Source organism: Amblyomma americanum, chromosome 9, assembly GCF_052857255.1.
Source record: "Amblyomma americanum isolate KBUSLIRL-KWMA chromosome 9, ASM5285725v1, whole genome shotgun sequence".
In the NCBI taxonomy this organism is placed as follows: domain Eukaryota; kingdom Metazoa; phylum Arthropoda; class Arachnida; order Ixodida; family Ixodidae; genus Amblyomma; species Amblyomma americanum.
In genome coordinates this window covers 117401029-117519556 of record NC_135505.1, presented here as the reverse complement: position 1 = coordinate 117519556, position 118528 = coordinate 117401029, and the positions used below count along the sequence as shown (strand labels likewise).

Genomic DNA, 118528 nt, shown 5'->3' with positions numbered 1-118528 from the left:
AGATGTTGAAAAAAATTTATCGACCGTACAACCTTTTACATTTCCTAAGGAAGCTATACACTCTAAATGATGCACTTCAATGAGGAACACGGCTCTGCAATTGTCGGTTACATTTTGGGTACCATTGAAAACGAGCATACTGAATGAATCGATAACTTTGAGACTGTGGATGATGAAATCAATGCTGTAAAAGTCTGCTTTATGTCACAATTCGCATACTTCACATTTTAATGCACTCTAAATCACGTTGCAAGCGTGCTAGTACAAATCAGTAAAGATAGTCCTTATATGTTAAAGCATATAAGGTCCACATGCGTTGCAAGCTCATACATTTCCTGTCTTGGTTGTAATCAAGACTGTCAATCTAAACGCACTCTTTCGTGCGTGTATTCCTACCTGAAAAACAAGCAATAATTATCACCGCAGCCATGGCTGCCGCAGTACTACTAATCATAGTGAAAAAAAAAATATTACATCTTACAGACTGCGATGTTGCAAATATTACCTCATGGCGTCATACTTTGGGAATACTTTGGTCTACATTGCAGTTTTTCTCTTGTTCATCCAGATCTTAAGTAGCAGCAAGCAAACGTCCCAATTTTTGCTCAACAGAACGCAGTATCACGATTAGAAACACGAAAGTGACAGCGTTTTATGAGTCAAGAACGACGGAACAAAGCAGGGTTCTCGAGAGCGAATTGATTTATTGCATTCTGGAGGTGAGAAATAAATATCTTATGGCTTGGGGCTGGATGGCTGAAAGGCGATGACACTGTCCAATTGTCCCCTTCGTCACTTCGCTGCCTCTCTTCTCTCTATTTCTTCTTCTCTCCTGGTCCACCTGGAAGATGAGAAAAACTGGAGTCAACAATGACATTCGGGCATGTGCGTGCCAAAGCATACTAATACCTTAGGCGTGTTTACATCTTCACTTCTATATTGATCATACAACGTTCACATTTCGGGTACTGTTGGGCTTCCGAGAGGCTGTCAATAACTTAAATTGTATGTGGTATGCTGACGCCACATGTATATTTATGTAGAGTCCTACGGACGTTTGCGCATACGCTTGCACTATGTACACTCGGCGTAAAATACTGATCACTTGACACCGTTGAGAGATATTGAACGATATTGGTAAGCGGTATATCAAGATACGCGTATGCTGATGTCGGTATATCGGACACTTGTCCCTCATTTACACTAATTTGTATGCATTTGCACTTAAGCCCACCCCCTGTTCGGAAAAGAAAACATGTTGTCTAAAAAGATTATGCTCCATAATATGGAATTCCTTCTGTAAGCTGAGAGCATCACAAATACGCTCGTATTAAATTCATAATACGTGATTAATCAGTCGGTAGTTAATGGTCCATCGAAAGCACACGTAACGAATATCAACTCATGACCAATGAACATGTTTAGAAACTAGTCACGGTGATTGGTGCTCGAAAAGACTACGAGAATGCAAGTCACGAATATCACACGTCCAAGGTACAAGCGCGCCAGGTTTTTGAACATTCTCAGTTGTTGAGATATTTCACCTTTCTTTCCTTGAAAATAAAAGGTAGTCAAAGATGAGGCATGAACACGAAAGCTAGGCAAGGGATCGCATGACGCACAGCGTGCTATTTGAAGTGTTCAAAAATACATCTAAATATACTCACTATGGGGACTTTGTGGACCAGGGATCTCCATGTCAATCGACGCAGGGCAGCTGGGTGTAGCGGAGAGAAAACCCGTGCTGATTCTCCTGAGAGTTGGCAACGGCGTCCATGTTTGACTTGACCCTGAGCATAAATGGTTTGCTGTGTGCTGCAAATGAAAGATGCGGATGCTGTTACATTTAGACCATGCAAGCATCTTCGCTCGCTTCTAAAGTGTCTAACTTGTACACCAAACGATTAAAAAAAACATTGACGTGGGCGCTTGTATGAAAGCAGACGATCTGCATAATTACACATGAAAATTAAGATACAACAGTACATGCAAAGACGTCTTTTGTATACGGTAATGAGAGTTTTATACATCAAGGGACCTTCAGAGACGCTAGCCAATGAAATGGCTCTTTCTAGGAAGTGACTGGAGTTTGATTTTAATCTCTGCTGGCAGTACGCCATTTCACCTTTTTCGTTAATGATGTTCTGCTGATAAACTCAACTGAAAGACTATTGATACGCCAGTTAAAAAAGTTAATACAGCCAAAAACTTGCGTGGCGATCAGGAGCTCACGCACATTATCACTACCGGCTGATACCGGTTGAAAGTAGTCATGACGTACAGCAGCTCATTAGGGAACTACAGACTTGAGATCCATGTGCTGAAAAATGGCTTGTAATAGCCACTAACAACAACAAAAACATCTCTCAACACTGGATAAAGAGGAAGAAAGCAAGGCTTTACCACTGAATACAGTAGAGAATAGGCACTAATCTTGTGTCTACTTTATTTCGGACGCACTTTTAGAACATACTCTTTGGTTAACAAAAATTTTATTCCTTATTGAAGCTGTTTGTAAAAAAAAAAACTGGGATGTTCTTTTATAGCATACTGAAAAGGCACTCAATACTGCACTGATATATTATTATGTTTGCTGTTTATTCCATCATCGCCGTAAGTGCAAGGCATTATCATTTTCAGCTTGTGTTCACAAGGCCCGTTACCTAGAGAGGTCGCGAATGATCCCGCCGATGTACGTCTATTTCTACAAATAGCAATGAGATTATCGACGATGCAAGCTTCTTACTTATAAATATAGCAGAGTCGTGAGCTGCAGTCTTTCTTATCGAACGAGTGTCAAAAGTTCATGGTGTTATTGGCGGCGCCTAGTTGGGCTGTATTTAGATAGTGTTGTTATTGTTGACCCAATTTTGTCCGAGAAAACAGTTTACTTTGGAACCTTTCGTACACCTGTTGTTATGCCTGCCACTGAAAGGAATCAACAGTCTTTTATTAAAAACCAACAAAACGTAGGTGCTGGCTTTTTCCCAATACTCTTTAGAAAAGGAAGTTAATGGATAAATTTAAAAAAAAAGAGAGACTGCATGCTATCGGCGAGAGCCACGCCAACAATATCCGCATTCCATCAGACCCATTTGCGTGTTATCAAACAGATAACTTGGGAGGAAATGCCACTTACATATGAGCACGTTTTTCTCGTGAAGTCTGGTGCCGCAGAACCTGTCTTCTCCCGGTCCCATGCCGTACGTCGATCCCTGGTCGACGGTGATGAAGTCGTCTCGGCACGCCACCACGTTGTCTTCGTACGTGGGCTGTCCCCACGAGAAGGACGAGTTCGTCTCCGTCTCCCACTTTATGGAGCAGAAGTTCTCTTCAACGCGCAGGCAGATGGAGTAGCGAAGTCCGCTCAGGTAGCGGACCTTGCTGTCCACCGGTGGACCGTAGTTGAAGCTCCTGACAATGGCACTCGGACTGCGGAAGTACTGAAGACATCCTGGGGGCACTGTAACAAGCAAAGATAGCTAATATAGGTCTGTGCTTGGCCAAAGGTGTTGTCTGGTCATAGGTCTTTCAGAGGTCTAGGTATAAGCACCAGGACCAAGTGACTACAGATGGCAGACGCGTCCCTTACTGTTCAGCGTTCTTCTTGGACAGCTGGCGGATGCTAGAGTTTTCGGACACGAGCTACTGTGTTCATGGCGACGACGATGTAGTTCGCCTCTAAGGATCCAGTACAGAACTATGACTGCAAGTTTTGTACGCCTCCCAGTTACCAGTGTCTGGTGTTCTTTCTTCTGTCAATTTTATCGTATGAACACCGAAATCTATTTTTCATACTTTGAAACATTATCTGGTGTGATTTAGTCTTTCATTAATAAGCATGCACAATTACTCTACGAGGATACTCTTAGGAAATCCACATAACACATTTCGCCAAAATACAGGGTTCAAGTGGTGACTAACAATAACGGTGATGCAGTTGTGGAGATTGCGAGTCCCTGCATGAGCACGTCCTTTAAAAAGACGAGAAAGGCCTTTCATTCTTGTCAGACCTTTGAACTTACGCATTATCGCCTTGTTACAATATGTAACTCAGATCTCTTAATAAACACGCGAAGAACCATTCGTCCTTGTTTTGTCTTAGGCAACGAATTGTGCCATTCTTTTCGTCAGTTCAAGCTTGTGAAGTAATCGTTATAGTTGACGATGTGCTTCCGCTTCGATCAAGGTCCTGTCGTCGAAAAGTCGAGATGGTGGTCTGGAGCCCAAGGCTTGTGACTTACCGATGTCTAGACTTCCGCACTGTATCATGCTGATCTTGATCCTCCATCGTCTCGGGCGCTTGCCTCCTCTGCTGATCACACTAAGCACGACGGGGTTGCCTGACTGCCGGCCCATGTCGACGTACACTGCATGACATATCGAGTTATTATTGTCATTAAATGGCAGTTATTGAAAACTGTATCTTAGTCTTTAACAGTGTTTGTCACATATCGAGCAGTGTGTTAACACATCATTCTTATTGCCAAGAGAAATAACTGGGACAAATTATGTGCAGTTTGAAAACAGCTGCATTAAAATATCTTATAGTTCTTTCTCATGACTCCTTTTTGGAAATAGTACCGTAATTCTTGCAACAAAGAGAAAGTGTTCATTACCGCAGCTGCGGTATCTGATTTTGTGCAACATTATTTATCTAATCAACATTGTCATCCTCTTAGCTGGTGCCAGCTACTGCTGGATGATGTCAAGCCAAGCTAAAAAAGCGGAGGTGGAATATCCCAAACATTGATTTAAATATATTAAACTATCAGGTACCGGTACAATGTATACCGTGGCGTGACAAATGTATGAGACTGTCATACTGAATTCTAAACACAACACATCGAGGTTTGCCTGTCAGGCCTTTCCCGCTGAACCTTCTGACAGCAACTTGCAGGTGGTCGTCACAAAAAAAAGAAACATATAAACCTGCAATACGGCAAATGAGGGAACACATTCATCCTCTGCTGCGTTTATATGTTCTTTATCGCAGTATAGTTAGAGTACGTCTAGCAGCTGTAGGATTCCACTAGACTAAACTTTAGCTACCGAGCTGCTTTTATGCGTGACCTCTCAGTGTAGCCCGACTGCCAAGTCTCAGCAACCTGTTAAAACGTCGTTTAGTTAACGAATTATGCGTGAAAGCTCTCCGGGCAAACAAACTGGCAAAGACTGCCTCCAATTCTCGCGTCTGGAACACGGTAGCTTCCTGTTCAATGAGAATTTGCTCGCAACCACCAGATGGTTCGTGGCTCTAAACTTGCATAAGTATACTGCGCGCAGCATTTTTTTCACTATATGCATGTACCTACTTGTACACTGTGCATTTCACGCTGCACATATCCCAAAATGTGTACACTTCTAATGTACATTCTAAATAGATTCAAAAGGATGGGAACTCACAGTGCTGCCCGTTATTCTCTCCGCACAACTGAGGCAGGTTTTCGCCCACTGTGCTGCGAACCATGAAGGAATCGACGTTGCAGAGTCCCTGCTCGTCGGGCGGCGCCAGGCTGAACTCGAGAAAGTCGAGCCGCAGCTGGCAGATGTCGGGCGTCTTGGTGATGGTCACCTCGCAGGTGCCAGTGCCCACCTCGCCACTCGGGTAGCTTGGGTTCACGAACTCCGTCTCGTTCACGCTGCTTACCATGTTGCATGTGAAGCTCACTGTTGATGGATTTATGGGGAGGTGAAAGAACGAGACAAACAGTAGTCAGGCATTACTTTAGGCAACTCTATTGCGGGCACTGACGACCTTACATATATTCGTAAAACAGACCAAATACCTTGACAGAACACGAGAGTCATGATAAGAAGGCTTTGTCTAGCAGTGATCAAATCACGAATGATGTACTACTCTCAGCTATGCCATGAAACTCTACTTTGCCCCAGACACACGAACAAACAGCGTTTTTCAATTATCGGTTGCATATTTAGCCTGGAAAGAGTGTTTTTTTTTCGATGCTGTGTCTTTAAAAGCCACTCTGCCCGGTAAGGTATTCAGGATAATCAGTGCTTTTGATTAGTGCTTTTCGAGGACGTGCGAGTGCTTTGCTTGGCGCACCAAGCCAGGGAAGAACAACAGCTAGAGTCAGGTCTAGGCTGCAATAATAATAATAATAATTGGTTTTTTTGGGGAAAGGAAGTGGCGCAGTATCTGTCTCATATATCTTTGGACACCTGAACCACGCCGTAAGGGAAGGGATAAAGGAGGGAGTGAAAGAAGAAAGGAAGAATAGGTGCCGTAGTGGAGGGCTCCGGAATAATTTCGACCACCTGGGGACCTTTAACGTGCACTGACAGCGCACAGCACACGGGCGCCTTAGCGTTTTTCCTCCATAAAAAACGCAGCCGCCGCGGTCGGGTTCGAACCCGGGAACTCCGGATCAGTACTCGAGCGCCCTAACTACTGAGCCACCGCGACGGGCTAGGCTGCAGCGAGTAATTTACGTTTTCCGCATTGGCAGAAACAGTAAATGTGCCAACTTTTTCTTCCATATGTGTCCCATTCAAGAATATTACCAATGCATGGCTTGGCATTGTTTTCCTCTTTGTAGTGCTGGTTTGCCGGCCGGACTTTCGAAAAAAGGGGTATAGCTGCCAGCCAGCAGTTCATTTCGTTGAACTTAATTATAGGGTTTGGAAACGTTTGCTAGTAATACCGGTTTCTAACAATATTTCATTTCAGAAGTACAAGACATTGTGCTGGATACCAAAGGTAGAATTAAACGTTAAAATATGTATAGGTTAAGGTGGTGACCCGGAAAGCTAAGCACATTGAAACTGTGCGATATTATATGAGCTTTTAATATATGAACTAATATGTGGTTCTTAGTCAGCATGGAGGCAAAAGACTAGGAGAGCATTTTCGCTCCAAGGTTCTCGGAGAAACCATACCGAGAAAGGACAACTATTGTACACGGTTTATGATTTCCTATTATATTTCACGCGAGAAAGATCAGAGCAGCGAATATTTAGTACCCTGATGCGAGGATATTGCCAGCATATGCATGCAGAAAGGGCATTAGGGGATTGGAAATGAACTATTGCGTTAATTGTGACCGTTCAAGCACCGCACGCCAGTCCAGCTCTCACCTCGACAGCAGACTCCGTAGCCTTCAGCGCAGCGTCCAATGTCTGTTCCCTGCTTGGCACCGCACTCTTGTTCCGTGACGCAGGTCCCATTCTGGCCGTACTTGCCTTCACAGGCCTGGTTTCGGTATCGCAGAAATGTGAAGTATCCGCCTGCGAAAGTAGGAATGGTTACCCATGCAGTAAAGCCTCTTCTCCAGAGGCATCAAATGACGTAGTGCCGATGTCAGTGATGTCAGTTTAACGTCTCCTTTAGTTCACCGATTTTTTCTAGAGCATGTCCAGCATTGTTCGAAAAAAAATTTGAATATTGATAAGTTGTAAAGTACCGATATCGAGATATTAAACATAATGTTCCATTCTTCCGATATGTAGCAAAATATTTCTGGCGTTACCATCGCTCGCACCGAACAATTAAGACTGTCATAGAAAACTAATGGGGAATGCTTTTGATGATAGCAAACACGTTAATATAAAAAATACAAGCCTGCCGACGGGAGATCTGCGGTTATATTGATTGCTATAGTGAAATTTTACAATATATAAAAAATTGCGTTCATAAACTCTTCCCCGTTCAAAAATGCTTTTGTCCAAAAATGTTGGGCGTGTAACGCTGACAAGTACATTGCACAGTTAAGTTGTTTTCATGCTCCAAAAAGTTTTTTTTTCTTGCCCAAGATGTTTACGAGTAAGCAACGCGCCCATATTCTTAGGGTATTGTGTGAAGCATTCAGTACTGATTTAAAAAATAATGTTGCCTGTAGCGAGCTGAGAGCATATTTACTTCACACATTCATCTCGCAACCTTTTGAGGAATGAGTCTCGATTCTCGAATCAACTTTTACTCACTCAGCTGTGGTCTTGATGTCTGTGCTTCGGCGAGGCCCAGGAGTGCAATGCCCACGAGAAGCGCCCACAGGATTCTCGGCATCTGGAAGCAATATGTCTCTGATGCAACGAACCAAGTGACCCGACCAATAAAAGAACGCTGCCCCGATACCAATTTAAAATCAGCATCGAGATTCTAATACAGAAACATCGGCTTTGGTGGACTCAGGAAAGTAACGACTGTTCGAATATGGTTCCTTCAATAAGTATGAAACATTTCTGGAAAGAATTCGGCCTATGTTTGTAACGATTATTGATACATTTACGGCAGTGAAAAACATTCATCGCATGACCAATTTGGTGGGCATACCTTGGGAAGTCGATAAAGAAGAACGTATCTCGAAGGTAATAAAAAAATGTAGGGCATTTTATCACGTCATTCCACACACTTTCCTCACATAATGATTCACAAGAGCTTCCGGCCCGGTTATTACTAGAAGCCTAATAGACCCACTATGACCCACGATACAGCGGCTGTTAATCTCTTGAAAGATTTATGCCTTCCATCTTTTCGCAGGAGATCAGGCCGCGTAATTCCTCACATCACCACCGTCAGCGGGCGGGACAAAAATAAAGCGAAGTCGGCGCGAATCCGCTTCTCACCTCGAGTGTCGGCGCTGAATCCAGTCTGGGTGCTGCAGACCAGACTGAGGAGCTGGGCGAGCCAAGGTGGTCGTTTTAAGGCCGCAGCTCGTCACCGGCGCTGCCTTCTCCCGGAAGCCAACCGCAGAGGAGCAGGTCAAACAGCCGAAACGTCGCTTTTGCATCTTGTGTTTTCTTTCGCGCGTCCGGCGCCGAGGCCGAGGGCGAGAAGGTTTCACGGTCAACGATCTTGCACGTCCCCTTCGCCGCTGCTTCCTTCCTTCCTTCTTCCTCGCCTACTCCGGGTCTGTTGCTGTTCGTTCCGTTTCGTGTTTCCGTTTTGCGTTTTTTTCGTCGCTCTGTTTACATTTAGAATCGCCCTGTTTTTCCGTGGGCGAATTTCGTTCTTCGGTAATTCAGACTGATCGTTTTGCTGGTTAAGAAGACACGCAAAGAATGCGTACCCTAGCAGTTCTGGAAAATCGTATTTTTTTCAACGCGAAGTTTTTTTTCATGAAATAAGGGTTCTGAAATATCGTGGGATTGCACCAAAGCAACAAAAATATACCGGCTGCTTTCTCCTTAGGGCGCTTGTAGTTATCTGCTATTTATTGTCGAAAACTCACCCCGTTGGTTTTCTATGGAAGTCTTATCTACTCGGTACGAGGGCAGGAAAAAAAATTTTAAAAATGGCAAGGTTTTAACGTAGTTAAACCGGGTAGTCATGTGAAAGATAACTTCATGAGTTATCTAATCTCACCAGGAACACACATTCTTACATCACAAGGTGTACGGAACAGTGGAAGGTAGTCACTCCGCGTGCCAATTATTCCACACAAAAGATGTCATACACACTACCCACACTTTTAAATTTGTTTCTGAAATCAAGTCTTGATATTTATATAACTGATGTACGAGCTTTACGTCAACACTTTGTCACTCAATCTTTCTTAAATAACTGAAGAGCGTTTTTCAGGTAATTTGTGTTTTTGAGTTTATTTTTTGTGCAAATTTCACATGTGGTCAATTGCTATGTATATCTCCTGCTCAATCGCTGTTTGCCTTGTAAAGGAGGCTGCGGGCTCTAGTCAAGTCGCTTGCCTCTAAAGCGACTTTTACTCGCAGTCTCCTCCATCACTGATGGAAATAAAGAAGTTATTATTATTATTATTAAAGCATGTGCTCAGTCTTATTGGCTCATGGTTTTGCGTTGCCGGGTCGTCGGCACGTCTGGCGACGATATTAGACTCAGGTTAAGCTCTGATCTAGGTTAAGGTGATTTGATCGTTCGCAAGCGTACAAGGCAAGTGTAGCAAGTGGCGGCAGACAGTTATATGGAGCGAATGAGATTAAGAAGTCGGCGGGGATTGGTGGCCGCAGTTGGCAAAGGACAGGGTTAATTGGAGAGACATGGGAGAGGCTTTTGTCCTGCAGTGGGCGTAGCCAGGCTGATGATGATGATGATGATCTGTCCGCGCGGCAGATGGAAGCGGATGAGGACGATGTGCAATGCACAGCGCGAGAGTGTGTACCAGTTTAACACAGGCATGACCGGCTACTATTGTGTTGTGCTCTCGTGCGGTGGCCAGCGAAGCTGATCTGTTCGCACAGGCGCGGGTTCGAATCCCAGTCGCGGCAATATTTTAATTTGTAATAAGCACTGCGTTTTGCAAAGCACTGCGTCGCGAACAACCAGCGGTACAGTCCAGTTAAAGACCAGAGGCAGCGGTCAGTCCAGAGCACGCACGCACGCACGCACGCACGAAGGAAGGAAGGAAGGAAGGAAGGAAGGAAGGAAGGAAGGAAGGAAGGAAGGAAGGAAGGAAGGAAGGAAGGAAGGAAGGAAGGAAGGAAGGAAGGAAGGAAGGAAGGAAGGAAGGAAGGAAGGAAGGAAGGAAGGAAGGAAGGAAGGAAGGAAGGAAGGAAGGAAGGAAGGAAGGAAGGAAGGAAGGAAGGAAGGAAGGAAGGAAGGAAGGAAGGAAGGAAGGAAGGAAGGAAGGAAGGAAGGAAGGAAGGAAGGAAGGCCTCAGACGTTGCTGGCACGTACCCACTACGGGGGAGTGGCCAGGACACAGGCGGTTAATTGCTGGATACAGGAAAGTTTCGACACGAAAAGGAGTGGTGACAGGATGTAGCCTGATAGATTGGAAGACGGAAGGACAGGGGTCGGGACCAAGCGTTCGGCGCTTCTCGTCGTCTTCTTCGTTAAGCGCCAGCCTCTGAAGATTCCAAAGCCGAAGGCCAGTCATACAATTTATTCAAGTTCAAGGCTTCAGCGATGAATCGGCGTTTGTAGCTTTGGTCGTGAAGTAGAGCTGTCGCTCGAAAACAAGATTTTGCTACGCATCAGAATATTAGATCATTCTCATCAATATGTCCATAACAGTACCTTACAGTATTCCACAGCTGCCTCACAATTATTGTCCAAAACGCACCTCATTAATTTTCTACGGCAGTTTTAACTACTCGATGCCAGCGTAGGAAAAACCTTAAAATGTAGATTTCACAGTGCGTCCAAGGATAGGTCACACCTGTCAATATAACAGTACATTACAAAATTCCTCATTTTCCTCACAGTTAACAGAGGCATCCAAGAAAGCTGGACTTTACTGTTCTTCCGGTCGCAGTGAAACACGAGAAGTGCTGAAATTTCTGGCACAGTAAAAATAAAATAAAAAAGCACTGAAATTCAAGGGAGGATTTATAGTTCACCCTTGGAGGGGCGTTTTGGGGTGGGGGGTCCCAAACAGCGAGGTTCATCTCGGTTTTCCTGCATGAAATTACTCGCTTTGGATAGTGGGGGGAGGGGGTGCGCACAAAAACGTAGAACTTAAACATATAGAAATGCAAGCAGCACCGGACACGACAAGGCGTGGGCACAATCAGACCAACGTCATTGTTTCACGCATAACGGTTAACGACTCTCGGCATAACTTGAAATTCACACGCGCCAAGTTTTGAATCAAACTCAGTTCCTCCACTCAGGTAAAACAACTCAGTTTGTTCGTTCTACACATAACGCAGTCATTTCATAGCATGAGATGGTTGCAAAGTGCTTCAATGCGATCAGGTTAAAAGACGCAACAGTGAAGGATTTAATAATCAATAATCTCCCAAGGTGTTTTGTTTTATTTTGAATAATAAACTGCGAGTTCATAACTTGCATTCTTGCTGTAATATAGACATTTCCTTTTTGGAACAATACTGCTATACTGCTTTTGCAGTGGTCAATCTGTGTGTTCTTCCTCACTTGCAACAGGTTCGTAGTAGCGTCTAACTGGATGCAGACGCGCCGCGGTGGCTCAGTAGCGCTCGGCTACTGATCCGGAGTTCCCGGGTTCGAACCCGACCGCGGCGGCTGCGTTTTTATGGAGGCAAAACGCTAAGGCGCCCGTGTGCTGTGCGATGTCAGTGCACGCTAAAGATCCCCACGTGGTCGAAATTATTCCGGAGCCCTCCACTACGGCACCTCCTTCTTCCTTTCTTCTTTTACTCACTCCTTTATCCCTTCCCTTACGGCGCGGTTCAGGTTTCCAACGATATATGAGACAGATACTGCGCGATTTCGTTTCCCCAAAAACCAATTATTAACTGAATACAGAAGAAGAAGGGATCTATTCTTAATCCGCAGGCTGTTTAATGGTCAATCGTGATTCGGGTATATAACGTTTCGTTAGCAGTGAACTTCTTTACATTTCCGGCGCGGATAATCCGACTCCATCACATGGCCTGACGGTGGTGAGGAAAACCAAATGTGTGCAGTTCCCAAGCGATAGTAACTGAAATCTGCCTGTAATTCAATGTGGTTACAATGTTCATGCGAGTGCCTTCTTTAAAGCATATCCCCCTTCGGTCTGGTAAAAGCACATTCGCCAAAGCACGAGCACTGTTACCACCATGACACCGCACAAAACATCGCCGTATGAGCCAAACTGGCATCCCCGTTATCATGTGTGGTCGCTGTCTTGGCAGAATACACACGTACTGGGCTTGTTCTCAAGTCCAAAAGCCCACCCGCTTTAACATGCGGCCTTTTCTCTATGCCCGTGTTTTTCCCCCGACAGATCAGAGCAGCTCCAACATTGAACCTTGTCCTCATCTCCTCCTTCCTGCCACTCATGTTGGAGACCAGGTTCGACAACACGAGTCTTCCCCACACTTCTTTGTATGTACTCTTCGAAGCCAGTACCTAGAGGATGCAAAAAAATAGTTACTGTCTCCCAGAGGATGTTCCTCGATCTAGGACCGGAGACTGTACGCACTGGTGTTGCAACTACCTACACTAAAAAGGGCACCAAGAAAACTAAGGACAGAACAACAAATTACAGAGCTATATTTTTCGTGCAGCGTGCAGCAACTTCCTGTACCCATTTTGTCTTCGTTCCGTCCGCGCAGGTCTGGCACGCCAGGCCAACCTTGCCCTTCTTAGCGTGCTGTCATTGTGACGTCGGTGGCCAGGCGTGAACCGGGTCCGCACGAAAACATTCGTTTTGCTTATCGCACCGGTGCCCGCGAAGTCTTCTCACGCCTGCCAACAGTGACGCGTTGCCGGTTCTTGAAATCTTTTTTGCATGCATGCCCGTTCCGCCGCGAATCCGGCGGACGTCTTCAGTCTTGAATCTGGTATCCCGCTAGGCCCAACGCCACCTAGGGGCTATGATGATCCAAACAACTTGCGACTCTGATGTCTTGTCAGTTTCGTGATTGAGTTGTCGAACAGGTTGTGAGGTTTGCCATGAGGTCTCGATGCCGAGAACCTCCGTTCGCGGTGAACTTTGTGCTGTGGATTATATTGGAAGCCTTTATAGTGGCTGCCTTTGATGCTGGCCTTGGAGAACATCGTGACCAATATCAACCGAGGACGGCATCCCCAACTTGGACCAAGAACAGTCGCTGTAAGTCTGGGTTACGCTGTCTGAACTGTTTGAAACCTTGTCGGAAGTGAGATGCATGAGTCGCGATGCTTCATTGCATAGGGTACGATGAATGTGTGCTTGCTACGAGAAACAGCCGGTTCTCTGCCACTGCTTACAAGCAGGCTGGGAGAGAAAGGTAGAATTTTTAGTTGATCCGGAAGTTTGGATGCCCTATTCGTTTTGAAGATACGTCAAGACTCTGAACTAATCTGTAGAGGACTACAGTTTCGTGAGAAATGGAGGAAAAGCCAGTCATAAACAGAGGTGGGCAACCTCATGAGGTTTCGACCTCATGAGGTCGACCTCAACCTCAAAATGACCTCAACCTCACGTCATGAGGTGAGGTTGAGGTGAGGTCGGCGCCGGCTCGAAATTTTCTGAGGTCAGCAAATCAGACCTCAACCTTACACGTGAGTTTGAGATTGAGTGAGGTCGTCATTCAGTGAGGTCGAAATTTTGAGGTCGAGACTTTTTGCAGTTGCCACGTCTTACTCCGACGAATGCCGCTTCCGAAGCAGAGTTGCAGCCCATCGCCGCAGTGTTCGTGCAATGACGCTTGGTGTTCGGTTTCGCCTGTTTGGACAACCGGATGCCACAGTTCCCTCTTAGCTTCCGGTGCTGCGCCGTAATATCCGTTCAGTCCGAGCCTACAGGAAGACGCACCCCTCTGGTCGTCCCGGAAGGAGTGTTGCTGTCACAGCACGCCACTCTCCCTCCCGCTTGCACCGCTGGTGTAGCACCCGGTCGGCTCAAACTCCTGGGAGCGCGCAAAGCACCTAACACACGTTGACCCGCGGTAGCTTTGTTTGATGCCGCAAACAAAGAAATTCAGTCCAGCAAGCACGCAATAAATTCGTCGCAGTGCTGATGGCCCCTAGCAAGACTGCTTCGTGTTCATGCTCGTTGTCGGCGCTGACGTCATGGCTCTTGCCTTACAGTCGAGTAAAGTGATCCTGCTCTACATTACAAACTGACCTAACAGAAACTGGAGTAGTCGGCACAGGAAAGAGTGTAATTCAGGTGGTTCCTAACAATGACACCTCCTGATTTGATCTGAAAAGCACGAAGTCAGAAAAACCTGCAACACCGTCAACTTTTGATCGGTGACTTCCCCTTTCGAATCTCACACTATTCTGTGTATTCTCGCTCCGTAATGCAAGAAGATGGAAATATAATTTCGCTTTTTTATCCTTCCGAATAACCTCTCTTTGGTCTCCTGTTGTTTGCTCCTTCTCGGAAATTCGCTTATTATGACGAAACACCACAACACGAGGCGAACGCACCAGCATAGCGGTGTTGCAGCGGCGAAAAAATGCAAAACTATAATGAATGTATGATGATGTGGTAGCTGATTCCTTTTCCTTCTTTTAATGAACATGTGTGAATGGAAGCGATTACATGCTCGCGCTGTGCTGCTGAGTAGCTGTTTCAAACCTTCTAATATGACGTTTAATGGGGCACACTGTTGTTCGCTTCTTTTTTTAGTGTGCGATTTTTCTTTGTATGTTTCTACGCATTCTCTTTTTTTTTCTTTTCTCGTATGCGATCTGTTAGGTTGGCGGCCTGCCTTGCAGACGACGAGGCACTACACGTTATCTTTCCTTTAACTGTTTTGCCGAGACCCATCGGTCACCTTAAACGGTTTCGCAGAATGCTCGCGGGGTGCTCGTCGAGGATGCTGGCGCACCATTGATTAGTTCAGTTGTGAAGGCAAACAAGTGACTGAATTCAAGCAGCTTGTCTCAGGCTGATTGACGAAATGGTGCCCAGAATTCTGTTGAGGCGTATGAGTACTTAGGCGGTTCCCCCCCCCCCCCCCCTGTGTGGGGGCTCGGAAAAATATTTCGCTGCGGGTAAATTTGAGCGGAGAGCCGTGGTGCTCTTGATAGAGAGAGCGGTTCCCGCTGCCCACTCTAGGCCAGTTGATTTGACTCGTGTGATATTAATAGTTGGCACAGTGATCGAAGACGTAATCTAGCCCTTTCTTTCAAAATGCCGCGGGTTCACTAAGTCGTCGGAGAATTCCCAGGATTTCAGAACCATTATCATCGCTCCTAGAGGGAAGTGGCGGAAACGGGGGAGAGTCCTGACATCCCAGGAACATCAACATCACCATGCTTAATTATCAGCTGCACGTATTCCTATTTTCCCGCAAAATAATTGTCTTCGGTTGATGGGTAATGTACAATATTTTATCAATATTCTGGCAACTTTTAATTTAGTAGCGGCATATCAGACTTCCCCGGGCTCATAAGGATACACTGTTAGCATCCTCATCATTGCCATCATCTCGAGAGTAAAGGCATGTGTCGTTGCATCACCTTTTCAGTATGTCCTACATGAGAACTGGCGCGTTTACGTGCTGGGCAATCCGAATGTCATTAATGTGGACCGGGTTGTGGGCACTCTTTGTAATGCGTCATGCTCGCATGTGTAGTAATGTGGGATCCAAATGGATCTTGAAATGGGGGTGAATGGGAGCCTGGTACGAGGAGAAATTACATCGTTGTCACGTGAGTAGGTGCGATGTCATATTACAGCGTCATCACGTGACTAGGTTTGATGGCGCATTACATCGCTGTCCCGTGACCTGGTATGACGTCACACTCACATGATGTCATCGCTAATTATACTAATTAGTCTTAGCGTTATCTAATTATATTAGCATGAATTAACTGCGTAACGTCATCATCTTCATCGCATGACTCGTCGGCTCGTGACGTCGCATGGTGCCGTTTCTTGTGGACAGATTTTTGCGGATATGACCTTGAAAGTAAGCCATCTAATGCTTTCGCATTAATAAAAGAAACCGCTCGCTTCTACACAGACATAAATACAACATATCTCTGTTGGTATACTACAGTCGCAGCTTATTAAGTGTTTTCGAAGGCAACATACAGAGGACAGAAAAGAGCATTCTCGCTATGCCTGCTAGAGCTAGGAAATCGAAATATTCTGATGTGCGTCTGCATAACCGTCGCATTGGAAAGTAGATCGACGCCCAGTTTATTTATATTCGGTAACTATTCTTAAGCCTGAAAAGAGTACCGTGAATACCTCCCCCCTCCTCCCAATTTCTGGAAGATGGTGTAGAAGGGCTGTGTTTGTCAATTGCCGGTTCGTGCGTGAATGAGCGAGAGGCTTCTAATACGAACAAGTATACACGAAGCAGGTGGCCAAGTATTGACACATTTAAAGTACTCACCGACGTACTGGTCGTTACCGCGTATGGGACACACCTGCCAGCAGGGCATATACTCTCTGAGGGTTCATCTCAGATTATACGCTTCTCCTATTGCGTGCACATCAAGTGTCTGTACACACCTTATTAAACAACACCATCATCATTTTGGCTTTCCTGTCTCACAGGATTCTCAGAATTGTTTTTAACTGAAAAACTTCTTACTCACTTTTTGTTTTGTTTTTCTTTTGTTTTCTGAGGTCGAGCAGCCGACCTTAACCTCACGATTTGAGGTTGAGGTGAGGTTGAGTGAGGTCAGCAGTGGTCTCAGGAAAAGTGAGGTGAGGGCGTCTAAGGAGACCTCAACCTTAACCTCAACTGATGAGGTTAAGGTTGAGTGAGGTCGGCACATTCTTTTTGAGGTTGAGGTGAGGGCCAGATTTTTGAGGTCAAACGCCCACCTGTGGTCATAAACCACCGATCCCGCGACTACCAGAAGGTAAAAAATTTGAGGCTGGACATGATGATGCTAAAGGCCTGTCTGCGACTAGCCGCATGATCGTGAAAAAAAAATGCTGAAAGGCAATTCATATATGTAAGAATCATATTCTCCTGGTATAAGAACATCTCTTCGTGGAAATGGTCGATATACATATTCTTCTCGCTTCTGACAAACATCAGATAAATAGAAAAAAAGTGGAGTCTTTGTTTTCGTAAGTGGGGTTTAATATCCCGGCGCTACACGTTGACAATGAGAAACGCTGTAGTGGGAGAATCTGGGTGAATTTCGGCCAACTACACTGCTTCAGCACGCACGGACACCGCACTACACACGAGTGTTTTTGCATTTCACCTCCGTAAAATTCGATGCCGCGACTTCGAGCTTGCAGCCGAACTCTATAACCACTGAGTCACCACAGCGATCCAGAAACATGTTAACATGTCGCCAAGGGCATAAACATCTGCTGACAGTTACCAGTTATAGACAGAGGTGCAAAGTAACTCATGAACAGCAATTTCTTTTGCTTGCTGAGGACGCTGATTTGTTGCTGGTTTTTGTGGGAGAGTTTTTACAAGGACAAAACGTCAGTGCAATATCACGAAATGGTGGACTTTAATAATAATAATTGGTTTTGGGGGAAAGGAAATGGCACAGTATCTGTCTCATATATCGTTGGACACCTGAACCGCGCCGTAAGGGAAGGGATAAAGGAGGGAGTGAAAGCAAGGGTGGAATTTCCTGGGTACCTTCTTGTGATACGTCTTCTTCTATATTTTTTGTTGATTTAGGTTCTGTAGTATAGCTATGCTTGCGTAAAGAAATGTCTCAAAATGTTATCAACAATGCATGCTTCATTACAAAGGTAGTAAGGGGAGATCACACTTCATTGCCGTTGCGTTCACTCATATTGTGGAACCTTTTTCTGTATAAAGTCAGACAACAGCCACAAAAATTGTGTCTCTTGTAATAAGTAGTTATCGTTGTGTTGTTAGGCATGATTTGCAGCGTCTCCTCCAAGGCATATTGTATAATATGGGCAAATAAACACTAATAATTATAATAATACATTAGTAATCTGATTGTTATAAGTATCAGCCTGCTCAGTTGGGCAGATAAAAACGACATTTTCTTCATCTTGTTCTGTAAGATTACGTAGTCCCTCTGTTATGCTGAACGATAAGCGTGTAAGAACTAGTAACTGCATTTTTACTCTTAGGCAACGATTTAAAATTAATCTGTAAACATCTCAGTTTTGTACCAAGATCAGAATAGCGTGACCGAAATCAACAAAGAAGAATTTCTTGCAGCAATGGGTAGCCTCTTCCTCTTTTCCCGGCCCTCAAGGTTACAGCATAAAGTTCAAATTACATTTCGTTTTGTTTACGTTAGGGCAAAATTGAGCTGGAACAGCCTCAAAATAATTTCAGCGGTAAAGACACATAGTTGAACTTTATGGCGAGGTCCAACTCACAAAAATATTTCCCAATGTGCCAGCTGAGTCAGTTTAGCAAGCCTGCTTTGCGCTGCTTAATAGCGCATGAGTTGTTCTGGATAATAACAGGCTCTTGCATCAGTGCCTGCACTTCTGTATTACCAAAATAATTGAAGAACTGACTTCTCAATGCACAGAGAAAGGAAACACGGGCAATCCTAATATGAACAATTTCAACTGAGCGGGCTCATGCAGTTCTGTTGCGCAGTACCATAAAGTCGAAAGATAGTCAGGAGGTGCAGGGGGCTGTAATGTTGACGCAAAGCTCTGTAATGGTTGCTTGATCATTCCTCAATGCCACCAGATTGATCCCGAATAACCGCACCAAGGCGGAACCGATCCAACGTTGTTGGGGTCGAGAAGGTTGTGGTCGCTTTGCACGCCAGATCTCGAAAGTTGTTTGTTAGCTATAAATAGAGCACGGCCTAGAGCAGCGGGCATTCTATTAAACGACCGCCGAGCACGCTTGTTGCTATCACCGCCGCCTGGTCATCCAGTTTTTTTTTTTTTTTTGTGGTCACAGGTCAGACCAATAAACATTTTTTGGAAGCCATTTTCTCTGCCTTTCTCACTGCCGGAAAGCCGTCACCACAAGTTGCCAATATGAACGCTTTCTGTGGTTCCGATTGCGCAATATACAGGCCACGTGTTTGGGGCGACGTGTACAGACCTTACGAGTATTTAGAACAAGATATTTGCTCATTACGCGAATGGCATTTCCAAAGCTGGATTATACAATAATTAGAAAGACAGGTAACGCAATGGTGTCATTATTTTAATCTGAACGTTTAGCTATCCTGCACACAAAAGCTTACTGTTTTTTTTCGTGCATACGCTTACGTACTGACATGAAGCAATGCACTGTGCATTGCTCGTACTATTTTTGCAGTGTCCCACAACACGCACTTGGTTCAATATATCGGCAAAGACATGAGCCTCACGCGTACGTACTGACATGAAGCAATGCACTGTGCATTTCTCATGCTATTTTTGTAGTATCCCACAACCCCCACTTGGTTCAATATATCTGCAAAGACATGAGCCTCACGCTTACGTACTGACATGAAGCAATGCACTGTGCATTGCTCGTACTATTTTTGTAGTATCCCACAACCCGCACTTGGTTCAATATATCTGCAAAGACATGAGCCTCACGCTTACGTAGTGACATGATGCAATGCACTGTGCATTGCTAGTACTATTTTTGTAGTATCCCACAACCCTCACTTGGTTCAATATATCTGCAAAGACATGAGCCTCACGCTTACGTACTGACATGAAGCAATGCACTGTGCATTGCTCGTACTATTTTTGCAGTATCCCGCAACACGCACTTGGTTCAATATATCTGCAAAGACATGAGCCTCAGGTTCTCCCTAAATACTTATCACAACCCCTGACGTTGCCTTCAGATTCTTCGTACGCCAATGGGTGAGATGGAAATCAACACAGATCCTGGGTTGAAAAAATAGACTTCCTTTTAAATAAGACCGCAAAGCGTATTTGTGAAAACACGGTACACGCAACTACGAAGCAATTCGATCACAGCTTTTATTTATGTTCTGCGTGTTACGTTACGTGCCTCACCCTCATGGCTACGTCTGTTGGAGCCTCCTTTGTCTAGCAGGTCATCTCAAGCAGATTATAGTCCTGAGAAAGAATCAATGCCGTGGCAAATAATAGGCGGAAGAGGAACACTGCGAGTGATTCAACTCGCTTTGAGTCTTATCGAACACGGAAGCCTTAAAGGAGGCTCTGCCCGTTTTCCACTTGCGACTAGCACGTATCGCCACTGCACTGACCCGCGGGGACATGCAGTCTTTGTGACCCACGGGGTACCTGCAGAAGCATTTTGTTTCAAAACAAGTGATCACAGACAGTTGCAAGCAGGAAGTTTTGCAGTGCGAAGCAGTTTTATTGCTGCGAGATAAACTCCCAGTATGAGGAGTCTCTTTTGGAATAACGTAGACTGCCGGTGTAAAGGACAAAACTGTTGTATATAATGCACAACCAATGCTATATCGAAACTGAGAAACAGATCTAATTGCGTTTAGATCTTGACACATTTCTTTAAGTTTTTAATATTTTTGTGCCCCGTACATTGTGCTGATAACGTTATCGGTGTGCTCCATGTTTTTTCTTGGATTGAATTCAGATAACAAGTGCCTTTACAATCTTTTTTTATCATGCGATAAGTCATGCGTTAATTTGCAAGGTATAATCGCACATTACTTCATATTTCTTGACGTTACCTGCATGGCATTTCATGTTTTGGGCCTTAAACTAGCCGATGGCTATATGTCCAAGCAGCTATTGGAATTCTGTACAAAAATAATAATAAACAAACAAAAATTACTCACACTTTAGCAATGTTCATTAAAGGTGATATGACTTTGTCACAAGGTTAGCATGTACGTTTTAGAGTATAGAGATATGCGGATGTTATCAACATTAAGTTCTGCGCTGAGAAACACACAGAAAATAGCTTCAGAATTTTAGGTTAATGACCAGCTGGCTATATTACCTGCGCAGTTCTGCACCTGCTGCACGTTGTGCGATTTCCCAACCTCCTGTGCATGGGCACCTGGGGACAGGAGGGCACCTGCTACTCTTTCCAGGAGTGCATGGATCGAGGAGGGACAGCCTACGGTCCGTGTGCCTACGGCTTCGGCGTATGCTGCTCATGTAAGGCGCACGTCACGGTACTCTTCGAGTATTTTCACAGGTGCACCAGGACACCACATGAGCTTTCGTGAACTCTGTTGTCATGAGGGACAAGATATAGTACACAGTGAAAGATAAATTAAAAATTCATGCGAAGGTTAACGCTCCAGGCTAATAGTGATAACTGTAAGACAGTGTTCAAACAGCTCTTTAAGTACGTTTAGAAACAGCTCTGTGTTCAAGCTACGCTTGCAAAGCGCTCACCTAAGGCTACGTCATCTAGACATTCGAACCCTACATGGGTAGAGGAAATAAACATAGCTTAATAAAAAAACAAAGGAACTATTTTACTTTAAGGTGCTCGAGCATAAATTGGATGGAATGAGCAGTAAATAAAACAAAAGGCGTCAATCGTAGTTATTCATCAGATTAACTAAACTGCACAACTGACTTCCTCATTGTTTCAGTTACCTTCCTTATACGCCATCCATGGCGAAACAAACACTGCGAGTTTTCTAATATCACTACTTATGGGGAAAACACACGGAGCACTTTTTCTACCCCTGGTATAAACACCACCTACAAATTAAAGCACCGGTTCTTTAATCTATGTATTGCCCCGCATTATCCAAGGCCATTTCTTGTTTACAAGGTAAAACAAAGCTGGGTTTTCTCTCCAATCGATGGTCTTATCTTCCTGTCGGTCAAAGATTGTTCAGATGAATTTTTTTTCCATCGCAGAAAAAATAAAAATGAACAAAATGTACGCTGCCCGAAAAATAAAGCTGTTTTTTTTTTCATGAATATTTAGTATTACGAAGACCTCCGAGTTTATTATCTGCGTTGAACTGCTAGGAGAGATTTGGAAGTAAGCCAGGTAAACAACACTCAAGAATGAAAAACGGATGGGCAAGGAAAATCTCTCAACTTCAGCAGCATTAATGCGACTGAGACATTTACCACAATCCATTTGGCAGAGGTAGTAAGAAATAAGGGCTCGAGAAGTGATAAGCACAATCGCATTGCGAGGCCCTTGGAATGGATTCGATCGCGGCATAAAACGCAAAAACGCATGGGGCACAGCCAAGATTCCACATCACGAGGGAATAAATTGTTTTGATAGCTGGTGCATGTTTATAAAGGAAGTACGATAAAGAAAGACACAACTGGGATGGGGAGCTTCAAGAAGCGTGCCAGTGACGTGGTTTTTTTTAAGCACTTGCCTTGTTGATTACTGTCTTGGTTGTAATTGTCTTTCTTGCGCTGAGACGTCTTTTTGCCGATAAATATGCACTAATTTTTTTTTTCATTTTTCTAATGAGGTACTGTACTGCTGGCATTAGTCTTAGGCTTTGGGCAGGAGTGAGCAGTGCGATAACTACATGAAAAAAATTAGCAGCAAGGAGAATCTTTGAAAGGTATTTATTGATACTTCGCTGTTGTTTCGAAGACCTTACCAGTGTGGGCACAAAATCAAATAAAGACTAAAGGTACAAAATACAGCGGTGCATAACTGAAGACACATGAGGTCACCCGCTACATGCAAAGGAAAGCAATAGCTGAAATGCGGCACAACACACAAAAGGCAAGGATGAAAGCACACAATGAAATCACTTGCTACATAAATACAAATGTGAATCAAATAATGTCAATGAACCTTAGGTTAAAATGTCGTTAGTAAGATTATTTTATTGATTGATACTTGTAGCAAAAAAAGGGCGGTGGTGTAGCGTTGGTTAAACCTGGAGTGACGCGATAGCTACAGCTGGCCGAGTAGAACTTGGTCAAGTGACCAACCACGTGACGAACCACGTGATCAGTGAGGATGCACGATGTGTAAATGTTATAATCACACCTTTATAAGCTTAAATAAAAAAAAATAAGTGGCATGTTCGGTCCCTTTGTGTCACGAATGGCAACCAACTTTGCTTGAGGAGCTCAGTGATCGAATGTTGCATTAAATGCTCAGAATTAAACATCAGCTATAAAATCATTACAAAGAAATAACTTCGCTCAAAAGGGATAGAGAAAAATGTTACCAATGTAGCACGCCATAAAGCATTTCTTGACGCGCAAAATTTATACAGGGAATTTCACCAGTATACGTGTTTAGCCGGGCATGGCTAGGCGAATAGTTTCAGTAGGTTCGTACACGAGAAGCCGATCTTGTGTAAACATTTATTTGGTGCCACACCTTCCCTCTGTCCTCTTCGCTGGATCGCAGTGACTGCTAGCTGCGGCTCTATGATCACGTTGAACAACACGTACTTCAGCAGCCCCGGCTTTCACGCGACTCCTGGTTCGGGTCAGGCTCCCAGCGGCAGTGGCGGCGACGCCGGCAGCATGGGAGGGCAGTCCAGCTGCGCCGTGCAGGTGTTCAAACGAAGCGACCGCATTTGCCAGATTCGCCTCGATTTCGACGAGTTCGACCTGGAGCGGCCCATGGTTGGCAACTGCGAGGGCGAAAAGTTCATCGTGACCGGACACAACGCCAACAGCGTGGTGCCGCCTTTATGCGGCCTCAACACTGGACAACACCGTCAGTGCATCTAATTCTTTCCGAGATTCGAGAATTCCGTGCTGATTTCGATGAGTGCTTTCAGAGTAGCATATAAAGCGACCATTCGAATGCGTGGCAATCGGTACATTCTACGCCAGGATGAAGTGATTTGATTTAGGGTGGTTTAACGTCCCAAAGCGACTCAGGCTATGAGAGACGCCGTAGTACCTGGGGTTCTTTAACGTGCACTGACATCGCACAGCACACGGGCCTCTAGAATTTCGCCTCCATCGAAATTCGACCGCCGCGGCCGGGATCGAACCCGCGTCTTTCGGGCCGGCAGCCGAGCGCCATAACAACTCAGCCACAGCGGCGGCTGTCCAGGATGAAGTGCATCTTTTTTGACAGATGGTCTCGAAATACGACCAAAGACAGATTATCGGGGCTAGTTGTACTTCATGTACAAACTAGACTATTGGGCCAGTCGGGTTATGTGGTATAGGACAAAAGCATCTTTGAACGCGAAAGAGTTTATTAACGCAATTTCTTTTTTGATGTATAGTAATATTTCTGTATACGAATAAATATATACTCAGATCACGCGTCGGTAGGCTTGCATTATTTTGCTATTAATGTGTGTTTTCATCAAAAGCGTTCGCCACTGGCTTTCTATGGCAGTATTAACTGCTCGATGTGAGCCATGGAAACACCCTAAAAGAAAGATATTGCTACACATCGGAATAATGAACTATTGCCTTCAATATCTTCATACCTTACAATCTTCCAAAATTAAAATTTTTTGTCCAAGAATGTTCGACAGTATAACGCTAACTTTAGCAGAGGGGGACGAAGGGTGGTTTCGAGAAAACTTTTTATTCAGGGTGGCGTAAAACTTGAGGGACCTTTTGCTACTGACATTTCACGTTGTATTGGGAAACGTTTATCTTGCTGATTTTCTATGCCTTCGTCCCCCGCTTGTTACAATTACCGTTACCCAATACAACGTGAAATGCGAGTACCAAAATGCCTTTAAAACTGCGCGTTATCCTGAGTGAAAAAGTTTCCCAGCACATCACCCGTTGGCACCAGATGCAGTCGTCGTCACACGCCCGCGCATTTGATTCGCTGTTGATTATGCATAAATATGCGTATGCGGAAGTCTGTCCTTTAATTTCGACCGCCCTTCCGCCCACCACTGCGAATTCGAAGAACCATACCACTTTGAACTCTCTTAGAACTTTTATGCGCCGCTCTTAGAACTTTTATGCAAGTTACACGCAGGCTGTAGAAAGCAGATATAAATGGTTTTGAGACAGACCTAGCTAACACGCATATAGTCATTTGAATTGCAAAATCGAGCTTTCACTGCATGGAAGAAAATATGCTTGAGGCAAGTTTGTGCCTAATGTATTAAAGACTATTCGAGGCGGACACCAGAAAGATGAGGGGCGAGGTGCGAAATATACAAAGCTTTTCAAAGATGCAATAATTAGGGCACTGGTTAGTGATCGTTAAGTCTACCAAACCTCGTAATACAAGAGGAAACAAAAATTCCGCGTGCAAAGCTATACACACAGCACTAAATGCCACATTTAACTTGTGTGCTACTGCACTTCCTTGATGGGCATTCACACTGAAGAAATTATTTTGTTCATTGGCGGAGTAAACCAGGCATCGTGGTTAATATAAGCAGAACGTTTGTTCGTGTTAACTTCTGTCCTGTTTCACGAAGACAGCGCGAATGATCGTTTCCGAACAGACCAAACACTAAGTATTGTAGCAGTGAACAATCATGACTTAATCCTTGCGGACTGCCCTTAGAAAAATGGTCTATAGACAGTCTATAGACTTCTTATAGACCATATTGCCTTCCTATAAATATTTCTTTTTATCTGTTCATAGTCTATAGACTGTCTATAGAGAAAAGTCTACTAAATGTGTACAACCATAAATTTATAGATTGTCTATAGACTGCCTATAGAATTTTTATTCACTATAAACTGTTCTCTAGGGTTTCGCTATGGAGAGCTTATAGACTTTTTAGACATGAGTCAATGGACAGTCGATAGACTATCTAAAGGAAGTTTTGCAAGGGTGCTGAATCGCTTTTGCACGGTTAACGCTTCCACCAAGTGTGGAAATAAAACTTCGCTTATGTGTTTTCTGCGCTGTACCCTACGTGGCAGCACGGAAAGATACGTACAGCCTTGGTAAAAATTCTTCAGTTCACAGATAGTGTTCGCTTCTTTGCCCTGAAATGGAGTATTTAGGGCATCCCTGAGGCCGAAAATCTCTGGGAGTTGGCGAGGAGGTGGCTTCTTTGTTAGCCTAAATGGCCCGTCATACAACCCAAAAGCAGACCCTGTGATTTGATGACTTTTGACCAAGGGCTTACCTGCGCTACAGCCCGAAACAATGCAGAGAGGCGTTGCACTACACAAGCGATTATGAAGTCTCTTTTGACAGAAGAATCGCGCTTCATCCGAGACATTTCTAATCCCATGTAACCATGCCGCAGTGTACATCGACGTGGACATGTCTCCTGGCCCGGTAACGCTGTACGTGGAGAGCAATGGGACAAGAAACAGCCGCTGGAACATCAAGATATCCCAGATCAAATGCGACAGTCCAACAAGAGGTTGAGTGCAGCGACACCTCTTGCGTGAAGCAAACCTAAAGTTTTCAAACCTGCTCCAGCTGCTTACAACAAGAACAAATACGAGAATAAATGAAGCTTCCATACTTAAAATAATTTTCGATGAAAATTGAAACGTAATTGGAAGAGAGGATTATACTTAATTGCTAAAACAAGTGCTACCGCAAAGAGCGTGCCTTAAAACAATTTTAAATCGTTCTGTACAGCGAACTATGCTACAGTGTAGGCCACGTTGTGTGTAAAGTGAAAAAAAAAAAGGTTTTCCTCGTTCATAAAAATAAATAACACTTCCTTCAGGGAAGTATTTTTGTAGTGAGCATTTTTAGCTTCATGTTCCCCGCAAAAGTTATTCAAGGCAGTCGTTCGGTCTCACAGCTATAGCAGATACATTCCTTGTGAACGTCACCTGAGTCTCCCACTGACATAACGCATAGGGTAAGCATAGCCGTTCAATATAGCTGAAGTCCAGCGGAATGACTAAGTCAAAGCCCATAGAAAAGCGTTCTTAAACGAATTGCCAACCTAGAACTCCTAGCATCTGAGAAGTTTAGTTGGCATCGGCCTTTTTCCATGACATTTAGAAGCAAAAGATTACAGTCACTGACCAAGTCAAAGTAATAACAAATTTACGTTTCGGAACCCGTACGGGTTCCTTGTTCCGAAACGTCAATTTGTTATTAATTTGACTTGGTCAGTGACTCTAATCTTTTTCTTCTACTAATGCCTGACCAGACGAGCTTTCGTCGAACCCTTTACTATTTCCATGACATTTACTATCTTGTGCCTCGCACTTGGTATTCTCAGTTATTCATACCGTAAATCTTCGATCTTATCTAACGTCACACAGCACCTTCCAACTGCCTGCAATACTACACGGGAACGAGTGGAAGCTTCAGCAGCTTCGACTACGCCGAGTCACAGGAGATCCCGCCCAGACGCGGCTACCTCAACAACCTGGACTATACGGTGTGCTTCCGCAAGGAGGCCGGCTACTGCTCCATCACCTACTCCGTGCCCGGGCCTGAGGTGCCCTTCTCCATACAGAATGTCGGTCCCGACAGCGCTCCCACCACAAGTAAGCACGCCATTGACTGCGCACCTGAAAACTAGCGCTCAGTGAGTGCCTCCTCTTGAGGAGCATAGAGATGACACACGAGCAGAGCATAATTTGCAGAACTGTACGTTCATAATTATTGTTTTTGCTGCCAATGTAATAAGTTTTGCACAACTGATTCTTTGCACTACTGTGCAATATGAAACATCTGGCGGTCTGGTGATGGTTTACGTAAGAGTTCTTGAGGTCATGCTCGCGAACGTTAAAGTCTTTGCTGTTTTTTTTTAAAGCGAAATTTGTTGCCCCAGGGCATCAATGATGGGTGAAGGTGTGATGAATAATGTAGTAGAGATTAAATGAATGGAAAAAGGTTAGCCGATTTGATGAAGTTCAGCAGAGAACGATGGTACGGTCCCTGCGCCCAAGCAATGTATGAAGCAGGGTTGCTTGGTGAAGGACCTGCTACCATCAGGTGCCGGATCCTTGTAGGCTTGAGAGCTGGGCAGTCCCACAGTAAGTGATGAATGTCGGCCTCAATGTTCTCGTGTTTACATATCGGACACCCTGGCCGAGGAAACAATTCTCGGTACTGAGGCCACTTCCGAGTGATGGCTTTGCTGGTTTGTCATAATGTCGGGCTGCCCCGTCTCGGCAAGACAGCATGACTCGCCTTGACTGTGTCCTCTCTTGTGCTTCTGGTTGCTATTTCGATTGAAAAAATGCAAGCCTTGGAGTTTAGAACCGTGTGTCGAGCGTCCATACGTGCCTTCGTCAAGAAGCCACCAAGCTTCTCATCCTCCTGCTGCTCTCTTGGACACGTGGGCTCACCGAGAACACGTCGAAGCTACTTTTAAAAAATGAAAATCCTTTGCCCCTCATCTGCCAACACTTATCTGAAAAGATATCACTATGGTGCCATATTCCGTTGCAGCATGTGCAACGTGTTGGTTTTATGATAGAGCATAAAAAAACTTAGATAACCGACTTGCTGATTAATAAGAAATAATGTCCGCTCTTGCAGATGAAACCGAAGCTGGTGTGGGCATGGTCGAGTGTCCCATGGACTACCTTCTCCTGGGAGGGGTACGGTACTGCGGCACCAAGCTCAACCCGTCAATGGAGGAGCCTAACCCGGTCATCAACGCGCCTGTCACAGGTTATCTTAATTGCCCTGAAAGCGTTTTGCATTTAAAGCAAGGCAAAGCCTTTTCAGAACGTCTTGTTTTTAGCTTATGCTGCACGGGTTATATGCATTCTGTGCTTCTTCTTACAGAAGGCAAAGAAGCGATAGAAGTTCTTCACCACCTACACCGCATTCACCCAACATTATACGCAGATACATGCCCTTGGTGCGGTGAAATTCCCAAATTTACGCACATTGCATGGACATGCTCAGCTAAACTTATCCACTTGGAGCCACACAACGCGGCGTTGGATCAGCAGGAGGTGACGCTGGCCAGCGGCACCCTGGAATACCAGGAGGCGCTCGTCACCATCGCCAAAGTGTCGGTGGAAGCCACTGGAGTCCTGGACTGAGGACCCCACTCACAATCTGCTCCGGTCTTCTTTTTGCAATTAAATGTTTATTCTCTCTCTCTTACAGCGAGAGCCGTTTCTGACACCCCACCCCAACTGGTCGCGTAACGAAAGCCAGTTGTAGCCGTTGTAGTTGTATACCTCCACAACCCAAGCCAAGCTAAGTACCAAGGCAACAGAAAAAAGAAAAAAGAAAGAAGACCAGGCAAGGCGAGCAAAACGAGAGAAGAATACGAAGATAACGAAGACGACAGTGAGGAAGAACAGAAGGGGGAAGCGAACAAGACAGAAGACAAGCCAAGAAAGGGAAGATAAGGGAGAGAAAAAAGAGAGAAGTCGAAGAGAGCAAAGAAAAAGATAAGATCGAAGAACAAGATACAAATAAGCGAAGGGGTGAATATGGAGGGATGAAGGTGATGATGATACTGTAGTGTGGTAATCTTCATCGATATAACCACTGACATGCGTCGCGTGCTGCCGCTCTCAAGGACGAAGAAGTTGTTCGCTGCCTTGCTCTTTCGCCACGCCTGACGCTTCGCTGCGAGTCTCCCCTGAGCGGCTGGAATCATCTGGGTTCACCGAATAAACACACCCCTACAATTGGTGGAGGTGCTGGGTACGTTCCCGTCCACCCTGGAACTAAGAAGCCGCACGTTACCCTCTGCTTCCAGCATGCCGGATGACACTGCCACGACATCGTCGCCCCTCCCAACCACCGTGCTGTGTTCTGGAGCTCTACGGCAGCGTGATCCGTGCTTCTTCAGTGGCACAGCCGACCAGGACGTCGACGATTGGTTGGCGGCATATGAGCGCGTCAGTAGCTACAACAGATGGGACGACGCTATCAAGCTAAGCAATGTAATCTTTTATCTGACTGACGTGGCGAACCTCTGGTTTCGCAACCATGAGGCAGACCTGCCATCTTGGTCTGCATTTAAAAAGAATTTTGCAGAAGTGTTCGGCCGCCCTGCAGTTCGCAAGCTCCGGGCAGAACAACGCTTGCGTGAGCGCACTCAGCAAGTCGATGAGTCGTTCACTAGTTATATAGAGGACATCGTGGACCTATGCAAGCGTGTCGATCCGCTAATGACTGAAGCGGATAAGATCGAGAACATCATGAAAGGCATCTCTGACGACGCGTGCCAAATGCTCTGGGTAAAAAATCCTGCCACGGTGAGTGACGTGATCAAGCTTTGCCAGAGCTACGACGTGCTTCGTAAGAAGCGCGCTTCTACCCGGCGGTCCGGTGTTAGAGACGACGCCATCTCTACACTTGCGCTGGGCGGTTCTACCCCATCAGAGGACAGCCCTTTACTTCAGCAAATCAAAGCCTTCGTTCGAGAAGAGGTCGCCCGCCAGCTATCGCTGGTCCCTCAGTTACAGGATAGTGGCCGCCTTGTTCCTGACATGGCTCCGTCTTTGGCCCCTACCATACGGCGTGCCGTTCAAGATCACATCGCTGACGTTCTTCCTCCCAGCTCCATGCTCCCGCCCAGCCCTGTGCTGCCGCCCAGCCCCGTGCCAGCGCAAGTAACGGCACCACTGACTTACGCCCAAGTTGCGGCCAGGCCGCTCATGCCATCAGCATCTCTTTCCTACCAGGCCGCTCATTCCAACCTTCCTTCGCCTTTGCCTGGGTCTGCATTCCATGTCCCTATTCCAAGGGTACGCCAACGCTCTACGAACCCTTGGCGTACCGCGGACAACCGACCAATCTGCTACTCTTGCGGGCTGCCGGGCCATGTCGCACGCCTTTGCCGCCAACGCCTTCCACCTTCTCGACCTGAACTATGGAACTACTCCTACAATACAGACCAGCCCTCGCCGAGAAATCCGCCCAGTTCCGAATTTGTATCTCGTGACAATCAAACGTACACAGCTCGCCGCTGTGGATTCTCTCCTTTTTTTCTTCTTTACGGGCGCGAGCCAACCTGCACAATGGACGCGCTTTTTCCCTACCGCCCTGATGTTTCTGAATCGACGCCACTCTCGGACGCCGCCCAGTATGCAGAAGAATGCCGTCAGCTCGCTCGTTCGCTCACAAAGGAAAATCAATGGCAACAAAAACACCATCGTGACACTGGTGAGGCGCCTTCATATGCGCCCAACTCCCTGGTGTGGCTCTGGGTTCCTGCCACAACCGCCGGCCTGTCAAAGAAGCTTCTTGCTCGGTATCACGGTCCATACCGAGTGCTTCAAAAAACATCTCCTGTGAACTACGTAGTTGAGCCCGTTACGCCATCTGCGGACTTGCGTCGCCGTGGACGCGAAATAGTTCATGTGGACCGAATCAAGCCCTACTACGATCCGTCTGTCCTTTCGGCACCATGAGTCGCCAGGATGGCTCCTTCTCTGCCCGGGGGGGAAACTGTAGTGTGGTAATCTTCATCGATATAACCACTGACATGCGTCGCGTGCTGCCGCTCTCAAGGACGAAGAAGTTGTTCGCTGCCTTGCTCTTTCGCCACGCCTGACGCTTCGCTGCGAGTCTCCCCTGAGCGGCTGGAATCATCTGGGTTCACCGAATAAACACACCCCTACAATACAAACATTTTTATTGGAGGTAAAATTGAACGCCGCTCTGGGCGAACGTTTCACCTAGGCCACAGCCTTGTTCAGCCATTTTTTCTACTCTAATCATCATGTAAATCGATTTGAGTGTTTATTTCTGGAAAAGTTTAACTAAGGGAGGCCCCGTCTCAGTTGTTCTGCGCGGTTAGTAAGCAAATGTTCACGTGTCTTCTAATGCGTGGGCATTTGAGGGGACATGTAGTGGAGGAAGTTGCGTGATGAGTAAACTGAGCGAAGCCAAAGGTCAAGCCCTGTCCACCGGATTGTAAGCAAACTGCCCACCGTGGCAGCTTGCATACATCCGCTATGCTCCCTGGTTGCGATGACTTTTGGCTTCCATCATGTATGTCATAACGAGCCCCTCTTTCCCCTTACCGTGGCAGGTGGCCTTTAAATTAATGATTGGTCGCGATAGGTAACTCCGGAAGAGCGACCTAAGTCGCACAAGCCTCACCGATGACAGCACCTGCCATCACAGGGCCGTCGCCCATCGCTTAACCACGGTACCATTGCACCAGGATTAGTATGAGAGGTCTCACGGATCTATGATTGTGAAGGACAGAATGACCGATGTCGCGGCGTTATAAGGGGATGACGAGAATGAAGTCTCGTAGAACGACAAATAAAAGAAAATAAAACAATCGGTGTGTGGTCAATCAGCATAGTTAGTAAGTGCGATCGTTCACGCATTTTCGTCGGGTGGCCCAAGCGAGCGCCATTGAGTTTGTTTGCTTTCTTCCTCTCTTTCTTGCAGACATGACGTCGGGTCCTTTCATGGTGAGGTTCGTGTCGGACGGAGCCTTAAACGCACGTGGTTTCCTGCTCAACTACAAACAGAACCCTTGTTGAAGAGGAAGAAGCGCAACGCTTTTACATCATCGAAATGAGCGCTCAACTCAGCAGGAAGTGCGAAGTTTTATACTATTTATTTATATATATGTAGCAGCTGTCAGTGACATCCCCTGATATTTTAAATAGAGAGAGAGATAGAGAGAGAGGGCATGACCAAAAAAGAAAAGAAAAACTACCGAATAACTATTCGCGCGATGAGCCACCACTATGTACTGAGACAGACATCGACAGTTGAAATCATAGCACCTACCCTTAATGAGTGTACTGAACTATAGCTTCCAACGAGGCCCGCACCTATTCCTTTTTACTGAAAGCGTGATAACGCCCTTCCCGTCCCCATATCTGTGTCAGGTACCGATGTAAGCGAGACATCGGCATCAACTTTCTTACAGACGACACTATACATAATGTTGACCTCGTCAGTGGCACTAAAAAAAATGTACTTGAAGAGGACGTCTCGGGTTTCACAAGCTTTACAAGCTATTACAAACAGAACAAGGCCCCATAACTGCATAGGTTGCAAGTCATTACAAGACCAATTGTCAAGCGAATAAAAACTGTGCTTTTATCACTCGCTGTATTTACTTTGGTTGTTTAAAAAAAATGTACATGAATATCAGCTAGCTTTTCTTCGTCAGCTAGCTTTTGTTTTATGTCAAACTCATTTTCAGACTGAACAACAAGCAGCCTGCTCCTCAACAATCTGTGTAAACAAAGCATGCTATATTGTTTGAGCAATATCCGATATTAGTTCTTCATAATGATTCGCAACGGTTAATGACTTGTGTGATTTCTTTATAAGACAGTCGGAAACGGCAGAGAAGTGCTGAAAGGAAAGACGCTGGAGGAACACTAATGGAACAGTCGCGGTTACAGTAATCGAATACCTCAGCGAAACGGGTCTTCACTCCTATTAACATTCTATCTGCTGCATTCCTTCCCACTTTCTAAACTTATGCCTCAAGGCACACTTCTCGGTTAAAAAAACAACTCCTTATGTTGCCATTAGTATTCGGCGTCCATGGTTCCCTCGACAACGTATCAGCGCCGCATCCATATAACGACCGCAATGCATTAGTTTCCCGCGACATTTACACAGGTAAAGATGGCGCCACCGGTAAGACGATCACTAGGCTTGCGGCGTATTTACCGCTTCTGCGAGGTTCGGCCGCCTGCCGCAATGGCGCCGTGGTTCCCAATCGACCAGGCGCCGCTTGCTGGCGCGCGGCCCGTTTCTGTGGCGGCTATTCTGTCCTCCGAAGCTTCTTCCCCCTCCCGCCTCGTATCGCGCGGGCTGTCTGCACTCTCTCCACCGGCTCTGCCGGCACCCAGCCTCAGGGACGCGATTCACGAAGTGCGCGCGGAGCCCCGCGCGTTTGACAGCGGCGTTGTACGACAGGACTCCCTGCAAGAGAAGACGAGACAGTCGGCGTTTCCGGCCCGGACGCGGCTCAGACTGACGTTCACAGATAAAAGCATCCATGAAAGTTGCTACAGGCGCTGTCTCGCTCCCCTTCTCACCCCCTCTTTTTCTGTCTCGGCGCGGGGAGACAAATCATCGGTCTCTCGTTGCAAGAATAAGTTGCCGCCAAGTCTGGAAGAAGACGACAGCGCCCCGTCACGTCGAGGAACGTCAACGCGTGAACAGCGACTGCAGAGTGTGATCACTAAACCAATTATCATCATCGGCCGAAAAACGCACGTGCTCTTGTTGTGGCGGTGCCCGCGCAGAAGACGACGGCGTTCGGAATTAGAGGAAGGTTCTGCTGGGGTGTCTTGTGGTGCGAACTGTGCTTGAACATTGACGTCGTCGCGTCGTGTCGCCATTAGTGCCGAAACGGCGCTGGTGGAGGGCGGATCGGTTTCGACGCGGCCGGGTTTCCCGGAAATATCGACCAGCGCAGACGCAGCCCGCGCCATCGGGGTAAGTAAGCGTTGGCGCGTGTGCCCGCAGCGACTGCCCGTGTCTGGTACGGAGATTGCGCGCGTTCGAAAGCGTGTTATTTTGATGCAACTCGGACGAGTAGTAATGCGTCACGGTAGTGTGTGTTTCTTTAGCCAGCCTGTAACAGGACGGACATGCAGGATTTTCATGCGAAACTTCAGATCTTAAAGTCGAAATCAAAGCAGACAATCATTCAATGTTTTATTAGAGTGCCGTTGAGCAGCCTGTCGGTCTCGCTGCTAGCGCACTAACAAAGCACTTTATTGAAGCAAAGGCAGAGCTTGTGTGGCGACTATACCTATATGGCATACATGAAAATACTGAGATCAGTATGCGGTAATTTAATATTCAGCAGTAGAAGCGTAGTCACAGTGTAGTTAGCATGCGTAAAACACGAGATTTTCGGGAAGTGGGAACAAATAGGATCATAATTGCAAAGAAACAGTGGCGAGGAGTAGACAAAACAGATTTAAACAGGATTTAATATATGGTAAACGTAAATGGTATAATATAGCACATAAAAAAGGATACAAGAAACCATTAGGATAAGAACTGCAAACAACAATATTAATCTCTACTACTACTTGAGATTGCCTAAGCGGCGGCTTGGTAGACTAGTGAAAATTATTGTCACGTGGCTGAGGTGACAGCATGAAGGAGGAGAAAAATACTTATTTAGAGTCCAGTGAAGGCAGCGCTCGGTCCACCAGGCACGGTTGCTCTTCTTGCCACCACTGAGTGAAGGCAAGCACTCCAGGAAGAAGATTTAAAGTATATTAAGCGAAAGGGGTGTCAATGGCAGATTTAGGTCAGTGCAGAATATGTCTGTATCTGCCCTGATCTCCGGACAGTTGGAACAATGAACCGTATCACTCCAAACGAAGCTTTTGGGCATTATTATGCTGAGGAGAGAGTTAATATGACCTTTGCGGGGGATGTGTGCTTGTTCTGTGTTGTGTGACGGGTGAGGCTGAGGCAAAATTGTACGATTTGTCTGATGTTCTGGTAGTGTTCGGCTATTTGCTGTTACGACGTCTTCCGCCGAACAGTACGAATGTAGATGGCAGACAACTGACAAAAAACTGTTCGGCCGTCTCTGATGTTCATGTAATGTTCGGCTGTTTGCTGTGTTACGACGTCTTCCGCAGAACAGTACGGATGTAGATGTAGTTGGCAGACAACTGCCAAAAGACTGTTTGGCGTTGAGTTCGAAATGCTTGTTGGGCGATGCAACTTGTGCCGACGAAAGCGACTTGGACGCGGCGATAGTAGCAATTTTCCTAAGCTGTCGTCGAAGATCAGAACGGCGGCCGCTCTCCGCTGCGCCCACTTTAAAGCCATGAGCTAGCTTTCTAGACAAGACGCTCGCAACGTCGTAGAAACTGTAGCTCGTTATCGTGGGTCGTCTCGCGTTCTAAAACGCGAAGCGATAAGGCCGCTTTCCGGCGCCGATAAGAAAAATTACGCCGAGAAAAGCAAGCCAAATGTTTCCCACCAACATGCTGTCCATTCGCGAACTGCTGATAGCGACGGCTTATAAAACCAACTTCGCTGGCTCAAGACAATTCGAACTGCTATCTTGCCTTTGCATGATAGCAGTTCTTTAACCGCAGTAAAAAAATTGGCCCAAATATACATTCCAGACCGCCGTCGTTAGTAGTATTTTGTGTTTCAGGAACACAGCGAACAAAGGTTTATATCGGATTCATACTGGCACCTACTCATGCTAATCTTGTTACGAGGTGGTTAAAACAGTTTCCACAAAATGGCCCTACTTTCTTGGTGTTCACGTATCTCAGACTTGCAAACCGTGAGCACCCGGAATCTGCTATAGGCGTAAAGGCCATGGTAGTCGCAAGACAAATGTGACCGAAGCATTGGTTCTAGGCCTGACTTATGGCCTATGAAAGTGTCACTTAAGAAAGTCGCTCACAGTTCATGTTTTGTGGGCGCACTGGCTGGCGTCTGTCGGAAGGGGGCCCACCTAAGGCCAGTCGAAGGTCAAAATTGACAAAAAACCACCTGAACACATTAAAAGAAGTCTGTGTTCTGTTTTAACGATTCACTTTGTTACGGTGTGTTGAACTATCTGCAGGTGAAAGCACATTGTTTTCTCTTAACATGAGGCCAAATCATATAAAGACAAAATTGGTCTGGCGTTCGGTGCGTTTTTGCGATATGAATGAGCCTACCAGCGAGCCAACATGTGAAACTTACATTCTACTGCGCCGCCACTGAATTGATTTCATCGTTTTTATGGGCGGGGCGGTGTGGTAGTCCACGCAGTTATTGTTCTCTAGCTGCTCTCTCTCTCTCTCTCTCTCAACTAATTCACTCGACATTGTGGCTGACTTTGCAAGTGCCGATGAACTGACCCAGAAAAGGTGCTTTGTGTCTGAGCTGCGGACAATAGACTTCCGCTTGCAGGCAGAGACATTTTGAAACGGTAGCTGTTTGTATGTTTCTTGTCGCCGTGAAAGGACAAATGATGTCACGGAATGTCTTTGTGGTGTCGCGATCACTGAACGGTGAACGCAGTTGGTGGCACCACATACAAACTGGGCTGTAGTCGTGTCATCTGGCGCAGGTGCCCGCAAATCTGTCACCCTGGACCGTTCTAATGCATGACGCGACGTAGTATAGGCCCATAAAATGTAAATCGATGTTATGTCTTCTGCGCGCATTGCCCACGACGTGCCGCTTTGCACTTCGCGTGGAATGACAGCTAAGCGCATTCTGCCTCACAATCCTTGCTACAGGTGGCGCCATCTGCGCTTTTAAATAAGGCGGCGACTTTATCTGCTGCACGTGCTCTGTGGATTACAATAAAAACCCCGTTTCAAAGGTCGGGCATTTCCTGCTGCTATCAAATTGCGGGGGCTAGTAAGCATTGCTGCCACCTGTAAACTGTGGCGTAACTGTACCTTGTAACTTCAAAGCATGTCGGCGTGGCTCATTTAAGCACCACATATGTCTAAAGAGTGCTTGGCCTCTTACATTGTCCCCAAGTGTTGGGCCCATAGAGTGTCTTACTGTTAACTAGAGGGAAAGCTGGCGCCTGCCTATGGGAGTTCGCATGGAGCTTCCTCGAGACCACCTGTACCACCATGGGCGCCCTAAGCATCATGGGGCGGAGAGCTACCGACTGCAGGGCCACAACTTTTGGCCAAAAATAATGAAAAAACAAACGTTGTTCGATAATCAAGAATGTCCTATCATTCAATATCCTGTCTATAAATCGCAACAAACGAGCAGAAAAGCAGGTAAATGCAAAGTTTGCCCAAAATAAGCGATGGCTTGCTCTCCTATTGGCCAAGCATTGCAGACCAAAAAAGCCAATATTTTCTGTATGGAAACAGGGCAGCAGACGGGAACAAGAAGGGAAGGCACACACACGGGCGCTGCCAATAGGTGTTATTCTGCCTAGTTTATTGGGCTTTCTTAACTAATTTTCATGTCGCTATGAAAATAGGTGTATGCATCTTCTTTTATCTGCCGATGTTGTGGTGTTGCTTGACCTTGTTTTCCCCTATAGCGGCATGCTTTCCGCTCGTTATAATGCATACTGGTCGGTCGATACTATATCTGGGGGTACGAAGCCGTGCGCGTTTTATTGAGCAGTCTAAAAAGGCTCCTTAATCCGTTCCTGTGGATGTGTACCGCGAAATTCTATACCCCGGATTTAGAGTGTTCAATTGTAAGCACTCTATTAAAGGCACGCTCGGTCCTGGATTTGCAGCAATGGGCGGAAAATCTATGAATATGGCACCAAAATATATCATCCCATTTATTGCGTGTGCTGTGTGATGTCAGTGCACGTTAAAGATCCCCAAGTGGTCGAAATTATTCCGGAGCCCTCCACTACGGCACCTCTTTCTTCCGTTCTTCTTTCACACCCTCCTTTATTCCTTCCCTTACGGCGCGGTTCAGGTGTCCAACGATATATGAGACAGATACTGCGCCATTTCCTTTCCCCCAAAACCAATTATTAATTATTATTATCATTTATTGCGCATTGAATGTCATCGGTGTAGGTCGCAATTTAGTGTTTAGAATCGCGGACCCCGCTGTAAAGGCAGACGGCTTAACTTTTACATTCAAACCGTTTTATTGACTGTGTGTACGCACACGTCTCTGTCACCGTCGAACAAAACTCTCCAACCAAGCATTTTCTTGAGATAATTTTTTTTCATACTTAAGTGTAGGCCGGTAGTTTATCTGGATTCAGTCATTTATGTCGACTCAACTTTCTGTCGCAGCGACCTTTCGACACTGCTGATAGAAGCGCAGGCTTTGTTTGCAAACGCGACGAGGCGCCTTTCAAATTTGCCAAAATGAGTCTATAGCCCCGTACATAAGAAGGATGTGCAGACCCGCATCTGTCCCGTGTGAGTGGAGAGTCACCGAATAAAGAAAAAAAAAGGAAACCAAAGAGAACGCCGATAACGACACAGCTGGTTTGCTTCGAGATCAACTGCTGGCTATAACCCGGCTTGAATATTAAGCAGTCTCTCGTACAGGTTACAAGCTCCCTCGATGATGTCTGAAACCTGGCTGAGCATAAAAATATAAATAAGAAAAGGTGCCTGAAGTGCTCGGCGCTCAGTGATTTTCTTTTTTTCCTCATCGTTTTGATTTTTGCTTACTCTGTGCAGCTACTTTATTTTATATCTTTTCATTGCGGTCGCATTTATAGCAAGTGATTGAGGGCGAGCGTATACCGTTGCACACGCCCACAGCCCTCAGCCATCCCAGGTTCAGGGGAAGCCGAGCGAGCGTTTGTGTGACAGCTCTACCGGTATCTACGTGCTTGGTTGCAAACAAACATACAGAGTTCGACGTACGCTGAGCTGTGTGGGTTGTGGTCCAAAGTGCAAGAGTTCTTCTGAGTTGCATGCAGCGTTGCCGAAGCCGAGGCTGTAGAGAGAGCAGTCGCAAGCTGACACCCACCTTAGCACACCCATGTTGGTGTAAAACGAGAAATTTCGCATATTCATCAGTTCGGCATAACAGAATAAAAATTCAGCAAAGAAAAATTATACGAAACAGGAAAACATTCCAGTTACTTCGTTTTTTGAAATATAGAACAGCCTGGGAGATAATATTAATAATAATAATAATAATAATTGGTTTTAGGGGGAAAGGAAATGGCACAGTATCTGTCTCATATATCTTTGGACACCTGAACCGCGCCGTAAGAGAAGGGATAAAGGAGGGAGTGAAAGAAGAAAGGAATAAAGAGGTGCCGTAGTGGAGGGCTCCGGAATAATTTCGACCACCTGGGGATCTTTAACGTGCACTGACATCGCACAGCACACGGGCGCCTTAGCGTTTTTCCTCCATAAAAACGCAGCCGCCGCGGTCGGGTTCGAACCCGGGAACTCCGGATCAGTAGTCGAGCTCTCTAACCACTGAGCTACCGTGGCGTGTCCCTGGGAGATTCCCCCTAAACACATTGAGCATGGCTGGGACTACATGTGTTTCGCGCTAATCTGGCGTTCGACGGTGTTAAAAAGGACTATGAGGACAGATTGAAGATGACCTGAACATAGCTGGGACATGTTTTTTGCTCTAGCCTGGCGTTCGACGGCGTTAAAAAGGACTATGAGGACAGATTTAAGATGACCTGAACATAGCTGGGACATATTTTTTGCGCTAGCCTGGCGTTCGACGGCGTTAAAAAGGACTATGAGGACAGATTGAAGATGACCTGAACCTAGCTGGGACATATTTTTTGCTCTAGCCTGGCGTTCGACGGCGTTAAAAAGGACTATGAGGACAGATTGAAGATGACCTGAACCTAGCTGGGACATATTTTTTGCGCTAGTCTGGCGTTCGACGGTGTTAAAAGGGACTATGAGGACAGATTGAAGATGGTATGAACATAGCTGGGACATATTTTTCGCGCTAGTCTGGCGTTCGACGGTGTTAAAAAGGACTATGAGGACAGATTGAAGATGACCTGAACCTAGCTGGGACATATTTTTTGCTCTAGCCTGGCGTTCGACGGCGTTAAAAAGGACTATGAGGACAGATTGAAGATGACCTGAACCTAGCTGGGACATATTTTTTGCGCTAGTCTGGCGTTCGACGGTGTTAAAAGGGACTATGAGGACAGATTGAAGATGGTATGAACATAGCTGGGACATATTTTTCGCGCTAGTCTGGCGTTCGACGGTGTTAAAAAGGACTATGAGGTCAGATTGAAGATGACCTGAACATAGCTGGGACATGTTTTTCGCGCTAGTCTGGCGTTCGACGGTGTTCAAAAGGGCTTTGAGGGCAGATTGGAGTTGGCCTGTATCAATAGACTGCAGCATTCTAACGACAAAGAAACCACTCTTACCCTACAGGGCGCTTTTATAGACTAGTAAAAAACAAAAACAAACACGAATGTCGCCATCACCGACCGATTTCACAAGTAAGCTGCTTGTGTCGACACCGAAACATCGCGGATCCCGGAGGCAATGCTACATCGCCATTCAGTACTCAGAAGAGTAATTGGATTGAGTTGTTTTCGTTGTCTCTTTGAAAGGTGTATAGCGTAGCGCCAAAAAAAAATTGTGTTATACGTTGCTTGACACCTTTGCGATGACACGCTGTGCCCACGATAGTTCGATATTCGAAATTCGATATTCGAAATTTTGAGGCTCCGATTTTCGTTTTCAGCTCACGCGAACGTAAAAGCCCGGGCCCAGCGGTTCTCATTCAGAAAACACTGATGCGGTTTATTAAGACAGTGCTCACAGCCTAGTTTCGATTTTCAGTGTTTAAAGTCTTGACGCTTGTGACGTCGTTCATGGAGGTTTGACTCAAATCGAGAGCACAACACGTTTGGAGTCAGCGGTGCGAATGAAATTGCAGGATACCGTCTTCAATTCAACAACAACATACCAAACCAATGACGTTTTGAAGATGTTCCGCATGTTGAGACAGAACGGGTTCGTGGATATCAAGCTGAAATTAAAGCTTTGTGGACCATTTGTTCTCACTGTTGGTCGGGGTTAAAGGTTTTCTTATGAATCGCATGTTTGTCCTATAGAAAGCACGATTCCTCAGAGTTATTGTGTACGAATTTGGTTATTTGGATGGTCATTAGGAGGGGCCCTGTACCCCTATCATACTCACTGATGGTTCAGTGGTCCTGGCGTTCGGCTGTTGATTCCGGGATTTCAGGTTTGATCCCCGCCGCGGTAGCCGTATTTGGATGCAAGCGAAATACAGAAACGCCCGTGTGCGGTGTTTTTTTTTTTAGCGCACGTTATAAAGAACTCGAGGTGGTCTAAATTATACCGGAGACCGCCACTAGGGCACCCCTCATAGCCTACGTGTCGCTTCAGAAGTTAAATCGTAACAATTCACAATTTACAATATCTGGTGATCATTGATATGTTATTCAGGATTAAGCGTGATTGAGCAGTAGCAATTGTCCGCGTATATAGTACCGGAAGAAGCCTTCTCGCGGTCACGTTGGCCACATCCATCAGGTGATTACCCGAGTCACTCTTAACACAGTCCAGTTGGCACCGTTACAACTAGCGTCATTTGCAAATGTACTCCTTAGACGGGTCTTCATGGTCTTCGGTGATCGTGTTCTGTTTGAATGTGCAAAGCAGCGACTTGCGCGTCGACGTGCTCAGAAACAGCGAGGAAAGTTCTCCGTTTTCGGAACTCACGGATGGTTATCCTTTACAAACAGCCAAGTTGTATTTTATATCTTTCCTTGAGGCGTCACCGCACTAGAAACACGAATCGTATTTTGCGTTACCTTGCCGGTGCTGAATCTTGAGCATTTAAACATTGATAAGATTATTCGTGCTTGCACCGAGCGTTTGGTGACTTGCTCTCTGTAATGGTAGAGCCCTGAACAATGTCTCCCATTTATACGCAATTTACTCCAGTATTTGTGTCCCTTTAAGTGAGAGAGCAAAAGCGAGCAAGAGGCGATATAAGTCGCCATTTAACGACGCTTCTGTTACCTTTCCGGAGGTGTATTCGTGCCATTAAATAACCATTCTTGCCCCATCAAGCGATTCCGCTGCCTTACAAGAAGAACTTGACGCGCTGCAGATGGTACCCCTTGTAGGACAAAGAGAACGCATTTAGTTAAACGGCTGAACCGCGGAACGGCTCGACGACAAGTAAGGACTACCCCTGTGATACATAGACACCTCATTCTGTCCAATTACGGCTCACGAATCCCCCCTCCCCCATTGACAGCGCCGTGGACGTTTCTTATTTGTGGGTAGAAGAATAATGTCCTCATTGCTGTCCGCATTGTCCTCTTAGACACCTGACTGTGTCCAATTACGGCTCACGTTCCCTCCCCTCCCCCCCCCCCCCCCCCCCCATCGACAACGCCGTGGATGTTTCTTATTAGAATAATGCTGTCCTCAGCGACGTCAAGCACAATGAACAGCTGCCACATTGTTCTCTATGTGGGACGCAAGCGCCTGTCTATGGAGCAAGACAATCGACAGGTTCTCGTCCAGGTTCTCGTGCGACTGGCGGTATACTATAAACCTACTGCCCGCAATTCCCGGTGCACAGGCAGGAACGTCGATCCCGTGCACCTGGACTCGCTTGCCCTCATCGCAGATGTACACTGACGTGGCACATGCAAACGCACGCACACACGCACGCCCAAAGCTCAAACGTAAGCCGACGATGGCGTAGCAGTTGCCGGCGAGCAGACTTATGAGATCCGTTATTCTTGATACAACCTGTCCCCCCACCTCCCCTTCTGGTTCCTCCTCGCGTGGTCTGTTTCCTCCCCTGATGAGAGGGGGAGCGGGACAGGAGAGAGAGGCCCTATTGTCGGAAGAGGCTGAGTAAAGGCCGCGGCCGTATATCTGTCTCTCGGCCACGGCGATTATAGCGTACCCTCGAGGGCGGGTGGCCTGATCCCTCGCCGTGGGAGAGAAGTGCAGCTGTTTCTCTGCATGCGGGGATGGTACGCGCTCGGTGGAAGTGTCACCGCAGCTTCGGCGGTCGGTGGCCACTCGCGCTGTCTTCCATGGAACTTGTCCCCATCAGAGACGATTGGTGACGCTATCCGGAACGCGATTGTCGAGTACGGGTGGGTGGCCAGGGTGGAGATGGGACAGCAATATGCAGGCCTTTGGTCGCTAAGCTCTTCTGGTTTCTATCTTTTTGTTTTTTTTATGTTCGCAAAGATACCCGTTCCCAACTAGAGTCTCCTTAGTGTTTGTGATGCTCGGCTGCTGAGTGCTCGGTAAAAAAACCCCACGTCTTCGCAATTACCGGAGCCCTCCACTAAGGCGTACCTCATAGCCTGAGTCGCTTGGGGACGTTAAGTACCCATAAAACTAAACCAAATATCACTTAACTAACCACTTGGTTCCTTTTTTCCTGCGCCGTCATATTTACTGAAAAGCGTAAGTGGTCATCACACTAGGGAAAGTATATCGGTGTCATTGTTCAAAAACAACAGGCACAGCCTCCAAATCTCGCTAGCGTGTGCAAAGTTCATCACCCATAGGCATACATGCTCTCGAAGCTGAAGGGCAGTCGATGCGAGTGATAGTGCTTATCTGTGGCAGGCGACTGAAGAGATAACGCTCAAGTCTACTCGATGGGCGTTTTCGTGGGCATTTATCTCTGTAATCCTAGCTTCCAAAGGGCCAGGAAAAACCGGACACTTGAAGCCAACAGCGTGCCACATTGCGCATATGCCTCTAGTTGTGGTTGGACGAGTGCTCCGACATCATCGCGCCCTCCAGGTATCGTGCTTTTGTTGTCTTGTGAAGGTCGTTTCTAGAGCTTATCAGAATCCTGCAGACAGGGCATGGCCCACTCTACCGAGAGATTACCGCTAAGCAAAAAAAAAAAAGGAAAGGCTAAAGCATGTCAGATTCGAAATGTTTGCTTTTATTGTTAGACTATAGCTCTATTCCAAACCAGGCATTTCTAGTGCTGAGAGGACAGTGTAGGCATCAGTGTACGGTGGCGGCCCTTTCGGCTAGAATTAACTAAGTGAACTTTCATTATTTACGCTAAGGCGCCCGTGTGCTGTGCGATGTCAGTGCACGTTAAAGGTCCTCAGGTGGTCGAAATTATTCCGGAGCCCTCCACTACGGCACCTCCTTCTTCCCTTCTTCTTTCACTCCCTCCCTTGTCCCTTCCTTTACGGCGAGGCTTAGGTGTCCAACGATATATGAGACAGATACTGCGCCATTTCCTTTCCCCAAAAACCAATTATTAATTATTATTATTACTTTCATTATTTTGAACTCGCTTAATTCGAGCCTCCGGTTTATTCGAACTCACGCCTTGAACTTTGCAAACTTCAACTGCATTCAAACAAGCCCCGCCGCGGTGGCTCAGTGGATAGGGCGCTCGACTACTGGTCCGGAGTTCCCGGGTTCGAACCCGACCGCGGCGGCTGCGTTTTTTATGCAGGAAAAACGCTAAGGCGCCCGTGTGCTGTGCGATGTCAGTGCACGTTAAAGATCCCCAGGTGGTCGAAATTATGCCGGAGTCCTCCACAACGACACCTCTCTCTTCCTTTCTTCTTTCACTCCCTCCTTTATCCCTTTCCTTACGGCGCGGTTCAGGTGTCCAAAGATATATGAGACAGATACTGCGCCATTTCTTTTCCCCCAAAAACCAATTATTATTATTCAAACAAATTGTCGCTCCTCATCGAATTCCAATAAGTGAAAGTCGATTTATACATATTGATATATATTCACAGAAATCGTCTTTTTCAAGCAGCAGTGTATTAGCCTATAAATTAGATGGCGTTCCTTGAACCGCTAAGCCTTATTGCCCCACATAGTACCTAATACGAACGGATGTTGGGAGGGGGGGCCTAATAAAGAAGGCCGCAAGCGAATGAGCCACGGCCGCCCGCGAGACAGCAGCTGGGGAAGTGCAATTCCACCGGCGACTCGTGCCATCTTTGCGAGCTAACTAGATCACGACGCATGCTGGCGGGACGCATAAAGTCGTCAAGCACGACGACCACTACGACTGTATACGGCGGGACTGTGACCGCAAAGTGCTTTTCTTGTTCCGACCTGCACGAGTTACGGAATGGTGGAAGCGGCTTTCTGCTCGTCTACGGCCCTTTCATGTTGCCTTCGTGCGTAGCGAGCGCAAGAAGGGAGCTTTTCGTGGCGCCGTCGACGGCCGAGTGACAGCGCGCTGAAGGCAAGCGCGATTTGCGACTTACTTTCAAGAGGGTAAGAAGTCCTTCCATTTCACAGTGCCTTCGTTCGTAGACATTTATGCAGTCGCGCTTAGTACGACTTTCAGCACGCGTCGTGATGTCTCAGCTTGCTTCATGAAGCAGAGGAAGTCCAATGCTGAGGAAGAAGCATCCATCTATAATAGCTACCGGTCGAAAGGTTTGGTTTGGTTTATGGGGGTTTAACGTGCCATAGCGACTCAGGCTATGAGGGGCGCCGTAGTGAAGGGATCCGGAAATTTTGACCACCTGGGGTTCTTTAACGTGCACTGACATCGCACAGCACACGGGCCTCTAGAATTTCGCCTCCATCGAAATTCGACCACCGCGGCCGGGATCGAGCCCGCGTCTTTCGGGCCAGCAGCCGAGCGCCATAACCACTCAGCCACCGCGGCGGTCCGGTCGAAAGGGTGTGGCTTTATGCAGTGCGACCTAGTTTCCATCCGGTTAGTCCTTGGGGAGACTAGCCATTGTTAAAGACCTTTTGCAGTTACGGTGTGCTGGTGAAAAGTCATCCATGTGTCTCTCAGTCGAAAGGGTGAGGCTCTGTGCAGTGTGACTTGGTCTTCCCATGGACTAACCATGGGAAGACTAGCCGTTGACCTCCTTTGCAGTTATTCCCTCAGGGAGTAATAGTTCATCTTTAAAGGACTAATAGTTTTGGCAACGCATGCAACTTGGTCTTCACATGGACTAACCATGGACAGACTAGCTGCCGTTGACGTCCTTTGCAGTTATTCCCTCAGGGAGTAATAGTTCATCTTTAAAGGACTAATATTTTTGGCAACGCATGCAACTTGGTCTTCCCATGGAGTAACCATGGACAGACTAGCTGCCGTTAACGCCCTTTGCAGTTATTCCCTCGGGGAGTAATAGTTGATCTTTAAGGGACTAATAGTTTTGGCAACGCACTTAGTCTCGGCTCCGTTGCAGTTGTACTCCTTTGTGCCTTGGGGAATGCGTATCACGGCGTATCGAAGGTTTAGAAAGAGTGAACTGCCGCTCCTGCAGCGTTTCAGGTAACAATGAGCACATCTGTACATCTATGTCCCTTGTACTTGACCCGTAGCGAGGACTAGAAAGACCGGCCCAATTCGCGATTATGAAACTGTGCGACTATTTAGAGCGACAGCATACTAACCTGTCGAGATTAATAAGTTTTACCACTGGAGGTAAGTACTTATCTTCACCGAATCAAGTCCGCCACGGGATCTAGGGCTTTCATCTCTAATTACTTTGGTCTCGCGCCAGTTTTGAGCGGAAGAGTAGCGCTCATCGAAAGAAACTGGACATTCCAAGCATGGTGCTGGATTTCGAGTCCGCGGTAAATTTGGTGACTATTGTTGACAAGGTTTCCTTCACTGGCTGCAACGTTTAATACAAGGTTTTGAGTCAACCATGAAATTAAAAAAAATTACTGTGCGGTTAAGCTTTCTGATTAGTAAATCTGACCAGCTCAGCTGCTTGTGTTTTCGCTATTTATGCTTTTCCTGTTTGCGATGAAATGTAGAGACTCCACCAGCAGCTGCGCGTAGCGCGCTCACTGGCTTCTCGCTGTCGATGACGTCACCGGTCACGTGGCGTTGCGTCACCATGGCAACTACGACGCTGCTTACTCGTCAAGTGAGGCACTAACAGCTTGGCTGTAAAACAGCCTGTGCGACCACATGATACGAGTAGTTTGGTGTCCATACGGGTCTCTGCAATGTCAGTAACGACGAAAAGAAAGAGCAGGTGGTAGTTTGAGGATGGAAATATGAGATTACAGGCACCCAAATTAGTTTGTCATTAAGCATTCTTTCATGTATGTCTATTCTCAAAGCGAAACAGGAACAACTTCGAATGATGGCTAATCAATACAGGTGACAAATCTATGTGATAGGGCAGTAAAAGTTTAAGGTTATCAGTGCAGAGCCCACAAGGTACAGGGTCCAACTTTTAGGAAAAATAAATTTCGGCATTGGAAAACCATAGCTTTTTCTGCATTACGATGAGACGAGAGGGCTGCTTTTTCGAAGCATCCTTCGCTTTCAAGTGTCTGGGCGCGTTTTTTTTAACTGTCGTATATTGAAAAGTGTTGCCAAGAAAAGTGAGAAAGCAAAAAGAAGAGCAAGCAAGAAAACTTATGTTGACAGGTGAAAAACAAACGTTCTTGAAAACCAACCACGTTCAGAACACGTGTTGGACGCGTTTCCCGTTTTGAGTGAGCAACAAGTTGTAAATTTCAGCTGGCTCTTGTGCGTCTCCGATGCTTGTGTTTCATTTTTTTTTCGACATGGCTTTTAAACATGAAGCCTCCTCATTTGGGCCTTTCAAAAGCAGTGATGTTAGTAAACTTTACCTTCAGTTGACACCTTTAGTTGAGGGTGTCCTTTTTGGGGGTTCCGCTGCAGATGGGTCTCTTCCTGCACAATACGCGTAACGTCGCTTTTTCTTTTGTTCGGAAGCTTTCACCGTGCGAAGTTAATGCGTCATTACGAGATGTTCTAACTGTTACGGGAAGCTTTGTCATGTTATTGTAGAATCTCAGTAGAAGGTGCGGGTATTCTGTATATTCTAGGCGCGCTAACAGCGTCTACGTGCGAAAGTCTTTTAGAGCCGCCCCAAAAGCCCAGAGCAAGACAAAAAGAAAAAGTCACCAGCGTATGCTTTAGTATGTTTTCATTATACCAGGGGCTTCAGAGAAGACTAAGTAATTTTCAAAAATAGGCTTTTTGTGGTAATAATAATAATAATAATTGGGTTTGGGGGAAAGGTAATGGAGAAGTATCAGTCTCATATATCGTTGGACACCTGAACCGTGCCGTAAGGGAAGGGGTAAAGGGGGAGTGAAAGAAGAAAGGAAGAAAGAGGTGCCGTAGTGGAGGGCTTCGGAATAATTTCGACCACCTGGGGATATTTAGCGTGCACTGACATCGCACAGCACACGGGCGCCTTAGCGTTTTTCCTCCATAAAAACGCAGCCGCCGCGGTCGGGTTCGAACCCGGGAACTCCGGATCAGTAGTCGAGCTCCGTAACCACTGTGCCACCGCGGCGGTTTTTTTTTTTTGTGTGGTAAAAATTTGGCTTTTGCGCTATGTATTACTGATCCGAATGATCCGGAGTACCCGGGTTCGAAACCGACCGCGGCGGCTGCGTTTTTATGGAGGAAAAACGCTAAGGCGCCCGTGTGCTGTGCGATGTCAGTGCACGTTAAAGATCCCCAGGTGGTCGAAATTATTCCAGAGCCCTCCACTACGGCACCTCTTTCTTCCTTTTTTCTTTCACTGCCTCCTTTATCCCTTCCCTTAAGGCGCGGTTCAGGTGTCCGCCGATATATGAGACAGATACTGCGCCATTTCCTTTCCCAAAACACCGATTATTAGTAGTAGTAGCAGTAGTATTAGTATTACGAGTGTTGACGGGCACCTGAAAGCCAGTGAGTTGTTTTAAGTAGTAAGCTGGTTAACTAATTTTTAATAATTAGCTTTCTAACTAGTAGAGTTAGGCGCCTAGTTGCAATTAGAGATTTGTAGCCGCTCGTTAGTAATAGCTATATCAGTTTTTAGGATTTCGAAGACGCGATTGTCCTCGGCGCTGTGGCTCGACAAAGTCTGGCTATATAGTACCATAATGAATGCGCTTTCAAAAGCATGCTGGCAAAGCAACCTTTCCGGTGCACGTAACTAGTAAAAAAAATACCAATTTTGTCGAGCCACAGCACCAAGCATAATCGTGTTTTCGAAATTCTAATAACTGATACGGCTATTACTAACGATCGGCTACAAATCTGTCATTGCAACTAGGTGTCTAACTGCAATAGTTAGAAAGTTAATTATAAAAAATTAGTCAACCAGCTTACTACCTGAGACGATTCAGCGGTTTTCTGGTGTCCACAAACCCTGGTAGTATTATGATGAAAAACCCATATTTTTGCCCCAAAAAAGCCTATTTTTGAGAATTACTTAATGTCGTCTTTGGTGCACGAAATAAATAAATTTATATGGATTCGTTGTACCAGCAGGAGAAAGAAATATAAGCCGAAAAACTAAGCGATGATGCCATCAACGAAAATTTATAGCGTAAACTTTATTAATCACTACGGGAAGAAAAATGAAACCGTGGATAATAAGAATCACAGGTCCCGTTATCACAACACCGTAGCGATCAGAGCAAATTTAAAATAAAGATGCCTACAGTCAACTGTCACTCTCACAGTCACGAAATGTTATCTACGGGAACAGATCTGGCGTAAAAAAAGTGTTTTTTTTTTTCGAAGCAGAAGTTCCGCTGGCTCTGTGCGGTTAATGCAGTGCACTGGCATTCACGCAATATAAATGTTTTTATAGAAATGCGCAGGCTATCATGCGATGTGATTTGACCTTGCTTAATCTGGAAGGAAAGTTACAGGGTTTCTTTGGATTTTTTTAGCCAGTCGCCGATGCTGTGTCATCAAAGCCAACCGCCGACAAATTTCTTTAACCGTTGCCTGAAATCAATCTCTGCAAACGTTTTCCTTCAGTTTGTCTAAAAATAAACGAAACGCTGCTGTTTTTAAGGCGTTTTACTTGCTTGAATATCTTCAGTAGCTCAGGGATGTTTTATAACGACAAAGCTGCTTTAGACAGACGCACTCTCCTCCAATACTTTTCTCGTGTAGGCCCAGACGAAGGCTATATTTCGAACCAAAACATTGGCCACTGGGGTCTGAGGCTTTCTTCTTTTCTGTCACTTCTTCTTCTGCCTCTTAATACATGACACATTTATGTCACTTAAAATCGTAGTTTCTTCTTTTTTTTAGTCTCGGAGAAACCTCTCCTATAGAATCTGCGAATTGTCACATTGTCACACCTTTGCATTCATTTGTCTGTCTTTTAACGTTCCCGCATGTCCTGCAAATGAGTACACCTACCTCTTCATACTCCCTCGCTTATGCAATGCCCCAAAACCACCAACGTATAAACCAGAAATGAAAGTCAGCGCTCTCCTCATTTTTGTATACTGGCGCTCCTCCCGAAGCCATCATTTGGAAAGCTCCCCGTGTCGTGGCTCCATCCTGCGACAGGCTTATACATTTCGGTTCAAGATGTGGCCAGCCTTATGTGGCCTCCTCGCGAAGCCATCATTTGGAAAGCCCCCCGTGCCGTGGTTCCATCCTGCTACAGACTTATACATTTCGGTTCAAGATGTGGCCAGCCTTGTGTGGCCTCCTCGCGAAGCCATCATTTGGAAAGCCCCCCGTGCCGTGGATCCATCCCGCGACAGCCTTATGCATTTCGGCTCAAGATGTGGCCAGCCTTGTGTGGCCTCCTCGCAAAGCCATCATTTGGAAAGCCCCCGTGCCGTGGTTCCATCCTGCGACAGGCTTATACATTTCGGTTCAAGATGTGGCCAGCCTTGTGTGGCCTTCTCGCGAAGCCATGATTTGGAAAGCCCCCCGTGCCGTGGTTCCATCCCGCGACAGCCTTATGCATTTCGGCTCAAGATGTGGCCAGCCTTGTGTGGCCTCTTCGCAAAGCCATCATTTGGAAAGCCCCCGTGCCGTGGTTCCATCCCGCGACAGGCTTATGCATTTCGGCTCAAGATGTGGCCAGCCTTGTGTGGCCTTCTCGCGAAGCCATGATTTGGAAAGCCCCCCGTGCCGTGGTTCCATCCCGCGACAGCCTTATGCATTTCGGCTCAAGATGTGGCCAGCCTTGTGTGGCCTCTTCGCAAAGCCATCATTTGGAAAGCCCCCGTGCCGTGGTTCCATCCTGCGACAGGCTTATACATTTCGGTTCAAGATGTGGCCAGCCTTGTGTGGCCTTCTCGCGAAGCCATGATTTGGAAAGCCCCCCGTGCCGTGGTTCCATCCCGCGACAGCCTTATGCATTTCGGCTCAAGATGTGGCCAGCCTTGTGTGGCCTCTTCGCAAAGCCATCATTTGGAAAGCCCCCGTGCCGTGGTTCCATCCCGCGACAGGCTTATGCATTTCGGCTCAAGATGTGGCCAGCCTTGTGTGGCCTCTTCGCAAAGCCATCATTTGGAAAGCCCCCGTGCCGTGGTTCCATCCTGCGACAGGCTTATACATTTCGGTTCAAGATGTGGCCAGCCTTGTGTGGCCTTCTCGCGAAGCCATGATTTGGAAAGCCCCCCGTGCCGTGGTTCCATCCCGCGACAGCCTTATGCATTTCGGCTCAAGATGTGGCCAGCCTTGTGTGGCCTCTTCGCAAAGCCATCATTTGGAAAGCCCCCGTGCCGTGGTTCCATCCCGCGACAGGCTTATGCATTTCGGCTCAAGATGTGGCCAGCCTTGTGTGGCCTTCTCGCGAAGCCATGATTTGGAAAGCCCCCCGTGCCGTGGTTCCATCCCGCGACAGCCTTATGCATTTCGGCTCAAGATGGGGCCAGCCTTGTGTGGCCTCTTCGCAAAGCCATCATTTGGAAAGCCCCCGTGCCGTGGTTCCATCCCGCGACAGGCTTATGCATTTCGGTTCAAGATGTGGCCAGCCTTGTGTGGCCTTCTCGCGAAGCCATCATTTGGAAAGCCCCCCGTGCCGTGATTCCATCCTGCGACAGGCTTATACATTTCGGATCAAGATGCGGCCTGGCTTGTCGGACTCTCGCTGGGCAGCCGTTGGGTTTTCCGAGAAAATAATACAAAAGGAAGGAACAAGAGGGAAGCAGACCAGCGGGGTGTACCGTTCCGCTTTTAGCCGTCCCCAGCGGGAGCGCGTTGCCTTTCGGGGAGGGGACCCCCACTGCTGTCCGTACGCTGCCACTATAGCTGCCACTCCGCTTATAGCTCTGGCCATCAGTGCCAGCAGGCGGCGGTTGGGGTCAAGCGCCGTGTCATTAAGCGTGGAGCGGCGGCAGCAGTTGTGGCTGGAAAGGGGACAACAGCGGCCTGAAAGCGGAGGAGCCCGCTTGCTTGCTTCCTTTTTCCGGGTGCCCCCCACCCGCCTCTGTTAGCGTAGCTAGCACCACATGTGCGCCCCGGCCTGCATTGCTGCCTTCAGCTGGATGTGCCGCCGTCGTTCCTCTCAAGAAAAGTGCGGCCCCCTTTTCTGCCATGTCCGCTGCGGCTCCGGAGTATAGGCACCCTGCACCCGCCAGGCACCGCCACCGTCGACGCTGCGTTCAGCGCCCCTCGCGGCCAGTTCCTCGTCCCTGTCAGGAAGGCTCGCCTCGCGACTTCGAAGGGATGGCGTCTGCCAGCGGCGTGCCGCTTATTGTAGAGGCGGGATTTCGCGCTATTCACGATGCGGAAAAATTCTTTAGAGAAGCAAACATCAAGAAAGGCACGAAGCTTTTTGAAGCAGGACACGTACACAACGTGAAAGAGGTGGTGTCGTGCGACGGGAGCGAAGTAGCAGCCCGGTGCATTGCGCAGACGAGCATCACTGCGCCACCGAAAACCATCAAATTAACGGTAAGAAATATTTCTATCTAATGTCTGTTAGCGCTGCGATCTTACTTTATTTTTTTTATGTAGCTATCTTCCAGTAGACAGCTTGTTGCCGCGAGCTGCAGTTGCAAGGCAGGCGTCGCAGGCAAATGCAAACACGCTGCTGCCGTTGCCGTGTATTTGGAGCAGTGTGAAACGCTCTCTAAAACGAGCCAACCGCAAGCCTGGGGTGTTCCTACATTTAAGAAGGTTTACCCTAAACTTTCGAAGACGGCCAAGCGGCATAACATTGAAGGTAACTAGAAAACTCCAGTTTTTGAGCGAACGGCGCAAACCTGACTTGATAACATTCTCGTTTGCAGCACCTTCGGTTTTCGATATGAAATTCCCTGTTGAAACTATCCCTTGAAATGATTTACCCGCTGTGTAATCTGCCGCTCATACTTTTTTTCATTTTTTCAGCAACTGCTAGGTCGTTATCGCTGCAACACGTGCGTCAATATTTTGGGGATATCAAATGTCCAATAAACGAGCTTTTACAAGCAGAAGAGGATGAAAGCTGTGGTGAAGCGCCTGTGCGCACTGAAACTCCTGCCGGCAACGTAAAACTTTTTGACTGGGATTGTTCAGAAAAGGAGTACCCCAGCTACTTCATGCAGGATTCTGGCGGAAAGCTTGTGCTAAAAAAGCGGAATTTCACTGCAAGGTTTGTTTAATTTCTACACAGTTAGGACAAGTGCCCTGATTCTTCGACATTAGGATATGTGATTACTGTACTAAATTATCACCCAGTCTTTCAGATGTGGAGGCAAAGATTTATGAGGAACATGTTGCTGTTGCCCCTGAAAACGTGCTTTCACTGTCCAAAAAGACGCTGGACGACAAGGCGCAGTGGAAGCTAGCTAGGATTCCGCGCATAACTGGAACAAAAGTAAGCGATTCTTTGCTGCGCAAAATTTGGGCTTCCTCAGGTGTGAGCTCGGACGAGTTGCGAAGTCAATGACCGGAAATCGCAGGTGCAAGAAGAGGGAAGGGTTCCCAGAGATCCATTAGCATTCCTCGGCGTCTGTTGAATGTGCCATGAGTTAAAAACCTGTCTAGGAGGTAATGCAAGAGTCAAGCAAACGCCTTCCGCATGGGTTTGACCATTGTTAGACCAGAAACCGCGCGCGCGTGTTGGCCGTCGCGAAGGATGGGCCCCGCAGTGGCACAGTCCTTGGAATGGCAGCTGCGGAGCCGAACGAGCTCCGCCGAGGGCCTTAAATTCCAAGTAAAACCCGCCGGCCACCAATGGTGGAAAAAAAAAACCACCAAAAAAAGGGGGATTCGGAGGACTCACTACGAAATAAAAGAACTTTCGCATACCAGAGTAAAAGGTTGGAAATAGCAGTTCGCTGTGAGCAAACAAAATTGTGATAATGTGAGTAAACTTGCCCTTGGCGCAGAAATATCGTTTTGGCTGCAAAATATTTATTCTAAGCTCTAATTTTCTTTTGCTGTTTCAAGCCAGACAATTGGAACGAATTATTCCTCTTTACCGAGCGTATCATACAACTCCGTTCAGATACGTATTACTGCATCCTACTACACAGCAATGTGTCCTGCTGTTGTTATTAGCCATTTTGTGCTCGGAAAGGAGGCGCACAACTGCTTCGCGACGGCGCGCGCAACACAGCGCGAGCTGTGAGACTGCCCCCGCCTTCCTGACAGGGACGCGCCAGCCGCCGCCAGTGGAGCGCGCGTCGCGCGGGAGTTAGATGCGCAGGGTGCCTATAGCGAACGAGTCCACGTTGCAGGCATGTAAAGGCGCGCTTGGAGAACCCAGGAAAAAGTGTACTGTACGGGCGCTCCGCTTGTCTCGGTCCAGGAGCGGTGCTTAAGAAGACATCGCCGTGTCAGAATAGAGGAAGCGTACTTCACCAAAACAAAGCTATACACAGCGTCAGGAAAGCTAAGAGAACTGGGCCAGCCTGGTATAAGGGTGTTGTAACGGAATGGCAATACAACGCACTCTTTCGGTTCCGCAGAAGAGTTCAGATGGTGGTCGAAGCAGAGCATCCGTAGTGCACATCGAAGCAGGTTGGGAAAGCTGTATTACATCAAAGTACTATAGCGGACAAAGGTGACAGACCCCCCCCCCCTCTCTTTCCCTCCAACTTCCGATCACTGCCACTCTGCGTGGGGGCGCCACCTGACGCAGATCTTGTGGGGTCGAGACCGGTGCAGTGGGCCCTTCTTGAAACCAGCAGTGCTTTGTCAGGTGGTGCCCCCACGTTCAGTGGCAGTGATCGGAAGTCGGAGGGGGGGGGGGGGGGTCTGTTACTTTTGCTAACATAGTACAGGGTTTCGCCGTGATCTTGGTCTCAAAGATGGCGGCCACTATGACGTCTGCGGCTGCCAACCCATTTGTATCAGTTTGCAACATATTTGCATGATCCTTACCACTAGCCACACCGACTGCGCGGTCTCGGTGATGGCAGGGGATTGGTGTTGCTGGTGGGCTCGAAGAATAAAAATAGCTTCAAACTGTAATACAATCGACATGTTATCTCTGCCCCGCTGACCCGGCCGATCGTAGAAAGAATTCGCGAAAACCTGGCATGAAACGGCTGTTGACCGGATAATAACGGATAAGGCGTTAGCCGCCCGCGACCCTTAATCTGAGGATAACCTTGTCAGGTGGATGCCCTGATTGCCTGAAACTTGGTCTATATACGGCAGTCATGCAGCGTTGCGCGGTTATTTATACGAGACGCGGAGCGTGACAGCCGCATGTCAAGCCGGACCGCCTCGCGATTTCAGCTTGCAGCGCCTGTTCGCTCCATCGGCTGGTAGGCACGGCGGTCATGCGCGGTTTGTTCGGAGCGGCTGATGTTGATGGCGTTGGCGATGAGGCGTGGCCGGGCGACCCTTCTGTACGCAAAAGCGGCCGCTGTAGCGGAGTTGCTTGAAAGAATGAGGACGCGCTTGTTCTGACCGCTCCTCGAAGCTGCAGTCCAGGGCGATTGAGGTTGTCCATCGAAGGAGGTGGGGGAAGGTGTCAGCTTTTGACAGGCGTATAGGTGTTTGAAAGGAGATTAGAATCGAGGGCATTTGAACAGGTTGGCGCGCATTCACGTTTATAAACGCTGGGTGCAAAATAAAATATAATAAAAAAGAGGAAGAGTGGCAGGCTGAGACAGGTGCCGTCATTCTGCGCGCAAGACAAATTTCGCGTCTTCGCGTGATCTGTGAGATTTGTTATCGTGAAAAGCGTTCTCCATTTGGTTTTAAAGGCAGTCTTAACTGCCTGCCGGATGCGAGCGATGGAAAAAAAAAACTTTAAAAGGATGATCTTGCTGCACGTCGGAAGAATGGACCATTAATAACCTCAATATTTTCGTAACAGTGCCTCACAATTTTCCAAAATTAAAAAAAAAATGTCCGAGAATGTTGGATATGTGGCTGAAGAAGAAATGCACCTTGCGTTTGCGTGAAATCATGATCAGCCTCAATACGCCCACTGCAGGGCAAAGGCCTGTCCCATACCTCTCCAATTAATCCTCTCCTGTGCCAGCTGCGGTAGCCGTATCCCCGCAAACTCCTGAAACTCGTCTGCCCACCTAACGTTCTGCCGCCCCCTGCTACGCTTGCTTTCTCTTGGAATCCACTCCGTTACCCTTAAGAACCAGCGGTTATGTTGCCTTCGCATTACATGCCCTGCCCAAGCTCATTTCTTCCTCTTGATTTCGATGAAGATGTCATTAACACGCGTTTGTTGCCTCACTCACTCCACCCGCTTCCGGTCTCTTAACGTTACACCTATCTTTTCCTTTCCACAGCTCACCGCGTTGTCCTCAAATTAAGCTGAACCCTTTTTGTTAGTTACCACGTTTCTGCCCCATAGGTGAGTACCGGTAAGATACAGCTGTTGTGTACGTTTCTTTTGAGGGATAATAGTAAACTGCCATTCATTAATATATTGCGTGCAATGTAAGCGGTATAAGGACTGTGCGGGTTGTGAGAGGATACGCGACCTTAGGTCACCTGATTTGAATTGACCTTTTAGTTGAGCCATGAGTCATGTAATCCCAATGGGCGGCCTCCATAGGGGGTGTCACACAGCTATATATCGTCACTTAACCGGCTCTTGCGACTAGGAGAGGTGCGGGTGTTCTTAACGACCGCTCTGTCGTCTGCACGAGGGCGCCGAGCCTCAAAGCGGTCTTGGCAAAAGCTCACGTGATGAAAGAGGTTTTTCGTTCGATTTTTGCAGCTGCAGTGTGCGCCTACCTGTCGTTCCGCCGGCTGCGTCCGGTTCTCCAAGGCCGCCATCGGAGCGTGCGGGGCCATTCACATTAGCGCCCGCTTAACGCGCGCTGTAGCGAGACGGATCGGATTAAAACGGCGCCTTGCGGCGAAGGACGCTTTCTTCACGACTATTTTCGTCGCTGGCTGAGAAGCGGCTTTGAGGGCCGACGCTCTACGGAACTCGCCGTTACAACAGGACAGATTGCTGGTTTTCGATGAAAACCCGTTTGTCGTGTGATTGAATCCCGTTTGCTGCGGCCGCATTTTGATGGAATCGAATTGAAAAGATGTCCGTGTGCATGTTGAAGAAGCCCACCATCTACTACAGCATTCCTCATAGCCCGTGTACTTGGTACAGCTTCGGGACGTTGAATCCTGCGTACCACACCATGCCTTACCATGCCGTACTATACCATACTGTACCCTATTATACCATCATCAGCCTTCATTCACACTTTCCTTTTCCTCCTCTTCCCTTTCCCCTGTGTGGAGTAGCAGGCCAGGGCCCTGTTACCACCGGCCGACCTCTCCGCCTTTCTTTCATTAAAATTCTTTCTCTCTCTCCTATTATACCATACCAAACGATACCAATCTATACCATGCCATACCATACCTGTGTCTATTAGATCCCGTAATAAGGCTGAAGGGTAGCCAAAATCTGAACGATCATGATGACTCCACCCTCCTGCGTATGTATTTGCCGTTGTCGTCTATGGGCGCTGGGATAGTAGTGCTGTGCGCATGTCTTCCAGTAGCGTTGCTATGCGAGCTTTCTTGATACTGGCTTCGGAACTCCTGTTCAAGATCCGGGCCTCTTTCGTGACTGATATTCAAAATATAGCCGACAAAGACGCCACCTCTGAGCTGTGAAATCAACACTACTGATGGCTTCCCAATGCTTCTGGCCACCCTGAAGCTTTTGAGGAGCTCTTAGATAATTCTTTTGATGACTTTCGAGAGCGCAGTGGCTTGTAGATCTTGATGTTTTTATTCATACGTTGTACCCTATTTAGAAACAGAGTACCTGGGAAGTTTTAAAGTGATATTATCAGTGTCCCCTTAATACATAGTGGTGCCTTGGTCTTTTTTTCAATGTAACTTATCTGCAGTTTGTTTTCGTGTTTCCTACTTGTTTCTTTTTTATTGCCTGTTGAGGTTATGAATTAAGGAGTTTTGAAAGTCTTGGCTTATGCAAGTTTTGACAGCCTTGACTTATCCAAGTTTAAATTCTAAGCCATTGTTAAGCAATGTCGGGATCGCCAGCCGCCTTCTTTCGCAAACATGTATCAGAGCCGCAGACATATTTGTGTCTCGGACACAAGTTCTGCAACTGTTTGCGTCTTGGACACATGTTTGGCCACCATGTCTGCGCAAACATGGTGGCGAAACATGTATCCGAGACAGAAACATGGTGGCGGAATACGTATCCGAGACACAAACATGGTGGCGAAAAAGTATCCAAGACGCAAACGTGGTGGCGAAACATGTATCCGAGACAGAAACATGGTGGCGGAATATGTATCCGAGACACAAACGTGGTGGCGAAACATGTATCCAAGATGCAAATATGGTGGTCATGCTTGTATCCAAGACGCGAAAAGTTGCGAAACATGTATCCGAGACACAAACATAGTTGCGAAAAATGCATCCAAAACGCAAACAGGATGGCAAACAATGTATCCAATGCGCAAACATGGTGGCGAAAATGTATCGAAGATGCAAACATGGTAGCTGAAGCGAAAAAATGGCGGCGAAAAAGTATCCAACACGCAAACGTGGTGGCGGAACATGTGTCCAAGACGCAAATATTATAGCCATACATGTATACAAGACGCAAACATAGTTGCGAAACGTCTATCCAATGCGCAAACATGGTGGCGAAACATGCATCCAAGACACAAACATGGTGGCGAAACATGTATTCAAGACCCAAACATGGTGGCCAAACATGTATCCAATGCGCAAGCACGGTGGCCAGACATGTATCCAAGGCGCAAACATGGTGGCCAAACATGTATTCAAGGCGTGAACTTCATGGCGAAAATGCATCCAAGACGCAAATGTGATGGCCATACATGTATCCAAGACGCAAAAATTTAGGAAACATGTATCCGAAACGCAAACATGGTGGCGAAACATATATCCGAGACGCAAACAGAAACATATATCCAATGCGCAAACATGGTGGCCAGACATGTATTCAAGACGCAAACGTAGTTGCGAAACGTGTATCCGAGGCAAGCACGGTGGCGTACGGTTTGCGGCTTTAGTCTGAATGCTGACAACGTTCCCTGACCTCATTGTCAAAAAGAAATGAGAGACTAAACCACACCGGTACGCCATTTCTTTCACACGGGTGGGCGCACATCTTCACGATGGGCCGGTGGACATTGACATCCGGTTTCTTTGAGGACAGCGCGCGTGCCGCACGGTACGTGGCGTGCATACGTACACATAAAAGACACACGGAGGTGGGAACGTGCGCAAAAGCGTCAATGGTCACGGCTAGCGTCAAGGACGCAGGCGTCGTCTTGCGTCGACGTCGTCGTCTCGCAAACTGGTTCCCAGCGCTGGTGCTCACACATAGACACAGACACTAAAGCAATTCGGCACACACTCGCAGCGGTGGGTTTTATTCGCCTCGACTTCGAAAATGCAATGACCCAATGGCAGATAGAGGCTAATGAAAGGCGCTGCTCAAGGTTGTTTGCAACCCCGCTTACTTCAACGTTCCCTTTCACGTCGTGCCGAGGAATAGGTTTCACCACGAAAAAGGATAGGTTGAGGGTGGGGATGGGGTGCAGCGGTATGCGGGTGACAATAGACGCATGTGTATTGCGTGACCTCGTAACACTTTCGCCCTTACAAAAGCGTTATGCTGATCTCCACCAGCGCGCATTATAATCGCTTTGATACAAAAGTCAAGGGGTCATATAAGCGTTTTATTTTGTTTAAGCAACGAAGTATTTTGTTCTAAAGCTTCACCCAAGTTATACTCAATGTCCAGTGGAGTGGTCAGCAGATAAATTTCGGCGATCTCTTGCGTTCACCGACGGCGTGTAGAGTTCTTTCTTTCTTTCTTGTTCGCCTTTCTTTTTTTGCATTTTCCTTCCGTCGGAACACGGCCACTGTGTTCCGATATCGAACCATCGATCTCTCGCTCAAAAACGCAAAGCCATAGTCGCTGTGCCACAGCGGCGACTCAGATAATCAAGAGGACAAGGGTATGTATGACCTGTTCGCCTTTCACTCCATAGTCGTTCAGTGCGATCGTCCTCTTTGCAGTGTCTTTTGGATAAGCGATGCACAACCTAAGCAGGCCACACGTTCGTCCGCATTTCGACATTTCCTGTGACGCTCCTTGTGATGTGCCTGAAGAGGAGAAAATGTGATTGGGCGATGTATGGGGATGGGGGCACGAGATAAGCATTGTCCTGTAGGGGAAGTGAGCTGGATGCTGGTGGTGATGATGATGATGAATATGGTGATGGTTACGATGACAATGCGCCTTACTTGTGTTCGAGGAAGACATCTATGTTGCTAGCTGTGCGCTGTTAGTACATAAACTTCTCGCATGCACCCTGACATCATGCTGCAAGGTGGCTCTGTCTCCGTAGATATGACTTGGAAGTCTTCACATGATCGGCGCTCACCCGGTAACCACTGTCAGCACGGCCGTGTCATTAAACGGTGCCTCAACTTACACGCTAAGCATTGGCCTGCAAATCTTGTGCGTGAAACTTCTACGCAGAGTTGTTGTTTTTTTTCGCAGAGAACGTGAAAAACATCTTTCCCGCCGGCTGGCACTTCGCACGGGACGAGACCTCTTTGAATGCATAGATTTAGTAAATACAGAGGACGGCCAGCAAGCCTTTGTGGTGAAATCACTGTCATTGCAGTGGTGCGGGGGAGGTGGTCCTTTTTTACCTCCTACTCTCAAAGTAGAAAGGGTGCCGGCGTATTGTATGATTCTCTGTGGTAACCTGAAATCCGGTCCAACCACTAGTCGCTGCGAATCGTAGACGTAGTCTGGCATGGTGAGGAGGGTGGTGAAGTGTCTGGGAGCTGTTGTTTTGTTTTAGCTGTTACAAAGTTCGCTTCTTCTGAACTTCTTTAGCACATACATCAAGCCTTGTGATAGGCGAGCGCAACGTTAAGTAATTACCGCGGGGTGATAGCGAGCGTGACATACGGTTATAAGTTGTCTGGAAGGAAATTCTCGTGGTACGACTGTCACGAACCATGGACTAGGCGCTATTATTTTATTTTATTTTTTCGCCCAATCTAACGGATGTCACTAACCAGCGCCTAAACTTGTTCGAACACCTTGTCTCTGAAGGGAACATACACTAGGACTCTTAGCTTTTATTTGCCATAAGTAAACGGCGCGACAAACAGGTCTGAATTATTATTCGAACTTGAAGTGGAACGGTAGCTCATTAGAAGGGCTATAAAAAGAGCAATAGGGTTATAGAGAATCCAATATAAGACGCTAAGAAAAAGCCGCAGCAAAATCAATACAGCGACATTGATGGCTCCCTACGCGCGCAGCTCGGTAATGCCACTTGTTTGATTTACCGCCGTCGTCAAAAACAACACCACACGCTCGGGACGTAGCGGAACGCTGTCTAACGGCTGCATCGTGAGGGACATGCCTTTTGAAAACGCCCTGTCGAGCTAACGTTACGCCTCGGTTTGAACGTCATTTTAAATGGCAGCCTGCAGTCGTAGCGAACTCAATAAACGCTACCCCGACAATGAAGGTTGGAACAATGGAAGGATTGCAATAGAAAGCGTTTGGCGAAGCCTATTCTGTAGAGCACAATCGCTCTGCTTGGCCTGGCATTTAGAATAGTAACAGCTGTCTCTCGGGCTTGCACAGTCTTCTTTTTTTTAATGCGCCATGCGTGCTTCAATGAGGTTGACATCATGTCGCACTGTGTGGCCCTCTGCCACGCACTTTTCGATGTTCTGTATTGGGGATGCTCTGGGGGTGGGAATATCAAGTTAGTTTCGGTTTTGATTACTCCAGTTCACTTGATGATTGGAGGAGAGTTTATGTTTAAAATAATAATAATAATAATAATAATAATAATTGGTTTTGGGGGAAAGGAAATGGCGCAGTATCTGTCTCGTATATCGTTGGACACCTGAACCGCGCCGTAAGGGAAGGGATAAAGGAGGGAGTGAAAGAAGAAAGGAAGTGAGAGGTGCCGTAGTGGAGGGCTCCGGAATAATTTCGACCACCTGGGGATCTTTAGCGTGCACTGACATCGCACAGCACACGGGCGCCTTAGCGTTTCTCCTCCATAAAAACGCAGCCGCCGCGGTCGGGTTTAAAAACTAATAATGGGATTGGAACACATGCACTGCGCCCAGTTAGATGCGGCGATGGCCGAATTGTTTATAGGCCATTGGGAAGTTGCGTTTACGGTGGCTGCGGTTCGAGTCCCGCCGGGGGAAATATTTTCTTGTCTTCTGGATGCCGTTTCCATGGCAACTATGCATCACTAGAGTTTGCTTTCTTCCGGTCGCTAGGGGGGATATTGGAGCCGACATGTAGATTGGCTGGCAATGGTCGGTATACGAGGTTTCTTACCTCTGTGTGCTCTGCTCCATACAGGAGAAGGGCATTCCCTGGGACAATAGATATTCAGGGTAACGGAAGAGGTTCAAAAAGCGCCAAGCCAGGATGTGACGCATTTTACTCTTTTTTTTTCACGCTGGAATTTATGCCGGAACCTGAGCCTTTTTGATGGTGGCGCTTTGTACTTTGTACGAAGCAATCTCTATTACCGGGGTACCAGATCTGTACAAAGTAGTCTACTAACTTTGGCAGTGCTCATTCCTCCGCATGCTGTGCAGAGGGGGTGTAGTTCCTACGGCTGCCCCCATAAGGTCAATGTCCTCCAAAAGCTTTTTAAATGCTCAACTGACGTGATGATTCGCAGCGCGCCCGGCCGTAGCTGAATTTGTGCGTCTGAACTTTTAGCACACGCTGCGCACCATAGCTTTATTTTTAACTACTTTAACCAATACAAACCGCCGCGTTTGCCCGCTGGCAATGGCATTCGTTTGCTGATCCCAGGGTCATAGCATCGAATCCTGTCTGCGGCGGCTGCACATCGATGAAGCTGTAATGCAAAACGATCCATGCGCTGCACGATGTCATTGCACGTTCAATAACCTCGGGTAGTCGAAATTATTCCTATGGTCTCCACTACAGGGGATTTCATAGCCTGTGCTGTTGTTTTTGCACGTAAAAATCGGTTAAGAAATTAGGTATGTAATCACTATTCAAGCATACAACTGAAGCAATCAACGAATCAATTACTCTAGGATGTAAACCAGTCACTTCGGCGTGTATAGATGTGAAGCGGCTCAGTGGTTATGGCGCACGGCTGCAGACCCGAAAGACGTGGATTCGATGCCGGCTGCGGCGGTCGAATTTCGATGGAGGCGGAATCGTAGAGGTCCGTGTACTGTGTGATGTCAGCGCGCGCTAAAGAACCCCTGGTAGTCAAAATTTCCCTTTGGGACGTTTAAGTCGCTTTGGTGCGTTAAACCCCATAAACCAAACCAGAAAGTACCGGATGCAAGGGTCATTGATGGGTGGGGGGTGACCGTGCGAGTGATGATTCCGACGACGCTGTCTGATCACACGCCATGTGTTCTGTTCTTTTAAGTGAGAAGTCATGCAGTGAGTTTTCAAGGCTTGCTAAGGCTTACAAAGCCGCAGCTGTACATCATTTCCTGCTTTCTGCGCTTCTTCGTTCCATTCTTCCCAGTCATCTTTCTTGAAATCTTCGTTTCATCCGCTCAGCCATTCCTATTGAGGTGCTTTTTTTCTTCTTTTTTTCCCCTCCGCCTGGCAAACTTATCTGGAATCGTCCGTTGTCGGGAGTAGCTTCGGACTCGCATTACGAGCCATCGTGAAACGCACGCCAACTAGAATCTGAAATATAGAGATAGAGAGACGAAAAAAAAATCGGTACAGAGAAAGCGAGAAAGAAGAGTAGGAGGAAAGTAACAAAAGCGCCTCCAACGGCCGCGCGCGCATTGCGGATCAGGTTTCGCCCCTTTTCGCGGCCGCCGCTGTGAAGGCGGCGCTGGCAGCGCGCCTCGTTTGTCGCCGAGTGGTGAAGCGAGGCTTCGTTCGTCACTTGCCTGACAGCGCTGTAATGCCATCGGGACATTGATGCCTGCCGCACAGTGGGAAAGGGGGGAAGGCGGTTGGATCTGGTTGGTTGCCCACTCGACAGCTTCGTTCGAGACGTCGCAGCAAGCGCGGCACGTAGCCAGCCAGCGGCTTTTTGAAGCGACTGGCTTTGCGTCTGGTGGTGAGATTAGTCATTAAGCCTCGCCAGCCGCGTTCCCGGCTGTGTTTGTGTTCCCGGTGGCGCAGACAAGTTTCCTTCGGACGAAAACTCTCCTGGTTCGTCTCATTGGTGAGAAATTTCGACGTTGTGTTGTCCTTGGTCTTCCTTTCAGCTTTATGTGTTGCGTGGGTGACACTGGATACACGTCGGTGACACTGGTTGATGGATTGGCGGTTGGTTGAACACTGGCAGGTGATGCTGGTTGATGGATGGCTCGACTCCATGGCGGAGTTGCGCTCATAGCTTAAGCTGAAGAGGTAGCGATGATTTAACTTGTGGAGAAATTAACTATCTAGTCAGGGAGCAAACTTGGAAGGCTAACAGTTTGAATTTTACAGACCTGTTTGAAGCGATTCCTATTTTTTTTTTCACAGTCTTGCTGTTGTAATTGTTTCTTCTGCATTCTCTAGCTTTTTCAGTTTTTAAGTTAACAGCCGACAAGCAGCGCAGTGTGATAAACCGTCAGATAAACTATAGTTACAGATACTATCGTAGGGGGCGCTGTTGCAATTTCGATACGTCACGATCGGAAACTTTCCGTTGACAATTCTTATGGCGTTTGTACTCATTGGGTTATAGCTGAAGTGAAACTGGATACCGTTTCATGAATGATCTGTTTCCTTGTAGAAAGTGGAGGTCACTTTCTTTCCTGTACTTGCTGACGACATGTTTATTTCGTTAGGAAAGCGCCTTGAATGAAGCCGTTTGTGCGTTTGGCGCCATCAGTGAGGCCAGTGACGTCACGCGTGACGTCGTTGTAGTAACCGTTACGTGCTAGTCACGACATGCGAGTGATTATTGTATCACGCAACTTCACGCCTGCGCCTGGTGCGCCTCCTGTTGATTTCTGTATTTCTGTGTTTTGTGAACAGGTGACAGTATCCTAATGCTGCAGCGGTGTTTACAAAGGATAGTCTGCAAATTATATCTGATTTAAAATCGCTTCAATGTCCTGTTAATTCAGCATGAGCAAGCAGCATTTGAAGAGAGGCGTCGTGGCTTTCCGTACAACTCTATTATAATTGTTAACGCTCGACATTGTTTACGTATAACTATTCTGTGCAGTTTCGATAAGTATTCAGTTTACTTACTTTCACACATAAAAAGAAAATATATTTTTCTTCTCCACCTAACTTGCAATAATGTCATGTAGCGGTTATTCGTCCAAAGTAAAACTACTTCGTAAAAGCAGAAGCCATGCTTATCATTCATGCTTAAGGTGAAGTTGATGTCATGCGAGAAGGGTGTTCCCTTTCCTGCTGTGCGATCCAGTACTTTGTCAGTTGTTTACGCTGTGTTATTCAAACTTTCAAAGGCGCCCGATAAAGTCAAGGCTTCTTTCACAACCTCCGCAATGCGCGTAAAACGCTCGCAGCTATTTAATCGCAGGGCTTCATCATTGTGATCATAATAATCATGATCATTATCATCGTCATCTGAGCTAAGTTCACGGCAGGACGAAGGCCATTCCCAATGATTTGAAACTGCTTGTTCTTTATGTGAGCCGCTCCCCCGCCGCGATGGCTCAGTGGTTAGAGCGCTCGACTACTGATCCGGAGTTCCCGGGTTCGAACCCGACCGCGGCGGCTGCGTTTCTATGGAGGAAAAACGCTAAGGCGCCCGTGTGCTGTGCGATGTCAGTGCACGTTAAAGATCCCCAGGTGGTCGAAATTATTGCGGAGCCCTCCACTACGGCACCTCTTCTTCCTTTCTTCTTTCACTCCCTCCTTTATCCCTTCCCTTACGGCGCGGTTCAGGTGTCCAACGATATATGAGACAGATACTGCGCAATTTCCTTTCTCCAAAAACCAATTATTATTATTATTATTATTATTATTATTATTATTATTATTATTATTATTATTATTATTATTATTATTATTATGTGAGCCGCAGCTACGTCATTGGAGTAATTTTTCTGTGCTCATCTGTTCTGACGCTCGATCGTCCCTGTCTAAAATCTCTCATTATCCACTCTGATAAGGCCGGCGCTCGACCTCCCCTGTTTAGGTTCTTCTGTCATTTACCACTCTGATAAGGCCGGCGCTTTACCTCTCCTGTTCAGGTTATCTTACTATCCACTCTGATTGGGCCGGCACTGTTTGTCAGAACTGCGTATTAAATGCACGTTCCGCACGTTTTGCCATGCGTCCGTGTTTGTCTTTTTAAATTTGCGGACACATCCTAAACTCGTGTTTCCTTCTTGATCCGCGCTGATTCATCCCCGCGTCTTAAAGGGACGCTCAGGACTAATCCTTTCAGTAAAAAACGATTGTTTGGACATTTGTGGTTCTCTAGACGTTTATTCGACTGCAAAAGACGCACTTATTGTCGATAAACTTGTAATTAAAATATTTGCCGACGATCATACGGTGTGATGCGACAAATGTGCGTCAGCAGTATTTGTTTAACATTTCGCATTAAGATTGATCGCCCAGCCATTGCGTCTTTGAATTCATTTCACCGTCACTTTTTTTATTTGTGTGTGCCGCTTCGGCGTGGGTTTCTGGTAATGCAGATTCTGATGGGTGGATGGTTCCAGGATGAAGGCTTTTGGAGGGTGGGTGGATAGTGGTGGGTGGAACTTCTTTAGGGTGGAGATGGGTAGGTGGTGTTGAGAGGAGGAACCTCTGGACTGTGCAGGTGTGTGGAAGATGGAGGTGGGTTGGTGGTTAAATGACCGGTAGTCACGCGCACGCGGCCGGATTTATTAGTGACAGTGGACTGTGTGCTGCCAGCGCTGTAAAATGAAACATTTTTCATCGCCTGACATTAAAACTTACACCACTTACGATGAAAGTGACTTCGTGACCGTTTACTGGAAGGAAATGGCGGAAAGACCTACAGCCAAAGTGAGCCGCACGATCACAAAGCAAACACATCGCCGGTTAGTTAGTGATAACGACACTTTGCGGCGCTACCTGTATTATATTTGTCTGGTAATGCCCAGTTTATAAAAGCATTGGCTGTCAGTGAAAGCATACCCTCTCTGTCATTAGAACGTGGTTATTAATTGGCACATGTCACCTTCAATATGTCTGCATATTTCCCTTCGACATCGCGCCTGTCAATTTCTTCTCCGTCGCTCGCTGCAATCTTTTCAGCCATGACTTCAGCCATTTCGTTAGCCTTCAACTTCAGACCCCAAACGCCTTGGTCGCGGCAGTCCTTAGTCTACCATAAATAGTGCTGACTAAGACTAACTCACGAACGCAATCATACATCCAGTCCCCGACATCCGCTTAGCGTTCGCACAAAACATGTGCGTGACTCCTTGAGCGTGCGCAAGCTTTCGCCGCTTTATCGAATACGCGCCTTTTACAAGACCCCGCGAACGAGGCAGACAGCTGAGTGGCGGGCTTCTTTCGACATCCGCGTATGCGCGGCGATGGCTGTGAATAACTTGCGCTGCCTTCGGGCCACCTTGGGACGTGACGGAGAATCGGTGAGCTATAAGCGCGGAGTGCGTGTGTGTGTGGTGGCGAGGGGGATGTCCTTGGTAGACAATGGCCGCGCCGGCGTCCCGAAAAAGCAGTAATGAACGCTGAAGTAGGCAGGACAGAGAACTATGGGAAGAGCCACGTCTGTCGTTTGGCGAGGGCGGTATAGGCGTGAGTTGCGTCGGAAGAACGAATAATTATGCGAAGGACGCCGCAACGGTCGTGCCGACGGGGCCTACCTTCTCCAGGCTCCTGATTAGATACAAACGGTGAAAACAATTTGTTAAATACAAACGAAGTGCGTCATCTGCGCGTCGTTAGCAGAGACGCATGAGCGGCTTTTGTGGTTATGTAATGTGCAGTGAACACCGTTTGTTGACGGCTTGGGGGTCCTTGGTGCAAGGATGGTGTACTTGGCGCACGAAGGTAAGAAAAACGACTGAAAAGGGGTCACTGAAACGCCCGTGTTGACAGTAGGAAAAATGAGGACAGTGTATCGTAGCGCGCTTCGATGCTATACCAACAATGTCATTCCACAACGGCGCCCAACACTTCTTACGGGACAGGGGGTGAGGGGAGATATGAGGCATTTTGGTAAAGTCGTATTCCTCTACATAATCAATGTACGTTGTTCAAAAGCCATATTGGTGAGCACCTTATAGCGGTGTGTAACTTGTATACTTACGTATACCTTGCCACCTCAAAAATAGGCACAGTGAAGATAGACCCAATCCGATGTTCTCTTTTGTTACTCTGGATGGTCAATTTGCGTTGGATTCGCTAGCCTGAGTAGTCTGAGTAATCGAAGTTTGAAGTCACTTCATCTTGCTGACAACGGCTGACAACGGCAGTGCTCGCAACGGCGTTTTACACTTTTCTGAGTGAGTTGAGAGCAACTGCTTCAGGTTTAAACGTGCCCACTTCACACGCACGACCAATGGAAAATAGAACTCTTGGTTCGTTTATCTGTACCCTCACATCAACCTTCAAAAATAAAATAGCGAAGCAATAAGGGGTCCAAGCGTCTACTAGAACACTGCTGAGAAAATGTAAGCTACTCACTCACGCTAGCTTAGTAAACGCTGAGGGCGCCTGCTACTGAAGTGTTCCTCGCCCTTCGTATATTCCTTCGGCCTGTAAAAGCGACCCAGCATAAAAAACAACAGGGTATGGAGGCGGAACTATAGCCTCTATAGCGGAACTTTGGCAGAGCATAAACGAGCTGACGGACGGACAAGAGGCCTACAGAACTAGCTGTCCAGTGCCTCTGGGAACTCACTTTCCCTTCGTCTGACCTCCTGCCTCGCTTCGGGTGAGGGTAAGGGAGGATTGGTTCTACTACCGCTTCCAGGAAGGAAACGGGAGGGGAGGGTGGCTGCGAAGGAGAAGGCCTTCAACGAGAGGCGAAAGGCACGCAGCCGGCTGGTCGACCGGCCAAAGCATAGGCCGGCGCTCGTTCAAGCTACAACTACGCCACAGCTCTCCTGCCGCCGACAGTCACGTTGCGGCTGGGCTGCGCGTCCCACAGGCCTACTTGGGAAGACGGCGCTCGTGCTCGCGTGTGTAGTACCGTGCTTCTTGCTGGCTTCGGAGCGCCTCTTACGTGTCCTGTTGGCTGCGCCTAGCCCGTCTAAACCATTATCTTGATCGGACTAGCACGCCGTTGGCTCGTGGGACAGTTTTGCCGCGTCTTGTGTTGTGGAAGCGCCGTGAAGTTTCTCGGTTGCTGTGGTTAGTAGTGGAGGTGGTTGGTGCTAGGGGCACAGCTCTTCCGTGTTCGCTCAGCGTTGCCTCGTGTTCCGGTTGTGCGCTTACAGTCCTCCGTTGTTTTATCTGTTTACGTACGTATTTTGACGTTAAATACGTGTGGTTCGGAAAGGGATCTGTGCTAGGGCTGCAGGCGTGATAGACGCTTGGCTCGGTGCGGCGGTGCGTGATAGACTGTTCGCAAAGCTTTCGGACGGCGGCGGTTGCACACGACGTCTGCAGCAACGGTTGTGCTTTAAGGCAGTGTGTACATTGTCTTCGTGTTCGTCGCCTAGACCTTCTGGGTACGGTGATGAGCGTTCTACGCGACCCTTGGTGCTGGCTCAAGGTGTCTCCGTGCGTTTGGTAAGTGATCAGTTGCGCTACTGTTCTTGTCTAGCTCCCAATTCACTGTGTCGCGTCGCTTGGCCATAGGAAGCTGGGTAGCGTAAAATGTTCTGTGATGCCACTTCGGCCTGTCACTTATGGACAGAGGCGTAGGTACTTTTTTTTTGACAGCCTCTACATACTCATTGTCATTTTACGCCGCCGCGGTGGCTGAGTGGTTATGGCGCTCGGTTACTGGCCCGAAAGACGCGGTTTCGATCCCGGCCGCGGCGGTCGAATTTCGATGGAGGCGAAATTCTAGGGGCCCGTGTACTGTGCGATGTCAGTGCACGTTAAAGAACCCCAGGTGGTCGAAATTCCCGGAGCCCTTCACTACGGCGTCTCTCATAGCCTGAGTCGCCTTGGGACGTTAAACCTCCATAAACCACCAAACCTGATTGTCATTTTACTGAGGCAGTGAGCGCAGGGCGACATATTTTTATTTCTTTTTAAACCACCGATGGTACGAACGTCAGTTAATACACGGAAATACATTTGCCTTGTGCATTACCGGTGCACTGAAAATTTTAGAAGTAGAACCAGTTTGGCGGACATCTGCGATAAATGCGATCTAAGCACGCACAACACAGCCAGCCACATCTTCCCTGTTCCTGTACCTCCAGTCTTGCTTTCATGCTTTGCAGGCTGGATTTCGCATTTGTATGCTTACCATAAATTCAACTTTTGCTTTTTTGTGACTGCGCATCGTTTGTTAATTAACGGTTTCAGGCGGTTTGGACACAATTGTGTACATTGCGAATTCACAGCTTTTTCTAAGAGTGTACAACAACTAGCTGTGGCTTTATATTTATGAGCGGAGGGGGGGGGGGCAGTTTATTTATTTACCAAGTACTAGAGGCCCTTGCAACAGGCCCTAGCAGGAGGGGCAAGGAGAATACAATATTACAGAATATGAATTCATCGCAATGAAATCACAGAACATAAGTGACTATTTTGTAATGGGCCATGTGGAATGTGGAATAGTAAAAGGAGAAAGCTGATACAAATTCGAGGCATGACCACGGATAAGAAGCTAGCAATATGTCAATAGATTCAATGTACATAATAACGTCAGAAGGTAGCTTGTTCCATTCCTCACTTGTGCGTGGATAAAAAGAGTACATGAAAGCGTCTATTTAGCACCCTTTATATCCCGATTAAAGTATTTTTTTTATGCCGTCTAGCAAACGCGGTAACTAACATTTCTCAAAACAGTGAACCTCATGGCGCGTCCTCGGACATTTTCATACTGAACGGTTTCCCCGCCCGTAATAATAATAATATTTATTGGTTCTCAGCGTCATGTAAAACTTCGACATGGATCTCCTAATTGTTCGAACCCTCACTAGACAAATCCTGGTGTTGGGATGTTACAATTTTCAGGCACTGTGACTCCGCGTTTCGATGGAGGCGAAAAGCAAAAAAAAAATGCGCTTTTGTAGTGTGCGTTATCAGAGCACGTTAAAGAACCCGAGGTGGTCTAACTTAATCCGGAAGCCTACGCAGTACTCGTCATTTGAGCGGTGGAAGGCGATGCTAACCGGTGATCGTATCGAGGACCAAAGAGCCCTCATGAAACATGTCAGTCTGAGAGCTCAAGTTAGTGGAGCCGCGGTATGAGGACCCCACCCACAAGCCTCATGAAACAGTCTCCTGATTTTAATCATTAAAGTTTACCTACCTATCTTCTATACGGCATCCATATGTGTCCCGAAGCCTTATACGTGGCTTCTGAACGTTAATCTGACAATTTGCAATTTCCTTTCTGCGAAGTTTTCTTTGTGCCCGTAAGACAATTTCCGCCTGTGTTTTCCGTTACAAACTATACTAATTGTCGGTCTTAAGGCCTCCATAAACTCTTTACGCAGAACAAAAAAAAAATCCCGCCGCGGTGGCTGAGTGGTTAGGGCGCTCGACTACTGATCCGGAGTTCCCGGGTTCGAACCCGACCGCGGCGGCTGCGTTTCTATGGAGGAAAAACGCTAAGGCGCCCGTGTGCTGTGCGATGTCAGTGCACGTTAAAGATCCCCAGGTGGTCGAAATTATTCCGGAGCCCTCCACTACGGCACCTAATTCTTCCTTTCTTCTTTCACTCCCTCCTTTACCCTTCCCTTACGGCGCGGTTCAGGTGTCCAACGATATATGAGACAGATACTGCGCCGTTTCCTTTCCGCAAAAACCAATTATTATTAATATTATTAGAAAAAAATAAAATTTCTCGCGAAAAATGTAATGGCGATCGAGTCCAAAAATTGCTAGCTTGTTTAGCTTGCGAATGCCGGAAACGTGGCAAATGCGTCACTGTGCGGAGTTTTATTGCCTAGCGTATGCGGGCTGAAAAGTTTCGAAATGGCTCGAGCAATATCAGCTCGCACATAAAGGGTTATGACGCGAGCTGCGGTGAGGAGATAAGCCATTCGTAGGCTGGTTATCTGCTAAGAACAGGAAGTTCGAAATTGCGTTGCTGCTCAAGTTCTCTTTCTTTTTACCCCTTTCGACCTTCAGATAAACGCTTATCTCTGGTTATGTTCAGCGAGAAAATGTGCCCCCCTCCCCCCCTAAAAAAAAAGACAAGCGGAGGGTGCGTAGTGCCGTGGAGATAGCTAAGCATTGCGAATTGTACATAATATTCCTGCGTCAAAAGCGTGACGTACGTACTACGTAGTGTTTTCTGTGCGATGCGCAGTCAAGTATAACTTGCCATCTTTATGGAGATCCTTATTGTGCGGTCATTTGGAATGCAATCCGTCCTTGGATAAGCGCCCCGTTTTGGACAGGTACCAAAATTTCGAAACTCTTTTTGAAGCTTTCCTTTGTAGCCTTATGGCCGCGTCTGGGCTGATGCCAATGAGTAATTACTGCCTTAATACAAATCTACGCTACCTTGGGGGATTCCCCCAAAACCTTGGCCAACACTGTTCCCACTTGGAGTTGTAGATCCATTCGCTGTCGCCCTACCACAGGCTTGCCGCCCCGATTAGCTCAGTTGGTAGAGCGACTGGTGCGGTTCAGCGGTGGTCCCGGGTTCGAACCTCGTACCAGGACAAATTTCTCTTCGACTCGAAGTTTCTTAGAAAGCTGTATAGATTTCGCTTGTAGCAGTATGGCTGAGCCGGGGTGGATGGCAATGAGTATTGATCCCTTATTACGTAAAAAAAGAAGGAAAGAAATTGGTTTGGTTTATTGGGGTTTAACGTCCCAAAGCGACTCAGGCTATGAGAGACGCCGTAGTGAAGGGCTCCGGAAATTTCGACCACCTGGGGTTCTCTAACGTGCACTGACATCGCACAGTACACGGGTCCCTAGAATTTCGCCTCCATCGAAAGTCGGCCGCCGCGGCCGGAATCGAACCCGCGTCTTTCGGGCCAGCAGCCGACTGCCGTAACCACTGAGCCACCGCGGCGGATTGGAAAGAAATTGAGGTTGCCAAGTGAATTTATTGTGCCGTTATAAGACACTGCAGGCGTTGGTAGCCCACAGCGTCGGCTGCGTTATTTGCAGAGCAGTTCACTCTTAGTAAAATGATTAAGCTGCGTCGCGACCTTTTCTTTTTTTTTTTCAGATTACGCTCCTTTCTAACGTTATCTTCATAAGGCGGAGAGCGACTTTCTGTGCGCCGGCACACCGAGCTGCAGTTATCACTATTCTTCTTTCTTTCGTTTGCTTGTCGGCTTCCATACGCTCGCTCCGCTGATGTCTCGTTCGATAAGTCGTCGGGTCACCCGCGGAGAAGCCCAGTTAAGCCTGAGCCTGCCGTTACTGGGTTGGACTGGCGCTACAATCCTCGGGACCAGCTGCGCGGCGGTATACGCGTTTTATTTTAATCTCTCGTGCAGCGAGCGACGATGACCGTTTTTCACGCGACAGCGCGGGCCTGGTTCGCTTCCTGTTGCTTATTTTGTACAGTCTGCGGACTGTGGTTCGTTATATAGCGTTCCTCGCGGTCGGTTCCTGGTCGGTAATAGCGACGGTTTATCTGCCCAGTTCAACCGGTAAGCGCTTGATCACGTCGCCGCATTGCTTCTTAATTTGTATACCGCCTGCCTAACCTGAATTCCTGCCATCCTCGAGTGGTGCTAATTTTACCTGCTCCGTGCTCTCGATCGGTTTTGTGTTGTATAGGTGCCCTGTTCGATACTTCTGGTTACCAATCGACAGATTTGCAAGGCGACTTCCGCAGTCGTTAACAGTTCGATATACCGCTTTGAAGAACGTGTTAATTGATTTTCTATTCAAATAGCAGGTCTTAAAAGCGTACTGGGACTAGCCCTCCACTACGGCACCTATTCTTCCTTTCTTCTTTCACTCCCTGCTTTATCCCTTCCCTTACGGCGTGGTTCAGGTGTCCAACGATATATGAGACAGATACTTCGCCATTTCCTTTCCCCAAAAAAACAATTATTAATTATACTACGCACGCAATCCTTTCTTTTCTCATGTGCTCAAAAGAGAACAAACGTCTCGTTCACTTTCGGTCGGCAATTAACGAAGGCTGTCGGTAGTTAACGAAGGCTGCTCGAGATTGTGGCTCAGTGGCTGTGGCGTTCGACTGATGGGCACGAGGTTGCAGACTTGATCCTTGCCTCTGCGGCTGGGTTTCTATGGAAACGCGATTAAAAAACGGCCATATTTTAAGATTTTGGGGCTTCCTAGAAAGAAAGAACCTGGTTGTCGAAATTACTTCGGAATTCTCCTCTACTGTACGTCTCACAGCCCACAGTGTTGCAATCTAGGAAGCAGGACAGTGCTAGCAAAGATCAAAAATAAGAAGAATGCTCTAGTCATTCGTTAACGCAGTACGGCTTTCTACAATTCGTAATAGCGAACTAGCCCGGCTAACAACTTTATCCCGCGTTGCTTTGGAACGTAAAAATCTGGTAAGTAATTGATTTAAAAATATTACTTATCTTTCAAAGTGTCCCAACATCAAGAGCAACTCCTGTAAGCGTGTGTTATCAATTAGCTTCCTGCCATCTCCAAGGTATCTCCAAGCAACCAACTGATTTTTCAAGCGCCCATCCCCTTCATGCACAAATGATTATCCGATGGGCAAAAATGTTACAAGGTCTAGAGTTTATCGTGGAGCATGCCATGAGCAAAAATTTCCATCTTCCATGAGCACTTTCTGTCAAGTCCTCATATCTCCACAGCGATGTCTCAACACAGGTTTCAGGGTGTCGAAAGTCATCCTTCGGTTTTATCGCTGTTATCCCGTTTCCATGCCAAACGCCTTTCTCTTATCGTTTGTATACGGCCCTCTGCGCCTTTCTGACGTTTTCTGTCACTGATAGGCGTTGTGACGGCCTGCCTAAATAATCTGCGTCTTTCAACAGAGCAATAAGTTTTCAGTAGCGCGTTTTCTTTTTTTAATTGTGAGCGCTTTCGCCGGTATTTACCCAAGGGTCTCAAAATTAACTGGTCTTACCTAATTCTTCTCGAGAAAAAAAAAAAGTCACCATGTAAGCAAGTCATCCCATTTTAAGCAATTTAAAGCATTCATTTGTTTAAAAGAAGCACAGAAAAATTCGCACTGTCCGCATCCGTACGAGCGCTATACCGTGAAACGCGAAGGCGTTTATCTTGAAAACTATTTTTTTTTTGCATAAATTTCGCGCGCCTGTTATGAAATGGCCCAATGGATGATTGCGCACAATTCACCCCTTTTTCACATCGTCGAAATTTGTACCCGCTGTGCATTCTGACCAAGAATTCCACGGTATTTATGTCGCGTGCACAAATGCGGGCGCTGCGCCTGAAGCGTCCATATAATACATACTCCGAGGCGCTCTCTCTTGCACCTGTGCGCTCTCTCGAGCCATAAAGTTCGGTGTTGCGGTGTTCCCGTAGCTAGGGTGCTATTGTCGGGTACTGCCGTTTGAGAATGAGACAGCAGACTTTCTTTCTCAGTTTTACGTTCCTATACATACAAAGTGTATCGCTTCGCGGAGCGTCGGTCTCTGTTGCCGTGGCTGCAGCTGCGGTTGCTTATATGACTTGCTGTGTCACTCGTTCTAGGAGGCAGCATCATTGCGTTCGCACGGTTGCATATGGGCGCATACAGTCAACGCATTTTCTCGGGAGAATCTTCCTTAGCGTTTTAAATTGCCCTGCGGAGTTCAGGACGCTGCGAGAGGCCGTGCAATATTCGGGCAAGTTTTGACTTTTGATCTGTCCTCTTTCTTCCTTTCTTCTTTCACTCCCTCCTTTATCCCTTCCCTTACGGCGCGGTTCAGGTGTCCGCCGATATATGAGACAGATACGGCGCCATTTCCTTTCCCCAAAAAACCAATTATGTATATTTAGGGGCTAATGTATCAGTGTTTGGAATGAGGCATGACATTTAATGGTGGGTTCTGGTTTGACTCTGAACACTTAGAGGTAAATCGTGAGAGGTGTGCGAAGTATCGTCCTGTACGATTCGTCGGACGAGACAAATAACAGCCGCCGCGGTGGCTCAGTGGCTATGGTGCTGAGCTGCTGACCCGAAGAGCGCGTGTTCGACAACGGCCGCGGTGGTCTCATTTTCGATGGAGGCGCAATGCTAGATACCCGTGTACTGTGCGATGTCAGTGCATGTTGAACCCCTGGTGGTCGAAATTGTCCGGATCCCTCCTCTACGACGTCCCTCATAGCCTGGGTCGCTTAGCGACGTTAAACCCCACAAACCAACCTACCAACCCAACTAAATAGTGCATTTTTTCAAAATTATTCGAAGCGAATCGCGTATTTTATCAAGTTATCGAATAATTTGCAGGAAATCGGAATAATTCACGCCATATCTTTGTGCGGCGATTATTGCAAAAGCGGTGTCCACACCGACGCTCCGTATATCATGCTGCCGCGATCGGTATGCGCGGGTTTATCGGGATGGAGGGTTCAGCGACGCGGTCCATTCGTGTGTCAGCGCTCATAGTGCTCTTACATAGCCACTGCAGGAGATTGGACGATGTGTCAGGACTGGCGCAGGTTCAGCAAACCCGGAATTAATGCCCAAATCTCGGTGGCCTCATCTCATACGTAGCTCTCGCCCTTCTCATCTACTGAGGTGTGACTCTGGTTAATTCTGTTTCGTCTTGAATAGCAAAACGTAGATGTTCTATACGTATAACTATACAGTCATAGAGTTAATATACTGACTTCCTGTTGCGACCTCCTAGTGGAAATCTGTGTTGCGTCTTTTAAGAGCTACAGCTATAACTCCAGAAGTTATAGCTCTGTGCCGCCGCTAGCGCTTCGTTGTTTCTCATGGCTGCTCGTTTTGTACGAATGTTCGATACGTATTCAATTCAGTTTTTAGCTGCACTATTCTTATTTGATTCGGGGCGGAAAAAGTACCATTCCCTCACCCGAAGGCTATATAAATTGTCTTGCATAGAATTCTGAGTATACTGGGCCTTTCGCATTTTGCCTCCGCCAAAGTGCTTCCTCCGCAGCCGGATCCTCAAAACCTGAGAAATCGTGCTGATTCGCCGTATGCCGTAGCCAGTGAAGTTCTCCAAAGTGCCGATGCAGTTTATTTGGTTAGATGTAGCTAATTCCCAAACCGGCATAGCTGGAAGATTCCTGATCCTGCGGCTTCCAGCAGACTGCCATAATGAGATCGAAGCTATATCTCGAGGAAACTTGCTGTGCATTGTCGCGACTACGGGTCTATACACAACGTGATCATATTGTCAAGGAGGGCCTTAATAGCATAATGTATTTCTTGAAATCTTTTTATTAGAGAAAAAAAACTCGCAGGACGTTTGCCATTGTGTAATGTGAGAATCAGCAACACTTGTTTTCGGTGGTAAACATAATATCGTGCTCTCTTTCTTATATGTCCTCTTCTTTGATAATGTGCACTTGTCGTGAACATGCTGTCACTCGTGACGTCACTATGTTCGGACCTCTCAGCGTGGCGCGTTGCAGATATCCAGCGTGACGTCACTGCATGCTGACCAATCAATGTGGCGAAGTGTTACGCCGGCTCCGCCGCAGAACCGAAGAAACGTGCCTCTAACAGCTCTTGCTGTAAAATGGAGACCAATGTGGCTTTCTCCTGCTAAATTTCTCTAGTGTAGGGAAGGTGGAGGCCACATAGCTTAAGGTTAATAATAATAGTAATTGGTTTTTGGGGAAAGGAAATGGCGCATTATCTGTCTCATATATCGGACACCTGAACCGCGCCGCAAGGGAAGGGATAAAGGGGGGAGTGAAAGAAGAAAGGAAGAAAGAGGTGCCGTAGTGGAGGGCTCCGGAATAATTTCGACCACCTGGTGATCTTTAACGTGCACTGACATCGCACAGTGCACGTTAAAGATTCCCAGGTGGTCGAAATTATCATTAATAATAATAATAACAATAATTGATTTTTGGGGAAAGGAAATGGCGCAGTATCTGTCTCATATATCGGCGGACACCTGAACCGCGCCGCAAGAGAAGGGATAAAGGGGGGAGTGAAAGAGGAAAGGAAGAAAGAGGTGCCGTAGTGGAGGGCTCCGGAATAATTTCGACCACCTGGGGATCTTTAACGTGCACTGACATCGCACAGCACACGGGCGCCTTAGCGTTTTGCCTCCATAAAAACGCAGTCGTCGTGGTCGGGTTCGCTGCGTTTTTATGGAGGCAAAAATTATTCCCGAAGTCGTTTTCTGCCTAGTTTCAGGCAAAACTGTTTGAGTCCTTCTTTTGCGTACTTTTGACACTGGTGCCATCATATACAAAGAAATAGCATAGCACTTAATCTTAGGATTCCTCTTTCCGACCTTTTTTCATTGGCTGGGGCAAAGAGTCACGTTTGTGAGGCGGGTTGGTCAGAACAAAACAGAATCTGTCTCTTCTGAAGTCGATTCACTCCTCAAGCCTCTTTCCACGTATATAATAACTCTTTCCTTTTGTGCCTGGCGGCAATCATCAACGTACAGAAAAGGAAGAATCACGAGGAAAGAATTGCGCTGTATTGTATACCGGCCCGAGGGGGGGGGGGGGGGGGGTGCCTCAAGGCGGCAGTGCCGCTGCCATACACATCACAATGCATTCAGGAGCTGCACGCCGCGTCGGCTTTAATGGCTCCATCAGACCGAAACGACCTTTCCACGCGCCTATAGCAGTCGGTCGACCACCGAAGAATGCTTGTCCCGCGCAGTTGGCGGATTAACGGCGTGTCCCAGTTTCGACCGGAAGGCACCGTCGTGACCCGGTCAGGGGCCCGTGAAAAGAAGGAACGTCCCCACCACCACCGCAACCGCATGTGACGTTGCAGTGGCCTCCGAGTTTGACCCGAGCGCTTCTTCCCACAGACACCCCCCGCACCGTCATCGCCACGGGTGAAGCGGCCGTCGGAGGAAAATGTGCCCCCGGAGCGCACCGTTTTTATAACTGCTGGTCATACATGAATGTATGGCCGTTCCACTTGTGCCCTCGTTCGTGTACCGCGTTTGCCGGTGTAGAAGTCGCTTTTTTTTTTCTCTATGGGCAGTCACGGGTATGGTTATGAGACGTTTAACTCCTCAGAGCTGCTATATTCCTTACAAAAACTTTATACAGTCTATAGACTGTCCATAAACTTTTCTATAAAGTGTATAGACTCGCTATAGAACACTTCTAGAGAAATGTCTGTAGGCAACACCAATCCTGTAGACAGTCTGTAGACAATCTATAGATTGATGGCCATACTCATTTAGTACACTTCTCTCTATAGTCTATATACTATGCATAGGCAAAAAGAAATGTCTATAGGAAGGCAATATAGTCTATTATAAGTCTATTGACCATTTTTAAAGGGATCTGAGGCGCCGTACTGGGGAGCTCTTAATTATGTTCGACTATCTCGGCTGCCTCGACATGCGCAGGCGCTGAACTGCTTAGGAGCGTGACTCCGCCTGCTCTCAGTGAAATGCGTCCGGGATTCGAACCCGGAGGCCTCGTACAAGACGCAGCGGCAGAAGCTCGGAAATCGAGTTGCACGCATTCTGCTGGCCACGAGCCTTGGGTTGTGTGAGGCAGTGCCTGCGTTTGCGGAGGTGTAGTTGTTAAATGCACTTTTGAATAGCTATTAAAATAGTTATCCGCGGTATTTCGAGCCTTGTGTATAAATTCACTGACAAAAAAAAATGGAACCAAAAAGGACGCTAGTAGCGCACCGGGAAACGCGGTATTTTGGTGTAGACCTCGTAGTATTGCCGCCGTCTAATCGGTATAGCTGCGTATTAATTCACGGCATCGTGTTTAAAACGTGCTCACGGAAAAAAGAAGGGGGGGGGGGGGGGGAGAAAAATTAACGCGAATTATGCATCGCAAAACGCGGTACTTTCTGAGAGCGCTGTAAGGCTGGCCAGCGTGTAATAGGTAGCAGCAGCGCGGCTTCGCTCCACTGGAACCGGCTCGCCACTTTTTGACGGCGCACTCCTTGGGATGCAATCTTGCTGACGGAACGGTGCTCTCTCGTTCCCAGGCATTCGCGGTTGGAAGTCGTTGGCCGGGCTTTTTGCGCGCTGTTTCTGATAAGTGGGTCGCAGAGGCTGGCGCGGGGACCGCGGCTTTGACATGTGCGTTGCGATACACTTCGGGGTAAGTCGGCGGTGGGGCCAGCGGCCTGAAATGGACTGATAGGCAAATAGCCCGGGGTCGGTCGGTGGCGGAACCAGCAGCCAGAGATGGGCCGATAGGCAAATAGCCTCCAAGCAACAGTGCAGTGTGGTTAAGTGAGCACTCATTGCACGCTTTGGTTCTTTGCCAGCGATGGCCTGTTAAGCTGTGCAGGTTCTGTAGCGAAGAGGTTGCGTTTGCGTACATTCTCGGTGAGCTGCACTTTCTTTCTTTCTTTCTTTCTTTCTTTCTTTCTTTCTTTCTTTCTTTCTTTCTTTCTTTCTTTCTTTCTTTCTTTCTTTCTTTCTTCATGAGTACTTGCTGGCAGGTTTGTCGGTGCATTAGAATTCTTTGAATATTTTCAGCGCGAAAAGAGCTAAGGCGTGGCGTAGGGAAGGGAACCCATGGGACGTGCACGAGCGCTGACTTTCAGACTTCGCAAGCTGGCAAGCCATTCGGGCGGGTCTCCAAGATGTTTGCACGGCTCCGAACAGAACGAGCGCCTCTAAAGACACTGCTTTCCATTTGATGTTGATGTTTAGCGCTCGTCCTGTCTTCTTCTCTATCTGCGTCCCAGTTTTATGCGCTAGTCTTTTAATTAATCCCACAGAGCGGCACGCGAAAGCGACTTAGGAGTCGACGCATATGGCGATAGGGATCGTGCTTGAATGGGGGACGTTAAAGAGGCCTGATTTAGGATAATTACACCTCGGGAGTACTGCTTTCTTTCATCTTCTCTTTATCATCTTTCGTTCCTTGTCGCTGTCTGTCTTTCTCAAAGCAAATGCACGGCCAGCAGTCTTTTTAGTCCATTTGCTTCGATACGCTACAGCGTGTATAGGCTTTGGCATTTGGGTTCATCGTTCCCAATAAGACGCACATCAATAGGAACGGTTTGATCGATCTACGCGTTGACAACTTCATCTTCCATTATAGCCGGCACGCTGTACTGTACATTCTTAAGGGGTGAAGGATTGAGGCCAGTTTTTCTTTTTTTTTTTTTTGCAGTGGGTATGCGCCCCGTAAATGGGACAGAGGAGAGAAGTACCGGGGTAATGAAAACAAAACGTGCTTTTTTTTTCATTACCACTGGCTCGCCCTTGAAGGGTCTTCTTTTCCCACTTTATCTTTTTTTTTTCGCGACGCTAATACCAGACGAGGGCACGTGCAGAACTTGTTACCCCGACCTAGAATTTACCATCTGCGTGGTCTGCAGTTTTTTTTTTTTCGCGCAGTGCTCCGCAGTGCCTTTGCCAATTTAGCGCGCCGCGATCCCGGATCGTTCGGTGATCACGCCTTGGCTGTAGCAATCTGCAATCACGCATAAGCACCCCGGGAGTATGCATTCATTTGGCCAGATATATTATTTCTAGCTTCTTTCGCGAGTGTATCTGTCTATTCCCATCTTTCCACCTTGGTTGACTGCGGTATAACTGGTTATATACATCCAGTGGGCCAAGATGGCAACCATGTATGCTTGCGATGTAATCTTGATAGGGGGCGTGCAGAGCTGCTGATGCTCCTCTTTTACGGTCGTTCCGAGTGACCTAGCTATTTGCAGCGTCGTAAAGCCGGGAAACGTCATGACGCAAAGTCGTTCTCCTACTTTATCTATTAGAAGCGGGTTTTCCATCTGGACGGGAAAGTCTCTTGTAAGGCGTTTTCAATATGCAGAACCGTGCGGCAACTGACCTACTTGGTGCCTTCGATATCCACTGAGCCGTGTTCTTTAGGAATTGGCTGGCAAGGAAATAATCGTGTGGAATAGCCTTTGACGTATTTCTTTCTGAAGGCGTTATCTTCAAGACCGGCAGAAATCCGAAGTGAAATTCTCCGGTAAGCCATCGTTTTCGGTAACCTAACCTGATTGGTAGGACGCTCTTGCGAGCTAGATGGTTGATTTTCGAAAAAGTTTAGAAACATCCCAAAAGCAGGAAGACAGCAGGAATACGACACCAGGGGCGCAGACTGGCCAACTCGTGGCTGAAAGTGAGGCCTCCAGAAAGTGATAAATGTTTCAGGTATGTTACTCGCGGCGTATCGAAGACTATCCTCGGGAGTCAAGTGAAGTATAACTAGGTAATCAACACAGCGCAAAAACGCGCAAAAGATGCTAATCGGAAAGGCGCTGATCGAATGCTCACAAATATACCAGGCGTTTCAGGGAAGACCTGAAGTGATTTTCAGACATAGGCTTTGTGTGCTAAAAATACGGATTTTGTGGCATAGTATTACCGCCCCGCCGCGGTGGCTCAGTGGTTAGGGCGCTCGACTACTGATCCGGAGTTCCCGGGTTCGAACCCGACCGCGGCGGCTGCGTTTTTATGGAGGAAAAACGCTAAGGCGCCCGTGTGCTGTGCGATGTCAGTGCACGTTAATGATCCCCAGGTGGTCGAAATTATTCCGGAGCCCTCCACTACGGCACCTCTCTCTTCATTCCTTCTTTCACTCCCTCCTTTACCCTTCCCTTACGGCGCGGTTCAGGTGTCCAACGATATATGAGACAGATACTGCGCCATTTCCTTTCCCCCCAAAACCAATTATTATTATTATTATTATTAGTATTAGTATTACCAATGTCGGCGGACACCGGAAAGCAGGCGAATTGTCTTAAGGAGTAAGGTGGTCAACTAATTTCTGATAATTAACTTTTTAACCACAGCTAGGCAACTTGTTGCAATTAGAGATTTGTAGCCGGTTAGTAATAGCCGTATCAGTTTTTTTTAGAAGTTTGTAACGTGATTATCCTCAGCGCTGCGGCTCAACAAAATTTGTCTACATCGTGCGAAAATATCTGCACTTTGGAAAAGCATGCTGACAAAGCAACTTTTTCCGGTGCATGTAACTATAGTCAAAAAAGGTAAATTTTGTCGAGGCACAGCGCCCAGGGTGATCGCGGTTTTCCAAATTCTAAAAACTTATGTTGGTATTACTAAGGGTCGGCTACAAATCTCCAATTGCAACTACACGCCTAGCTCTAATAGTTAAAAACTTAAGAATTCAAAATTAGTTAACCAGCCTACTGCTTAAGACGATTCACTCGTTTTCTGGTGCCCCGCCGCCTCCTAACACTCGTAATACTCTGCTGAAAAGGCCATATTTTTACCTCAAAAAAGCTATTTTTGAGAATTACTTAAAATCTTCCGTGAAACACCCGGTATATCGCAGTGGACAGGTGCCCCGCAGGACCCGATTCAAATCCCAGCCTTCTGTACAAAAAATATGCCGTTTAATTCGATTGCAGCGGCGTTCAGAAAGAAAGTTGCAGTTCAAGAAAGTGTCCTGTGCTCACACCTGCCGTATTCGTTTCTTTACCTACTGTCCTCGCCCTTTTGCACAGTTCCTAACCTTTCTCATAACCTGATTGATCTGTGGTGGAATTGCCCGAAGGCTGGTAAGCTTAGAATGCCACGCTGCCAGTACCAACCGCGTTACCGTGAGTTAGGTTATAGCCATACAGCGGTTATAATCAGCGCACGTTTCCTTACTTCGTCGTATAAATTTGCATGTCGTAAATGTGTACAGGGGTGCAGCTCCCTATCATTCGTGTCTGCCTGTCTCGGGCCGCGACCACCGCCCCCTAGCAGTATCTATACGTCGCTGACCGCACGCGAGCTGTCTGAGCTGGCGAGCACTGCCCCGCCCTTGACGATTAAACCTCGATCGCACGACCGAGGTCTGCGACCTCGTCTCAGCCTGTGAAGGGGCAAGGGCGATACGTGCGGCTTTCGTCGAAGGAAAGCCTAGCGAGGTTAGAAAAAAATCGACCTGCTCTTTTCGACCACCCGCCGTGGTGGCTCAGTGGTTAGGGCGCTCGACTACTGATCCAGAGCTCCCGGGTTCGAACCCGACCGCGGCGGCTGCGTTTTTACGGAGGAAAAACGCTAAGGCGCCCGTGTGCTGTGCGGTGTCAGTGCACGTTAAAGATCCCCAGGTGGTCGAAATTATTCCGGAGCCCTCCACTACGGCACCTCTTCCTTTCTTCTTTCACCACTCCCTCCTTTACCCCTTCCCTTACGGCGCGGTTCAGGTGTCCAACGATATATGAGACAGATACTGCGCCATTTCCTTTCCCCAAAAATAAATTATTATTATTATCTTTTTGATCCAGCGTTCCATAGACCAACCGACCACGCCCTAAGACAAGCCCGGGTCTTTTTTTTCTTTTTAATGTTTGTTCTGCGACATTCGTTCGTTCCCCGCTGAACAGGGGCATGAAGAAAGACGAGATGGTCCTAACTGATTACACGCTGGCGCCGTGCAATGATTAGGCTAGCCGGAGTCTGTTTCTTCATTCTCTTTACGGTCGACCTTGAAAAGGGAGTAAACCGTCCTTTAGCACCCTTGTTATTATGAAAGGGAGTGCGCTTGATGACATCTTACTCTCTTTTCTCTCTTAGGGGCGTACTCGTGTTTAGAGTGCGTCGTTCATTCTACCCCAGTGGCTTTAGTGCGCATGACCGTTTCGCTGTCTTTGTAGTAACGACTTTGTTACGACCTGCCCCGATTGATGGCGCTTCGGCATGATGGCTTTGCACGGGGACACATGCAAATGAGGGCAAGCAGAGCTGTTTTTGTCGGACCTGCACGTGGGCTCCTAGAACGTATCGACAACGAGGGGGAGAACTAATGGAGCGAATCGGAGAGTGATGACACGCCGATTCAAATTTCGGATGTTCACTTTCTTGCAGTGCACTCGAGCTGTATGCGACGTTGTAGTCTAGGCGGGTCTACGGCAGCTGATTTCGATGCCTCATTATGCGGGGAATCTTTTCGCAGCCTAATCTATGCAGAGTATAAAGCCTGACACGGTGGGAGAAACTCATACGGGGAACATGCGTTGCTTCCGACGTATTTGGATAGGCTTGTTCATGACAGTGCAGTTCCGCGACGTTCGGTAATTCTGACGTGACAAGCACAGAAGCCCCCCTCCCCCCCCCCCCCTCCCCCCCCCCTGACGGTTCCTAAGTGCCGGTAAACCGGAGGTCCGAATTAATCAAGTTTTAATGAAAGGTATTCCAGTGTGTGTGTGTCTGGGGGGGGGGGGGGGGGGGGCTGTGCCATAACATATTATGGACGCGGTAGTGGAGGGCTCCGGATTTATCTCGGACACCTGTGGTTCTTCAAAGTGTGCTCATAACGCACAGCGCGCGGCCGTGCCTTTTGCGTTTGGCCTCTATCGAAACACTGCCGGCATTAAATCCGGCTACTCGGGCTCAGTAGCCGAGCGTTCAAATCACTAAGCCGTGGCAGCGAGGTGTGTGTGTGTGTGTGTGTGTGTGTGTGTGTGTGTGTGTGTGTGTGTGTGTGTGTGTGTGTGTGTGTGTGTGTGTGTGTGTGTGTGTGTGTGTGTGTGTGTGTGTGTGTGTGTGTGTGTGTGTGTGTGTGTGTGTGTGTGTGTGTGTGTGTGTGTGTGTGTGTGTGAGAGAGGAGCAAGTGTCAATGTCGTGTTCACACTAGCTGCTGCGGGGCACAATAAGGTCATTGTTGCGCCGATCTCTGAATGCACTGTGTCGCAGAAGGCTTGCATTCCGAAACCATGCTCCTGAATTTCTTAGCGCATGCTCCTGAACACATACTTCTGAACACACTCCTGAACACTCACTTCTGTACACTTTCCGCTCAACACATGCTGCTTAACACGTGCTCCTCAATACATACATGCTCCTTAACGGACGCTGCATTCAATTCTTAGATGAGCCAAAAACCTGAACTAATGCATATGTTTAGCACACATGCTGCTAAACACACGTTTCTGAGTGCCAGCTCCTGAACACTTTTGCTTTAACGTGTTCTTCTATACACTTGCTCCTTAGCACGTGCTTTTAAACGCATGCTTCAGAACACTTCTCCTCCTGAATACATGCTCCTGAACGCATGTTCCTCAATACATGTTCCTCAATAACGCATGTTCCTCAATAACGCACGCTACATTCAATTCTTAGAGGAGGTACTACCTGAACTCATGCATGCGTTCGGAGCATGTGCTACTGAGCGCATGCTTCTAAACGCTTCCTTCTTAGAATGTTCTAAACAGTTACTCCTTAGCACGCCTTTATAAACACTTGCTTCTGAACACTGAACAGGGGCACATGATCCTGAACGCATGCCGAAAAGGACGCGCCCAGCTCTAGAGGGAGCCGATTCCTGAACGCATTCCCACAGCGCTACTCTGGAAATGCGTTCAGCTCTACGCTTGCTCTCGCCAAGCTTCGCACCGGCGAGAAACGAGCCTGTAGGTAGCTCGACGAAGGCACGCGAGTAGCCGACGTCGATTCTTTGTATTGCAGCGCAGCACGACCGAGTCGCGTACGTGCTTGGCGCGACAACGCGACGGCCACGCACGGCTTTCCCCGTTATGGCGCTCCTGTGTGTGAAGGCGCATACCTCCGTCATTGCCACACCGCGCAACCGGTCTGTATCGGCTGTCAGACAATGTCATCCAGGTCATGCGAGTGTTCCCCACTATACGCAATACCTGAACACAGTCGGGAGCGCGTGGCTTTCTCTGTGTTACCAATTACTATCAAGGCCGTTACGAGCTCTGGTTTTGGTGTTGGTTCGCTCGAGCCTCACTTGCTTATTTTTGCTTGTATTTTGTGTTTTCTATTTGCGCAGGTTTCTGGCGTCGAGGCTCGAAAGACAATGCCCGGATGCGGACGTGGTCGACCACATGCGCGGATCGCATGCCGGTGACTCAGCTGCGCAACTAGGCGAGTCTACCTGGCCATGACCTGACAACGTGTGGTCGCTGTACCAGGAGCAGGTAAATGCGCATTTTCTCTGGGACTGAAAGCTGAACGTATAAGTTAAGTATAAAATAGAATCGTGCTTGCACTCAAAAGTGCCGAGAAAACGTTGCTCGAGACAATGCCAACGGCGTCACGCTTTTCATAGCACATCCGCGTTTGTGAAGCGAACTTTGCAGTAGCTGAGCAGTTTTTGGCGTGCACTTGCTCTTCGCAACACAGCGTTGTTATGTCGGATAGTACAGATGTGTTTCACTTTTAAAGCGCATTGTGAATTTCTACGTTTCATCTGTCGTCACTGTGAAAAAAAAAAGTATTAAAAATGGCAATAGTTGCTTTTTGTGTATAACATCGCGCGAAGAGTTCAATAGATGATCATTGTGCGCGTTGTGCTTCAACATCAGGTATGAATGATAAAATATTTGTGTCCATGGGACCGTTTTGTAGCAGTTGTGATGGGCTCCGTTTATTCTCTATATTTCTTTTGAAGGAGCTCTGAACGTTTCCTTATTGAAACCATCGTTTTTTTTTATGGGTGCATCTTGTCGATATCGGTGGCCTACTCAAAGATGCAGCGGCACATTTTTTTGTGATTTCACATGCAGCGCTGGCGCTGTTTGATCGCAATTCATTTTCGATGATGCACTTGCGAATATGTTGCCCGTTCGTACAAAAGATCCGTCGAATGGTTGTTTATTGACCTTGAATGACAGTGCGGGTTGAAAAATAGAGAATAGAAAACCGAGAGAATAGACCTATATGTCCCCTTTCTGACATTAGGAAGTTTTGCTGCCGAATAGAAAGTTTTAAGTTTTATCCCCTGCAACGTCTACGGGTGAATACAGATGTTTACTCAGTTATTGGACTGAAGTACGGCCGTAATTTCCGTTTTTTTCCAAAACGGCAAACGATTCCGTTTTCCTACGTGGTAAGTTTGCGTACAGTTACGGACTTTTTTACAGGGATATATACCACGCCTGTTGAAATCGTTCAGTTTAAACGATGAAGCAAACAGCACATTCTGCGGGATCCGTGGCGCCTTTGAAGTAACGTCGTTCATTATGTTTTAAAGAGAACTTTGCTTCTGTTTCGGAGTCTGTTTTTTCTTTAGCTGTTTGAGGCAGTGTTTTCAAACTTAACGCACATCATGTCAACGAGCAGCGATCGAGGTGAGCATGATGTCCAAGGCGGAGTCCTCGTGTCGCACCGACCATTCTGAGCAACGTCACTGTTCTCGCGATTCGGCAGCATTGACAGGCGGTTTTGTAGATGCAAGCGACAGCTTTGTGCAGGAAGGTGACGTCCATTTTTCTGATTTTAGTTTGGACAGAGATGACTTCTCCGCTCAACCCGCACTATCGGCAGGTGCCGGTCCGTATCATTCGTTTTCGTCGTTGCCGAGAATATTCGCTGCTTTCTGAGCCTCTCTAATGATACCGGGCATGTTCTTGTTCCGCCAGCATTGAAGCGAATCCGATATTCCCTAAGACGAGCCGGAGTCCACCTTGGCACTCTACTGCGGACTAGCCCAACCCTTATAAAGGTGGTCTATAGAGAGTGTATATACTTCTTATAGACTATTCTCATCGTATAGATATTTCCTTTTGTCCAAATCTTGTCTACAGACAAGTCTATTAGAAATGTATTTCCACAAATCTTAAGATTGTCTATAGACTGTCTATAGGATTTTTATTGCCAATAGACTATTCTCTGGGATTTTTCATCAAAAAGTTCAGTCTGAGGAGTTATGTAACTTTAAATACTTGTTTCTGATATATCAACATATAAAACGTTTATTCTAGATAATTTGTTCTCTTATTTTTGACAATGTTAAAAAGCAGTTTTGCAAACTTTGGTGCGTTTCTGTCAGATTTGGCAGTCTAGAATTTTTTCTTCGTAGCACACATCTTGTCTTTTCTTTATGAAATTAAAAAAAAGCTCTATTAGCCACACTGCTATTTGCTGCTATAGAACGAAATTAGTAAATATATGGATGAATAATTGTTTAAGTACACCAGCCTGCCGCGCTAAGGAAAGAGTTGAAAGATGGAATGCTCTACCGTTCCAACGAGTCCCGAATTTGACTCTTCTTCCTGAACGGCGGACAGACAAGACCCTTGTAAAAGATGGTATTATCACCGAATCCACGAAAGAAAACGAAGAAGGTCGTGCTTGCTTGGCTGAGTCAATGAGTTGTCGTTTGTGGCATTCAACTGTATAGTTAAGGCACGAATAAGAGACTTCTCATGGTAAGGTATCACCTGCTCAGTAAGGTATCACCTGCTCGCCTTGCTGTTCATAAACTCGCTCAGCATTATGCGGTGGTTGCATTTACCTGAGGGGATGACTATTCGGGCTGCTGCAAAGATGATGGTTTATTGATTTTTAAGCACGGCTCATGTTCACAGTGTAGCAGTTGTGCCATTTATTTAATTACTTTTTATGTTTCACTTCAAGGAAATTATGAGTGGAGGATGAAAATTATCCGCAGATTTTTTAATGCGGTGCCGGAGGCTCTGAAATTTGCAACTCGGTCGCATATTATAGTCGTAATTATCACTGCGCATATATCGGCAGTGCACCATTTTTAAATAAAAAATCTGCTTCTGCGCTGTAAACATAACCCGCTCTGCTGTCCTAGATAACTACACTCGCAGCAGGACCCAAGTGTCCAAGAAGGTAATACCAATATGCGTATTAATGAGTACGCAGTGCATTCGTTGTCCGTGCACTACTGGACAGGGCTCTTTAAACTTAGCTTCATCTGTTTACGATTGTTTCACCGCTGTGTTATTAAAACTTTAGCATTTAAGAGGTCAGTGCTAGCGGAAATGGTGACCGCCGTCTCTCGCTGCCTCCTCGGATATAACGAACTTTTGTATCTGAACCCCGGGCATAACTAACCTCGGATATAACGAATGTTTGGCTGTTAATGCATTCAAACGATCCACCGGGGATGGCCTATGAGTTTTTTTCCCCTCTTTCTTCTTTGTTTGCAGGTGCTGGGAAGGAGGCAGCTGCCATGAAGGTCATCATGTTCCGCCAAAAGAACCTCAAGTACTTCTACTTCGTGGCTGCCATCTTTTCGCTGTGCCTTGTCCTCCTGTCTCTCATGAAGACAAACTTAAGCGACGATGATGCACTGCAAACGGCCTTACCTTTCTCCGACAGCGTGTCAACGGGGACGCCCTACAAGATCCTCATCTGGGACGTCGGCAAGCGCATGTCCAGAAGATTCCTTCGTTCCTTCGGCGACGCGAACAAGGACCCGTTCGCCTTGTGCAGCGTGCGGAACTGCGTCCTGGAAACGTCCAACGACAAAATTGGAGGGGCGGACGCCGTCATGTTCCACCTGCACCTCACCAAGGGACCCGGCACGCTTCCCAAGTTCCGGAAGCCGAACCAGTTCTGGATATTCTTCACTGACGAATCGCCGCTGCACACGTTCTTGCTTACCAAGCGCTTCAACATGAGCCACTACAACGGCATCTTCAACCTCAGCATGACGTACCGCAGCGACTCGGACGTGCCCGTGCCATACGGCAGGACTGTCCAGTTGTCCGAGCCGCCCGCTGGGGGCGCGGCGTCGCTGCGCAACTTCTCGGCCTCGAAGACCAAGCTCGTCGCCATCTTGAGCAGCAACTGCGGCGGACCAAACAAGCGTTGGTCGTACATTCGAGAACTGTCCAAGCACATCGCCGTGGACGTGTACGGCGGATGCGGCACCAAGGTCTGTCCTGGACACTTCACGCGCGACTGTGACGTCACGAAGCAGTACAAGTTCTACCTGGCCTTCGAGAACAGCAACTGTCGCGAGTACATTACAGAGAAGCTCTGGTGGAACGCCTACGAGAAAGAGATAGTGCCGGTGGTTATGGGAGCTTCCAAAGAAGAATACGCCAGGTTAGCGCCCCCACACTCATTCATCCACGTAGAAGACTTCAGGTCCCCAGAGGACTTAGCCAAGTACCTGCTCTACCTGGACGGCAACGCCAGCGCCTATAACGAGTACTTTGCTTGGAAGACCAAGTATATGGTTCGCAACGAGCACGGTTACTTCGGCTCTCCCTCGCTACATTTGTGTAGGATGTGCGAAGCAGTGAATCGTTTCCAAGGAACTTCGAAGGTCTACAACGACCTCGAGAGTTTCTGGAATCCCAGGACAGACTGTCGGGCCCCCGTTTGGGATCCTACTTACGGAGAGTGATATTTTGTGTGCGTGTATTTTTGCTAGGTTTTCAAAGGTGTAGCTTTCGTGAACGCGCCCTATAGACTTCGCTCAGCGAAAGTCTATAGTCACGAAACAGACTTTTATGCACCCTCGGGTATTGTTGCCTCGTACGACAGTTTCGAGCCCTGGCGTGCTGCGAACGCGAGCGGTGGCTTGGCGTGTGTGTCGTTCAGAGTTGCAGTTCCTGTTCAAAACGGTTCTAGTCAATGCTACGCAAGGCCACCGACGTAAAAAAAAAATGTTTCCTCGTTGCACCATTGTCGAAATATACTCCTTTCTGAACGACCTTCGAGTGTGTCTTAGGCCAGTAACCAATTTGTTCATTGAACAATGATTTATAGTGGGTTAAGTTTGTCCGCAGTAAAGTGGGGCACCCACAACTCTATCATTAAAGACAATATTTTTGCTTCGTGTTGTCGACGGCACTCGTAATTATTAGGCCCTCTGTGTCATCCGCTGATATCGACAGGGAACATTTTCTTCACTCTTTCAACATGTAGTACGCGAATAGTGGTTTTATTGGTTCACAACTGTTGTTATGCTTAGGCAATAGAGGTATTGATCGGGATAGTTCCGATCCGTGCTGTAAAAGAATCCATGGTTCCGGTCCGTAGTGTAGAGGCACAAATGAGGAAGACTTACCACCCGCAGCTCTCGTCCTCTCTTGTTTGTCCTTCGGTGTGTCTTCGTCTAGTTTGTGCAACGATTTTTCTGCACCGTGCTTAAGCGGTGTCCCTATAGACCCCGTTGGCAAACCACTGTAAACGCTTGATGCCACCTGCGGTAGTTTACACGTTCTTTAAAGGGCTTTTTTTTGCTTTTCAATGGTTCTGCTAACTATCTTTGAGGATGACTAGATGGGACATTCAAAAGACAGATGACTTCGCTGTCGACATCGTGGCCACGTGGTCCTGCGCTGCGCTGCGCGCAGCCCTCGCAAAGCGGATCAGTGAGGTCACCTTTCTTAATGATGCTCTATCGCTCCCACATTGCCATCGTACAGTAGTCTGCGTGGAGCTTAGTGCTAGCCCTAACCGCTACGCCCCAACCCACGACAATCCACATGGGTTGTCGAAAGTCTGATTACAGTGAACAACAGCGGTCAAGAGGCGGCCTTGCTGAAGAGCGCACCGAGGTAAGGGCCAGAAGCTAATTCGATTTCAAACTTAAAAGGCTGCTTACTGCATAACCTTTATTAATGCGAAAGCATATGTCCTGTTAGCACAAAAGCCGCCGTCCGTCGCCGTCCACAGCACGAAATTCCTCAGTGACGTCACTATCCTCTCGTATGATGCCAGCAGTAGACCATAAGATAGCGACGTCTACAGCAAACAAGGAATAAAAGGTGCGGGGAATTGGACCAAGGAACCCTGGTCAATCCCCCAACGTGAGTATGTGTCATCATTTTTGAGGCAACAACAACCTTAAGACAGCGAGGCGAGCACTCAACCCATAGACCACAAAACCGCGTTACTTCTTAGAACGTGAACGTAGTGTATGGCTTTTCTTATGACTGTTTGCTAATGAGTAGGTGGGTCATTAGAAGGGAAGGAATCGTTAATGAACCTCGCAACAGAGGTGCTGATAGACTATCTTTTCACATTCAAAAGCATGTAAGCAGTTTTAAGTGCCCTCCGTAACATTTCCTATGTTCCTGTTGTGCGTTGAGGAAAAATTATTTCGATGTGACTTCGCTCGTGACGTGCTCTTCTCTTCAGTTCAATTAATTTCTTGTGATACTCAAGGTGGTGTCTCTAGAGCCTCTTCAAAAACTCACGGAATCCAATAAGATAATGTTGAACCTTTTCATCGACCTTTGGAATGCGTAGCGTTTGTCACGTGCAGTCATTCAGAATTAAGCAGAGCTGCGAGTTCGGTCCACTTGCTCCAACCAGTGTGGTTAATCTTGGTTGGAAAAAAATCTCATACCAAATTCTGCTGCACTCGGGAAGCGCAGTGGGCCTCCACGACATCATTAACGTAAATGTGCTTAAGCATAACCTTAAGGCAGATGCTTGTAATATCTGTACTGCGTTACCACCAGTTTGGAAGGCAGCGGCGAGAAATTTGGCCCGCGTTGTAGCACCTTAACGCGCGGCATCATCAGCATCATATGACTGCCACAAATGTCGCATGATTACGCACAAATAGCGCTGCGAATCCATCAGTACATTCGCATGTACATGAATTACTTTACATTACCGGCTTACACAAGGTCACCCTTTTTTCACTTTGACATGGAATCTTATTAGTATTTATTTAAAATTCATATCGAATGTTCTGACTGCGCGATACACTTACAGGTGTTAAACACACAAAAAAACACTTAACAGTACCATTACCAACGCATGAATGTGATCACTCTTCACCTCGGTTACGAATTGCACTGCAAGGGACACCGACATTCAAGAAAGAGTGCTACAAGATATATAGTCTCGTTTCACACACCATCATGTCAACGCTTACGTAGCAAGGCCCTGATTAGAGTCAGTGTCGGTGATCGATGCTGGCTCCCCTTATGCGTTGTTCACGATGGTGTCTCCCCAGCTGGTGTTTGCGCTCATGCAAAGAAATCGCCATCCCTGTAGTCGATGGGCGTTGGGTGTGCCGTCGCCTTGCCCCCTGAGTCCATGTCAATGTCCGCTTTAGCCTCTAAACCCGGAACGAGCGCATAGTGCGAACCGTTCCGTTCCTGCAGCGGATGGTTGTAGTCGCACGTGGTACACGTGAACAAGGCCACAACGCCCACCACAGCGAGGAAAGCCAGGACGCCTATCATGTGCCACGTGAAGATGGCCGTCGCCAGCGTCATGTCGTCGTGACTGCGGACGTCCCAGGACGGGCTGTGCAGGATGCATCCAACCTGCCAGAACCACGTCCCCTGCAGAAGACAGAAGAAAGCACGACCCAGAGACGCCAGGATACTTCGAGGCTTGTTCATCTCGACGATGATGCAAGCTGCCTCGGCTGCCACGGTGTAGACCAGAAACGTGTGGATGAAGGCATCCAGATGATGTCTTCCATGTAGGTGGAATAGAAAGAGCAGTCCTTTTGCGCTCACGGCGAGCAGAAGCGTCATGTAGTCCGTGTCCGGCGGCAAAGGGAAACGGCAATTGGCCGTCACGTCAACAAGTCCGCTCAGGAGGTAGAATAGGTACATGGACATGTGCTGGGTGTTGACCATGTGGACGAAACGGTCATGCTCGAAGCCCGTGACTACTTCGCCGGCGATGCCTATGCTGCAGATGATGATCTTGCTGAGGCCTTCGAGGCAAGTCCGTCGGGACATTCCGGGCATCACGTACCAGGCTCGGCACGTGTAGCGCCGATTACGCTTTTTGCATCGGACGTAGTTGTACCATGCTCCGAACGCCCACCAGGTTCCCAGAATTAGGAGGAAGGTTCCGGGCATGACGTGACCAATAAAGGTGACCATTGCTGAAGGAGTGCTTCAAGGCGTTGCTTTCAGTTTCCTGAGATGAGTGTGAGAAGTACCAATTGTCACACAGTGGATGTTCTGTGCATTCTCAGCACTGACAAGCGAAGCGTTGCACGCGGCCGCTGTACCTGGTTGTGTAATGAAGCCTGTTGAAGGTTTTTGGCGGGGCTTGTTGGTTTCGATATGTGCCGAACAAGAAAGCTAAGCATGTATACAACACCGTGTCTACATATGCAGACTATCCGTTTACTCAATGGGCCTACACGCAACATCATCGTATACAATCAATTAGGCAGCTAAGAACCAGTTCAGCCGCCGCGGTGGCTCAGTGGTCATAATGCTTGGCTGCTAACCCCAAAGACGCGGGTTCGATAGCGGTCGCGGTGGTCGCATTTCGCTGGAGGGGGAATCCTAGAAGCTCGTCTGCTGTGCGATGTCAGCGCACTATAAAGAACCTCAGGTGGTCAAATTATCTAAAACCTCCACTACGGCGTCCCTCATAGCCTGAGTTGCCTTGGGACGTTAAACCTTTTAAACCAACAAAACCTAAGAACTATTCGTTACAAGTTGGAGTTACGACAAACACAGGAATTCGTTTATTGTCTCATGTGCATCAAAGGCACTCTCCAATATATTAGCAAAGTACGGAAGTAGTCTGATCCCACTGTGGACAGAGGGTTTGGTGGCCCGAGGGACAAGCTCTTCGCCTGCTGTAAGCGATTCCACAAGTTATGCGCTACTGTAGTGTTCTCCGCTATTGCTGGCGCTGCTTAAATTCATTAGCCCTATCCTGCACAAAAGTACCCAGAACGTAGGTGTAAAGCCGTAGCGAAAATTCACCTGGATCTTCAGCGGACTTCTGCAGAACCGAAGAGATGCGTGCTTCTTCTACTTCTTTCTCCAAGGCTAAACACATACCCGTAAGCGCTCTTCGACCCTGGCTCAATAAACTATGAACTAACGCTTAAAGGATGAAAATACAAGAAAATGTAAACAAAAGATCAACAAATTTGCTGAAAACACTGCGCGTCCAGTCAATGTGCACAGTACTAATTTAAGGCGTGGCGAGAGCTGGTGAGCAATACCGCATTTTTTGAAGAGGGCGCTACCGTGTGTAGCGCGAATTTTTAAGTTTTCTCTTGGTCTGTTGGTCGCTCTATCGTTTCATGTGCTCTCTGGCGTTTTGGGTAGAAACAGCACGAACGGACGAAGAACCGAGAACAAGAAAACACACCCTGACAAAAATTTTATTCAGTCTATAGACTGTCCATAGTCTTCTGTCTAAAGTATCTATAGACTCTCTATAGACACACCCTGGAGAAAAGTCTGTAAGCAATACAAATCCTTTGGACAGTCTGTAAATAAGCTATGGATTTATGGCCATACGCTTTTAGTAGACTTTTTCTATAGACAGCCTATAGAGTGAATAGAAAAAAGAAATATCTATACGAAGGCAATAGAGTCTATAAGAAGTCTATAGACTGTATACCATTTTTATAAGGGCACAGACGAGGCTGCAGTGCTCTCTGACGTCTCTAAAACCGCTGGTATCAGGTATATGAAGTCTGTGAGTACGAAAATGGTTTGTTCTTATTTAGGAGCCCTCCGAGAAAGCGATAATGCCAAACACGAGCGCAGGAAAAATGTTAGAAAAAAATTACGGGGGCTCATAATTATTGCATTGCGATGACATTGCTTTAGCATTAAGCTTTCTCCTCCCTAGCAAACATTTTTCTGAAATGTGCAGACATCTATTGGGGTAATCTGGCTGGTGGTTAGATGTTTCTGCGAAGATGTCTCGATGTGGCGGCACGGACGCTGTAAAGATACATTGAAATGTATAGTTGTCACTTCTGGTCCTGGGAAATATGTGTACGACGATGCGTTTTTTTTCCCCGATGGGGCCACTAATGTTGCCACGTTAACAAATGTTGACACTCGCCGCATGGATCACGAGAGTAGAGGAAGACGAGAGAGACAAACTGCGAAGTAAGCTTTGTTTATTTTGTTTTGCGCAATATATATGCTTACTTTATCTGTTTATCCTCATAATTATTTTCTTTCGCTCTCACTACCAATCTCAGGCCGGTCCCCAACTCGTGGATATGTGAGATTTTAGAAGAAGACAACAGGAAGCAATAATAAGATGCGCTGAAATGTCTCACCTGAAAAAAAAAATATCCCATTTCGGATTCCCTGTAAGTCGGATAAATCCTGGAAGTGTGCTTGATAAATTAGCCGTAATTGCACAACCACCCTCACTGAGGCTGACAAAACTCTATTGCGCGTAAGCAAAGGGGATTAAGGCAAGTTAGCTAGCGTTCCGCAGGCCTTGGAGACCTTTGGCGACGCCGGCCCAGTCGACCGCCTTGGACTGAATGTCGGGGTATCGCTGGACCTTAGCTTATCCCATGCTTCTTTGGAGGGATCAAACAAGAGTTCTGTTGGAGGCTTACGGACTTGACACGCTGTTGCAAATGGGTTGCAAGCCCCAAGGGTAGCGATGGCCTGGCGGCCTGGGGCAAAGCTGGAAACATCCGAAGGTCCCGGCAAAGGATGAGTCGACTGGCAACAGAACAACTTGTTTATTCTGGCATCGCAAAAGAGCAGCCGGTCAGGGCGACCACGTTACTCGAAGGAAGAAATCGAAGTCTCTCGTTGGCGTCCGGGGCAGCTCCCTTTATACCCACGGAGTCGAGGGAAAGAAGGAACGGCTTGGGAAGAGGCGTCCGATACGGCGACGCTTGAACATGTTCAGACGTGACGTGCGCGTCCGCCGGGCCGGCGCCGGTCAGACCACCTCGCCTCCCAGTTGGGGAGCTCCTCTCCCCGGCTGCCGCGCTTTGACAAGCGTGGGCACCAACATGCACACACGCACACACGACGACACGTGGCATTGAAACCTGCCTGGACGCGCTTGGCGGGAGGCGTTACGGCAGCACTGAACGGGTCCAAATGACCGCCGCTTTGAACGAAGCCCCGGCGTCCGTTGCATCCGCGCCGGCTATACCGCGCGTCGTAGCCGAAACGTAACAACGCCCAGATCATATGGTCGAAGTTATCTTTCTCACCACAAAAGCGGCAGGAGGGATTGATATCCTTATTTATGAATTTAGATATGTAGTTTGGGTTGAGGAGGGTCCCCGTCTGTAGTTGTCTCAATATGAACGGTTGTTGCCTGGTCAGTGTTTTATGTGGTGGTGGGAATGTTCTTAATTCTTTGTAATGTGAGCAGGCTTCGCCAGTTTTGGGAGCAATAAGTCGGATCGGACCTAAAGTCTGAGTCGCCTGTGTCTTTGCCTTCGCCAGCCAAAGAGCACCCTCGCCCTACTTGTGGTAGTGGCTGCTCGGGACACCGATTTTCTTTTGAAAAATTCTGCGCGAAAAAAAAATTATTGCAGCTTTCTTAAGACGTGCAAGAAGGTTTGAAATGTGACGATAAAATGTCGATTCCTCTCTTGAATGAGAACCAATGGAAGCGCACGTCTTATGTGAAGCTCTGTTGATGCCATTTCTAGTACTGAAAAGAGGGACTTAGAAACTGACGTTTATGCGAGAGTCAAATAAAAAGGCGTGTCGTTGAAAAAAAATAACGACCAGAATTTAAAATACTGGTCACGCAGAAAATAGCATTGTTTTGGCAAAGTGAAATGGCAAGCAATTAAAAGGCGACCAACATCGAAAACTTCATTGTGTTTTAAAAGCGAATAGGTATTAAACAATTTCACAGCAATGGAAAATAGAACCCTGGAAACCAAAAATAGACCTCGCAGTCGCTAGATGACCTCAAGGTGATTGAGATCGCAATGACAGGACAATTCTGCGGTGACCTCGACATATAATTGGGGACATATAATTTAGAGCCACTGAGATAGCCGAAAGCTTGCTAGCTTCCTGGTGAAAAAAAAAGGAAACATGGCCAAGGACCCTGCATGGTTTTACAGACAGATGAAATGCAATTTAGAACGTCGCGCCACAGCGGATTCCGGTCTGACAGGGACCAATTTGTACAAAAGGGCTTTCAGGATTTGCAGGTGTAATTATCTGTCGTCGACGGAGTTCAATCTGAGCCAAAGAGGGACAAAACTGTATTGAATGCACTATTTATTTCCTTACGACAAACGGTTATTCCGTGAAGAGGTAAACTGCAGCTGATGGTCCCTTTACAGTTGGTCTCTGAGCGAGTAATAATCGCTCTTGAAATGGAGTAATGGATGCGGAAACTGACCTAGCCCCTGAAAGGTCTAAATCTTGTAGTAATTTTATATTTTTGGCTCAGAGTGTAGGTTGTACCTGAAAGCTCAGTGTCGCCACCTCTGCTCTATCATGTTGTCCAGAAAAGCCTAGTGCTTTTGGGCGGAGCATACGTGTCCCGATTTGCGTCGTCAAAACGCACATGACGGATCTGAATTGCAAGACATTCGTCTTTTCACAGCGCGGGGCAGCAGGCGGGGTAGGTGCTCTAATCGCAATAGAATAGGACACAGCGCAGAGGCACGCCAGGGGGAAAAAATTGACGTTTTTTTGTCTTATTTGACGACGCTCCCTTGACGTCACGTTGTTTGCAAACAAGGAGAGTTCTGTAGTGTATCATCATTCGACACCCACCGAGAGCTATCATTTTGACCCATATTGTAGCTATTGTAAGCATTTTGATGATATGAGTGGTTTCATTGTTATCGAGGTGAACTTTGCAAGGAAGTTAATACGAATCTTTGTGCCACCCTTGGAAATTCGTGGCATTCATCACATGTGATTATTTAGAATTAAGGAGCACCGCAAGCTGGATTTAGACACCCAAGAACTTGTGTTTAGCCTCGGTTCAGAAAAACCGCCGCACTCGTGGAGGTAGTGTTGCTACTGCATGAGCAAGGTATATATGCTTGAAACTGCAGCAGGTGTGTGTAATATCCAGATGTCATTACCCTCGAGGTTTAACAGAATGACGAAAAGTGACGGATTGTGTTGATGCAAGCTCACGCACGTGATAGAGTGGGCAGAATGTGAAGACCACAAATGCGGCAGAGTTTCGTGCAAGTACGGCTGTACTCAAATCACCGCGTAGAGCTCGCTTACACAAGGTCGCCTTTATTTTAACTTTGACATCACAGTTTGTGGGCGTTTACTTAAATGAATGCATGAGAGTGCCCTTGGTATTTTATGTTCACGTGGTATGAAGACACGTGATGCATTGACAGAAGAAAAAGAAGAAAAAACTAATAAGGTGGTTGCCAGTCTGTAGCTAGAGATTAAGCGACAGCTGTTAAGCTACTTATATTTTACGATCGTCACAAACACAATCAGCCTGACTACGCCCACTGCAGGGCAAAGGCCTCTCCAAAATATCTCTAGTTAACCCTGTCTGTGGCAGCTGCGGCACAGGACACGATATATTAAGGTAAGGAATAGAGGGACTTCAAAGCTATTCATTCATAGAGCGCTCTTGTTTAGTCTTCCGCACATTCTCGTTCTTTGACTAACATTCCTCTCCAGCCCGCCGCTCTAGGCTCGCGGCGCCACTGTCGATGAACCTCTTCCCGGGCGGTGCGCTTCGCAACATTCATCCATGGCAGCATCCGCCGCAGACGTACCGTGCTACATTCCGCCGCTCTCACCATACTCTCACTCTTCCTTATACGGTAACCACTCTTCACATGGTTCCCGTGGCAACCTGTCTCCGGTTGTGCCCTTATATCCCCTCCGTCCACGGTGGTTGGGCATTCCTCCACTCTCCCAATACCCTTATTTTCCCACCGTAACCCTCAGGGTGGTTCCGGTCGTAACCTAACTCCAGATACGACGGCTACTACTACTACGTCTACGCCAAACCAAGGAGCTCCAACTAACGGCTGTCGCTGTGAAAGTACTTTCTGCTGAGCGGCATTACCTGGTATAACACATGACTATGACCAACTTTTACTTGGGTACGCAGTGTGCTTTGAGGTCCACGGCCATTTAAAGAAAAACCAGCGCTATGAAGCAGTCCCGTTTCACAGTTTCACAGACCACCACACCAAAACTCTCACACCATGGCCGTGATCTGCTTGACTCCCGGATCGGTGACGGCTCTTATGACTTCTTCATGGCGCTATTTCTCGAGTAAGTATCCGAATTCATGCGAAGAACTCGTCGTCGCTGTAGTCGATGCGCATTGGCTGCGCTGTCGCCTTGTCACCCGCGCTCATGTGATTGTCCGCTTTGGCCTCTGACCCCGGAACGAGCGCATACTGTGAACCGTCCCCATCCTGTACCGGGTCGTCGCAGTCGCACGCACTGCACGTCACCAGGACCAACACGCCCATTACACTGAGGAACGCCAAGACGCCTATCATGTGCCACGTGAAGATGGTAGTTGCCAGCATCATGTCGTCGTGACTGTGGACGTCCCAGGACGGCTCTCCCGGCAGCGGGCTGTACAGGATGAATCCGACCTGCCAGAACCACGTTCCCTGCAGAAGACAGAAGAATGCACGACCCAAGGACGCCAGGGTGCTTCGAGGCTTGTTCGTCTCGAAGATGATGCACGCTGCCTCAGCTGCCACGGTGTAGACCAGAAGCGTGTGGATGAGGACGTCCAGGTGGGGCCTTCCATGGAGATGGAAGTGGAAGAGCAGTCCTTCTACGGTCACGGCTAGTAGGAGCGTCGCATAATCCGTGCCCGGCGGGAAAGGGAAACGGCAATTGGTCATCACGTCAACGATACCGCTGAGGAGGTAAAATAGGTACATGGACACGTGCTGGGCGTTGACCATGTGGACGAAACGGCCGTCCTCAAAGCCCGTGACGACCTCGCCGGCGATGCCTATGCTGCAGGTGATGATCTTGCTGAGGCCTTCGAAGCAAATCCGCCGGGAAATTCCGGGCATCACGTACCAGGCTCGGCACGTGTAGCGCCGATTGCGCTTCTTGCATCGGACGTAGTTGTGCCATGCTCCGAACGCCCACCATGTTCCCAGAATGAACAGGAAGGTTCCTGGCAGGAGGTGGCCGGCAAACGTACCCATTGCTGGCGGAAAGCTTCAAAGCGTTGCTGTCAGTTCCTGCGATGAGGGAAAAGAGTAGCTGTTGTGACACAGATAACATGTCTAGGCTTAGCATGCACGGGATAGCTTCACCTCATCTGCTGATTTCGGTAAAATCGCGGCACACATGCATCCTACGAAACGGCACTGCTAGAATTTTCGAATGCCACCTAAAGGCGACACACTCCCAGTGGAAACAAATATGTATTCGTCCGGTTTTCTGTTCCCACTTATAACAACGAAAAATTTCTTTTCGAGGGGAGGGGCTGTGCACGTCACGTGACTACAGCGAGCCAATCAACCTACATTGCCGAGAACCAAACCCGAGTCGACTGCCGGCACAGTATAGCCACTCTTTTTACTCAATAGGCCAATACGCAACAACACCCAATCTATATAGTCATATACGCTATGAGCTAACGGTTGCAACCGGAAGCCACGCCAAACACAAGAATCCGCCAGTTGTCATACGAGCAGTAAAACACTCTCTGTTACATTTTCAAAGTAAAAACGCAAGAAAAGTCGCTTCAGGAGCCGCAATTCGCCAGCTGTGAGCGATACGATATACTGCATACACCATTGCAGTGAAAATTGCTCACCGATATTGTTCGAAATGCTGAAATTTGTGTACCCTATCTGGCTTAAAATCTCACAGAAAGCAGGTATAAAGCCGTTGTGAAACACACAATCATCTCCTGCGATCTTCTGCAGGCGTGAGAAAATGTGTGCTTCTTCTACTTACTTTCCTAATGCTAAACGAGTACCCTTAGACGCGTGCTGACCCTGGCTCAGTAAACAAACAACCAAGACAAAACGGGTGAGAAATGCAAGAAAATAAAAAAAAGAATAACGAATAAGTTGAAAATAGTGCGCCACCGAGAAAGGTGTGAAGAAATAAATTAAAACGTCACGAACACTGGTGAACAATTCCTAATGGGTTCCTGATGCGGCTATGGGCTGATGATGACGACACACACATTTCGCTTCCTGGTCTTTTCTTATTCATAAATCCCGGCCGTGGCGGTCGAATTTCGATGAAGGCGAAATGATAAGAGTCCCGTGTACTGTGCGATGTTTGTGCTTGGCATAGAACCCCTGGTGGTCGAAATTTCCGGAGCCCATCACTACGGCTTCACTCATAACCTCAGCCGCTATGGGAAGTTGAACGCTCATAAAACAAACCAAACTCTTGTTCAGAAAAGATCCGTTTACGAAGGTGGTGGCCTCTTTGCCGTTAGAATGCCAACGTCTACCAATACAAGTCAATTTAAGTTTGTTCTTCGTTCTCTTTAACAAATGCTTCCAATGTCACGGTAAGACGTCGACTCCTGTCTTAATTGAGAACCTGAAGAACATGTCTTCACTGGGCTCACCGGTGGCTCAGTGGTTAAGGCGCTTCTCTACTTAGCCGGAGTACCCGGGTTCGAACCCTACCGCGGCGGGCGCGTTTCGATGGAGGCGAAACACAAATGGCGCCCGTGTGCTGTGCGATGTCAGTGTGCGTTAAAGATGTCTGGGCGGTCAAAATTATTCCCGACACCTGCACTGCCATCCGCTGTGGTGGCTCAGTGCTTAGGCCGCTCGACTACTGATCCGGAGTTCCCGGGTTCGAACCCGACCGCGGCGGCTGCGTTTTTATGGAGGAAAAACGCTAAGGCGCCCGTATGCTGTGCGATGTAAGTGCACGTTAAAGATCCCCAGGTGGTCGGAATTATTCCGGAGCCCTCCACTACGGCACCTCTCTCTTCCTTCCCTCATACACTCCCTCTTCTATCCCTTCCCTTACGGCGCGGTTCAGGTGTCCAGCGATATATGAGACAGATACTGCGCCATTTCCTTTCCCCCAATACCAATAAAAAAAGACCTCCACTGCGGCACCTTTTTTTCTTTCTTCTTGCACTCTCTCGTTTATTTATCCTTTCCCTTAGGGCGCGGTTCGGGTGTCCACCGAGATATGTGGGAGTTACTGCGTCACTTCCTTTCCTCACAAACCAATTTTCAATTTTCTGGGCTCGGTTGGTGCAAATTCCGGTATTCCACAAGATGACATTTCTGTGAGATACCTGACGCGGTGACACAGTTTCTTTGATGCTCTTTTGTTGATTCCAAGGTCACCGGTTCGATCCCGGCTGCGGCTGCCATATTTCGACGGAGGCGAAGCGAAAAAAGACTGTCGTATGCGGTTCGAGTTCAGGGCACGACAAAGGACCACACAGTGTCTAAATTAATCTGGAGCTCTCCATTACAACTTCCCTCACAGTCCATGTGCCGCTTCGGAATGTTAGATCCGACAATTTCATAGTTTCTGTGAGAGACAACAGGAAAGGCGTGTGGAAAAAAAAGGCCATCTCTGAAAGCACTCCTCACGCGCAAAATGCCGTTGTTTATGGAAAAGTAAAACGGCCAATCAATTAAAAGGTGGCCTACATGAAAAACGGCATTGTTTCGTAAAAGTGACTGGGGCAGGAAAACAAGTTGAAAGCAGTAGAAATTAGGTCACTGGGAACCGAAAGCAGACCTCAGGATCGCTGTATGACATCCGGGTAATTGGGATTGGTATGACGAGATAAATCTGCTGTGACCTAGACCTATATTGGAGTCACATTGAAAATAACTGAGAGAATCCGAATCTTGCTAGCTTACTGGTCACATAAAAGGACCCAAAGACAGACCTCCTTGAATAGCTTTACAAACACATGAAATACAGTTCGGAAGGTCAGCCGCCGCGGTGGCTCAGTGGTTATGGCGCTCGGCTGCTGACCCGAAAGACGCGGGTTCGATCCCGGCCGCGGCGGTCGAATTTCGATGGAGGCGAAATTCTAAAGTCCCGTGTGCTGTGCGATGTCAGTGCACGTAAAAGAACCCCAGGTGGTCGAAATTTCCGGAGCCCATCACTACGGTGTCTCTCATAGTCTGAGTCTCTTTGGGACGTTCCAAACCAGTTTGGAAGGTCATGTCACGCCGGATTTCGGTATGACAGTGATAGATTCATACGGAGAGCTTTCAGGATTTGCAGGTGCAATTGTCTGTCGCCGAACATTCGTTCACTCTGAACCTATAAGGGGTAGAACTGGACAAATTGCACCATTTTTTTTTGTTCCTTGCGACGAATGACTATTCCGTGGGAAGACGATCGAATTGCAGTTGCCGGTCCCTTTACAGTTCGTTCCTAAGAGAGTGATAGTTGCTATTTTAAGGGACTAATGATCGTGGCAACGGAGTTATGCCGTGTACGGCAACACAACCCCTGTACTGTACACAGCCCCAGCTGTACCGAAGTCCAACCGGATAGAATCCTTTCCTTGACTCGACAGAGTACTTGATCTCTCTTCGCGAGCTGCGCGGTGTCAGACATTTGTAGTGTTAGACACTCGACTGCTTCTAGAAGCAAGAGATTTCACCTTGTGGTTATGGTTCCTTGTTGTGACCCGGTAAATTGCTTGAAAACAATTCGAGGAAAAGTTCAATCAAACCTCTGCAGTTTGATACCGCCTGGATCATTTGGATCTGAATGCCTAGTGGCTTGAACCAATTACGACCGAGGAGGCTGTTTCCCAGCGTTCGTTTCACTCCAAATGTAGAATTTTAGGTCAAATTAAAAATACGTTTGAATCTCCATCATCACTGTAATCTATGAAGGCTACTTTCTTCGCATAACACTTCTTTCTCTACCTCATCTTCTTCTTTTTAGAACCTTACCTGCATAACGTAGAAGACCTCAACTTCACTACCTATGAAGGCATGTCCGCATTGTGAGGATTTTAATTTTTTTTAGCGCCCGTGTGCTGTGCGATGTCAGTGCACGTTAAAGATCCCCAGGTGGTCGAAATTATTCCGGAGCCCTCCACTACGGCACCTCTTCTTCCTTTCTTCATTCACTCCCTCCTTTATCCCTTTCCTTACGGCGCGGTTCAGGTGTCCAACGATATATGAGACAGATACTGCGCCATTTCCTTTCCCCCAAAACCAATTATATATTATATATCCTTGGGTGAGCTGTGCACTGCGAACCCAAAGGTGTTGCCGCAGATGTGCTGCCGCGAGTTTCGGGCGCAGAAATGGGTGAGTATATATTACAATACAATATTCATTCAACATCTCAGTGATGTTTGGAGCACGTATAAAAGCCAGAAAAAGGCTTCGCTGTATGCCCGTACCCCAACACATGACAAGCAATGACAACGCAAAAAAAGACAGTGGTCATAGCGTGCATATTTCTTGAGCTCAATACGCAGCTACATGCTTCGGTATTAAAAAAATGCTTCGTAAGGAAACATTAAACGAGAAACAAACATACACAAGTCCATCATGTGCATACATCGATAACTAAAACAGGCGGTAATGAAATCGTCACTCTGACATGTAGAACGGTATTTCAACATGATTGAAATATATTGGGGAATAAACAACTGTCCAAGAGGAAACGCGCAAAAACGGTTACAACGGATAAGAAAAAGATTGTACATTCCAGTCTTTATATATTTATTGCTCAGACACTTCAATGGAATCGGTGTGCAAGTCCCCAAAGATTGTGTTTCTGCGTTAAAAAAGGGACCGGAAGTCAAGGTTCAAAGGCCCTGAAGAAGCCGGGCGCCGGGCCGGGGGTGGCTTGTACCCATTTTTACCGGTGGGTGTCCGGCGGTGGGTTTCGAACCAACCACCTCCCGCAGCCAAAGCGGGCGCCCAGACCACTAGCGAGCTTTGGAACACCGGTTTTTGGCCTTGTCAGTGCTGTGATAGAGAGAAACAGACAAATGTTCCCGTCCGCAGGCCTGACAGGTTTCTGTCCTGCTGCACGCGTTCTCCGTCACATAATTCATCGAAAGCCCCGTGGCTTTAATCCATATGTGCTCTGTGACATGTGCCCGAAAAACAGTAAAGAGAAGCTTCAAGGAGTGTATATAGTGTTGTTTCTGAAGCCGTCCTTTTGGGTCGATCTTAAAGGAACTCTGAAGACGAATTTATAGGGGCTCTGAAAGGGGCGCTAATAAAGTTGCGGTATGCCTGGGATGTTAAAGCACGCCACTTCGCGAATATTGTCCAGGAAGAACTTCCTTTACTGCGCTTTAAAATAGCGGCGCTGTCTGTAGTCAAAATTTGAATTTTACCGCATTCGCGCCTTTTCCTCTCTCGTCATTTTTGCACACTGGGAGGTCGGCCTCCTCCGCTGGCCCCATCTCCGGGGGCGGAGCTTCTTGGCTCACCGGTTACTGGCCGCGGCCATGGCAGCTGCCTGACTTCTGAAAGAATGTAACCAATAGCCATCTCTCAACTTCTATACGCAGGTGCGAGCGACGGAGGAGGGTGCGAGCATGAAAAAGCCGCCGGGAAGGGCTCGCCAGCTTTCGCGCGTGACTGTAGGTTCTCTGCTGCGTGTAGAGGTGTGTTATTTGGCACAGGCGTTCATGACAACCAAATGCAGAGATTGAGCGACTTGATGTCCTCTCCTCGAAAGAAGTTTCAGAGCCCCTTTAACTTCGATTGACGGTTAAATTTATAAATGCAATGCTCAAAACAACAGATGCGTGTTTTGCTGCCGAGCAAACATCAATTTAACCACAAAGCACGCTTTCTTGCACATTCAGTAGCTAGCGCCATCTGTTAGCAACCAGAGGCGAACACGGCGTAACTCAATGGGGATATTTTAAATTTCTATTTTTGAGAAAACTATAGAGAGTCCGGGAACATTGTGACTGTAATGGCCAATTAACTCTTGGTTTTGCTGCAAAGTCTGACCTTTCAAATGCTTCCTGTGCTCACAACAGCTAGTTCTGGTAGCCGCAGAAAATCAAATGGATGTACCGAACATTCGAAATACCCGCGAAGATTCTGAGTGTTCAGCGCCACGCTGCACACGGTGATAATAATAATAATAATAATAATAATAATAATAATAATAATAATAATAATAATAATAATAATAATTTGTTCTGGGGGAAAGGAAATGGCGCAGTATCTGTCTCCTATATCGTTGGACACCTGAACCGCGCCGTAAGGGAAGGGATAAAGGAGGGAGTGAAAGAAGAAAGGAACTGCCCACGGTGGCAGTCGTGGAAACTAAAGAGTCTCTCCACATTTCCTGGGCTTGAGACAGAATCTATTTCTTACTGAGAACAAAACTTTGATGGTGTGTCCTCCTAGTACAGCTATAACGTTATTGGAGCATTCACAATGTTTATAATGTGCTAGTAGATTAAAAATTTTCCTTAAATATTTTTCAGCTTGACCAGCCTTGCACATGGATCACTGCTGAATAACAGGGCGACCTGTTTTTGCTATTTTCTCGCGTTGAATATTGTTCACACGGATGCTCTACATACAGCTCAACTACGTCAGAACGTCTAATAATTAATAATTGGTTTCGGGGAAAGGAAATGGCGCAGTATCTGTCTCATATATCGTTGCACACCTGAACCGCGCCTTATGGGAAGGGATAAGGGAGGGAGTGAAAGAAGAAAGGGAGGAATAGGTGCCGTAGTGGAGGGCTCCGGAATAATTTCGACCACTTGGGGATCTTTAACGTGCACTGACATCGCACAGCACACGGGCGCCTTAGCGTTTTTCCTCCATAAAAACGCAGCCGCCGCGGTCGGGTTCGAACCCGGGAACTCCGGCTTAGTAGTCGAGCGCCCTAACTACTGAGCCACCGCGGCGGGTAAATTATTTCAGTTATCAGGGCACTGCAATTCAATCCATCAAAAGGCATAGGCAAGCCCTGAACTGTATCGTTCGAATTGAAATGGGTAACTATCATACTCTACAAGCAGTAAAATCAAATGTATATGGCTATATATCAAATAAAACGATTTTGATGCAGATTACCTCCGGCATTTTGTTGTTACTGTTCGATGTGTATTTTAGAATATATTTGTTTATAATCGTGTATCTGTTCACGTGGCGTAATAGCGTCATTTAAGAAAATGTTCTGTGCAACTTCAGCGCGTGTTCAAGATCCCCAGATGGTCAGAATTACTCCGGAGCCCTTCAATACGGCACCTCTTTGGTAATTTGGATGACGGGGTAACGAAATGGCGCAATATCGGTCTCACATCTCGGCGGACACCTGAACCGCGCTGTAATAATAGTGATAATAATTGGTTTTTGGTGGTATCTGTCTCATATATCGTTGGGAACCTGAACCGCGTGTTAAGGGAAGGAATAAAGGAGGGAGTGAAAGAAGAAAGGAAGAAAGAGGTGCCGTAGTGGAGGGCTCCGGAATAATTTCGACCACCTGGGGATCTTTAACACGCACTGACATCGCACAACACACGGGCGCCATTGTGTTCCGCCTCCATCGAAACGCGACCTCTTTCTTCCTTACTTTTTTCTCTCCCTCCTTTACCCCTCCCATTACAACACGGTTCGGGTGTCTACCGGGATATGTGAGGAAGTTACTGCGTCATTTCCTTCTCTCAAAACTAATTTTGATTTTCATTTTTATGACGCACTGTGCGATGTCAGTGCACGTTTTTTTCTTAAGATCCCCAGGTGGTCGAAATTATTCCGGAGCACTCCACTACAGCACCTCTTTCTTCCTTTCTTCTTTCACTCCTGCCTTTATCTCTTCCCTTACGGTGCAGTTCAGGCGTCCGACGATATATGAGACAGATACTGCGCCATTTGCTTTACTCAAAAATAAATTGTTATTATTATTATTTTCATTTTTATGCAAATGTTTTGGATGCTATGAACCGGCTATTGGTTTGATTTTTTTCACTCCTTTTTCTGCTTTCATAAAAAGTATAATTGAATTGAAGTAGTGCTAAAAATTATCGCACGCCTAGGAGATGCTTGTCTCGCTCCCTCTTTTGTTATTGGTGTTCTTTTCTGTGTTTATCCCGCCTTTTCTCTTCTAATGCTTTTAAAGATGGGTGCTGTTGTTATTGTTTGATGAGAAGCGAGATAAGTAGCTGAGCTGTGGAGTGTAAAGGGATGAATATATGTGGCAGGTGCGACTGAATCTGGTGCGCAGCTGTCTGAACTACCACGCCCCGGTCGTTCTTGCAGCAGCTGCGATTTGAAAAACAAAAGGGAAACAGTTGAGGCTCATCTCTCTGTTCGGCATCACAGGCTTCGCAGTTAGGTTTCCAGGTAGTTGAGCTGACATTGTTTGCTACGCAGGCATTAGAAAGCAATAGACCTGTACGATGAAATGAGCTGAAGCCAGGCATACCGAGTTTTAATGATCCGCTTGAGCTTGCTAATCGCAGCTTCAGAAGCTGCTGCTGCGAAGGCCTATACAGGTAAGAGACACGTTTGAAAATATGCAGTGCGGAAAACGGGGACCCGCCTTGATATTGTATTGAAGAGACACGTGTGACAAACGTATGGAAACTGGCATCAGTATTGCAAGAAATTCTCGTTTCGACTTGCTTTCACGGATTTTATGAATACGAGTCATGCCGCCTGTGAACAGGTTCAAAATGTTTTTTTTCTCCTGTACTGCACTGCCCTTGATTATCATTATGTATTTTTTGCTGGCCCTGGCGCAGAGTTGAAAACACGCGCGCTGTTGTAAAAATAAAGTAATGCTTGAAAAAGAGCAATGCGTCGTAAGGACAACTGCGCAGTCCAGTGTGGGTTTTGTATTCTTCCAACTTTCCCCGCTGTATGATGAAAACTTGCTCCTTAGTCGTTCTAGTGCAGAAATTCTAATGAAGAGAGGTACTGCAGAAATTCGAGAAGCGAGGAATATCTAAATTGCATCTTTTGTTGCTTGTAATTTGGACGGAAAAGGTGCAGAGAGTATACAAGGTCCTACCAACCGCTCCGGGTGCTACCAACCGCTGCACGACCATGTCCGTGGCTCATTGTTATTAATTTTAGCTGCATGTTAAAAGTGCTCACTGCTTGTTAACGGCACATGTCCCGTGTGCGCACTAAAATGCACCGGGAAACTGTCAGTAAGAAAATTCAAAATATTTAGGAAACGCTGCAGGTTCCATCTACTGCAGGAATGTACTCATCTGGACCGATTGCGCCCACAGAAACCCCTGCATTCATTTTATCGAGGTATCGAAGCTCAATGGGATAACTTGTGTAACCCACTCTCCTACCTACGCGGCTATGAATTCAATGTACACTTTGAAGACATGGATTGTCTATATAAATATCCTGGTAACGGCACCAGCTCTGTTATGCACGTGACATACGTTTTTCAGGTAGATAAGGTTTCCACAAAGTGCGGTTGCAAAAGCGATTGAACATGTGGCTGCGCGCAAGCGTGAATAAGAGTTTGTGTGGGCCTCCTTTTGGTTAACAAATTCGTCTCAGACAAGCCTTAGACGAGTCTCACCTTTCGAGTGATGCAGGTCTCCGGTCACTCACACCACCGCCCGGAGGAGGACTCGTGTGCTGCCCATGTCCATCGGTCCAGGACAGGCCGCGTCCAGGGACCTTCGTCAGTCCTCCAGCTCTGTCGGCATCCCCTGCTTCGCAGCTCTCTAATTCACCCAGCTCGTCCGGCGATACAAACAATCCGAGCCGGCGTCATGGAAGGCCTTGCGGCGTTGCTCGTCATGCATATCTGTGCCGCTGGGTCGGTCGCCCAATGCCGGCGCCTGTCGACGAGACACGGAAACACATGGACATGCACATGCTGCGCGTACCGTCGCCCGCAGCTGCGGCCCGGCTGATAATAATACGAGCAACAACAAAGAGCCGAAAGCACGCAGGAAGCGGTGCTGTACAGGTAGCTACGGCAACGACACCGCGGAAATGCGTTTTTGCAACACAGTCTACACAATTATGCACTCTCCTGGACTTCCGTCGCAATAGAGAGAGAGCGAGAGAGAGAGATTAATTTTAATGAGTGGACAGGAGGATTCCTTCACAATGTTTCCTCAGCTCTTGATGCACCTACTAGCCTCTATTGGATTAGAAGAAAGCTTGTAAGTGCAAGTCATTCGATGCCTAAACGCGTTCGTTAGCTCTAAACAGAAAAAAAAACTTAGAAAAACGTCCTTAAGATGTTTTCTGCAGGAACATAGGCGATTAAGGCGGAGCTTCTGGGAGAACGTCATTTACGAAGTGACCTGCGCTGAAACTCGACTTTCGCTAAGGTATATATAGAAAGCGTTCTCTTTGGAATTTTGGGCTTATGTTCAGGTAATACATGACAACATTACTTTTTAAAGGTAGTTAAAGTATATTTCTAATTACCTTTTAGAAAACCTCACAACTGTAATTAAGTTTAGAAGAACTTCTATTTGGGCTAGATGGTTCATTTCGATCCAGAAAGGAAAACAGTAGCGCCGAAAAAACACGAAGGTATATAGAAGATGAAGTTAGCGCTTGTCCTACGTCGTTCTTCTACTGTGTGTGTGTTTTTTCGGAGCTACTGTTTTCCTTTCTGTAATTAAGTTACGTATACCAACTTCGCCCTGCTTTTATAGAAAGCCTTCATGGTCATGAATGATAAATAGCCGCTTTGCTCCCAGTGCCGCATACATGAAAAAGATTTTCAGCCTTCTGCACCACTGAGAAATTGTATAATCGCTGACTTGCACCCTTCATTCGGTTGTCAAATTAATTGTTCGATGCTTCATGTGGGCGGGTCTTTCTGATTTTGAAAAATTCTTCCTAGTCACTTGTGGGTACTGCAGCAATTTCTTCACATTGGGGCACCTCCACTGGGTACCTCCATTGGAGTACCCTCATTTTGGGTACATGGCGCGGTGGCCTGGTGAGTGATTAGGCAGTAGCAGTAAAATCCAATACTGATGGCTCTGCTGGATTGCGCGCCACGCCGTGAAACCTAAGACAGCCCCTGTAACTATCTCCCAAAAAAAATTGTACTAATGAAACACCAAATTCTCTCTCGAAACGAAACGCACACCTTCTTGGGTCTTCCTGCCAAACTCCGTCCAACTCTCCCCACCCTTCTCTCTCTCTCTCTTTTTTTTACCTATATCTGAGCGAAATCACAAGGTGAAGGCATAGAATATAGTGGGCTGCCAAAAATAATGAAAAATAACACTCCCAGCCAGCACCGACAAAGGCAATGTAAACACAACAAAGTAAACTCAATGCCACTCGCTTGAGCGCCACGATGAAAAACGCGTGAGCTTTCGCCGTTACGAACTACGCTCATTGAACAATATACGGCTTTTTTGTATTTTATCATATTTTTCATTCTTAATGTCTTCGTTCTCGTCATCATTTTTTAACGCCGCGACATCGGACATCTTTTACTTAACATTCATAGATCCCTAGGAGTCATCATACCACTCCTGGCGCAGTAGTGGAGCTGGATGCGCCAGTGCCCTATCGGAGAGGCTTGTGCGACCCAGGCTGCCCATCCCGAGAAACCTCTCGCGACCAATCTTTATTTTTTTTTACCAAGGATAATTCTTTACACCCCTAAGATCTAGACCAGAGAAGTAACTTATTACATTACAAATTACCGAAAGTGACTTAATTACTGTTATTGCAATGAGAGTAATTTTACTGCCGTGCCTGGTTAGAGTGTCAGAAAGCATTACTTTCAATATGGAATAGTTTTATGTCGAGTAATACGAGTGGCCTGTCTCTGCAACCATTTATCTGTATGCTCAGTTGAATGAACTACATCAGTCCCCTTACTGTAATGATATATCGCGTCGTCCACGTTTTGCAACAAAGCGTTTGTCTCTTTTTATATCCTGCATTCTACTGACTTCACAACACATCCGGAAACATCTGTCCTACTCTGCTGATTGAGTAATCTTTATTAAATGGAGGTGGCACAGATGCCTATTCACGGGAGACGGAGATTACATTTCGAGGTCAATATAGTCTTTCTTTTTTGTTCGGAGTGGCTTAACTGACTGTTTGCTAATATGCGTGAAGTGGGAATGTTTCTCCAGTATGGGGAGGTAGCCTATGGGCGCATATATCTCTAAATTCTCCAACCCGGCTACATTAAGCTCTAATCAGCGAGCATCTCTGAGGTTGAAGGCGAACGGTGCCCTAAGTGATCTCTCTTCTGTGTGATCCAAATTGCGACGCAGGCAAAATACGAAAACAGTTACAGCATTTACATTATAACGCAGAACAATGGTAACAGTGGACGATCAAGCTTCCGCGGGATATTTAGAAAACTGAGTCATATGCCCCACCACGCAGTGACTTACATGGCTCGTGAATTTTTTTACAAATCAACGCTGGGGGCTATGACAAAACATCTATACCTCTGTGTTTTAATGTACACTACAAAGCCAGTCTAAATTACTTCAAACTTTGCTGCAGATTACAGAATGGCAGGAGTTCAATGACTGACAGGTGTCCACGTGGCTACGGGTGTGGGACGTATCCTCTAACGAATGCCGCGATTCGAAGGCAAATATTGCGACGGTCGATGTAACCGCCGTTGTAGAATAATAATAATAATAATTGGTTTTGGAGGGAAAAGAAATGGCGCAGTATCTGTCTCATATAACGTTGGACACCTGAACCGCGCCGTAAGGGAAGGGATAAAGGAGGGAGTGAAAGAAGAAAGAAAGAGGGAGGTGCCGTAGTGGAGGGCTCCGGAATAATTTCGACCGCCTGGGGATCTTTAACGTGCACTGACATCGGACAGCACACGGGCGCCTTAGCGTTTTTCCTCCATAAAAACGCAGCCGCCGCGGTCGGGTTCGAACCCGGGAACTCCGGATCAGTAGTCGAGCGCCCTAACCACTGAGCCACCGCGGCGGGGCAATTGTAGATGCGAAAGAAGTACTGTGGGTTTGCTGGACGCTGTCCTGGTTGCGTGACGTTAATTACATCATATGTCGTGCAACAATATAACTCGTCTTCCTATCAGCGTCGACCAGCGTAAGATTGGCGGTGATTGGGTGCCTATTACCACATAGAGCATATTTTAAAACATTGTCATTAAAGCGTTAGCGTTAAAGGCCGCGTTATGCAGAAAATCCGATGTCGGCGTTGCCAGCGATAAATAGGGACCCTCGGAGAAGCAGCCCAGGCCACGTGACCTTGTGGTGTCGTCACAACTTACCCACCGGTTTACTATCAAACTAACCACCCTAGCAGGTGGCAGTTAAACTAATGGTTGATCGCGAGAGGTTGCCTGGAAAGAGCAACTTGGGTCGCTCAAGACCCACCAATGGCAGCACCTGCCATCGCAGGGCGGTTGCGCATCCTGTAACCGCTCAACCACTGCGCCAGTTGAGGTATGAGGACTCCCAGGGACTTAGGAATGAATGTAGAATTGAGAATGACCAATCCGCATATATAGACATTAACTTAATCATTAACGCTATCGAGTCATATCCTAATGGCGGATCTTAAATGCACCCCCCCCTCCCCAATAGTTGTGTTTACAAACTTATGAAAGTGCATACAGAATTCGCCTTACCCGCATGATGACGGCCTCTTATCTGTCAACGGAGCTTTCTCTGTACACTCTCATCCGACGCTGTTTTGAGAACCTTAAAATAGAAATCACCCAAAAAGCCACGCCATCACACTTTGAAAACACCCATACGTCAGTCGCTTCCTCGCAAAACTTTGCAAAAGGCGCGCAACTCGATGAGCGCCCAGGTCGCGGCCGAGCGGCTTGCAGTATCGAGCGACTCGCAGCACTGACCGCAGAGGAATAAATCGCTTTCTCGAGCTCCGTATACGTATCCCATGCGCCAGGCCGCGACGCGTGGGTTATTATTGACGCACGCGGTATAAGCGTGGCATTGGCGATTCGCAATCGTTACTTCTGTGCGCTCGTATCGGGTAAACAGGGCACGACAATCCGCGGGACAGGACGTTCATTTCCTGGTGGTTGCGGTATCGATAGAACGAATAGACTAAAAGAAGTGAACGAACAAGAAAAAAAACGGCGTTGGCCCGTCGAAGTCGCTGTATATTAGGAAAATGAGGCGGTATTCACTGGAGACTACTGAGAAGAAGCTATGACTTATATACAACAACAACAAGTACTACTACTACACCACAACCAGCACCACCACTGCCACTGCTACTACTACTGCTACAAACATCTTCGAAAAGACCAATGATATCAGTGGCGAACTTATTATTTATCTATATGCACATTAGGAAATACCGTTAAGAGCCGTTGAGATCTGCAGATTCGAAAGAGTGGAGAAAAACATGCTATGAAAGCAGCTCGATAGCTAGCTGTTACCGCCACCGCGAAAACACAGAATGCAATATATATATACGCTAAGGCGCCCGTGTGCTGTGCGATGTCAGTGCACGTTAAAGATCCCCAGGTGGTCGAAATTATTCCGGAGCCCTCCACTACGGCACCTCTTTCTTCCTTTCTTCTTTCACTCCCTCCTTCATCCCTTCCCTTACGGCGCGGTTCCGGTGTCCAACGATATATGAGACAGATACTGAGCCATTTCCTTTCCCCCCAAAACCAATTATATATATATATATATATATATATATATATATATATATATATATATATATATATATATATATATATATTACTGGACGTCTCGATCGGGGGACCGATCTTTTTCAAGGTCATTCTATAAAAAGATCGGTCCTCCGATCGAAACGTCGAGTAAAATAAAAATGTTTCCTTAAACGAAGCGTATACTTCGATTTATATTATTTTAAGCGGTCAAGTACCTCATGCTTTCGTAGGCTATATATATATATATATATATATATATATATATATATATATATATATATATATATATATATATATATATATATATATATATATATATATATATATATATATATATATATATATATAACGCCACAGTCTTACCGGTTTCTTGTTCGAATCCTTCCGCCATGCATATAGCAAATATGACTTGGGATGGCTACGCAGGGCAAAATGCATTATCTTAACGGACCCTATGTCTTTACTGTTCGGCGGGATTACGAAAGAACAAAAAATGCTCACGCTGCACGCTCAGAATTAACCTCTCTCCCACACTGTTTCCATCATAAGTGTTTCTTTCAGTTCAGGCCGCCTTTTTGCCATGAAGGTCGGGGCTACTCCCCCAATACTTCTACCTAACTTCCTTCGATGAACACAATGGAGGCCAATGTGGTTTCCCGGGGAAAAATATCTCGCTTTGGTGGCAAATGCGGTCGCCGCCCCTCTTCCTCAAGTGCATAAACACACCCCCCAACTTTGCTCCTCTGAGTACACAATTTGATGCCCGACTTAACACGTTAGCCTGCCGCATGTTTTTTCCTCTCGCTTCCGTGCCCTGGTTACAGACACGCCTACCCAGTGTCGGTGCATCGAATGACCCCAAAAATTGTCAGCGCATAAAAAAAAAGGTGAATAGAAAACGCATAAAAACAGTCGCGTGCTTTTCACATAACCCATTATTCAACGGATGCACCTTTCTTTGCCTGTATAGTACCCTGTTTTATGCTATGCTCTCATGCTGGTGGAAAGAAAAAACTTGAATAAACTAAGTGGGTTCGTGCTTAGCAAGATCTTTTCGAATCTAGCTTAGCTGGAGAATTTACTCCGGGTTCTACACAATGCAATTGCAATTCGACCCTGTGCCTCGCAGCATTGGCCTAAAGCGAGTAATTTGAGCACTCGCATCGTATGCGAAGGTTTGGAGTTAGATCCCCAGTGCCGCCAGGTACCCACCTCCTTTCCACTGGGTGCAAGCTTTCGCCTGTTCCGACGTATCTCCGGGGTCAATTTCTTGGAGAAATGTGTCTCCGAAACCACCTCGTGCGTACAAAGAAGCTGTGTAAAATAAGAACACGCCAGTGTGCTGCGCGATGTCAGCGCACGTTAACGAATTCCCGGTGGTCTAAATCAATCCGGAGCACTTTGCTACGGAGCCAGCCGCTGCGCTGGCTCAGTAGTTACGGCGCTCGGCTGCTGACCCGAAAGACGCGGGTTTGATCCCTGCCGCGGCGGTCGAATTTCGATGGAGGCGAAATTCTAGAGTCCCTGTGTACTGGTGCTGCGTCAATGCACGTGCACGCAAAAGAACCCCAGGTGGTCGAAATTTCCTGGGCCCTTCACTACGGCGTCCCTCATAGCCTGAGCCGCTTTGGGACGTTAAACCCCCATAAACCAAACCAAACTACGGGACCTTCTTATCCCTGTCTCCTTTCACTCCCTCTTTCATCCTTTCCCTAAAGGCGCAGTTAGTGCGTCCACCGGTAGTGAGAACGTTACTATGCATTTCCTTTGCATACAATGCATTTGAATTTTCCTTCGATAAGATAACGACTTCAGTAGGAGAGTGACTTGTAGTTCGAGAGCCGCGAGCGCCTCAAGTGGCGATTTCACGAATAATACTTATCTGCACCATCATTCGG

General features: G+C 47.2%; 5 protein-coding genes and 1 long non-coding RNA gene across 11 annotated transcripts; 3 read left to right on the top strand and 3 right to left on the bottom strand.

Moving 5' to 3' along the window:
• Positions 1-692: 692 nt before the first annotated feature.
• On the bottom strand, positions 693-8715 carry LOC144105404 (uncharacterized). The gene is made up of 8 exons (XM_077638523.1): positions 8587-8715; positions 7945-8026; positions 7099-7248; positions 5407-5670; positions 4245-4370; positions 3140-3463; positions 1668-1815; positions 693-841 (listed from the first exon to the last, which is right to left on the bottom strand). Exons 2-7 carry the CDS (start codon positions 8024-8026, stop codon positions 1700-1702), a joined length of 1062 nt encoding a protein of 353 aa, XP_077494649.1. The 5' UTR covers positions 8587-8715; the 3' UTR covers positions 693-841; positions 1668-1699.
• A 12489-nt stretch (positions 8716-21204) lies between these two features.
• LOC144104174 (uncharacterized) lies at positions 21205-32591 on the top strand. Its single transcript, XM_077637032.1, has 6 exons — positions 21205-21341; positions 23545-23859; positions 26339-26458; positions 27324-27551; positions 28552-28686; positions 32392-32591. Exons 1-6 carry the CDS (start codon positions 21233-21235, stop codon positions 32484-32486), a joined length of 1002 nt encoding a protein of 333 aa, XP_077493158.1. The 5' UTR covers positions 21205-21232; the 3' UTR covers positions 32487-32591.
• A 1122-nt stretch (positions 32592-33713) lies between these two features.
• On the top strand, positions 33714-95259 carry LOC144104172 (alpha-(1,3)-fucosyltransferase 7-like). Of its 6 annotated transcripts, none has more exons than XM_077637026.1 (3): positions 33714-34413; positions 87443-87590; positions 90573-95259. In XM_077637026.1, the coding sequence occupies exon 3, from the start codon at positions 90596-90598 to the stop codon at positions 91778-91780; it is 1185 nt and encodes a 394-aa protein (XP_077493152.1). In that variant the 5' UTR covers positions 33714-34413; positions 87443-87590; positions 90573-90595; the 3' UTR covers positions 91781-95259. The 6 variants fall into 6 exon arrangements, with proteins under 6 accessions (XP_077493152.1, XP_077493157.1, XP_077493154.1 ...); XM_077637031.1 differs by lacking the exon at positions 33714-34413 and adding an exon at positions 60504-60527; XM_077637028.1 differs by lacking the exon at positions 33714-34413 and adding an exon at positions 64572-64751.
• LOC144105403 (uncharacterized) lies at positions 52698-53848 on the top strand. The gene is made up of 3 exons (XR_013308784.1): positions 52698-53037; positions 53101-53308; positions 53476-53848. It is a non-coding gene; the product is annotated as an uncharacterized LOC144105403 (long non-coding RNA).
• Positions 94365-95240, bottom strand: LOC144104175 (transmembrane protein 45B-like). Its single transcript, XM_077637033.1, has one exon. It carries the CDS (start codon positions 95238-95240, stop codon positions 94365-94367), a length of 876 nt encoding a protein of 291 aa, XP_077493159.1.
• A 3025-nt stretch (positions 95260-98284) lies between the features above and the next one.
• Positions 98285-115809, bottom strand: LOC144104169 (transmembrane protein 45B-like). The gene is made up of 3 exons (XM_077637024.1): positions 115605-115809; positions 111561-111825; positions 98285-102283 (listed from the first exon to the last, which is right to left on the bottom strand). Exon 3 carries the CDS (start codon positions 102245-102247, stop codon positions 101357-101359), a length of 891 nt encoding a protein of 296 aa, XP_077493150.1. The 5' UTR covers positions 102248-102283; positions 111561-111825; positions 115605-115809; the 3' UTR covers positions 98285-101356.
• Positions 115810-118528: the final 2719 nt, after the last annotated feature.

What these genes read in the sequence shown, in the direction of transcription:
- LOC144105404 (XM_077638523.1), bottom strand. Translation starts at nt 8,026, where the DNA reads ATGCCGAGAATCCTGTGGGCGCTTCTCGTGGGCATTGCACTCCTGGGC. An exon ending in AGAGAATAACGGGCAGCACT is followed by an intron (nt 4,371 to 5,406) that starts GTGAGTTCCCAT and finishes TATGTCATGCAG; the next exon opens with TGTACGTCGACATGGGCCGG. An exon ending in GTGCGGAAGTCTAGACATCG is followed by an intron (nt 3,464 to 4,244) that starts GTAAGTCACAAG and finishes TGCTTGTTACAG; the next exon opens with TGCCCCCAGGATGTCTTCAG.
- LOC144104174 (XM_077637032.1), top strand. Translation starts at nt 21,233, where the DNA reads ATGGGCACCTGGGGACAGGAGGGCACCTGCTACTCTTTCCAGGAGTGC. An exon ending in CCTCAACACTGGACAACACC is followed by an intron (nt 23,860 to 26,338) that starts GTCAGTGCATCT and finishes ACCATGCCGCAG; the next exon opens with TGTACATCGACGTGGACATG. An exon ending in CGACAGCGCTCCCACCACAA is followed by an intron (nt 27,552 to 28,551) that starts GTAAGCACGCCA and finishes CCGCTCTTGCAG; the next exon opens with ATGAAACCGAAGCTGGTGTG.
- LOC144104172 (XM_077637026.1), top strand. Translation starts at nt 90,596, where the DNA reads ATGAAGGTCATCATGTTCCGCCAAAAGAACCTCAAGTACTTCTACTTC.
- LOC144104175 (XM_077637033.1), bottom strand. Translation starts at nt 95,240, where the DNA reads ATGGTCACCTTTATTGGTCACGTCATGCCCGGAACCTTCCTCCTAATT.
- LOC144104169 (XM_077637024.1), bottom strand. Translation starts at nt 102,247, where the DNA reads ATGGGTACGTTTGCCGGCCACCTCCTGCCAGGAACCTTCCTGTTCATT.